At 38.4% G+C, this 139,998-nt stretch overlaps 1 protein-coding gene and 59 non-coding genes across 61 annotated transcripts; all 60 read right to left on the bottom strand.

Moving 5' to 3' along the window:
* Nucleotides 1–1,866: 1,866 nt before the first annotated feature.
* LOC145775899 (organic cation/carnitine transporter 2-like) lies at nucleotides 1,867–40,226 on the bottom strand. Of its 2 annotated transcripts, XM_082587295.1 has the most exons (11): nucleotides 40,132–40,226; nucleotides 29,302–29,402; nucleotides 24,501–24,609; nucleotides 21,646–21,731; nucleotides 13,863–13,966; nucleotides 12,324–12,478; nucleotides 11,119–11,287; nucleotides 9,863–10,099; nucleotides 8,862–9,076; nucleotides 3,093–3,275; nucleotides 1,867–2,309 (listed from the first exon to the last, which is right to left on the bottom strand). In XM_082587295.1, the coding sequence occupies exons 2-11, from the start codon at nucleotides 29,314–29,316 to the stop codon at nucleotides 2,170–2,172; spliced, it is 1,413 nt and encodes a 470-aa protein (XP_082443421.1). In that variant the 5' UTR covers nucleotides 29,317–29,402; nucleotides 40,132–40,226; the 3' UTR covers nucleotides 1,867–2,169. The 2 variants fall into 2 exon arrangements, with proteins under 2 accessions (XP_082443421.1, XP_082443422.1); XM_082587296.1 differs by lacking the exons at nucleotides 1,867–2,309; nucleotides 3,093–3,275 and adding an exon at nucleotides 5,252–5,361.
* Nucleotides 33,312–33,384, bottom strand: Trnak-uuu (transfer RNA lysine (anticodon UUU)). Its single transcript has one exon. It is a non-coding gene; the product is annotated as a tRNA-Lys (tRNA).
* Nucleotides 40,227–49,196: 8,970 nt separating the features above from the next.
* On the bottom strand, nucleotides 49,197–49,269 carry Trnak-uuu (transfer RNA lysine (anticodon UUU)). The gene has a single exon. It is a non-coding gene; the product is annotated as a tRNA-Lys (tRNA).
* Nucleotides 49,270–55,413: 6,144 nt separating this feature from the next.
* On the bottom strand, nucleotides 55,414–55,495 carry Trnal-aag (transfer RNA leucine (anticodon AAG)). Its single transcript has one exon. It is a non-coding gene; the product is annotated as a tRNA-Leu (tRNA).
* A 407-nt stretch (nucleotides 55,496–55,902) lies between these two features.
* Nucleotides 55,903–55,975, bottom strand: Trnak-uuu (transfer RNA lysine (anticodon UUU)). Its single transcript has one exon. It is a non-coding gene; the product is annotated as a tRNA-Lys (tRNA).
* Nucleotides 55,976–56,692: 717 nt separating this feature from the next.
* On the bottom strand, nucleotides 56,693–56,765 carry Trnak-uuu (transfer RNA lysine (anticodon UUU)). The gene has a single exon. It is a non-coding gene; the product is annotated as a tRNA-Lys (tRNA).
* A 2,994-nt stretch (nucleotides 56,766–59,759) lies between these two features.
* Nucleotides 59,760–59,844, bottom strand: Trnal-aag (transfer RNA leucine (anticodon AAG)). The gene has a single exon. It is a non-coding gene; the product is annotated as a tRNA-Leu (tRNA).
* Nucleotides 59,845–60,466: 622 nt separating this feature from the next.
* On the bottom strand, nucleotides 60,467–60,549 carry Trnal-aag (transfer RNA leucine (anticodon AAG)). The gene has a single exon. It is a non-coding gene; the product is annotated as a tRNA-Leu (tRNA).
* Nucleotides 60,550–61,276: 727 nt separating this feature from the next.
* Trnal-aag (transfer RNA leucine (anticodon AAG)) lies at nucleotides 61,277–61,358 on the bottom strand. Its single transcript has one exon. It is a non-coding gene; the product is annotated as a tRNA-Leu (tRNA).
* Nucleotides 61,359–62,916: 1,558 nt separating this feature from the next.
* On the bottom strand, nucleotides 62,917–62,998 carry Trnal-aag (transfer RNA leucine (anticodon AAG)). The gene has a single exon. It is a non-coding gene; the product is annotated as a tRNA-Leu (tRNA).
* A 730-nt stretch (nucleotides 62,999–63,728) lies between these two features.
* Nucleotides 63,729–63,810, bottom strand: Trnal-aag (transfer RNA leucine (anticodon AAG)). The gene has a single exon. It is a non-coding gene; the product is annotated as a tRNA-Leu (tRNA).
* Nucleotides 63,811–68,643: 4,833 nt separating this feature from the next.
* Trnak-uuu (transfer RNA lysine (anticodon UUU)) lies at nucleotides 68,644–68,716 on the bottom strand. The gene has a single exon. It is a non-coding gene; the product is annotated as a tRNA-Lys (tRNA).
* A 246-nt stretch (nucleotides 68,717–68,962) lies between these two features.
* Trnal-aag (transfer RNA leucine (anticodon AAG)) lies at nucleotides 68,963–69,047 on the bottom strand. The gene has a single exon. It is a non-coding gene; the product is annotated as a tRNA-Leu (tRNA).
* Nucleotides 69,048–69,460: 413 nt separating this feature from the next.
* Nucleotides 69,461–69,533, bottom strand: Trnak-uuu (transfer RNA lysine (anticodon UUU)). Its single transcript has one exon. It is a non-coding gene; the product is annotated as a tRNA-Lys (tRNA).
* Nucleotides 69,534–70,280: 747 nt separating this feature from the next.
* Trnak-uuu (transfer RNA lysine (anticodon UUU)) lies at nucleotides 70,281–70,353 on the bottom strand. The gene has a single exon. It is a non-coding gene; the product is annotated as a tRNA-Lys (tRNA).
* Nucleotides 70,354–70,599: 246 nt separating this feature from the next.
* Trnal-aag (transfer RNA leucine (anticodon AAG)) lies at nucleotides 70,600–70,681 on the bottom strand. Its single transcript has one exon. It is a non-coding gene; the product is annotated as a tRNA-Leu (tRNA).
* Nucleotides 70,682–71,410: 729 nt separating this feature from the next.
* Nucleotides 71,411–71,492, bottom strand: Trnal-aag (transfer RNA leucine (anticodon AAG)). The gene has a single exon. It is a non-coding gene; the product is annotated as a tRNA-Leu (tRNA).
* A 2,504-nt stretch (nucleotides 71,493–73,996) lies between these two features.
* On the bottom strand, nucleotides 73,997–74,069 carry Trnak-uuu (transfer RNA lysine (anticodon UUU)). The gene has a single exon. It is a non-coding gene; the product is annotated as a tRNA-Lys (tRNA).
* A 246-nt stretch (nucleotides 74,070–74,315) lies between these two features.
* Nucleotides 74,316–74,397, bottom strand: Trnal-aag (transfer RNA leucine (anticodon AAG)). Its single transcript has one exon. It is a non-coding gene; the product is annotated as a tRNA-Leu (tRNA).
* A 413-nt stretch (nucleotides 74,398–74,810) lies between these two features.
* Trnak-uuu (transfer RNA lysine (anticodon UUU)) lies at nucleotides 74,811–74,883 on the bottom strand. The gene has a single exon. It is a non-coding gene; the product is annotated as a tRNA-Lys (tRNA).
* Nucleotides 74,884–75,890: 1,007 nt separating this feature from the next.
* On the bottom strand, nucleotides 75,891–75,963 carry Trnak-uuu (transfer RNA lysine (anticodon UUU)). The gene has a single exon. It is a non-coding gene; the product is annotated as a tRNA-Lys (tRNA).
* A 246-nt stretch (nucleotides 75,964–76,209) lies between these two features.
* Trnal-aag (transfer RNA leucine (anticodon AAG)) lies at nucleotides 76,210–76,291 on the bottom strand. The gene has a single exon. It is a non-coding gene; the product is annotated as a tRNA-Leu (tRNA).
* A 729-nt stretch (nucleotides 76,292–77,020) lies between these two features.
* On the bottom strand, nucleotides 77,021–77,102 carry Trnal-aag (transfer RNA leucine (anticodon AAG)). Its single transcript has one exon. It is a non-coding gene; the product is annotated as a tRNA-Leu (tRNA).
* A 2,504-nt stretch (nucleotides 77,103–79,606) lies between these two features.
* Trnak-uuu (transfer RNA lysine (anticodon UUU)) lies at nucleotides 79,607–79,679 on the bottom strand. The gene has a single exon. It is a non-coding gene; the product is annotated as a tRNA-Lys (tRNA).
* Nucleotides 79,680–79,925: 246 nt separating this feature from the next.
* Nucleotides 79,926–80,010, bottom strand: Trnal-aag (transfer RNA leucine (anticodon AAG)). Its single transcript has one exon. It is a non-coding gene; the product is annotated as a tRNA-Leu (tRNA).
* A 1,735-nt stretch (nucleotides 80,011–81,745) lies between these two features.
* On the bottom strand, nucleotides 81,746–81,818 carry Trnak-uuu (transfer RNA lysine (anticodon UUU)). The gene has a single exon. It is a non-coding gene; the product is annotated as a tRNA-Lys (tRNA).
* A 246-nt stretch (nucleotides 81,819–82,064) lies between these two features.
* On the bottom strand, nucleotides 82,065–82,146 carry Trnal-aag (transfer RNA leucine (anticodon AAG)). The gene has a single exon. It is a non-coding gene; the product is annotated as a tRNA-Leu (tRNA).
* Nucleotides 82,147–91,799: 9,653 nt separating this feature from the next.
* Trnal-aag (transfer RNA leucine (anticodon AAG)) lies at nucleotides 91,800–91,881 on the bottom strand. Its single transcript has one exon. It is a non-coding gene; the product is annotated as a tRNA-Leu (tRNA).
* Nucleotides 91,882–93,110: 1,229 nt separating this feature from the next.
* Trnak-cuu (transfer RNA lysine (anticodon CUU)) lies at nucleotides 93,111–93,183 on the bottom strand. The gene has a single exon. It is a non-coding gene; the product is annotated as a tRNA-Lys (tRNA).
* Nucleotides 93,184–93,430: 247 nt separating this feature from the next.
* Trnal-aag (transfer RNA leucine (anticodon AAG)) lies at nucleotides 93,431–93,512 on the bottom strand. Its single transcript has one exon. It is a non-coding gene; the product is annotated as a tRNA-Leu (tRNA).
* A 413-nt stretch (nucleotides 93,513–93,925) lies between these two features.
* Trnak-uuu (transfer RNA lysine (anticodon UUU)) lies at nucleotides 93,926–93,998 on the bottom strand. The gene has a single exon. It is a non-coding gene; the product is annotated as a tRNA-Lys (tRNA).
* A 246-nt stretch (nucleotides 93,999–94,244) lies between these two features.
* Trnal-aag (transfer RNA leucine (anticodon AAG)) lies at nucleotides 94,245–94,326 on the bottom strand. Its single transcript has one exon. It is a non-coding gene; the product is annotated as a tRNA-Leu (tRNA).
* A 407-nt stretch (nucleotides 94,327–94,733) lies between these two features.
* Trnak-uuu (transfer RNA lysine (anticodon UUU)) lies at nucleotides 94,734–94,806 on the bottom strand. The gene has a single exon. It is a non-coding gene; the product is annotated as a tRNA-Lys (tRNA).
* A 248-nt stretch (nucleotides 94,807–95,054) lies between these two features.
* On the bottom strand, nucleotides 95,055–95,136 carry Trnal-aag (transfer RNA leucine (anticodon AAG)). The gene has a single exon. It is a non-coding gene; the product is annotated as a tRNA-Leu (tRNA).
* Nucleotides 95,137–95,553: 417 nt separating this feature from the next.
* Trnak-uuu (transfer RNA lysine (anticodon UUU)) lies at nucleotides 95,554–95,626 on the bottom strand. Its single transcript has one exon. It is a non-coding gene; the product is annotated as a tRNA-Lys (tRNA).
* Nucleotides 95,627–96,376: 750 nt separating this feature from the next.
* On the bottom strand, nucleotides 96,377–96,449 carry Trnak-uuu (transfer RNA lysine (anticodon UUU)). The gene has a single exon. It is a non-coding gene; the product is annotated as a tRNA-Lys (tRNA).
* Nucleotides 96,450–96,696: 247 nt separating this feature from the next.
* On the bottom strand, nucleotides 96,697–96,778 carry Trnal-aag (transfer RNA leucine (anticodon AAG)). Its single transcript has one exon. It is a non-coding gene; the product is annotated as a tRNA-Leu (tRNA).
* A 419-nt stretch (nucleotides 96,779–97,197) lies between these two features.
* On the bottom strand, nucleotides 97,198–97,270 carry Trnak-uuu (transfer RNA lysine (anticodon UUU)). Its single transcript has one exon. It is a non-coding gene; the product is annotated as a tRNA-Lys (tRNA).
* A 744-nt stretch (nucleotides 97,271–98,014) lies between these two features.
* Trnak-uuu (transfer RNA lysine (anticodon UUU)) lies at nucleotides 98,015–98,087 on the bottom strand. Its single transcript has one exon. It is a non-coding gene; the product is annotated as a tRNA-Lys (tRNA).
* Nucleotides 98,088–98,755: 668 nt separating this feature from the next.
* Nucleotides 98,756–98,828, bottom strand: Trnak-uuu (transfer RNA lysine (anticodon UUU)). Its single transcript has one exon. It is a non-coding gene; the product is annotated as a tRNA-Lys (tRNA).
* Nucleotides 98,829–99,074: 246 nt separating this feature from the next.
* On the bottom strand, nucleotides 99,075–99,156 carry Trnal-aag (transfer RNA leucine (anticodon AAG)). The gene has a single exon. It is a non-coding gene; the product is annotated as a tRNA-Leu (tRNA).
* A 402-nt stretch (nucleotides 99,157–99,558) lies between these two features.
* Trnak-uuu (transfer RNA lysine (anticodon UUU)) lies at nucleotides 99,559–99,631 on the bottom strand. Its single transcript has one exon. It is a non-coding gene; the product is annotated as a tRNA-Lys (tRNA).
* A 742-nt stretch (nucleotides 99,632–100,373) lies between these two features.
* Nucleotides 100,374–100,446, bottom strand: Trnak-uuu (transfer RNA lysine (anticodon UUU)). Its single transcript has one exon. It is a non-coding gene; the product is annotated as a tRNA-Lys (tRNA).
* A 248-nt stretch (nucleotides 100,447–100,694) lies between these two features.
* Trnal-aag (transfer RNA leucine (anticodon AAG)) lies at nucleotides 100,695–100,779 on the bottom strand. The gene has a single exon. It is a non-coding gene; the product is annotated as a tRNA-Leu (tRNA).
* Nucleotides 100,780–101,184: 405 nt separating this feature from the next.
* On the bottom strand, nucleotides 101,185–101,257 carry Trnak-uuu (transfer RNA lysine (anticodon UUU)). Its single transcript has one exon. It is a non-coding gene; the product is annotated as a tRNA-Lys (tRNA).
* Nucleotides 101,258–101,990: 733 nt separating this feature from the next.
* Trnak-uuu (transfer RNA lysine (anticodon UUU)) lies at nucleotides 101,991–102,063 on the bottom strand. Its single transcript has one exon. It is a non-coding gene; the product is annotated as a tRNA-Lys (tRNA).
* A 992-nt stretch (nucleotides 102,064–103,055) lies between these two features.
* On the bottom strand, nucleotides 103,056–103,137 carry Trnal-aag (transfer RNA leucine (anticodon AAG)). Its single transcript has one exon. It is a non-coding gene; the product is annotated as a tRNA-Leu (tRNA).
* A 407-nt stretch (nucleotides 103,138–103,544) lies between these two features.
* Nucleotides 103,545–103,617, bottom strand: Trnak-uuu (transfer RNA lysine (anticodon UUU)). The gene has a single exon. It is a non-coding gene; the product is annotated as a tRNA-Lys (tRNA).
* Nucleotides 103,618–103,864: 247 nt separating this feature from the next.
* Nucleotides 103,865–103,946, bottom strand: Trnal-aag (transfer RNA leucine (anticodon AAG)). Its single transcript has one exon. It is a non-coding gene; the product is annotated as a tRNA-Leu (tRNA).
* Nucleotides 103,947–104,360: 414 nt separating this feature from the next.
* On the bottom strand, nucleotides 104,361–104,433 carry Trnak-uuu (transfer RNA lysine (anticodon UUU)). The gene has a single exon. It is a non-coding gene; the product is annotated as a tRNA-Lys (tRNA).
* Nucleotides 104,434–104,675: 242 nt separating this feature from the next.
* Trnal-aag (transfer RNA leucine (anticodon AAG)) lies at nucleotides 104,676–104,757 on the bottom strand. Its single transcript has one exon. It is a non-coding gene; the product is annotated as a tRNA-Leu (tRNA).
* A 415-nt stretch (nucleotides 104,758–105,172) lies between these two features.
* Nucleotides 105,173–105,245, bottom strand: Trnak-uuu (transfer RNA lysine (anticodon UUU)). Its single transcript has one exon. It is a non-coding gene; the product is annotated as a tRNA-Lys (tRNA).
* Nucleotides 105,246–105,487: 242 nt separating this feature from the next.
* Nucleotides 105,488–105,569, bottom strand: Trnal-aag (transfer RNA leucine (anticodon AAG)). The gene has a single exon. It is a non-coding gene; the product is annotated as a tRNA-Leu (tRNA).
* A 415-nt stretch (nucleotides 105,570–105,984) lies between these two features.
* On the bottom strand, nucleotides 105,985–106,057 carry Trnak-uuu (transfer RNA lysine (anticodon UUU)). Its single transcript has one exon. It is a non-coding gene; the product is annotated as a tRNA-Lys (tRNA).
* A 246-nt stretch (nucleotides 106,058–106,303) lies between these two features.
* Nucleotides 106,304–106,385, bottom strand: Trnal-aag (transfer RNA leucine (anticodon AAG)). Its single transcript has one exon. It is a non-coding gene; the product is annotated as a tRNA-Leu (tRNA).
* Nucleotides 106,386–106,797: 412 nt separating this feature from the next.
* Trnak-uuu (transfer RNA lysine (anticodon UUU)) lies at nucleotides 106,798–106,870 on the bottom strand. The gene has a single exon. It is a non-coding gene; the product is annotated as a tRNA-Lys (tRNA).
* A 247-nt stretch (nucleotides 106,871–107,117) lies between these two features.
* Nucleotides 107,118–107,199, bottom strand: Trnal-aag (transfer RNA leucine (anticodon AAG)). The gene has a single exon. It is a non-coding gene; the product is annotated as a tRNA-Leu (tRNA).
* A 1,549-nt stretch (nucleotides 107,200–108,748) lies between these two features.
* Nucleotides 108,749–108,821, bottom strand: Trnak-uuu (transfer RNA lysine (anticodon UUU)). The gene has a single exon. It is a non-coding gene; the product is annotated as a tRNA-Lys (tRNA).
* Nucleotides 108,822–110,360: 1,539 nt separating this feature from the next.
* Trnak-uuu (transfer RNA lysine (anticodon UUU)) lies at nucleotides 110,361–110,433 on the bottom strand. The gene has a single exon. It is a non-coding gene; the product is annotated as a tRNA-Lys (tRNA).
* Nucleotides 110,434–113,255: 2,822 nt separating this feature from the next.
* Trnak-uuu (transfer RNA lysine (anticodon UUU)) lies at nucleotides 113,256–113,328 on the bottom strand. The gene has a single exon. It is a non-coding gene; the product is annotated as a tRNA-Lys (tRNA).
* Nucleotides 113,329–139,998: the final 26,670 nt, after the last annotated feature.

Genomic DNA, 139,998 nt, shown 5'->3' on the forward strand with positions numbered 1-139,998 from the left:
CAGCGTCGCTTGATCTTGAGTCGGGCGCTTAATCACTCAGCTAACTGAGCGGATACTGCAGATCTATCAGCATTAATGCTCAGCAATCTTCCATTCAGGTTGACGGTAAAGGCATTGCTTCAATCGCAAAGCAGAGATTTTGACTGCTTTTTGTAAATGAAAATGCACAACAATATGGCCTGCCTACCTACTCAAAAAGTGCCATACCTATTCAAAATAAGCCCAAAAAACTGTCACTCAACAAACCAAAAAATAAAAGTTTAAAAACGCCAGCCAAGGTCAAAGGAACCCAAATTTGGCGGTAAAACCGTATTCAGGACTTCCAGATCCGTCTACTCTATTGTGACTCATATTGACGTAACAATGCACTCTTTGGCAGCTAGTGTGGCCTATTAGAAGACCCTGTTGCTCTTCTATAAATGCTCAAAGTTGGCCGATTTTATGGCGTATTTTTGAATTTTATTTATTGTAAGCGCCAAACTTAAACACAGCTAGTTTTTGCTTTAGGAGATTTTTTGGTTGATCTTGAAGCTTCTTAGTCCAAGAAGTCACGCGCTAACCAACTGAGCTATCGAAGCTGTCTAAAATGCTGCTTTGCCTCTCCACCTTCTCAGTTGAGATATATGCTTCATTGCAGCTGGACTATGTCTTCTCTTAATGATGCGTAGCTTATGTAGCCTATGCTTAATACGTAGCCTATGATTGATTAAATTTTTATCCTCGGACTGACAAAGCTTCTTGCAGAGCTTAATCCTGGCAGTTTCTCATACTTGTAGAGGCTTTGAATCACTGACGCAGGCCGGTAACCGAGATTGACAGAGTGAAGTTTCCGATTGTTGAAGTCTTGTTGCCAGGGAAATATTCCATCCATTAGATGCCGCTGAATGGAGAGCAGTCCTTAGGGAACGTTCAAATATTACGTAACGCTTTTTTTCCGAATTTTTGACCCCCCCCTCCCCCATGTAACGCTTTTTCACTACGAATTCAGCACAAAAAACTACCATTCCGTACTCGAAAGCGTTACGTAACGTTTTGCTTGAACCCCCTCCCCCCCGATGTGACGCTAACGTAACGCTTTGCATAAACCCCCCCCCCTCCCCCTCGAAGGCGTTACGTAATATTTGAACGTTCCCTTAACGTGCGTTGCTCAAGCGCACGCCCTGAGAGTCGAACCAGCGCCGCTTGATCTTGAAGCTTCTTCGTTCCAGAAGTGAAGCACTAACCAATTGAGCCAGGGAGAGAGGTACGTACAATTATAATCCAACTGGGTGACTGCAATGACTATATTTTCTTTAAATTATGGTTCTTTGATGCCCTACTTTTTCTTTAACTGATTGCTTTTGTTTAAACTTAATTTTTACAAAGTGAACGGAATATTGCAACTGCTCATCTTGCTAATGCAGTAGGCTAAGCTACAGGGGTTTCTAAACAGAGGGATTAATATCTCAAAGCGTTGACAGAAATAGGGTCACTATCCCTTATGCGCAGATTGGTTAAATGTATTTGGAGGCGTTGTTATTTAGCCTATTTATGCACATTTTTAAGCATGGCCTGTAACTACCTTCGGTCTTGGCTGTGGGTAGAGGGTAGCCTACATAACACGGCAACAAATACATAGTGGAGGTGAGCAAAAATATGAAGTCTATTCTTAAAAATTGTCGCAACCGTGAAATTATTTAAAATTTTATAACTTATTTCACTTTCGAGCATGTTTTAACGTTATTCGCGTTTTCTCGTTTCTACCTTTTTCTTAATCTTTGCTAACTTATTGACGTGTACAGGGCCGGATTTAGCTGATGGGGGGCCCCCATGCAAAAAATTTTTTCGCGCCTGCGGCGCGAAAAGCCACCTTTACGTCTACGGGAGCATTAATCCAGCATTGCACAGAAACTTTAAAGGCTGAAAGAAAAACAAACTAACACAAAAAACACATTTTCTTCGGGGGCCCTTTAAAGGCCCGGGGCACCTGCACCCTCTGCCCCCCTAAATCAGGGCCTGGACGTGTATTGTTTTCGCTGAGATGGTCAGAAGAAAAAAACAACTAAACTCAACATAAATTTAAGCTAGTCTACTCATGCTTTCACAGAGTAGCTGGGATTATACTGTAGTAGTGTAGTACACCTACAAAGCATGAATAGAATCGAAACAATACTATCCTAGTTTCAAATATTATTTCAAAGACTTTGCTTCTTCCACAGTGTTCGTCAGCGGTATGTTTGTGGTGTCAGGAAGGAAGCAATACGATATAGCTGACAAGAGAGTCATCACTCCCATGATTATTGAAGGAGCGATTATGTTTCCATTTTCTCCTGCAACAACAAACATGAGATAATTTCACGAGAATTGTGGTAGAGGAGCAAAATTAATTTTTGTTCTATCCATGCGGCTGTAGGCGATAGCGGGGTACAAAAATGCTAGGATTAGCTTAAAAGTAAAACAGGGTGCAGCGAGCAAACAATCACTACCTGTTTTTATCGTTCTAGAGGATTCTAGAATGTGATAGAAAAATAATTTTAGTTTCCTATAGTCCAAAAAGTAACAGCAAATTTATCAGCAATCGAAATTAATTTGCAAAATATGCTTGTGCACTAATTTTGTTACCAACTCTCCAACTTCGCTTATGTGCGATCCAATTTTTTCACAGTGTTTTATTTAACGTTGCAACCACGCATTGTAGAAACTAAGGATTTTAGATCGTGAGGATTCGAAACCACATCCGCTTTTGGCTTTTCCGCAACACTAGAACGGTTACGTTTTTGTTTTGATTTACAAAATATTGCACTTTTTGTGGGATATGTAAGCGTAGCGAAGTTTGTTTTAACGTATTTTAAGGTTTATTGTTGAAAGCAAGCTTGTAGTAAGGAGTAAAAAATGTCAAATTGGCTATTTACCCTCCCAATGTTGCCGGAAAAGCGGAACTACTTGTCCCGTAATGTAATGTCCCCAATAGAAACACAAAATACTTTCCTTCTTTCTGAAGGATTGTTAAGACTTTGTATTCAAGGAACTGCATGAATATTCACGATTTATTGTAAGATAAAACGAGACCTAGGTCTTTGACGACAAATACTCATATTGATAGCCTATGGTACCTGCAAATATTATGAACGGGGATATCATTGCTCCAACCTTGGCTCCGATTGATACCAAACCCGTGACACTTTGCCTGATACTCGTTGGGAATAGCTCTCCAGTGTATACAAAAATCAAGTTATAACATATTGCGTTGAATAGCTTGCTGATCATGGTTACCACAACCACAGCAGTATCGCTCCCTAGAAGTTTGAATAAGATTAAAGTTATTTTGTGTATGCTTACACTGAGCCGCTTTCCTGTAATTTTTACTTTGCTGAATTTTTTATGACATCCCAACAAAGTTTTTGAATGGGAGACGCTCAAAGTAAACAGTTCAGGAAACTTGTCACTTTTGGTGTGTTGCAAAATTTGAATTGCCCTTGTTATAGCCTACTTACAATTGGTAATTGTAGGCACTAGCGTACGCAGGGGGGGGGGGGCATTAGGCCATGCCCCCCCCCCCCTTAAAAATGTTTTAGTAGTTAACGACGTAGATTAAGGCATTTAATATGTTTTGGATTGCACTGTCAGAGCAATTAACAATGTTGTACTATAGACTAAGCTAATACGAAATACATAGCCCAATCCACCAACCCCACCCCAGGTATGCCAATGTAGCGTAGTGTTCTGTAAGCCTATTATAGCGAGAAAAAATGGATAAAGTCTAAACTAAAACCATACTGGGATATCATGAAGACGTCTGGGATATCAATGGCCAGTGGCGTAGCCAGGGGGGTTTGGGGGTTACAACCCCCCCTTTGGCACGCGTGTGACATCACGATATTGAAAATCATGCCTTCAGTCTCTTTATGCTTGGGAATGATGCTTTCAGTCTAAAAAAAACTTGCCTAATTTTAAACAAAACTGCATTAAAAGAGCGAGTTTTGCCAATACCAAACATTCAAACATCTCAGCCAGGAATTAGCAACAAGAAAACATAGAGAGTTAGCTTTATTTCCGAAAAATGCAGAAGAAAACATGATCTTATCCTTTTGCTATGCCACCTGACAGCACCATTTTACAGGAATATTTATACCCACATTTTTGTTGAAAATGCTCTCAGAATGCACCAAATTCAAAGTAATTTTCAAAATTTTCTGGGGGAGGCCCCCCAGACCCCCCGCCGCTGGGTGTCCTATCAGGCAAAAACGCTGTCGGGCTTCGCCCGCCGTTGTCAAACCCCTCCCTTTACAAATTCCTGGCTACGCTACTGTCAATGGCCCCCCCCTTGACAAAATCCTGCGTACGCCACTGATTGTAGGGCTATTTTTACAACCGGCGAAACAAAAGTTTTTTTTCTCTTTCTTTTCTAGGTTTGGTAGCTGTGCATTTATAAGATAGTGTTTTCCAAACAGTGTTTTATCGATGCATATCTCAAACCTTTCGGTTTTTTATCTTTTCTTTTTGTTGGTGTCAAATTCGTGTGCTTACTTTATTCTTCTCTACATGTGGGCGCCAGCAATAAAAATAAACTGAATTAAATTTCGATTCAGTTTAGAAACATTTAGGCCACATAAGCCGGACGTAATAGGCTATAGGCCTACATTGATGCTGATATTGAAGGAGCCACCTTGCCAAAATACTGTTTCGGAAATTTCTCGTAAATTTCAAGATTTCTTTAAAGTGCCCCTGACAGGTTGGACCCAAGTATAGTAACTTTTCTAAGCATTTCTTAGCGCAGAATTATGCTTAGCGAACTTTTTAATCTTTACCTCGAAGCTCGACTGGTTAGGGCGAAATTTATACAAAGCGACGGCTTCGCAGCGCCACCACTGGCGAAACTCCATATTTCACGGCTCTGGGACGACTTTGGTGGTATTACGTCATCCTGGGTGGGCGTCGTGAGCGACGGATAAAACAAATGCTTTCTAGATGTAATTGGTGGATCACAGTTTGGTCGGAGTTGGTACAAGCGGTTGCTTTTTTCAAAGATTTATTGTTTTTTGCAGTTTAATAAAACTGTACTGGATACGTTCCTACAAAGCCTAAAATATACTTGAAGTGAAAAATGAAGAAATCGTACGAATCATCATTTATATTTAATTCATCATCATTCATCACTATTCACAAATAAATAAAAGTTCTCTCTCATAATGTGCCTTCAGTTGGCCATTGAAATCCGGTGTAATGGCCACCTGGACTTGGAAAATTGCTTCGGATTCACCAAACAATGCATGACGGCAGCACAATCCGATTGTTGCTTCTGAGAGCATCACATTGTAGCCTAGTATCCACTCCAATACAAATACATGCCTGCAAGCGACTAATTACCGGTACTGATTCTGCCTGCAAGGAAATAAAATCACTTCTTTTAGTGTGCATTCTTTAGCGTTTAGGGTATTTTTAACCTAATGTAACATCCTTACTCTTTTGATAGGTCTCCATTTTCTCCTTTCGGTTTATTGTTTTTTCTGCAGTTCTTCCTGCTCCTCATTAAAAAAGTACCCAGAAGTGCAGGATGTAAGTGTGCCTCAAAATCGGTCAAATTGGTAACACAGCTAGATGCGTCGTTCTTGTCTTTCTTTAAAAGTTCTTTCGTCTGTGGCACTTCATGGCAACATACACATTCATAGGGCTGAGGCATAGACTCGCACTTTGAGGCAAACTCACCACCTAGAGTTCCCAGCACGCCACTCATTGCTGGGAAGATCCAAATCGGGTTGGTGGTGTTAACAAAATATAAATTTTTCCAGTGAAGTGAAGAGAACATAGACGACTAGTTTTGTATGGCCCATCCCACTTTCGAACACTTGAAGAAAACTTTGACTATTTTCTTCTCAGCACCTTGTTTTGTTTGAAAGCGCGAAAAGATAGCACCCGTCTTTGTCACGACACTGTCACATAAACAGCAATTTGCGGGCATTACCTCAACCATAAATTAAAGGTAGGCCTACTTAGGGGCGCCGGAAGCGGGGGGGCAGATGCCCCCCTGCCCTCAAATTTTCTGTGGATGGGGGGACAGGGGTAGCAATGGTGCCCTTTTAAGGTCATGTAAGCTACTGCTCTCAATGAAAAGCTCTCAACTCTCAATGAAAAGAAAAGTATATAGGCTAATCAATGCATTCTCCCAACAATGACATACGGAGCAGAAACATGGAACTTAACGAAAGCACTAATACACAAACTACGCACTGCACAAAGATCGCATGAAAAAGTACTCTTAGGCATTAGGAAAGACAGGAAACCAGCCAAATGGATACGACAACAAACACAAATCAAAGATATCATTCAAACAATAAAAAGTTTAAAGTGGAATTGGGCAGGACATATCATGCGAACAACTGACAACAAATGGACAAGAAGAGCTACTGACTGGATACCGCTTGACAATAAACGCAAAAGAGGAAAACAAAAAACAAGATGGCGAGACGAACTCTACCAATTCGACAAACACTGGACACAAACGTGCAAAGACAGACAAAATTATAAAGATATGGGGAAGGCCTTCATCCTGCAGTGGAACAACAATGGCTGACAATAGCCTATTGATGAAGCTACTGCACATTTTGCAATACGATATAACAATTTCAGCTATTCGTTTTTAGCCTAATTATAATCTTTCATTTCTGCCTCAAAATAATATTCACGACACAAAATTCTGTATCACGGTAGGTTACATCATTATAACATAGCATGATGCCCTTCCGTGCCATTGTTGTTTGTATATCGGACACTTGTATCATTACTCGATAATGAGCTGATGGATGAGCATTATCGCTATATCTTATCAACTTTAAAAAAATTGGCCTTTCAGCAACAAAAGTGCCCTTTTTTCATAATCCTGCCCCCCCCAGTCAAAAACCGTTCCGGCGCTCCGGCGCCCCTGGGTTTGTGAGATACTGCTGTTACACTGCAAATGGCTATAGCCAGATTAGGATAAATAAAAAATTATCAAAATTGTAGCCCTACAAGAGTTTAGAAAAACTGCAATTTCAATTAAAATGTTGTTTGATAAAAATAAACTCAATTTTATTGATCTAAACCTGATAGTAGCTAATAATAAGTTGACTTTTTCATTTCGGTAATTCTCATTTTGCACATTCTTTAGACCAACAGAGCCCCACACATTGACGTTTTGCAGTAGTCGTACCATACCTTACCAACTCACCACAGAGAAAGAAAGTATCTTTCCCACCCATGGTGACGTCACAGCGGTGTTGCCGTTTTTATTTTCGCAATTGAATGAGTGCCAGATTCGCCGAAAGTGAACGAAAGTTTACAGCGTGTAACTTAGTAGCATGTTGATATTTTTTACGATTTGCTGGTCAGGGAAGTTTGTTAGTGTCATCTCTTTGGTATCTTAGGTAACTTTAGCGAATTTATTTTCCTGTCAGAGGCACTTTAATGGCATTAAGTGTAAAGAAACGGAAAGATAAAGCTTTCAGGAATTCATTGACAATAAAATATGTTTAAAAATATGCAACTTGGCCCAGTTATGTCTCAATGAAGTTAATCATCATTGCATTATCAGGATCATCCACATTATAGTGGTTATTTTCTCGATATTCATGCATTTTGTTTTCATTGTTTTGAGTTAGATTAGCTTTAATTAGTGTAGCCTAATAACTTGTGGCTCTGTGTGAGGCATTGGGTTATCCATACTGCATTCAAAGCAATGTGATCTCACAGAAACTTAAAATACAATCGTTTTGGATGAGTAGTTTTGAAAGAACTTTTCATACAAAGTCATTCTTCCGCCTGCAATATTTCAAGCTGGAAGCGTGTTGATTGAGCAGTTGTTATAGACTCCAAGCAGTCAGCCTATGTGCAAACAAGCGCGGGGTAACTGTGCTTTTACACGTAGGCTACATAGAAAACAAGGAAGTATTTTAAAAAAGATTAGGTGTTTTGAAGAATGAGTGCTAAATTGCTGGAAGGAAAGTGGAGACTCCAAGTGCATACCAAGATCTGGTCAAAAAAGGAAAAATAAGTTACCGAGAAAGCTGACAGACCTTTATTGCGAATTTCTTCAGCTAATGGGAAGTTGACATCAATCAAGTTAGTAAGGAGTATGAAGGAAAATATTGATAATCAATTGTCTACGGCTCTACGCCAACTACTGTATAAAAAAAAAAATGTTAGAAAACGGACTTCAGGGAAGTGGAGAATCCTGAATTTATCAACCTGATAACGCTCTGTGCCATTGTTCCGGACAATTGTTCAACAAATCAAACGTCATATATAAAAACCGATATGGTCTATTGAATCTTATCGTATCACGTCATGGAATTTTTCCTAAAAAATGATGCAATCTTGGCTCATTGTTCCTAGACTGATAAAATATTGCATCAGCCTCTTTGAACACCTGTTTGAATGACTTCATAATTGTCTTTCATTATTGCGTCACAGAAACTGCTGACGTGCTTTTGAAATATTGCAAATCATTCTGGTCATTCGTAAAATTGTTTGTTGGAAGTCGGTCGCATATTTAACTGTTTGCTTGGTGCTTGCTAGCTGGAGAAATTTTCCATCTTTTATCTAAGTAATCTGTTCTGTAGTGACAAGTTTTAGTGGTGTACGGCGTTGCATTCCATTTTCGACAGCCAGGTGGCTAATTTTACAGAAATACAAGTTTGAATAGACGTTTCAAAGGAGTGTTTCTTTTTCAGTCATTACATACAGACGAATAATCATTTTGAGAGGATGGATATGCCAGCTCAGTCAACTGATGTAAATTCAATTAAAAGTTTTGTTAAGACTAAGCAACATTGTATCCAAGAACAAGCCAAATACAGTATAGCTGCTAGTTAAAAAAAACTATTAGGTTTGGTTTATACAAAACTCACATAAAGCAATCAGTGGAACAGATCCTACACTGATAGAGATGATGGTCATGAGAATGATATAGCTGTTACGCCCTCCCAAAGTAGCAGATCCCAAATAAAAAAGAATGCCTGAGATCATTTCTACCAAACCGCCGTAAAAAACGTTTAAAAAACGATTTCCACTCAGGCTGTCATTGTTAAGGGCGATCACGTTCCAGGTCAAAACCACTGTCAGCCTGTAAACATATAAGATTTATATAACACTTAGTATTATTCACCAGGTGCTTCAAAAGTTACCGGGTAGACTGTGCAATCATGGTGCATGTTGTCACAATGAATGGATAACAAAATGATAGGCTATTATCACCAATACACATGTACGTTAAGCACTAACATATGCTATGAATACTGAAAAGTTTTGATATTCTTCAAGATTATTAAATTTTCTAGCACTAATTGCAACGCTCATCTGATGAATGCGAAAGTAAAAGCAGACACATAGGCTACGAGTTGTTACAGTATATTGCTTCACTGACGTTTTGCACATCATGGTAATGGCAATGCGCTTCATCAGAGACAACAACGCATGAAATAAATTTTCAAAATATAAACTGCAGAGCGATTGAAGACAAGATAAAACGGTTAAAAATACATTATTTACAATAGTGAACAATCGATGCAAGAACAATCAAAATGAGCTACTAACCATTTCAAAGTAATAAAATTATTTTTATTTGAATAGTTTTAATGTAAATTTTGTACGCTTTTGTACAGTTTTACCTATAATATAAATTTATTACAAAGTTGCTCTGGTAACAATAACTCACTCATTGATAGCTTTCAAGACAGGAAACATTGTCGCTTTCAGACAGGAAACATTGTTTCAACAGCTAACGGCATTGCAACGATGTAAAAACGTAATTTCACTGGCCAGATTGGCAAGGTAATGCGCAGTAGACTACACGATAATAGTTACACAGCCAACTTTTATATTACAATAAAAAGTTTCTACTTGAACTAACCATGAAAATATTGATGCAGATAATGCCCAGACGAGCATTTTTGCTTTGTACAATTTTGCAATATCTTGAAAAGTGTGACTCAGGTTTGCAGTTTTCCTTTTCTTTTCCTTGGACAACAGACTTTCAATTTCTTCTGCTGCGTCAATTTTGTTTATTTTTGCTATTTTATCAAACAGCTTCTCAATTTGCTCTGCAGTGCCATTGTTTGCAAGCCAAAGAGGCGACTCGTCTATCATCCTATCATAATATCAAGTATAAATAAATGTTCATTTATACACAAATCTACAGTTCGTCATGCAGCTTTTAAATGAACGTTAGTAGGCTAAATAATGCTTATCTCTGAAGCATGCTGCTTAAAATATAATATAAGAAATTTATCATGTAATTCTTCATGATTATTGACATTTGTAAATCTGTATATTACTCAACATATCGGTATATTACACAACACAACATATCAACCGGGGTTGCGCGGAACCCAAAGGTTCCGCAGAACATTTAGTGGGGTTCCATGATTTGGTTCGGTTTGTTTCGCGAGAGTTTTCTTTTTTTTGGGAAATTGATTTCTTGCTTCAGTATATTGATGGATCATTTTGAATTTTTACATGAAGGTGCAGCATTCAAACTCCAAGTAGGCTAGTTAGTTAAGCAAGATGTTGAGTGCAGTCAGTAGTCGAAAAAGCAACATTGATAGTTGTTGCGTCACTTCTTCATTGCCGTGCTATTGCCAAGAACGTTATTGTTTTAATCTAAATTTTTGTTGGTGGTGATTCCACGATCACAAAACAGTTGAAGAGCGTTGTGCTAGATGCAATTCCATTTTATTAAAAAAAAACAGCAGATGTTTAATCACGTATATAATTACATGTATATTCCATTCAGTCATAAGGACGTACACTGCCATTGCCTTGAGGTTTTTGCTAATCGTTTTCAACAGCATGCCAACATACAAATTATCTTGGAAAGGCTCGAAATGAGCAGGTTAGGTTAATTCTAATAGTCTATGATCGTACGTCATCAATCACTTTTTGTTTGGTAATCTTGCAACTTCAACAATCTCATAAATTAAATGATTGCAGTATCATCTGACAGAATGTACTGTAATATAGCTTAATTTATTGTAATATTACCACTCTCCCAAAGCTGTAGCTTAACTTAACATCATTAAAGTTTTTATGTAACTTTGACGACTAGGTTACATACTCTACTAAATTAAATTTTTATGTTAGCCTATTACTTTGTGTAGGCCTACTAACCAGATCAAAGGAATGTACAATACACCAATGAAGGAAGTTGCTCTTAAAAACCATCTCCAGTCAGTTAAGAAATAGATTAAAACTGGTAGAGTCATGTAGCCGACCGAAAATCCACACTCAATGGCAAAATACATAGTTTTTCTTCGGTTTGAAGTAACCGATTCTATTCCTGAGTGAATGATAAAGAAGGTTAGTTCAATTAATATTGTTTTCTAACGCCCATCGATAAAGTGCCTTGTGAACTTGCTTAGATTTAGAACATGAATCAATCTCAAAGTGCTTGTGCAATGTGCATATCTGAAAGACAAAACTAACTCATATAGCAGGCGTATTCTATCACGTAGCGCAAAAACGTAGGCTACTTATGCATTCTCTAACGTAGATGCACAAACTAGAGTAGGGCCTTTCGCCTTAGAGAGGATAACTTAAGACAGATACTAATCATATTCTCGGGCCAAAATCAAGACACTTCTCAGAAAAACGCACCAAACGCAAAGAATACGAGGTGGTTTTTTCAAGTTTTTAGTTCCCCTGGAAAAGGTTACGGGCCTTTAAACATCCCGGGCTTGAGTCTAATAGTACCCCCTGAACGCCCTGTCAACGCTACTAAACTCGAGTGTGGTATAATGAAATTCGATGAATTACAGGATAATCTCACAGGTTGGTAGGATGTATTTCTTCCCACTCGAAAAACTTTGTTTCGATGAATAATTTGAAAAAATTAAACGTTTCTCACCACTCTACCTACAAGTTTGTTAGCCTACACCCATTGAACGTTTGTTGAGTAAGAGCAATTTGGTTTGGTTTTTGAATTTTTATCCTCGGACTGACAAAGTCTCGATAGGTTACTCCTGGTAATTTCGCATACTTGTAGAGGCTTTTGGTGCATGGCCGGTTACCGAGATTGGTAGAGTGAAGTTTTCCGATGATTGTCGGGGAATTATTCCATCCCTAGGTTCCGCTGAATGGAGAGCAGTCCTGAAATGCTTTGGTCAAGCGCACACCCCGAGAGCCGAACCAGGGCTGCGTGATCTTGATTTGGGCACGTAACTACTGAGCTAACGGGGCAGACTAGTTTTCTTCTTTTTTTGTGCAATGATTTTGAAAACATTCACATGATGGTGGTATGCTATTGAAACACTTAATAACTAGGCCTATACAATCTTATGCTCCTATTCGAAAAGATTTCTTAACTATTATCTTACCTAATAAAGTTGCTGTGTAAAAATTGGCGATCGAGCTAGTGCCCGATAAGAATAGTGCAAAGCCATATGTCGGTATCGTGTATGTCAGGCTAAGAAAGAAAGTTATTACGAACTGCCAAAAAGTAGCCACCAGAAAAACTATGCGACGTCCATATCTAAAAACAATGAGCAGTTTTTGTATCAATCACGTCACATAGATCTTTTACTTTGATGTAACAAAAGTAGGTTGCATACTTGATATTGACTCGATTGGCCATTGATAGCTGGGCGAATGCCGGTTGGTCACAGCGGTAAACCTTAATCTCTTCGTGGGAAAATTGTATTTCTGTAAAAATAGCCACCTGGCTGTCGAAAATGAGATGCAACGCCGTACACTACTAAAACTTGTCACTACAGAACACCGGTTTCCACATCAAGATAGCTTTATCGCAACTTCGTCTAACTTTAGGAATTCCACAGAAATACATAAAGTTAAACCACAGACGCAGACGCCATTGTCGTGATTTCTGGTTTGTTGTTGCAAAACATAGTTGAAGTGCTTTGAAAGAAGCAGGCCCAATTGGTAAAAGTTACAATGTTTACATCGTTTCAACGTCTGGTAACGATATTTACTCCATATGTCAGTTGCATTATGTCAGTTGGATATGTCATGCCAGAACTGCTCTTCATTTAACGGCACCTGGTGGATGGAATAATTCCCCGGCAACAACACTTCAACAACTATCGAAAACTCCATTCTGGCACAATCTCGGTAACTGGACCTGCATGATCTGCATCAGTGGTTCAAAGTCTTTACAAGCATGAGAAACTGCCAAAATTAAGCTCCCAAAAAAGCTTTCTCAGTCGAAGGATATACATCAAATCAATTAATTAACAACAATATTATTTCTTTTGTAATAAACTCTAAAAAACCACGTAGATTTACTGGTTTCGTTAATTGGAAATAGTCATACCCAATGATAACCGACAATACGAAATGCCATTCATGTAAGCTATTAAATGTCGAGCTTTTGTAGCATTTTTTTCACTTTTTAATTCAAATAACCGAGAACACTAGACCAGCTAATCATGCATGGGCCCAACAGATGTCAACGAAAAGCGGTAAATAGCTACGGCCTTGCATGGTTTAAGTTATATGGTGCTTTTGTAGAAACTTTTTTTTTTTTAAATAACTAAAAAAAAAACATTTTAACAGTCTAGATCTAGAATGAGTGGACCTCAAAACAGTCGTAGCCCTCCTCGGCCCGGGGTGCGGGGCCGTAAACAGGGCCTTGCTAGTAGCTTATTTGTTTTAATAAAGTGACAAAATCTGCAACTGAAAAACTGCTTCATGCCAGACATATTTACTGTAGATAAGATATACAGTAAAATAGAGTAACAAAAATTAATGTAAGGCCAAAAAACAACTTAGACTAGAAAAATCTCCATTTTGACCTATTGTCAGAGGTACGCATGTTTATAAGTATTGTGAACACAATGTGATAAATTACTGTTTCAATACTGCTTGTATGTCAACAATTGTAGCTAGACTAGAACTACCTGTCTGAAAGTACGCCACTGACTTGAGATGCAATCGCTGTTCCAATCATAAAGATCATAATCATTGTTGGCTTCAACCAGGCTTTGTCACAAACCATTTCAAACTGTACATACAATACAATAATTGACTTATATAAAATGTAGCCTACAACATTATATTTTTCGGTCTATCCCAGGCATGGAAAGGTCTTGAGCTCACTCCGAACCTTTCTGAAATAGAAACCAAACATAGATATATGGAGATGCGGCCTGATTTGTCACATTTTGCAGATTTTGATTACCACTACTGCTACTCTTTGACAAAATTTTGAAACAATTTTTTTACTTTTTGCTGACTCGCAATAATATAAAAGCTTTTGTTACTTTGGAGAGGCAGTGGAAAAAGAGAAAAGTAAGTTACAAAAACGTCCAATGAAACTGTCAACGAGTGGATAACAGTCTGACTGAACTTTATGAACCAAATTGTCTTCGCTTTTCTTCTTCTTCGTGTAAACCTTCTTCGCCACTCTCGGGGTCAAGGGGCTCTGCCTTTTACCACCCATGGGCAGTGGCGGCGACATGGTCTAGATGTTTGGGCAGGTATCGAGCAGCCACTGAATAGATTCGCCATCCAGTTCACGCAGACCACGCACACCATTTGGCGCATGGCAAATGGCGCAGTTGCAAATGGTGTGGTCTGCGGTTTGTTCCTCCTTGCCACACTCACAGATCGCGGATGCAGCCGTTCCCCATTTGTGCATGTTGGAGCGGAATAGTCCGACACCAGTGCACAGGCGGTTGAGCCGCACCCAGGCCTTCCTTAGCAAAAGCATTCTGGTTGGATGGGGGCTGGTGTCGGAGACAAAATTTTGGAGTCTTGAAGAGTTCTTCTTTCACTTCGAGCTCCATTGGTGGTCCTCTCAGGTAGCCGCACTGATAGATTAGTCATTAGCGGTTTTCATTAAGAGTTGTGCGGCGTGTACAAATGGGTGTATCGATTTCAGTCGACGGAGTTTTTTGCATACTGACTCGTAAAGTCTTGATTGGAGCAAGTGGTTGGGGTTCGTATTGCGGCGAGAAAGAGACGAGGTGGCTTCTTCGCGACGAAGCTCAGCTGGTCGGATGCCTACAAGGACAGCGAGATTGTCCGATCGTGTAGGTCGCAGGCATCCAGTCAAGATGCGCAAGGCGTCGTTTATGGCAGTGTCAATTTGATGGCAGTGAACACTGCAACTCCAGACAGGTGCACAGTATTCTGCTGGAGCGTGAACTTGCGCAATGGTGGCAATGCGCAGTGTCAACTTCGGCTCTCCAGCCTGAGCCGACCAGACGCTTTAGCAAAGCTGTGCATGTTGAAATTTTTTTTCGTAATGGCTTCAAATGTTGGGGGTAAGTAAACAACCTGTCCAGGACTACCCCTGGATATTTAGAGTTTGGGAAGAAAGACACGTTTTTTCCATCGGTGTTGATCTTGAGCTCACGCTTCGCTTCCCGGCTGTTTAAATGGAAGGCTGTCGTCACTGTTTTGGTATCGTTGAGCTTTAATCTCCATCTCTGGAGATATGCCAAAAGTGTCGGCATGTTCTGGTTTAGAGTCCCTTCTAATGTTTTCCAATCGTTTGGTAGGTGTAGAATAGCCAAGTCATCGGCATAGGCGTACTTTGCGGATACCGAGTTTGGCAGGGTGTAGATGTTAAACAGAAGGGAAACAAGAGTGTAGATAAGATGGTCGAAAAATTTAAAAGGGATGCAGGGAAGAGACATAGGTCGATAACTCTTCGGGTCCTTTTGTTGCTTATGACACTTAGGAATCGCGACTACTTTGGCTCGTTTCCAGATTTGGAGATTTTAAGTTGGCATAAGCAAGAAGACAGGAATTTGCGCAGCAAGGACTTTATGGCGGTGCCAGCATGGAGTACAAGTTTGGGGCAGATGTTGTCGGGGCCAGGGGCCTTACATGTTTTGGTTTAGTGGAGAACAGCAGTGAACTTATCCGATGTGAATTCACCGGAGGTGCTTTCCTTGTCTGGTATTGAAATTCTCCAGAAAGACGTTTCACTCTTTACAAGTTTGGAGAACGTGCGGTCGCCTGTTCTATAAGTCCCGTTTTTCACTAGTTGTGATGAGATGAAATTGACAGTAAAGGAACATTGGCTGGAAGAGCGTGCTGAACGGCTTGTAAGGTTGTTGGCAGTACTCCATGATATCCGGCTATAGTGTGTGAAGTCGACAGTGTTGGCAGTGTCTTTTCATTGCTCTAGCCTCCGTGAATACGATCGAGCAGTCTTGCTGCGGCTAAGTTAGAGGTAGCACCCGGTAAGGCACGAAGATAGGAGCGGTATAAAGTTTCGCATTCTGATTCCCAGCACGGCATGCAGTTATTTCAGCGGCCGCGAGGAATACCGTGTTTTGCTGCGGATTTAATGGCCCGGCAGAAGTCTTTATAGGCATCATCCACGTTGGCATAGAAGGCGACGGTAGTTCCACCGCGGTTTGATTGGTTATGAGGCTGCAGCAATTCCAGTTGACCTTTCTGAAGTTCCATCGCTTCACTGTGGCACTTAGAGTGGGAGACACAAGCCTAGAGGCAGTGATAAGCAAAGAACGTGTGAATTTCTCCAGCACACATCTGTAAGGAAAAGAGCTGTCTGTTAGGGTGGATCGATTTAGGTGGGTGAAAAACTTTTTTCCTCATTTTGCTTAGCTTGGGGTTGGAAAACTTGCCAATTACTACTAAAAATAGTTGTTCAAAATTAGAATGTAATCTGACGTCATCTTGATCTGCCACCAGCCACTTGAAAATTTACTATTTCCTTCTACATTAGGGTGGATCAATTTAGGGGGGTGTAAAACTTTTTTCCTCATTTTGCTTAGCTTGGGTAGCCAAAACTTGCCATTGGGTATATAGAACACTGTGCTAAAAGTATATTACGATCGAACAAATTTTTGGTCTGCAACCAGGCCATTACTTATCGACTAAAAACGCAAAAATACATGCAAATCCATTTGAATTTGACGTTAGCATAGAGATTTATTGCAATGCAATGGACATGATAATATGCATCAAACTTCCTCGCTTTAGATGAAATAGTCACGTTTCGCTTCGAACTTGGGCATTTCTTGTCGTGATTCAATGCGTGAGCGTATCAATCCATTTTGCAAATTAACCTCGCACACCGCTGCTGAAGCTTCCGTCATCAACTCGACGCACCTTTCCACCACCTACGTGTGACACGGAAATCGAGGAAATAAAAGTTCTGGAGTGTCCTTAGTTGCAATTATGTCTTGTAGTTTTTGGTCCCTCATATTTCTTGTCACAAGAGGCTCGGTGATATCGAGAGCCGGCCAGTCAACCATATTGTAGTATTCGTTGGCGTCAAACTTTAAGGGCGGAATGCAGAATCGTCGCATTGTTCTCTGTTCGCGATGTCTTGATCGAGCTTTCTGAATTCACTTGAGTCCAAGCTCACGGATTATTTGCCTCTCATCTGTGATCATGGCCAACGTAATGTTTTGTGAGTGTGCGAAGTACCCATTTCTCTGGAGAACAGTATCGTGTATTTTCATGAGACATGTATTTGCACATCTGGATAGACCAACAACTGGACAACATGAATTTTCCTGTCTTCTTGGAAAAGCTCTTGCTTCGTGTATGGAGCATCTTCCCAAAAAGTTCGAAAAGATTCTTCTTCTTGCGTTTGAGACCGCTGCAGATCACGTTGTTACATCCAGGTACAGCAGCCAATTGATTGTGTGTTCATCAGGCGTTGTGAGGTCCACACTCCATATATTTGTCTTGGGGTCGATATACAGGACATTGGTAGATAAGGTGTTATGCAGGCTGAGAATCTGAGGCACATGCACAAGATGGTGAGTCGGTGAAGCCCCATTGAAACATGTTGCTGTTGAAACGTCCTACCCCAGTCAGCAAGCGATTGAGCTTCACCCATTCCTTCTGAGGTAGTTCTGCTCTGGGTGGAGTGTTGGTATTGGGAGGGACTGTGAATTGGGTTGGTCTCGCAACTTCTCTCCATTCACTGTTCCAAACTTCGGTAATGTGGAAGTTGGACTTGCAGATATCTGCAGCATGTTGGGAAAAGGGGCGTCGAGACCTCAAGTGCTGGGGATTTTGAGGGTGCGAATTTATGACAATCTGGTTGAAGAGGTGGGCAATGGTCATCCCTTGACATAGCTTGTAAAACTAGACTGCGTACGTGATTTTCCCTACGCAATCTACCTGGGGCGATGCCGGATAGCACCGGCAAAACGTCGGTGGGAGTTAGAAGCAGGCAACCAGTGATTATTCTCATGGTGGTGTTGAGGGTAGTGTCAATTTTGATAGTATGTGCGCTGCGGACTCCAAGTGGGGGAAGCGTATTCGGAGGTGCTGTAAACAAGTTCAAGAGCACTTGTACGGTACGGAGTGCAGATGTACTAAAACCCCAGGATGTTCCAGCTAAGCATTTCAGCAAGTTGTTGCGTGCTGATAGCTTAGCATGAAGGGCTTCAGCATGGTGTTTTTAGATTAATTGTCGGCCGAGATTCACTCCTAGGTAGGTGGGGCATGGGTTGTGTGGGTGTGGGTTTCCGTTGAGACTGACAATTGGCGCTTAGATTCCATGTTGCAAAGGTGAAAAGGTGTGACAGTAATCTTTGCCATGCTCAGTTTCAGCATCTAAAGCTTCAGGTAGTCTGCGATTTTGGCCATGTGATCTGTAAGTGCTTCCTCTACCACATGCCAGCACTTGTCAGAATGGAGTAGTGCCAAATCATCAGCATAGCTGTACTGGCGTGACGTAATCTCTGGCATGTCACTGATGTAGATGTTAAATATAGTAGAAGGGATAAGCATGATCCTTTGGAACACCGTTTCTTAAGCGGCTGGGCCGGCTGCACTACCCATCACTAGTCTTCAGCAAAAAGGTCTGATTTGCCAGAATGTTGGCGAGAAATCGCACTACCTTTTGTCTGGGATCATGCGGATGAGCTTTAGGGTTAGCCCTAGGTGCCACACAGTATCATAGGCAGCAGTGAGGTCTACCAAGATTACTCCTGCTTTGTTGCCCTTCTCGAAACTTTTCTCTATATTCTCGGTCAACTTGACATCGTCCGTTCCGAAATCCAGCTTGTTCTTTTGGTAGCTGGGGATCAACAACTGGCTGGAGTCTAGTTAGCAGAAGCTGTACCAGGATCTTATATGGGACGCAGAGTAGTGATATTGGACGATAGCTCTTGGGATCCTGAGCTGGCTTGTTTGGTTTAAGTAGTGCCACTACAATTGCTTTTCGCCAGATTTTTGGTATGGCCTGGAGGGCCAGGCAAGCAGAATAGAAGCTTTTTAACCGTGCCAAGCATTTGGGACCACAATGCCTTAAGAATTCTGGAGGGATATTATCGAGCCCTTGTGCTTTCCCACTTTTAACTTGTTTTATGACAGATGCAAGTTCTCTGGTGCTGAAGAGGGCTGACAATTGGGCATCTGTGCTTGAGGCGTTCCAGAGCCAGCTGCATTCCTGCTTCACTGCAAGGTCTTGCTTCTTATTTGCCACATTACATTAGCCATTGGTAGTGATAATCCGTGAGCTTGGACTTAAGCGAATTCAGAAGGCTCGACCAAGCCATCGCAAATAGAGAACAGTGCGACGATTCTGCATTCCGCCCTTAAAGTTTGACGCCAACGAATCCTACAATATGGTTGACTGGCCGGCTCTCAATCTTACCACGCCTCCTGTAACAAAAAACATGTGGGACAAAGAACTGCGAGACATGATTACAGCTAAGGACACTCCAGAACTTTTATTCTCTCGATTTCCGTGCACACACAGGTGGTGGAAAGGTGCGTCAAGTTGATGACGGAAGCTTCAGCAGCGGTGTGCGGGGTTAATTCGCAAGATGGATTTATACGCTCACGCATTGAATCACGACAAGAAATGCCCAAGTTCGAAGCGAAACGTGATTATTTCATCTAAAGCGAGGAAGTTTGATGCATATTATCATGTCCATTACATTGCAATAAATCTCTAAATTCAAACACATTTGCATGTATTTTTGTATTTTTGCGTTTTTAGTCGATAAGTAATGGCCTGGTTGCAGATCAAAACTTTGTTTGATCGAAATATACTTTTAGCACAGTGTTCTATATACCCAATGGCAAGTTTTGGCTACCCAAGCTAAGCAAAATGAGGAAAAAAGTTTTACACCCCCCTAAATTGATCCACCCTAATGTAGAAGGAAATAGTAAATTTTCAAGTGGCTGATGGCAGATCAAGATGTCGTCAGATTACATTCTAATTTTGCACAACTGTTTTTAGTAGTAATTGGCAAGTTTTCCAACCCCAAGCTAAGCAAAATGAGGAAAAAAGTGTTTTCACACCACCCTACTGTCTGTGTTCATTCTTGCAAAGGTCAGGTCGGGGTTTGTACCTGTTCCCCAACATCCGGACCAAAATCTGGTTGGATCTTTTGGGTTGTAAAGAAGGGTGAGGTTGTTATTTGCAGCCCAAGCAGCCAGGCATTCTCGGTCGCTACTGATGTAATTGTAATCTCAGTCGGTGCTGGCCGCAAAGTCGCCAGCGTAGAAACTGGGTGAGGGGAATGCGGGTATAGATGATGGGTTCAGGTGTGAGGATGGTGGCTTGTATACATTGATGATGTTGTAGCGTTCACCCATTCTATTTCCTCATTGGTGGAGGAGTTTGCAAGAGTCCAGTTCACACTCTCATTGACAAACGTGGCAAAAGAATGCTTCCTGCTTTGGGTAGACCCAGCTGGTGAGTAGTGTAGAATTACTAGCTTGTCCGCAAAAGTGCAGTAGGTCTCCTGGAGGAGGGTGACGACTGACGAGAGCTCGGTTTTTGTGAGCGAGCTGCTCGATCGCATCGGTCTTGCTTGATGTGATGCCCTCGGCGTTCAGCAGTAGGATGGTGGGACGAAGTGTCGTCCCACCATCCTTGTCGACAGTGGAACTGCCGCGCTCAAAAAGAGGTTCTCGCAAAGTCTTCTGAACGTTCCGAATTGAGATTCGGTTTTGACAGTCTTCGTTTTGTATTTTTATGATGCTACTTACAGAGGGAACAGCTTGAAGGTGACTGTTTTTTGTTTTTCAATACCTGATGAAGTTACAACCCATTTTTTCGCTTGGAGAAGACAGTAAAGAAGAAGTTAAAATACTATTTAAAAAAAATTCATTCAGACAGTTACAAAACGTTGGCAAAATCTGGAAAGTTCTGCAGAATGTGACAAATCAGGCCATATCTCTAGTTAGCCATGCATGGGACCAAACTAGATACAGAGCGAATTAAAGATCAGTCATTATTTGTGATCAAGGTGATACTTTTGTGAGTGTTATTCTTCAGTAAGATCCAATTTGAGATATTAGCCTAACGGAGCGGACCTTGGGAAAAGTGTTTTTGATAAATATTTCCCATTTATACTTAATCTACATGCCATAGCCTACTTTGTTCATGGCTTCAATTTAAGCATGTGGGTCGTTCAAGGTTGTCATGAACCAATGTTTGAAATTATATGAATAAAGTTGCATGATACCAAGCAATGTTGTTTTTCTTATTTTCCTCTCTCTATGCATACTCCACTGCGATATGACAGTTGTTTTCGCTATCCGCAGAAGATTATTGATGCTTGAAATAAAACGGTTGCTTTAAAGAAATTTTTTAACGTTAATGACATCTAAATCATTGTTCTTGCCTAGTTAGAACTATACAGCCGCAATAGGTTTAAAATGAAAGGTGACATAGAAACAAACACAAGAGAGTTTTGATAGCCAACCACGTGAATCGATGTGTACCTCAGTGGCAGCAGACAAATAAGGTCCAGCAAAAACAATGCTGGAGCATGGATTGTTGATAGTTTCGTTTGCTTTGGTTTGGTTCTCTGCAAAGTATAAGAGGTGGATGATAAGTTTAATCCTCTCATGATCACACAATGTAAAAGTGTATTTAGTAGGGTTATAGGTGAATTGTTTGTAAACAGTTGTTCGTAAAACAATTGTTCGTAAACAGTTGATCGTAAAATTAATTCTTCGTAAAACAATTCTTCGTAAATCATTTTTTCGTATACATCAATTGTTCGTATAGTGAATTGTTCGTAAACAGGTGATAGGTCAATTGTTTGTGAACAATTTTTCAGTTGTTACTCAGGGGCGCCGGAAGCGCGGGGGAGCATCATAGAGGGACAGAGGGGCAATGGTGCCCTTTTAAAATCATGTAAGCTAATGCACATTTTGCAATACAACAATTTCTGCTATTCGCTTTTAGCCTAATTATAACACAGGCCAACAAAAAATTTTGGCACAAATAAAGGTGAGAGTCATTTTAAAGTATTTCAAGCCCCCTGATTCCGAAAATGCACTTAGTTTTTTTTTTCAAATTGGCTTTAGTTTTCGAGATATTTGACAATGAAAATATTTTTGAAATCGCTAATCAAAAGCTTTCAATCAAAAGCTCAAAATAATATTCACAGCACAAATTCTGCAACACAGTAGGTTACATCATTATAACATAGCATGATGTCCATTTTTATACCGGACACTTGTATCATTACTCGATAGTGAGCTGATAGATGAGCATTATCGCTATATCTTATCTTAAAAGTTTAAAAAAAATTGGCCTTTCAGCAACAAAAGTGCCCTTTTTTCATAATCCTGCCTCCTCCCCAGCCAAAAATTGTTTCGGCGCCCCTGTTGTTACTCGTGCATGACATTTCCTTTAAAAATGCTCAAATTTCCAATAAGTAGTTTCTTGCCCTTGTGCGTTAAGTGCACTATAATCTTTGTAATAAAGCTGGCCACCATACAAAAGTTTTGGCTTTTCTTTTTCGCTACCATTCTGACTCAGGGACTCTACACTCTGTCTGCTCGTCTACAACACGTCACATCTAGCACATCTCTAGCATATACGCTACTTTAATTAATTGTTCGTAAAGAATTGTAACTGTTTTACGAACAATTAGTATTACGGTCAATTGCATGCACGAAGAAATGTTTTACGAAGAATTGTGTTACGAAGAATTAATTTTACGAACAATTGTTTTACGAACAACTATTTACGAAAAAAACGTCGGACACCATTTAGTAGTTGTCCAAGACTTTACATTCGCTTTAACAAATTAAGAAAAGGGTTACATTTTTGTATAGAATCTGTAGCAGATGTGCCAAAATTGCAGCGATGGTCACCATAATTTCACGGGATCGACATTTTTAAAGGCCAATGTTTAAGCTAAGTTTTGAAATGTTTAAGAGGAGGTTGTCTTAAAGTACTGTACATTTGACAGATTTTAGGTTATTTGGGTTGTTTTTTTTTTTGCGCATTTTCAATCATTCATCCTGTTGTTTAAGAAGTAGGCTACATTTATAGTTGACGATGACTATCTAATTCCAATCAAGAGAAGTGGTTAGATTTTGCACATTTGATTTTAAAAATTTTAGTGACGTTTGTAACCAGATGTGTTTAGGTACCTTCTGATAGTCTGTTTTGAGTTCAGTTTTTTTAGGACAGTCCATTAAACAGTTTTAGTTTAAAACTTGGCTATTAGGCGAAGAATTATACTCTTTCTAGTTAATTTCCAACCTATATACTTCTATGTCATTCTGGCTGAAACAGAAGAAAAACTGCAAGAATGTAGGCTATGGACAAAATCAATTAAATTTGCAAAAGTACGAAATGAAACTAGATTTGAAGAAAACAAAGACACTGTTGATAAAAATTAGAAATAAAAATAGAAAAAAAAGCTGGAAGGAGAACAATTGCAACAGGTCTATTCGTACCTAGGGCCTTTCATTACATAAGATGGAAGATGCATCAATGATATAGAAAGAAGAATCAGTCAAGCAAAAGCGTCATTTTGGAAATGTAAAGAATTTTTAAGAAGAGACATAGGCCTAGATGTGCAAATACAACCCAGACTATTGTCTTGTTATATCAAACTAGTTATGTCAATGTCATACGGAAGTGAAGTATTGCAAAGCAAAGAGAAAATACAAAACATGTTGCAATAAGCTAAATAATTTAAAGCACTTATTGAAAAATAAACATTACAAAAAAAGTTTGAAAAAACAAAAAGTGACTCCAAGAAAACATGGAAGACCATTCCTGAGACGATAGAAGGGAAAATAAACTCGATTAATAAAACGCTTCCTTCAGCTATGACTATAAATGATAAAAAATATATAATAGATTTTGTTGAATTCATTATTTTATTAAAGAATTACTTCACAGATATTGGTACATCAATGGCAGCTAAAATTTCAAATTCAAACGCAAAGTTTGACTCATTCATGTTAAACAGAAAATGTTCTTCTCTTGGTTTTCCAGATAAAAATGAGATAAACGCATCTGTGATGCTGTAATGAGCCTCAAAAGTCTGCACAGCTTAGTGGATAAAACGAAGTAATTAATTTTAAAGTATTTTGATTAAAAGTGATTCAAGTACATTGTTGCATCATGACTGCAGCGACAACTTCATAAAAAAATCGCTTTTGCAAAGCTATGTAACTATGACGTATTCACCTGAAATTACGCTCTACGTTAATAATAATTGAACGAATTGTTTAAAACCTATACACCAGCTGATTAAAAAAACAAGTCCAAAAATAGACACAGTAAATCATTTTAGAAGTATAAACGTGATTAATTGACTAATAACCGTATTCTATGCAGGTGTTCATCTTGCTTGAAGTAAACGTCCACGTCGAAGAATTCCGTGAATATATTGAAACGTTTTCTTCTCTGGCTTGAACATGATTAGAAATTGTCTGAAAAAAAGCTGTGTTGGAAACAAATATGAAACAATACAAGTTTTTGTTTCTAGTATAAAAAATCATTTCAAAATTGAACCATCAACTCCACCACACAAATATGAAATAGGTTTTCATAGACTACTTTATATGCTTTATCTTGGAGAAAACCACAGCACAATAACATCTGACTGCACAGCAGTAAACATTTATAGCGTATTTGCAGTACAGTGGTTTTAAGCTTTGTCAACGCAAACTTAGCTTTAAGCCAGTGGTTCTTAACCTGGGGTTCGACGAAGCTGTTTCAGGGGTTCGGCGCGAACGTCCTCTGAAACATTAACACACGTCTTACTGAATGGTATATCAGCGAATATTTTTGGAAAATATTGTCCAGCCGAAACTTAATTGTGGCTTACGCAGTGATGGGCATTATCGGCGATAATTTATCGGCGATAATTAGCGGCGATAAATTTTTATCGCTTATCGTTATCGCTCAATTATTTTTTCAGTTATCGTTTATCGTTATCGCCAAAGGCAATATTTGATTATCGCCGATAATTAATCGCCGATAAATTTTATTTCGGATCAACGCACAAGTGGAAAGACCATGAAAAGTAATATTTTTACTAGCCACCTAATTAATGAAACTGAAATTAAAACCAGTTCTTCTTCAGTGCCTGAAGTGTGTATGCACAGGTCGTTGTCAGGGGAGGGGGCACGCCCCCTGCAGCGACGGCCCTGACAACACAATAATTTTTAGAGTTGCAAATTGCAATGCAATGAAATGCATGCAACAAGTCTCTTGTTGTTTTGCTGCAATTGGCAATCGCGAGTGAATTTTACAATTAAAATGTAAGCGCACATGCGGTACAGATTCCTTTGAAGCAAAGCGGTTCCTTTGAAGCAAAGTACAGAAATTGGCAAGTGGTTTGTGAAAGTGTCGCAATACGAGGCCGCTTTTACATCGGAAACATGGTCTTTCGCGCCACCTCACGATCAACTATTTTATTCTTGTGTTTTCTTTTTTCGTTGGAAGTGTTAGTTTTTAGTAATTGTCGTAAAAAAATAAAATCTCTCTCGTCAAAACATGAAACTTACTGTTTTAAGTGCATTAAATCTTTAGATGAGTAGATTAACTAAAATTGCAAGAACTTGCCTTGAGACGTGCGGTTACGTCACAAACTCAGTTTAAAAGACAAAATTCACACACAATAACAACACAAGAACGGTTATAGACTGTAAGATCGATTTTTTTCGAGCTTGGCGATATAACTTTAATCCAAAAACAATAACCAAAAGCGTAAGTGCCATTTAACTTAAAAAGTTAACCCATTTGTGCCGAAAGTGAATGTAGGCTACTTAAAAAAAATTTCGGAAAATTTAAATGTTGCATAATTATGACCTAAAAAAACATATCACAATTATTTTTTTCCTAATTGTGTTTGTACTTTTTGAGAAAAAAGCCGTCCTATATATAAGACGCTAAGCAAATCCGTTATCAAATTTCACAAGCTTGATGGATTTCACAGTGTATGCACATTTTTACTACCAATAACGCTTAAGATTACTGATAAATTTTCAAGCATTTGGCGTTTTTTGGAATTTTTTCAATTATTGCTGACTTTGCTGTAAACAGCCCTGCAGAAAGCAAAATACAAAGTTTGGAATTTTTTATGGTATTTTCATTTGATTTAATTATTTTGCCTACTGCACGTAAGCGGCAGCCTAACTCAATTGATAAAAGCATCCAACTGGTATCTGAAGGTATAATTAAAAGCACGGCGGTTACCTCAGTGGTTTGATTCTGGATCAAGAGGTTGAAGATTCGAAATCTACTGCCGCTGTTGCGATTCTATTCATGCATAACTTACAAAAGTTTTGTCCCTTTACAGTATATTATGTTCGATTTTTCGTCATGTTGATGAAAACAGTTCGTGCTGCATGGGATGGGGCAGCGCTAATCAAGAAAAAAAATTATCGTTATCGGACATTATCGGCGATAATTTATCGTTTATCGTTATCGCTTAACTTTTTTTTGATTCATCGTTTATCGTTATCGCTTTAGGCATTTTTCGTTTATCGATTATCGTTATCGCTTAACTGAAAAATGAGTTATCGCGCCCAACACTGGGCTTACGTGATGGTTAATAAACATCTGTGTGTTTGACACGTGATGTAATGGTGCCATCTGCATGTAACACAAAATGCAAAAATATATACTGTATTATTACGTAACCTTGTAAAAACGATCGGTGAGAAAAACTTGATTTTCTCAAAACATGAATTTCCTCACGTTTGCTTTCTGCTTGTTAGTTCTATTTTCAATTTTTAAGGAAATTCTTTTTTGTGAGGAAATCGAAGAAAATTTTTTAGCCAACGCTTACTTTACTGTATTTGTACTTTTTTGTGGGCAGGTTTGTTTAAAGTTTTGTATTGACTGGAGGTAGTTTTCAGTAGTCAGCCATCAGTCAGTATCGCACCGGTAGGCCTACATTTTTTTCTTCACTGTATTAAGACACAGATACTTATGCTAGAAAAAAGAAAGGCTCATGACTGCCACACCGTTTTAAATGTAATATATTTAATAACAAAGAATGATAAAAGTAATCTCGAAGACAGGTGCCAACAAATTGAAAGTTATCCTCTTATTACAAAATTTGCCCTTGAAATTCTCATGCCATTCGTAACCATTTATTTATGAGAGCATGCGTTTTTTATTAGTGTGGGTGTAAAAACAGAAAAACGAAACCGGCTTGCATACAAAAGTGACATGAGAATTACTGTTTCCGAGACAAAGCCTCGAATCTCACTATTGGTCACAGAAAAACAGCAACAGAAGTCTTGTTAATACAGTAATGTATTACTACTAAATGTGGTAGATTTTTGTTTTTGTGATTCGGCAAAAATTTGGGGTCAATAAAACCTTGCAGATTAGCGTAAGGGTTCGGCAGGTTAGTAAAGGTTAAGAACCACTGCTTTAAGCTGTAGTTGTAAAGTTATTGTTTGTTCATGTTCATGAATCATGTTCATGTTCATGTTCATGTTCATGTTCATGTTCATGTTCATGTTCATGTTCATGTTCATGTTCATGTTCATGTTCATGTTCATGTTCATGAACATTATTTGATTTTTTTGATATGAGGGTGGTAGCTGCAGTCATGACTTCGTAGACCCTGTCATCTTTCGATGTCATCCTAGTACAAGCACCACAGTCAATGTATTTATTTATGTATCTAAATAATAATTGATGCAAACGTGCTGGAGTGTAAACCAAATAAAAAGAATATGAATTTGAATTTGAAAGAAGCCTTTGCAGTCCGAAATTAAATATATCCTCAATAGGGTGGCTCGTTTTTGAACTGTTTTTTTTTTTTTTTTCAATTCTCTCGGGGTAGTGAGGAAATGGTGCCAATGAGTGAGAAAACACCCATAACAAAATTTGAGATTTGTAACAAGTTGTCTTCAGCCTCCTCATGGGGCCCATAAATCGAAAAATGGTGTCAAAAACGCAATTTTTCCAAAAATATTTTTAGTTTGGGTAGATACAATATTGTTTAGATATATCTAATTAACCTAAGAAAAAAATTGGAGTCATTTGAATTATTCCTTCAGCTTCCTCACAGCTTCTTAAAATTTCCATTTTGCTGAAAATTTTGCATTTTTGCTAATTTGCAATTTTGCAATTTTGTTTGTGGTTGCATAACCACAAACTTCGTCAGTGACGTAAATTCAAATAAAAGACGTCACTTTTTCCTGCCAAATTAAACCAATTTCATTAAAAAATGACGCAACAGCTCAGGGCAGGTCTATAAAGAGAAATGCAATGACGTTTTATACTTGGTAAAGAGTGTCTAACGCAATTATGTATTATGTAACCACCCACAAAAATGCAAAACTTTCAGCAAAATGGAAATTTTCAGAAGCTGTGAGGAAGCTGAAGGAATAGTTAAATAAATCCATTTTTTTTGCTTAGGTTAATTAGATATATCTAAACAATAATAAAAGTAATTTGCGTTCTTCTGGTGACTATTTACTAGGTTAACTCCTGATGTTAAAAATAATAACTAGCTTTTGTATTTCCGACGTTTCGTCAGTCAGCACGACTGACTTTATCAAGGTGGCTAAAACAGATTAACACAACCTGTTCAGCAACGATGGCACAACACAAAAACATACTGATAAAATGAATAAAGTAAAGCAGCAATAATCAGAATTAAAACACGCAAGATGTAACAGGAGGTAACCTAGTAAATAGTCACCAGAAGAACGCAAATTACTTTTATTATCAAATGCCTGGTGAACAGTCTCTCTCTGTTTTTATATCTAAACAATATTGTATCTACCCAAACTAAAAATATTTTTGTAAAAACTGCGTTTTTGACCCCATTTTTCGATTTTTGAGCCCCATGAGGAGGCTGAAGACAATTTGTTACAAATTTCAAATTTTGTCATGAGCGTTTTCTCACTCATTGGCACCATTTCCCCACTACCCCTAAAAAATTAAAAAACAGTTCAAAAACGAGCCACCCTAATCTTCAATCAATATTTTAGCATTTGTTGTAAAAATATCAAACTACAACGTATGTAAAAAGGATCTCTTATGAGTACAATTCGCATGAAAAGCCTCCAAATGCAAAATGTACCGTAACTACTTCACCTACGCTACATCTTTACAACAAATAAATAAAACTTTGCTTTGTTATGACTTACCGATTTTGAGTCCATTGATCGATCAACATGTTCACACAGAAAGTTCGGTGTATAATGAATGCACAAAAATTGAAGACCACAAAACGAGTTGGGTATCGTCGCTAAAAAAAGTATAACAGCAAGTTTCTTTTGATAGCGTCCAAATTTGTATACGCTGTTCTCATAGCTTTGACTGTGCTTCTTATTTTTTATAGTGTTCTGCATTTTGCGTAGCAGTCCGTACAGACAACATTCAGCTGCTTAGAGCAGTTTATTGTACACTCAGTTCAAGCAGCAGCAAAGCAGACAAACGTTGAAAATGCCAACTTTCCAATGCTATTGGAACTACTTTCTTAATTCGTTCTTCAAAACGCTGATATGCGTTTGCCACCAGTTTCTTTGCAAACTGCACGATTTTGCGCAAGGTCGTTATGTACACATGGCAAACAATCGACGTGTACAGTCAAGTGGTTACACACTGTGATGACGGCGAAAAGGTTTACAAAGAACGACAAGAGATGTCAGTTTCGATACTTTACGTAAGTGTACACTGTCATATCGTTACATTTAATACCTATAGTTTCTTTTCTTCATGACAGATGTTAGCCATGCATTGACTCATAATTTTTTTTTTATCAGTGATAGGATTTGCTGGTAGCCTATAGGTAATTAAAAAAAAGAGAAGATATTTAAGGCACATTATACGTTTTGTCATAAACAAGTAAATTCTACAACTTTATTTGAAAAAAGGTGCTACCATGGCCGACTACAGAGGGGGCATAGTGCAACTGATTTGATATTGCGAATTGCCTGCAGAACGGCAATGATCCTGTCGCAAATTGCATTTCTTTGGTCAGCATGCTGAAAGTTTTTTCGGTTATTTTGCATATGAAACTATAGAGGCAGATGATTCACCACTAAAGAACTTTAAACGTTGAAATTAAAGATATCATTGAAATAAGTCTGTCATATCAAAGGTCGCAAAGGTTTTCGAGAATAGATTTGCTTCTCATTGAGCAAAAACTCCGCCCCCGATTCGGGACGAAACGTTGATCGTTGAATTAAAAGTCAAACTTTCCATCAACTGAGGTAACAGGGAGAGGGGTCTGGTACATGGTCTGGTACAAGGCTAGTTCTTTGTTAATTTTTTTTTGAGAGATGGAATGTCCCTTGTTATGAATGTGGTGTCGTCCGCATATTGTTGTATTTTGATTGTCAGCTTGGAAAAGCGAAAACCGTTGATAAGTTGTTTTTTTCTATGCGAAGGGTGAGCACATCAGCAGAGATTATAAAGTAGAGCATGCTGAGAGGGCATCCCTGTCGAATGCCCTTTTTGACGTTGATTCGTTTGGTTAAGGCTCCATTTATTTCTATCTTGCTTTTTGTTCTGTTGTTAACCAAAGACATGTAATTCATCATTATTGGTTTCACGCCGAGTTTCTTCAGAATTCCATGGAGAAAAGAGTGCCTTACTCTATCGAAGGCTTTTTCGAAGTCAGTTACTGTATCATGGTATACAAGTCCCTGTGTTGTGTTTAAGATGCTTCCAGGGCTGCTTATATGTTCATTGTGACGTGTTCTATTCTGCGGTTTGGCAATCCACACTTCTGATTTGGTCAAATCAGATTTGTGATCATGGGTGTGAGTCTGTTGGAAAGGATTTTACTCAAAATCTTGTAGTCTGTGTTGAGGAGAGAGATCGGTCTCCAGTTGTTGAGCTTTTCTTTTTTATCTTTTTTTAAAGATTTCGCTTTTGCTTCTCTCATGGAGGGTCATTGTTTTCCTCAAATAGCAATTTGTAAGCATTTCCAAAATGTCTTCTTTCAGGAAGTGCCAGCACTTTTGGTAAAATAGTGCGCCGAGACCATCGGATCCGGATGCAGAATCTTTGTTCACAGAGTCAACGGCGGTTTTTACTTTGTTATCAGCCGCTCCGCTTGTTCAGCTGTGTCTTCGTCAATTTTGGCACGCAAATAGTCCAGATTTCCGAAGAAGCTTCAAGCTCTGTTATGATGTGTGGATATTCTCATATGCTGTTATTGATTTTGCATGAATATTCACCCTATTTAATGTGTTGTTGATATTGAAGATGAATTATATCGGTAATGCGCAGTGGTCTGCTGATGTGAAGTATTCATGTTTTTATAATTGTTCTGATAATTTTCAAGTGCATGTGCATTTATGTGTATTCTGTTTATCCTGGTCTTACTGTTGTGGTTTGTGAACGTGAACAGTTTTTGTATGGATATTCTTGTCTGAATATGTCTGTTAATTGGTTATGACGTATGAGTGTTGTAAGTGCTGTTCTATCCAGTCTAGTGGAGAAATATTGCGTCTTAGTCATGTCCAACGGATCGAGGATCACGTTAAAATCACAGAGTAAGACCACATGGTGATGTTTATATTCCAGAATAGCCTCAGAGAGCAGTTCTATACAGGAATTTCTCTCCCTGCTGCTCTGCGGAAAGTATACGTTGCAGATGTTTATGTTTGTGTTGCCACTTTTGGTGTTGAGATGATGTATTCGGTTTTGTAATATGGTGTGGTGTGTAATCTCGGATCTGTCGTGTATGTCTTTTTTCACTACGAATATCTTACCTGCATAGAAGGGGTTCTGTCAGATTCGATGTTTCATATGTTATGTAGTTGTCATGTTGTGCCCACGTCTCGAGTCGATCGGTGGGGGTTCTGTGTGTTTCCTGTATGGCTAGTACAGAGAGTCTGTGAGGTGTGAAGAACTTTTTGACATCTCGCAATTTTTTTGAATATTCTGTTGATGTTCATTGAGCATTTTGAGGTTGCCCAGTCTGACGTTCGAATTGTCACTCTCCGTACCTGCGAACATGATTAATGATAGAGAAAAAAAGATTAAAGTTTGAAGGATGGACTAGGCCGTCTGGACGGAGGGGCCGTCGTCTGAGTTCGTGAGATCCACCAAACTGAAAGCATGTTGATGGTGAGGAGAGGTCTCGGGCAGTCTAGCCCGCAGAGACTATCTCGAAGAATCGGACGAGTCAGTTGACAGGTGGTCTGTCAACTGAGACCGGCGCATCCTTGGAGCTGGCGTGGAAAGCATTGTGGTCTTTTGGAGTCGTCGCCATGGAAAATACTGGCTGAGAAACCGATCTCCGCTTGTTTGAGAGCTCGTTTGGAGTCGATGTCTTGGACTTCAGTGTGTTGGAAAGGAGGTTTTCCAACTTCTCAGCAGCTGAAGAAAGGCTGCTTTGCACGGGGGTTTTGGAGTTGCATTTCCCTCCGCGGCCCACGATGGTAAAGCCACCATCGCTCGTGGTGGGGTTCTTGCGCTTCTTTTCCCTGTTTTTTTTTTTCGGATCCTTGGTCGTGCAGCTCCACAATCAGGCTTGTGACAGCCTGCCCTAGGTCTGCCTTCGCTTTATGCAGTAACACACATAAACACCACGGTTCAAAACTTTCTACAGACTTAGAAACTTTGCAAGGATCATATTCAAAATTTACGGTTTGTGTTCAAAATAAAAAAGTCATGCAAATTTAGATCCAGATTCGATTCGGATTCGGATTCTATAAAAAAAAAAAAACGAAATCCAGATTCGAATCAAATCCGTTAAAAAACAGTAAGATCCGGGTCCGGATCCGATTCGTATTCTGTTCCTGTAGGCCACACCTCTGATATTGTGATAGCTATAAAGTACTGTTTTCATAAACATGTAAACATTGAAGTGTTTCCAGTTAAAAGTTTGAAAACGCTTATGCGGTCCGCTTTTTTCTAGACCTTTACTACTGTTTTTCGTTGTGATTGTCAATAATGGAAACAAACTGGTCATTACAGCATGAGCAAGACTCTTGGTCGATGCAATAGCAGCCTACAGACGAAGGTTGTTAGTGCCTCACCCAACTTTTGTATTTGAGATCTGGCAACTAGAAAGCCACTTCAAGAGTCAACACTCTAACATTAAACTTTGAAATCATGGATTGCATCACAGGAAGTTTGCCATTTGAACGGACACAAAAATTCGTTTACATGAATTTTCTGGTTTCTGAGAAAATTTTAACGCCCGATAAGGGACTTGAACCCTTGACCGTTGGATGAAAAGTCCAACGCTCTACCGACTGAGCTAACCGGGCTGTGAAATAAAGCAATTGCATGTCTCAATGCACCTCAAAATTGTAGGTTCTTGAGAAGTTCATTGCATAATTTCATAAGTTACTATCAGATCACGTCACCGAAATGTGGTGATCACGTCACCGAAATGTGTAATTACATTACAATTACTTAGTTTCCATCGATGACGACACCAGGCAGTGGCTAACCAACGGATGCCCTGACATATAGCGACAACACGAGAGAAGAAGACAATTACTTTGTTCGGAAATTTTCAAATCACAATTACTTATAATGTAATTAATTACACGTTTCAATTAAAAAAATAAATGTGTCAATGTTGATGCTTATCGATGACTTTTTACAGTTTGATTTTATCAAAGACAAGTAGAATCGCATTTGATAAGGATTAGATTGCAACGTGGAAGTCCCTTTTAAATCCCAACTAGCGGCTGAACAAATGTACTGATATCATGCGTGCAACTTACCAAATAGCCTATAAATGTATTTTGGACCAAATTTTTTTGAAATTATAAATACACAACAATAAAAGTCTCAATTACAATAATTGTAATTAAAATCAAATGAAAATGCAGAGGCGCCGGAACGGTTTTTGACTGGGGGGGGCAGGATTATGAAAAAAGGGCACTTTTGTTGCTGAAAGGCCTTTTTTTTTAGTTTTAAGATAAGATATAGCAATAATGCTAATCTATCAGCTCATCATCGAGTAATGATACAAGTGTCCGGCATACAAAGAACAATGGCACGGGACTGCATCAGGCTATGTTATGATGGTGTAGGCCAGGGATGTCCAACATTTTATTATAGTGGGCCGCATTGTCACTTGAAATAAATCAATGGTCCTATGTTATGATGGTGTAGGCAGGCCCGGATTAAGGTCAAATGGGGCCCCTGTGCTAATGAATTTTATGGGGGCCCTTACCAGCTTACGTGGAGCGTAATGGACATGGAGCGTAATGGAAGTGAGCTGGTTTCGCTTGCAGAGGAAACCGAGCGTTGCTTAGGTAAGTTAGATAACTTTGAAATAGCACGTGATCGATGATTAAAAAAGCATGTGCAAATTAAGCCAACAATGTTTACGTTATAACGGATGCAAAATCACACACATTAAATCAACGAAACCGTGCAAGGAAAAACATTGTAGCAAGGGACCACTGTTAGTACTGCACACTACACTGCAAATTGCAATGAAAGGTTATTCTGAATTTCTATTCTAAACTGCTCTTTCATTCACTACTAACTACCAATAGGATTTAGAAAACTAACATGAAATTCAGTCGAACGACTTTTTTTTGCTGCAAAGTCTTAAAGAAAAATACAAGAACCATATTTTTATTTCACGTGAAGGAGGAGATATATTGATAAATGTGTTACTTTTTTTAGACAGGAGCCCCACTTTTCTTAATTTTTTTTCTTGAAAAATGTTTTCAAGAAAAATTTGTGATTTTATTTTATTTATTTAATTTTTAGGAAAAGTGGGGCCCTCTGTCTGCGGGGCCCCTGTGCTTTAGCACACCCTAGCACAATGGTTAATCCAGGCCTAGGTGTAGGCTATGATGATGGTGTAGATGTCCAACCTTTTATTATAGTGGGCCACATTGTCACTTGAAATAAATCAATGGGCCGCAGGACCTATTAAATTTCAAGAAAAATAGGTACATAAAGAAACAATTAAAAAACATTAATTTCATTTTTGAAAATAGGAATAAATAATACACACATAGAAAGAAACAAAAATTTATTTCTACAATACAAAGTCAATGAGATTTTTGACATTGTTTTCCAGCTAAGAGGTTATCAACATTTGCATTAAAGGACGTTGTCTTGATTCTAAGGATGTTAGCTAAGTGCTTGTCGGTCAATCTGTTTCTTTCTGCAGTTTTGATGTTTTTAATGGATAAAAATAACTGTTCGCAACAATATGTGCTGTCTCACATGAACAATAATTTTCTGGACAAGTTAACTAATTTAATAAATTCATTAGGCCTACATGAATGTAGCCTAATTCGTCATAAAATAAAGGAAGAGTGTGTTCTCTGTGGAAAGTTTTCAAACTTTCTCGACTTCGCAATTCAAGTTGGAATTCGGGTGGGGCTTTATCACACTGAAATGAAAATGGGTCACTGAATAATTTTAATTCTATTTCAATCTTTTTGAAGTCAGAAAATCTGACTGTTAATTCTTCAAGCAAATCTTCACATAACTTAGCATACTTTTCATAGTTTACAGACCAGTCTGGAGCTCTTTCAGATAGACTACGAAAATGTACAATTTCGCCAGCTTTCAGTTGTGCTATGAAAAGTTTTAATTTCCTGGTGAAGCTACTTATTCACTCGAACATTGAACTACACAACTGACCTTTTTCTTGTAAAAGCAAATTGAGCTCAGCTAGAACTTTTGTGATGTCAACAAAGAAAGAAAAATCATTGAACCATTCTTCATTTTCTACGAAGTTCACATTTTGTTTCTTTTTCTCCATGAAGTTTAAAATAGGCTACTACTCGGAGTGAAAATGACTAGCGGGCCGCACAAAAATCTCAGGTGGGCCGCAGGTTGGACATCCCTGGTGTAGGCTAATTACCTACTGTGATATAGAATTTTTGTGTCGTGAATATTATTGTGAGACAGAAATGAAAGATTATAATTAGGCTAAACGCTAATAGCTGAAATTGTTATATCGTTTTGCAAAATGTGCAGTAGCTTACATCACCTTAAAAAGGCACCACTGCGCCCCATCCACACAAAAATTGAGGGCAGGGGGGCATTCGCCCCCCTGCCCCCCCCCCCCCCCGCTTCCGGCGCCCCTGTGAAAATGTATAACTAATTACCTTGATTACAGTTGTAATTGATCCAACTCTAGTCACTATATAACTCAATTAAGTTTTTAGAAGCTTTAAGATGCTAAGCGGTTTGTTGAAGAATGTTTGAACCCAAAGAAAAACAAAAAATAATTTTATTGTTCTAACAATCTAACTAATAAGACATGTAAAGTCGTAAAATTTCATCAATTATGGCGCAAACATGTAGGCCACACCAATTTGCAATCTCTTTCCGAAAGCGCATGCTGTAAGTTATTAACAAAGCAATCAAAACCTAAACGAGCAAATTACTTTGCATCAAAGGTATAGAACAGGGGTCACCAACTGGCGGTCCGCCACGCTGTTATGTGCTGCCCGCGGAAGGTATCAACGTACAAATATAACCAAAAATACTTTTCTTGAAGAGTTAAAGAGCATGAAGGCAAAAAACACTTTCTAGGAAGCATATTTTCGCTTTGTATACGATTCCACCGAACGACCAATCAGATTGTAGTTCTAGGTGGGGGTCGCTTAAAGTTATTCCAATGCGATGTCCAGCCACACTGTGAGCATAAGGTTGCTTAATTTAAGTTTGTTAATGTCATATAAACACTAGTGTGCGTTTCACCGTTATTGTGTTTCACGAGCAGTGTTCCCTTTATGCAAGTTTTTGTTGGCAAAATAGGTCAGTGTGCCAACTCAATTTATAATAAATTGGCAAAATATTATATATAAATTTAAAGACTTTTTCTGGTTGTATTATAAAAATATTTAGCTTATAGTAGGCTATAGCCTACTGCAAAATGTTGTTAATCAACAATTCTTGCCATGCTGATAAGCACCGTAAGTGACAGTTGTCTATAATCAAAGAAAGACGGTTTTATAGACTCTCACAAAAAGGATGAAAAACCAACTCATTGCTTTTTTTGAGGGAACACTGTTCATGAGTTAGGATGGAAACGTTTTTTCGGTGATTTCCTCAAGCGTTTGTTTCATGGTGCCTAGTTTCTTTCTTCCTGTTATTGGAGTCTATTTTTCGCTGATATGTTTGCAGGTCACTATTGTTGCCTGTATTGCGATGTGTCAAACATTTCCTTGTTTACTGAAACGGTTAATTGCAAGATATCTTTTGTGAAGCGAAGTGACAACACCACTCTTGCTTGGCGATGAATATTCTGATGAAACCGCTCGCCTCGCTATGAGTGCACAAAACAAGTGGCCTCGTTTATTAGGCACTTCTTTAAGTCAAAAGTGTTGTTAAAGGAGCTTGGCCTGGCGGTAGCGTTGTTCGACTAATTTTGTTGCTGTGGTATTCTAAGACAAATATTAACAACATATTACGCTGGATACGAAATGCGTTTTTTTCTGGCATAAGAGTCAATTTTATTACTTAAAATGTTATTAGTGCGGCCCGCCACAGCTCTCCTTAGTGCCAAAGTGGCCGGCATACAAAAAAGGTTGGTGACCCCTGGTATAGAATATAGATAGCTACCGGGCACATCTATACTATACTAGTTAATAGTTATACATATTTAATTTTGATAGCTACTAGCTGATGAAAAATAAGCTGAGTCCTGTGCAATGCTGCAAAACTCTTTTTTCTCAGAAAGTCAGATATTTTAGTCTGATGCAATAACTCGTGTATTTTGTGTTTTACTATTAATACGATGTAATGTAATAGAAAGTTATTTTATTTTACCTGATTCAGGCCATTCATATACAGATAAAAATTGATATCAATAGAAGTAATCACTTTTCGCAAAGTTGAAAGCAAAAAACACGAATCTAAACTCGCGAACAAAAGCTTTTTAACATTTGCCACATTTTTTGTGAGGTTTTTAGACAATTTTGGCTGGAAGAAGGGACATACGTAAAAATTCCTCTCTGTATTCTTCCTTGGCTCAAGTCCTCCAGTTTTGCCCTTCAGACGCTAAATGGTTTGATTTAAAAGTTCAAAAGCGCTGAGGTCAAAGCTTTCTATAACATAATTTACAATTGCCTGAATACAACACGATAACCTGTACCATAACATCCGCAGTGAAAAAAAAAGTTTCAGCATCTATTTCTATAGGGTCTACTCTAGGCCTACACTCAATTCAGAAAAAAATAAAATAAAAGCTAGCATGCATTAACTTTCACAACAACCGAAAATATAAAGACATTGAAACAGTGCAACTATTTAGTGGGTTTCGTTCGTGAGTGGTAAAAGCAAAATTAAACGGTTTGTAGCAGTGAGAAACTATGACGTCACACATAGCGCATTGTGATGCGTATATTTTTGACAGGATACGTAGTTTGGCGTTGCCTTGCGAGTCGGAGTTTCCAAGCAAAAACCTCAAACGTTGTGCAACAAAATAAAAACATAAAAATAAAACACAAAAGTAAAAAAAATATTAAAAATTAAATTTTTATCTCTACATTAGTGGGAGGTAATTTTGCATTAGTTAACCCTCCCACTCCGATTGGTGGGGGTAATCACCCTCACGACCCCCTCTAACGAAGCCCATGCTTTTCGCAAAGTTGAAAGCAAAAACACAAATATCGTTCGGTAAAATTACTAGTTAAGATAGAAAATTTTGTTGAACAAACCGAAATACGTAACAAACCGAAATACGTAACAAACCGAAATACGTAACAATCCGAAATACGTAACAAACCGAAATACGTAACAAACCGAAATACGTAACAATCCGAAGGCAAAGTGAAAACTTACATGGAAGGATATTTTACAATATTGCGCAAACTTGAGACTAACCAGAAGTCACCAACAATAATTAGGAATAGTAGGCCTCCTTTTTACAAAAATAAAGAATGAAAACTGATATGCATATAGAGCGTAAACCTAGCCCTAAATACATTTATTGAGTTTCGATAGGGGATCTCCTGACTAGGAAGGCTGAGCTGACTGACTTGATTGACTAACCTGATTCTATTTGAATAAGGCACTAATGATGCGAAATGCATGTGCCATAAATAGGGCTCTGCTGATTCTCCATGCATTTTTAATAATAAAAAAAATACTAGCTCTAAATAAGTAGATAATGAATAAAAATAAAAATTTTCATTCTTTTTGGTTGCGTGACTTGACCTGTTAAGAGGATAAATTTTACGTCATTTCCTCAAGAAAAATTCCTAAACAGGTTATTACAAGACAATCGAACAGTATTGCGTGGTAGCCTACAAGCTGTTAGATGATGTACGTTTTTCAGTTTGCAATTTTAAATATTTGTTATCGTCAAATTAGGCTTAAATGATGGATCAGAAAATGTTAAAATTAACTATACAAGTAGAAACAAATAAATTAATGATAATGATTTCTATTTCAATGATCAACACTTTGACGTTAAACTGATTGCCAAAATATTTGCGCCTGGCTTAAATTATCATGCTTGCTTTTACTTTCAAAAGAGTTTCAGACTGCCAGATGGTTTAGCTAGGCTGTGAAAATCACAAAACTTGTCAGTTAGCCAAAGTCAAAAATTTCAAAGGTAGTTTACCTAAAGTGACAAGAAGATTAGATGTCATTTCACAGGTTATCAAAAGTTAGTAGCCTACATGTTGGGATGAAAAGAGCAACAGTGAGAGAAAGTTTAGCTGGACTGAAATTTTTGATTTAAAGCAGCGTGGTCCAACTTCTTTTCATCGAGATCCAAAAACATTTTTTTTTTATCTTGCGGCCGATGTTTTTAAATTGCGATTTCTAGGCTTATTGCTGGCAAATTATACATAGCCTATGGCATATAGTTACTACTCTCTAAAACCTCTACAGCTTGTTTCACCCTAAAAGAGGGATTATCTTTAACTTTATCAACGTTACATTTTAATTTTAGACAATAACGTTGGTATCCACGAGAATCGAAGTTGTGGCCATGCGAACGCAAGCGTAAAGAGCCTCGTTTCCAAGTTGATTTCCATTTTTGGTTTTAATATTGTTCATTGCCGAAAACGTGCATTCGCAAATGTATGTAGGCTACTTCCAAACATCGAGTGGCCTACAGGTTCAGAACAGCATCTTTTAAAAGAGGAAACTTCTCCTTTGACACTTCCAAAAGCTTGCGGGATTTTCTTTGACAGCAAAAACGGATTGTTCTGAAGTTCACATAATTGGAGTTGAAGCTCTAGGGGCTGTGTACTAACTCTCACGCCCATGGGAAAAGTTTTTGAACAAAGTGGTAGGCCAATTGTTATGCATCACAAAGGATCATTCACAAAGTTTTTTTGTCATTACACTAACATTGAAGTGATATTGCTAGATTAAAGCAAAGCTGACTATCAGTTCGCGGGCCAAAAAAAAACGGAGCTCGTGGGCCAAGTTTGGTCTGCGGGCCTGCAGTTGGACCACGCTGATTTACATGTAAAACATGAAAGATTTTGTCTCTTGTGATGAAAAACTGTTAGTTTGTTGAGTTAATGTATTGCTAATTTCAAGAAGCAAAAGGTGCTTGGACGTGTTTGACAAATTAACAACAAATTAAAACTAACGTATGCTTTGTAAGTTATATACAATACAGGTTCAGAAGACTTTTTATGATATATGTGGTTAATATGACGACTTCACATTCTGATACAAATATTTTTACTCCAAAATTCTTGCCGGACCGCGCTTTGTACAACCGAACTTATGCCAACGGAACCTCAGAACTTATTACGAAAATCTGTGGACTTCCTGGATTTTGTAAAGAAACAGATTTTGATGCTTGTCCGGCAAACTCATCGATACTTTCATGCAGCGAATGTGGAGTTGCAAGAGCTTCAATATTTCTATTCGTAGTTATTTGTTTGGGATTAGCAATTCTCATCGGAAATTCATTGGTTTTGATGGTTGGGTTTCAAAGAAAAAGAAGCGGAAAAGTCAATAAGATGGATTTTGTTCGAAGTTCACTTGCTGCAGCTGATCTTATTACCGGTGAGTATGAAAAGAGTAAGTAATTGTCGTAGTTTTGATGGTCAGATTCCAAACTTTTGGATAGTGAAACACTAGTGAGCACAGCAAGTAGTTTGATGGTGGCTTTTGCAACAATGTCAATTACAAATACAAGGCTTCGTTAGCGGATATAAAACTAGAATTTCCTGAGATCAAACAAGGAGTTCTTGCTCGTGTTTTGACGTTTCATTAAAATACTCCCTGTTGATCAAAGTTGTTAAAACGTTTCGCTTATTAGCCTACTAATCATTGATTTAACCATTTACATCATTATATCAAACATCATTTAATCATTAGCCTACGTCATTTCTATCTACAATACATTATCAGCCTTTGCAGCACAGGTTTTTAAACTAGCCAGCCGGATTTACTGCACTGCTATACTTAGAATATCATTCGTTCTCATTTTGTTATAGGTACCTAAACCTCAAACTTGTCCTGTCATAATATTAAAATAACGACTCTTGTTTTTAAATTTTGGCTAATTATGCCTATACAGTATAGCCTAACATGCGTTTCTTACACAATATCCACATTTTGTATATTTTGTCAGGCCTGGTGCATTTTGAAATGGCTTTCCTTGTGATAAGATATCTTTTTGTGGGGTTTTCTTTGCTTAAATTGTTCCTTTCAAAGAGCTACACAAAACGCATCATGAAGCCAAGAGCTTAGTCTCTCATCATAGACACTTTTGATAAAGCACCACGGTTGACTAGGATAGCAATTGTCTATCAAATTTATATTTTTCAATACCTTGTTAGTTTAGTTATTTTTTATATTGCTCAATTTTTTTCCAAGGTTTCTTTCAAACTTTTTTTACTTTTAAATTTCGATGGTTTGGTTTGTTTTGAATCTTCATCCTCGGACTGACAAAGTCTTGATAAGTTATTCCTGGTAGCCTAGTTTCGCATACTTGTAGAAGCTTTTGACGCAGGGCCGGTAACCGAAATTGACAGAGTGAAGTTTCCGATTGTTGAAGTATTATTGCCGGGGAACTGTTTCATCCATTAGACGCCGTTGAATGGAGAGTAGTCATTAGAATACGTTGCTCAAGCGCTACCAACTAAGCTATCCGGGCAGACCGATAAGATATTGCGACCGTGTAAAACCCTTGTACTGTATTTAAAAAATCATTTTGGTCTCTAGCACGCTTTAACGTCAACGTTTTACTGCTATGACTACTGCTAGAAAGTAAACGAGGTCTTTTAACAACCAGTCTGAAATAAAATATAGTAGGCAGCTCACAACCTATATGTGCATTTGTGCACCGTAGGGTATATACCTTTTTTTTTCTCATAAAGTCTGACATAAAGCTGTTTTTCCCTTTATGACATTGTTTCTCGACAAATCGTGGCAATATTCAAATTATCTTATTTTTCGGTACACAACCACATAAAATATGAATGGCCTATAATAGTGGCTCCCAACCGCGGGTCCGCGTAAATTTTTGCCCGTTCCGCTTAAGTCTGTAAGTATCTATTTTTTTTAGCCAATTTCAATATGAAATCATAAGCATAATTTATGTGAAACTGATTTTACCCTTAGTTGATTCACAGTAGTAAAACTGAAGTAGCCTACCAGTAGGCTATTTTAGCATTGTTGATACCGCAAAATTATTTTGACATATGCGTGTAGCTTTCAATAAGTTTTGCACTTCAATTTCACCAACTGAGCAATTTTGTCCCCATTTGGAAAGTCAAGATCGTTGGAGACAAAAGTTTGGAATTGGAGAAATTTTGAGATTCATAGAAAATAGGAGTCGAAACTAAGGCTTGTGATGGAAACTTGCCAGGACTGGAGTTTGAAAGGGCAAAGTATTTTGTTCGGAGAATATGCAAAAAGTGGTGTAAAAACAGCGCTTCGAAATTGGGTAAAGACGTTTCTAAAAGATAACTTTTGTTGACAAAATACACAAGAAGCCGATTTCCGGTAGAAAAATGCTGGTAAAATAGAGTTGCGATTGGAGAAAAGTTAAAAGAGTTGCAGAGCATTGTGGATCACTTGAAAGAGTCGGCTAATAATTTTGATTATAATTTTGCGAAACAGGAAAATTCTCGACATGGAAACTTTTGGACCTGCAAGTAGTTCATCGGAACTGTCAGCGCATACGACCTTAATCTTCATGAACGAAAAAGCGTGATAGAATTATATTGTGATTCTACGTAACAATCCAGATAAAATGAATTCTGTCGTCATTCTAGAATCTAGAGATTCTAGACATTTCTTGAAAACGAATATTTGTGCTAACTTTCAAAACAGTCAAGTTGTTACTGATTTTTTCATCCAGCTAGCTTACTTATAGGAGCATATACGAGAAATCGTTTTCATTTTTAGCTTTAATTTAAACAAAGCAAAAAAATCGGCTGAATGCAGTTCATCAGAAACTTCTTGCTTACATCGCATACTGGCAACGAAACAGCAATAAATTTTCCACTAATGTTGATTTTGTATGTAAATAGATTGACATTTTATTGAGTTGATTGTCGTTTTGTTGTAAATTTTGTCTCAAAATTCATAGCTCATACCAAAATCTTGCATTTAGTACGCAAAGACAACTTTGGTCCATGGAAGGTTACAAAGGCTCCTGTATGTTTGTTCTATTCTCTGCGATTTTGTGTTACCGGTCCGCAAACATTTTTTAAAATTTTTACCGGTACCCCAATGTAAAAAGATTGAGAACCACTGGCCTATGTCATATAAAATATAGTATGATAAGATGCTGGGCGTGGTGTGGAAATTATAAGATGGTCGCCAAAGACCACATGCTTAGCGAAGTGTGCTGTCCGCAAACAAAGCAGTGTATGAAAGTAAACAAAAATTTAAAATTATGCAAAATTTATATATCAGAAAAAAAATAGCCCAGCGAAACGTTTAAATAGAACTGCAATTTTTTAAGGTGTCGAGATTTTCTTGTTTGTGGTCTACAACTTCAGCTGGTCAATTGGTATTTCCTTGGAGGAGTTAAATCAACAACATCTCCACTTACGAGGTTCTTTTTTCGCCACTGTTGGAGGGATTGTAACATTTTTTGGCTTCTCTTCATCCCTGTATCATTTGGTATACATGTCCATTTTAAGGATATATGCCATCAGGTTCCCATTTGCCTACAAGAACATAAGTGACAATAAAATGCTGATACAACTGGGAATTGTGTGGACAATTGCTTTGGTTGCAGCAACAGTTCCAGGTACGTTTTATCAAACGAAAACGAGTTGAAATTAAATGTGCTGACCTGCAGGTATTTATGTAGGCCTACTAGCGTGATTTTCTTTGTTGACATTGTTCCAATTTGTGTAATTGCTCTTCTTATGAGTGTCTTATTCTGTACTAAAAGAACAAGAGTCTGGCTAACTATGTTTCTTGAACTGTAAAAGCTGTGGGCTAATAGAAGACAGTTTAGGCATGATTATCACGCAAAGTGCATGTTGGTTTGTTTATAAAAGTACACTAGTGAAATCTTCTTTGCGTTGAAGGCAGTTTGGCGTAAAAAGTATCAAAATGAACACTTTAAACATGTCTGGTTGTACGTTCGCTTCCAATGCACTTCAATTCCCTCCTCAACTTTCATAAATGTAATTTGTTGAGACATATTTTTTAGTGTTTTCAAAATAAGGAAACTTTAAGCTCTATTAATGTACTGCAGATTACTAAAGTTAACCACCTTACCATAAAAACGTTTTATGACCCATCTTTTATTCATTGATTTAGGCTACTGCAATTAATTAAAAAAGAGACTTTGTGACTTTAACATTTCTTAGTTGTCTTGGCAAAGGGAAAAGTAAAGTTGCGATGGAGTCGAGATATTAGCATGAACTGTTTTGTTTAGAATATTTGGATAGCGCTCTTATGCATGAAATTGTATAAACTGATAATATTAATCAAAAAAATGAATTGCAGTGTGGATTCCATCTCAAATAACCTCTACTTATTTTATCCCTGGATTTCTTCCATTTTTCGCTTTGCAATCTACAATTGCTGAACAAATTTACAGTGGGATAAATGTTATTATTCTGACGACTTTACTATTTCCGTATATTCTTCTGGTAAGTTACAATGATAATATCAGAGCAAAAATTTTCTTTGAGACAACCCTTTGCTTGTATTAAAGTCAAGGTTATAAATGAATATGTTAGAAAAAAGTACTCACTTACTTTTTAAGAGAAGAATAGCGGCAATCAGCATTGATGTTTTTAGGCCGTTTTCTGGCCGCGTCAATCCTAATCAGGGGCTCACCAGACCAGAGGTCACATGTATATAATCGGTCACCACATAATCGTATTTGTTGGTTGCACAGCCATTTGATGAGAGTATTGGTACGCACTCGAAAGGCCTCCGGATTGACACCGCTCAAGAACACACGACTTTGTCATTGGCAAGACACTTAAAGGTAGAGATATACGTATACGCCGCAAATTCTACGCCGTAGACTTTTTGTTTACGCTAAGGCTTACGGCCACATTTTTTTTAGATAGATGTCGCTTGAGGCTACCCCGTAAAGTTTTTGCGGTTTTTTAGCGTATAGCGTCAACGTATACTTTTTAATGTCTTAGCTGTTGTTTGCATTTTTTTAATTGAACTTTCCAAGTTTGGATAAGTTGAAAGAATGTTTTCAATGGGCAAAGACATATTGAAATCAAAATGCAGCAAAATGTCAGATGAACACTTTCAGATGCTTGTGTTTCTTCCTGGAAATTCAAAATAAAACTTGTTTGTTTCGAGTGGTTTATACCGTGTGAATGTTTAGCACCTAGCAAACAAAATGAGTTTACGCTAGTGTATGCGCTGACACTGACGCCGCCAACTTCTTTTACAAGTTACGTTGATGCATACTTTTCGAACGTTTGCGTTTACGCTAACGGTGTCAATATTTTTTGTACACGCGTACATCACTGCTTAAAGGTTAGCCTTCAAGTGGGCATAAAGATTGGCTTTCCGTCCACTCAGGCTAATCTAAATCTTCAACCACAGGGCGTAAACCTGGATAGGACAAAAGATACATATATAAATAAACATCGCAGCATTTTGTTTATTTTTTATATTTTTAGCATGTTTTGATCAGTGTCTGTGCATATTCCTTGAGCAAACAATATAAAAGAAGAAAAAAGATAGTGAGTGAATCGCAAATCCACAACTTGAAACAGCAAGATTTTAAAGCATGCAAGACAGTTCTCTACATGAAGCTTGGTTTTTCCCTCACATTCAGTAAGATACCGGCATGCACAGCGACATATTTGATGTTCAGGCTTACCAACGTATTTCTTTTGTTTAGGCTTTTTTTCGGTACCTCTTCTTAATTGTTTTTATAAATTCAAGGTCCTTTGATAGTTGTCATTGCTTTGAGCCATGGAAGGGCTTTGGATTGCACCACATTTTCACTGCCTATTATGCTGGTTGTGTATCTTACGATGCTTAGCAGGTAAGGATCGATGTTTCTTTAAAAATTTCAGCCCAAATAACAAAAAGCATGATTTTACATTACAGCATCAGTTACAATAATTTCAAAGCCGGCGTTGACATCTTAATTTAGCCTTCCACTTTTTAGTATCTATAAGTTAAGTGAACTCTGCTTTTGGAAGAGATTTGTGCAATACCCATTGCAATGAAGGTACATTACTTTGCTAATATTGCAAAGAAATCAAAATATAATTGAGCGTTTGTGACTACAAGATGGAGACCATGGTTAGGTTAATTCCATATTCCATTTAGTATAGCAAGATATACATTACAACAATAGGCTACTGCTTTTTATAATAATTGAAGGAAAACTAGAGCATGCACATAAAAAAGAACTTTATATTCAAAGTCAGCGCCAAAAAACGGCAAGAATTGATTGAAAAATGTCATGCAACAAAAAGTGAAGATAATTTCCAATTGTTAGTTGCCTGTAGGCTTATTTCACTTATTCGTTAAACAAATCGAAAAAATGTACGTTTTTCTTTCAGCTTCATCAATGTCTTGATATATACTTTTCGAGATGAACCGTTTCGTGCTTCCCTAAAGCAAATATATCTGCATTGTGTTCCGAAATGTAAAAGTTCTCAAAGCGACTGCTTTGAGACACGGCCTACTCAACCGAAGACCAAGTTTGCACCAAATGGCATGGATGAACCAAAAAAACAAGCGCTGTGTCTTTCCAACGAAAACGTTCTATGAAGTGATATTCTTTCAGTATTTACGTGTTTAAATTAACGTGAGATTGTATTATAGATTTTTATACGTTCTTAACATGTTTGCGTTTTTTCTTCTCTGTTATTTTGAGGTTTGCTTTGAAACGTTGCTTAACCAAATGTTGAAAACCTCATCTCGTCTTCAAAACTTTGTTAAATCAGTTTTGCCCGCGTACAATTTTTTTTTTATAACGACAAAGTTTCTAATTAAACTTATTTAGAGTTGGTATAAAGTAATTATCCAGGTTTTAATTTTGTATTTTTGTATTAATTTCAAGCTTAAAACTTGCCCTTTAAGTTTGTACCTTGTGTTTTGAATTATGCCTTACGCGTTTTCCATGACATTTTAATTGGCCGCTGTTAAATATGTTTTCTTGACAGCTTTGAGGCATACCAACTTTAATTGTAATACTAACAGTCATGGCCCAGCGTTACCGGCTCACAATTTTTGCAAGTATGCGAAATTGCCAAGATTAAGTTAAGTTTCCTAATAAAATCCCAAAATCAATGAATGTAATTTAACAGCCTAATTTGGCACGTAGTCCACTATCAGTCTATGCTTGTATAAATCAAACTACATTTGTAACTAGAAGATAAAATATTCACCAACGTCATAAATGCTCATCAAGCACCAAATGCAATGTTCAGTACACGGCGAGCTATAATACTAGAGGGCGCCATGGTTCAGTATTACAAAACTTGACATCACTTCAATTCTGCTTATTTTTCCGGAATTTTACAGCAGAGGAATGAAACGAACCTTAATTTTAGCTTCTAATCACGAAAGATATTTTAATTCTTTTCTATCACATGAGTGAAACCGAAAAACTAATTTTCACACAATATTGTTTTGGCAGTGGTGAGTTTAAAAATCAAGATATTAAAATTTTGACGAAAAGATCAGCCAGTTATGAATGAATTGGCATCCTTCGAATGATGTAATTGTCTGCTACATGTGTTGATTGCTTTGTTACATAGCATCTGCTCTTTGGCATATCTGGCGAATAACTTTGTCACTAGGTAGGTCAGGGATACTGAGGTAGGTTATGACGGACCGAGCTCACAGACTTATAACAATGCTTCTTTGAAGAAACTGCCTTTTATAATTGAAGGAAACAGTTTTGTGTGACTGCGTAAGCGACAAAAATCAAAATATTAAGTAAGCTAAATGATACTGGCAGCGATGGGATTAGCAACAGTCTAAAACAGGTTGTTAGAATCTAAATTGTGAAATTTCAAGTTTTATATCATTTCCATCCCACAGCACAAAAACTTTGTTACCAGATAGGTTAATGTCGGACGAAGCTCACAGATAAAACACAACGTTCGTTGAAGAAATTACGTTTTATAATATGAAAGAAACAGTTAGTGTGACTGCGAAAAAGAGAAAAATCAAAATAACCAAGAATATGAAATTGGCAGCGGTGGGATTCGAACCCACGCCATCGACATGACTGGTGCCTTAATTAGACCAGCGCCTTAGACCGCTCGGCCACGCTACCAGCCGAAGGTGAAGGAATTTGCTCTTTCACAAAACTCAATGTGGTGGTTGTCATGTAGACTATCTTCGGTGAACCATGACTGCCATTCAGTCTGATGGTTTTTGGTTTTGGTGATCATCTGGTTGTTACAAAGTGAAAGATATAATTAAAAACACTTGTGTGCTTATGCTACTGAGACTCTTTGTTTAATTGTCATCTAGGCTTTACTGAGTTTGGGTTGATGTAATAGTGAAAATGCTGCAGATGCATTCTGGAAATTTCGTACCGGATCAAAACTTATTGAAAAACAACATTATAAGTGACACCGCAATCAGGGCATTTATGACAAGACAACGGACATTGGAACGGATGCAAAAGTTTGTTGCAATATTTGATTTTTTTGCATTGATTTTTTGGGAAAAAGTAACCGAACAAAATTTGTAGCGCCCGATAAGGGACTTGAACCCTTGACCGTTGGATTAAAAATCCAACGCTCTACAGACTGAGCTAACCAGGCTGAGAGTTTGAACATTTGCATCTTCCAATCGTTGCGAAACAATTGCAAATTTTCAATCATTTTCACCTCATCACTGTCAGTTTCCTCCTTCGGTCAACGAAGAAAGTGAAAATCAAGTAACAATGGTTGAACTCCAGAGATTTGCGCTTGAGCAACGCACTTCTGGAAAACCATCCATTCAGCGGCACACAGAGCTTTGTGTGATTGCGACAAAGAGAAAATCAAAATAACCAAGAATATGAAATTGGCAGCGGTGAGATTCGAACCCACGCCATCGACATGACTGGTGCCTTAAACCAGCGCTTTAGACCGCTCGGCCACGCTACCAGACAAAAACGAAGGAATTTTCACTTTCACAAAACTCAGCGTGGTGGTTGTCATGTATTATCGGTGAACCATGACTGCCAGATATTCTGATGGTTTTTGGTTTTGGTGACCATTTGGTTGTTACAAAGTGAAAGATATAAATAAAAACACTTATAATATTTATCAGGTTAATTATTAATATATCAATATTAATATATATTAATATTATACAGTGCCGGTCTTTGGGGTGTGCGAACCGTGCGATCGCACAGGGCCCGCAAATTAGGGGGCCCGAAATTTACTTAGAAAATGCAGTCATTTTTGTCATTTCCAATGAAAAAATTCAACGAAGGAATTAGCAAACAAGAAAACATAGAAAAACAACCTATTTCGTAAACTGAAAATTTCGTACCCTGAAAAGATCGAGAAAAAAAAAACAACTTTCAGCCGAAGTTGCTGATCGGAGTTACCGCAAACATTTCAAAATTTTTCTCGATCTTTTCAGGGGACGAAATAGGTCGAAATTCGATTTTGTTGACAGCGGACAAACGTGTCCAGTCTGAGCAGCTATCTCGGCGGACAAATTAAGTCTCACGGCGGACACAGGGCCGGATTTAGCTGATGGGGGGCCCGGGGCACTTTTAGATCGGGGGGCCCCCTGCAAAAAATTTTTTCGTGCCTGAGGCGTGAAAAACCACCTCTGCGTCTATAGTAGCATCAATCCAGCGCTGCACAGGATTTTGCAGAAACTTCAAAGGCTGAAAGGAAGAAAAAATAACACAAAATCACATTTTTTCCATGTAGAGGGCCCTTCAAAAGTAGGGGGCCCGGGGCACCTGCCCCTCTGCTCCCCCCCCCCCTAAATCCGGGCCTGCGGACACACGAGATTTAACTTCGATCGTCATGCTTAATCACTTTATGTTGATAATTCTTCACTCTGAAAGGCCTTCATCAGACCAGACCATTGAAGCCCAATGCACAAGATAACTGATTAACTTACACCGAACCGGAAAACTTCTGCACTAACATTTCTGTTTTCTGCTGTGCAAAGTTTCACTATAGGCTTTTATCCTTAGATTTATTTTTGCGTGTCTTGTGAGCGAAAGTGATGGAGAGCAAGTAGGCTACTGTAGGTTCATCGTATTTATTCTCACTTATACAAATTTTCCTGGGCCTTTTCTTTCTTACTGTAACACCAAAACTTAGCCTACTCATATTTATGAGTAGGCTGAGGCTATGAGTAGGCTATAGGCTATGAGTAGGCTGATTTAATTTTGTAACCAACCTTGCCTTATCAATATTACTCGGAGATCAAAGCCAGACATTGTGATGTAATTCCAAAACAAAACTTCGTTCCTAAACTTTTCATCAAATTTTCCTATAAATTATATTATATAAAATTAAATTATTTAATTAAACTATTAAATTATATAGAAAAATTGTGATGTAACACTTGAACTAAATTGCGCTGATTAGTGTAGAAGTAGGTATCCTACTCCCATCAATTCTTAGCGAAGAATTCACCGTTATTATGCTGATTCAATGTCATCAAACGTTGAAGCAACCTAAAAATCCAAAGCTATTCTGCTTAAATTGAAGCTAAGGGATACAATATTGATATTTTCTAGATGCGCCCTAGAATGTGCTGGAAATTATATTCTCTCTACAATTGTTCGTGCTATGCAATCACGTCAGGGTTAGAAATGTTTAAGGATTCAACCTATTTCGTATCAGGGTTAGGGGAGGAAATAGGTTGCATCCAGACACAACATAGCTTTATTTCCGAATAATGCCAAAAAAAAACTTGATCTAATCCTTTTGCTATGCCACCGGACAGCACCATTTAACAGTAATTTCATACCCAAATTTTTGTTAAACATGCTCTCAGAATGCCCCAAATTCAAAGTAATTTTTCAAAATTTTCTGGGGAGGCCCCCCAGACCCTCCGCCGCTACGTGTCGCCTTCGGAAAACACACCGCCAGGCTTCGCCCACCGATCGTCAAACCACAGTCATTTCTCCTTTCTAAATACCTATAGCTACGCTACTGAATTGGATCATTGTCATTGGGGCCCGCAAAGCATTTTCTGCACAGGGCCCGAAATATCCTAAGACCGGCACTGATATTATATATAATATTATATATATATATATATATTAATATTATATATATATATATATTAATATATATCAGGTTAATTAATTATATATCAGGTTATAATATTTAATATCTTTTCAGGAATTCAGGTTTAGAGGGTTTTTTTGCAGATTAAATTACAGTTGTAATATTTAATATCTTCTCAGGAAGTACAGGTTTACAGATTTTTTTTGACAGATTAAATTACAGTTGTAATATTTAATATCTTTTCAGAATTATCGATTCTTTACTGTTTACATGTTTTTTCAGACCTTCTGATGATCCGTTAGGTGAAACAATTTGTAAAGGCTTCAGATAGTAATAACTACATTTGATTTAATAAAAACACTTGTGTGCTTATGCCACTGAGACTCTTTGTGTAATTGTCATCTAGGCTTTACTGAGTTTGGGTTGATGTAATAGTGAAAAGGCTGCAGATGCATTCTGAAAATTTCGTACCGGGATCAAAACTTATTGAAAAACAACATTATAAGTAAACCCGCAAGCAGGTCATTTATGACAAGACAACGGGACTTTGGAACGGATGCAAAAGCTTGATGTGCATTGATTTTTTGGGAAAAAGTAACCGAACAAAATTTGTAGCGCCCGACAGTGGCGTTAATGTTTTAGGCATCATCTTTTTAATTTTTTTTTTTTATTAATACATGTTAATATATTTTTTTTAATATTTGGATCCCAACTTCAAGTAAGTCAACTCAAGTTGCAAGGGGGGGGGGGGGGGAGGGGTAAAAGCTCTCTCTTTAAAAAAAGTATGGAAAACCTTGATGACTAAATTGTACAGTAGATAAAAAGATTTTCTAGTAAAGTTTTAACTAACGTCACATTGATGTAGAAAAATAACAACCTGTTAAATTTTTGATACCTCACACTCCCATTACTTTTTCCGCGCGCATTTTGGCATTGGTTGCTTGCAGTGATTCTTTCACTTAAACAAAACGTTTTGTTTCAGCGGTTTCAAGTTGTTCGATTCTTAAGTTGTAAAGGAGACTCAATTTCTCCAATATTTATCATTTATGTTTCTTCTTTAATCTCAGCAGAGTATAAAACTTGTAAAAGTTTTTCAACCATACGACGTCATGAATGAAATTATATCTCAAATCGGCGTAATGACGTGACATCATGTAAACATTTTACCGAATAATAAATTAACAAATTCGATCGTCAAAAGTGGTTTGGTGGTGGTAAATATTACGTAATGAAAAAAATGTGATAAGGTTGGAAGACATTACGTCATGTATTTTCAATACAAATATGAAGTTTAAAATTTATTCTTTTGTTCATAGTCGTAATCTACCTTCAAAGCGGTACTACAAAGAACAACTTTCGATGAGGGGGCATCAAGAATAAGTCGACATGACTTTTAACCTTTAGAAGGTTGGGCTCCTGGAGTCTTGCTCAGTTTGGGGGGGGGGGGGGCTGTCGATTCTTCTTATGCTTTAGGAGTGATATCTCTGTTATTTTGGCACGGTTTCAAAATTTAGGATTCACTTTGTAAAATTATTCACGCTGAGCATATCCGAAAATAAAACTATGTGAATTTTAGAACTGCTCATATACGTTGAAATGTTGAGGTCACTTATGAGTGTAATTTGTAGCGTGAGTTTACACATTATTTTTTGGTAGAGTAATGAAGAACGTGCATTGTAATCTTGTGATTAATTTTTTTTTTACATTATTTTACATACAGCCAATGCCCTTCACGCTGTGAAACAGTTAGGATTAACGAGACATGGGCCAAATTAATTGCTTTCATCCAGCTGGTGGGAAAATGTTTCACAATAGAATATGAAATATTTCAGAGGATGTGCTGAGAAATGCTTTATATCTTTCAATTTATAACCTTTATTTGCTCAAAATTTCAGCTCAATAGAGGTGAATAAAAGTTAGGAAAAGTCAAGAAATCTCGTAGTCGCAAACTCAGTGGTTTTAGAGATACAACTGTTGATACAAAAAGTTGAATTGACAACCGCCCCTCCCCTCCAATCTTCAAAGGGTTTGCATTGAGTCAACAGATCTATGCCTTAAGGTTTACGTCAGCTCCGGAGATCAATAAAATATGAGGTTGTCATCTTCGGTGCAACAAAACCATTGATTGATTGGTTTAGTGAGGATTCGTAGTCCCATTGCTTTCATTTTGAGTGATCAACTGATCATACTGATTTTTAATTTATTTCTACAAGACGTTACGTAATGAAAAAATATATAACTAAGGTTGAAAGACATTACGTCATGTCTTTCAAAATGAAGTTTAAAATTTATTCTTTTGTTCATAGTCGTAATCCTTCTTCAAAGCGGTATTACAAAGAACAATTTTCGATAAGGAGAGCATCAAGAATAAGTCGACATGACTTTTAAGGTTTACGTCAGCTCCGGAGATCAGTAAAATATAAGGTTCTCATTATCGTGATTGTAAGCCGCGAGAAATTTTTTTCTTCTAAAAAACAGATTCACGGGAAGCTAAACATTTTTTCCAGCCCTGGGAAAACAAGAGAAATTAAATAATATACCACTGTCTTGCACCAGTGGCGTAGCCAAGGGAGGGAGGTTGGGGGGTTTCAACCTTTCAAATTGAATTTACGGATGTTAATACATTGTTTACAAGAAAAGCTTTAGCCTATGATGTAATTTCTCGTCAAACTGTGCATGGATGCAAGCCATCTGCAACTGCTGACATCGCTTGTTTAATCTAGATTAACATCTAAACAGCTATTCGTTATACAAAACTTGAATATATCAGAAATAGCCAAAAGTAACTTCATTGTCTCAAAGCTTTTTGTTTGACACTCATCAAGATGTAGTGACGTTACATTTTCTAAACTTTGGGTTGACTTCAGAGCATAAAAGTTAGTGACTTACCGGAATAAGATCGCTTTTTGAATCAACCAAGGGGAAAATTGATAAATAATAAAACTGTAATAATCTCGCAAAAAAAAGCAATCAACCTATGTCTCTAAAACAAAGTTTGCCTAATTTTAAACGAAACCGCATTAAAAGAGCTAGTATTGCCAATACCAAACATTCAAATATCTCAGTCTGGAATTAGCAACAAGAAAACATAGAGACTTAGCTTTATTTCCGAAAAATGTCGACGAAAACATGATCTTATCTTTTTGCTATGCCACCGGACAGCACCATTTTACAGAAATATTCATACCCACAATTTTGTTGAAAATGCTCTCAGAATGCACCAAACTGAAAATAGTTTTTCAAAATTTTCTGGGGGGGGCCCCCCAGACCCCCCGCCACTAAGTGTCGCCTTCGGCGAGCACGCCATTGGACTTCGCCCGCCGGCTGTCAACACCCCCCTTTCACAATTTTTGACTACGCTACTGTCTTGCACTGTCAATATTTTGCCTCCCCATTGTTGAAGGTCTGGCGGCGCCACTGGCGCCCGATAAGGGGCTTGAACCCTCTACCGTCTGAGCTAACCGGGTTGAGAGTTTGAACATTTGTATCTCACAGTCGATGCGAAACAATTGCAATATTTCAATCATTTTCACCTCATTACTGTCAGTTTCGTCCTTCGGTCAACGAAGAAAGTGAAAATCAAGTAACAATGATTAAACTCCAGAGATTTGCCCTTGAGCAACGCACTTCTGGAAAACCATTGATTCAGCGGCACACAGAGCTTTGTGTGATTGCGACAAAGAAAAAAAATCAAAATACCCAAGAATATGAAATTGGCAGCGGTGGGATTCGAAACCACGCCATCGAAATGACTGGTGCCTTAAACCAGCGCCTTGGACCGCTCGGCCACGCTACCAGCCAAAGATGAAGGAATTTTCTCTTTTACAAAACTCAATGTGGTGGTTGTCATGTAGGCTATCTTCGGTGAACCATGATTGCCGGACATTCTTATGGTTTTTGGTTTTGGTGATCATCTGGTTGTTACAAAGTGAAGGAGTTAATTAAAATCACTTGTGTGCTCATGCCACTGAGATTCTTTGTCTAATTGTCATCTAAACTTTACTGAGTTTGGGTTGATGTAATAGTGAAAAGGCTGCAGATGCATTCTGGAAATTTTGTCAGGGATCAAAACTTATTGAAAAACAACATTATAAGCAACCACGCAATCAGGGCATTTATGACAAGACAACGGACATTGGAACGGATGCAAAAGTTTGATGTGCATTGATTTTTTGGGAAAAAGTAACCGAACAAATTCTGTAACGCCCGATAAGGGACTTGAACCCTTGACCGTTGGATTAAAAGTCCAACGCTCTACCGTCTGAGCTAACCGGGCTGAGAGTTTGAAAATTTGCATCTCACAATCGATGCAAAACAATTGCAAATTTTCAATCATTTTCACCTCATCACTGTCAGTTTTCTCCTTCGGTCAACGAAGAAAGTGAAAATCAAGTAACAATGGTTGAACTCCAGAGATTTGCGCTTGAGCAATGCACTTCTGGAAAACCATCCATTCAGCGGCACACAGAGCTTTGTGTGATTGCGACAAAGAAAAAAATCAATTAACCAAGAATATGAAATTGGCAGCGGTGGGATTCGAATCCACGCCATCGAAATGGCTGGTGCCTTAAACCAGCGCCTTGGACCGCTCAGCCACGCTACCAGCCGAAAATGCAGAAATTTTCTTATTCACAAAACTCAATGTGGTGGTTGTCATGTCGGTGAATCATGACTGCCAGACATTCTGATGGTTTTTGTTGATCATCTGGTTGTTACAAAGTGAGGAATTTAATTAAAAACACTTGTGTGCTTATGCCACTGAGACTCTTTGTCTAATTGTCATCTAGGCTTTACTGTGTTTGGGTTGATGTAATAGTGAAAAGGCTGCAGATGCATTCTGAAAATTTCGTACCGGGATCAAAACTTATCGAAAAACAACATTATAAGTAACCCGCAATCAGGGCATTTATGACAAGACAACGGACATTGGAACCAATGCAAAAGCTTGATGTGCATTGATTTTTTGGGAAAAGTTACCGAACAAAATTTGTAGCGCCCGATAAGGGACTTGAACCCTTGACCGTTGGATTAAAAGTCCAACGCTCTACCGTCTGAGCTAACCGGGCTGAGAGTTTAAACATTTGTATCTCCCAATGGATGCGAAACAATTGCAAATTTTCAATCATTTTCACCTCATCACTGTCAATTTTCTCTTTCGGTCAACGAAGAAAGTGAAAATCAAGTAACAATGGTTGAACTCCAGAGATTTGCGCTTGAGCAACGCACTTCTGGAAAACCATCCATTCAGCGGCACACAGAGCTTTGTGTGATTGCGACAAAGAAAAAAATCATAATAACCAAGAATATGAAATTGGCAGCAGTGGGATTCGAACCCACGCCATCGAAATGACTGGTGCCTTAAACCAGCGCCTTAGACCGTGGTGGTCGTCATGTATCTACGGTGAACCATGACTGCCAGACATTCTGATGGTTTTTGGTTTTGGTGATAATCTGGTTGTTACAAAGCGAAGGATTTAATTAAAAACACTTGTGTGCTTATGCCACTGAGACCATTTGTCTAATTGTCATCTAGGCCAGGGCTTCCCAAACTGGGGGTTGCGACCCTCCAAAGGGTCGCATAACGAACTTCAGTGGTCGCAGAAAGTATAGCAATTTGCACAAGGTACTGCATATTAACACTTCTGTGCGAGATGCTGTGACAGTTATTAACTTTATTAAGAGTCGCGCACTCAATAGGCTGCCCGTATTTTTGAAAATTTATAAGGTTAAATTCAATCGGAGTTAAAAACTTCTTTACTGCATTGTGAAGAGAGGTGGCTTTCAAAAGCCAGAGCTTTAAAATGGCTAGCCAATTAACGTTGAAAACCGAAATCGTGATTTTTTTTAACAGAATAAAATTCGGTCTTGGTCGACCATTTTTACAATAACATCTAGCTTTGAACTTATGTTAAATGTCAGATTTGCTTGAAAAACTAAACGAATTTAATTTGTTCCTCCCAGAAGAAAACATCAATATTTTGCATTGAAGTTTAAAATTGATGCGTTCATCAAAAAAACTGAACATCTGGAAACCAAAATTTCAAAAGGATTTATCTGAAATGTTCTCACTTCGCCTACCGTTCCAACCTAAACAACATTGAAACCGCCTTGAGACCTGCATTAACAAACACTGAGCCACGGATGGACTTGGTTTGTTCACACTGAATAAATGTGTTTGCTTTCTTGTTTTGTTTCCAGTAGGCTGCCCATAAGCTTCGTTATTGTGGTCAGAAATAAATAAAAACAAACTGAACTGAGAACGGTAAATTGTTTTTGGTTTTCGTTAGATTTAAGCTTTTCAATAAATATCAAAATTGTATATTTCGCACTGTTCGTCGTTTTAATCTTAAGGGGCCGGAAAACATTTTAGAAGATTAAAAGGGGTCTCAAGCAAAAAAGTTTGGGAAGCCCTGATCTAGGCTACCGAGTTTGGATTGATGTATCAATCAATCAATCATTTTATTTTTCGTTATTAACGCGTCCGGGACGCAACTTTCTAAAAGGTACCATTAAAAAATCGGTAGGCACTTTAACATTACCCACTCGTCGAAAAGGTACGCAATCATGCGTGACATGTTCATTCGCGATTCAGCTGATTTCAGTCATGTGACTCGACTCGTAGTATTCTGATTGAAAAATTTTGATACAAAGAAATTTAACTGAATGCTTCACCACAACCACCGTTGCCTAATGGTTAGGGCAGAGGAGTAGTAGCCTAATTTCGATTTCGTGGGTTCGATTCCCACCCTCTACTAATGCTATTTTTTCTTCTGCAACTGAACTGAGTGCAAGAAGGATCTTAATGGTAGCTATTTTAACAAGTCGAAATTGTAACTAAAACACAAAGCAATTTCACATTGAAAAGCAGGCACTCTTCGACGAGTGGGTGATGTAAAAGTGCCTACCTAAAAAATCCCCTTTGAGCAATAAAGGAAAAGGCAAATAATAACTAAATTAACTCATCGGTTTGCCACTGGCTGACTTAGCGCAGAGGGTTAGGGCGGTGGTAGTCATTAGTCATTGCATTGACCTGGGTTTGATTACCACCGCTGCTCTACTCATTTTTCTTCCGTAATTACTAAACACAGTTCGAAGGGGATTTTTTAATGGCACCTTTTCAAAACTTGCGTCCGGGACGAAAAAGATACTAACTACAAAAATCGATATAAACCTACCAGCACGTTAATGAACGGAAAAAAATGGCAAAACCTTGAAAGGTTTAAAACGTGCCTGATTAAAAAATTATGTAGTAGGCAATACATTAGTAGGCTAGTTAGCACGGCCTCAAAACCAAAAAAACAAAAAATAAAACAAATGTGGTAATGAATGACAGCCTCATGAAAAGTGTTGTAGATTAAAATTGCTAGTTCCAATATTGATGTGGACGAGCAGACATAATAACAATAGGATGGAGAAAGAAAACCGGACATAAAAGAAACCTATCCTCAGGCAAAAGCCCGTTTCGATATGGCCCAGGAGAGCAGGTGTTGAGCTCTTTCTAAGGTTAGACTGCACATCACACAGTAGCCTAAGACGATTGAAATTTGATTTGATAGTGAAAAGGCTGCAGATGCATTCTGGCAATTTCGTACCGGGATCAAAACTTATTGAAAAACAACATTATATTTATAAGTAGCCCCGCAATCAGGGCATTTATGACAAGACAACGGACATTGGAATGGATGCTAAAGCTTTATGTGCATTGATTTTTGGGAAGAAGTTACCGAACAAAATATATAGCGCCTGATAAGGAACTTTGAACCTTTGACCGTTGGATTAAAAGTCTAACGCTTTATCGTCTGAGCTAATCTGGCTGAGAGTTTGAATATTTGTATCTCACAATCGATGCGAAACAATTGAAAATTTTCAATCATTATCACCTCATCACTGTCAGTTTCCTCCTTCGGTCAACGAAAAAAGTGAAAATCAAGTAACAATGGTTGAACTCCAGAGATTTGCGCTTGAGCAACGCACTTCTGGAAAACCATTCATTCAGCGGCACACAGAGCTTTGTGTGATTGCGACAAAGAGAAAAATCAAAATAACCAAGAATATGAAATTGGCAGCGGTGGGATTCGAACCCACCACGCCATCGAAATGACTGGTGCCTTAAACCAGCGCCTTAGACCGCTCGGCCACGCTACCAGGCGAAGATGAAGGAATTTTCAATTTCACAAAACTCAATGTGGTGGTCGTCATGTATCTTCAGCAGGCCCGGATTTAGGGGAGGGCAGAGGGGGCAGATGCCCCGTGCAACCCTATGTGAAAAAAAGCTGTGATTTTGTGTTATTTTTTTCCTTTTGGCCTTTAAAGTTTCTGCAAAATGCTGTGCAGTACTGGACTGATGCTAATGTAGACGTAGAGATCGTTTTTCGCACGGACCCCCCGATCTAAAAGTGCCCCGGGCTCCCCATCAGCTAAATCCGGGCTGATGTTCGGTGAACCATGACTGCCAGACATTCTGATGGTCTTTGGTTTTGTTGATCATATAGTTGTTACAAAGTGAAGGATTTAATTAAAAACACTTGTGTGCTTATGCCACTGAGACTCTTTGTCTAATTGTCATCTAAGCTTTACTGAGTTTGGATTGATGTAATAGTGATGTGACATTTTCTCTTTCACAAAACTCAATGTGATGGTCATCATGTATCTTCGGCAGGCCCGGATTTAGGGGAGGGCAGAGGGGGCAGTTGCCCTATGTACCCCTACGGGGCAAATTTGTGTGATTGCGACAAAGAAAAAAATCAAAATAACCAAGAATATGAAATGAGTAGCGGTGGGATTCGAACCCACGCCATCGAAATGACTGGTGCCTTAAACCAGCGCCTTAAACCGCTCGGCCACGCTACCAGCCGAAGATGAAGGAATTTTCACTTTCACAAAACTCAATGTGGTGGTCGTCATGTAGACTATCTTCGGTGAACCATGACTGCCAAACATTCTGATGGTTTTTGGTTTTGGTGATCATCTGGTTGTTACAAAGTGAGGAATTTAATTAAAATCACTTGTGTGCTTATGCCACTGAGACTCTTTGTGTAATTGTCATCTAGGCTTTACTGAGTTTGGGTTAATGTCATAGTGAAAAGGCTACAGATGTATTCTGGAAAGTTCGTACAGGGATAAAAACGTATTGAAAAACAACATTATAAGTAATCCCGCAATCAGGGCATTTATGACAAGACAAGGGAAATTAGAACGGATGCAAAAGCTTGATGTGCATTGATTTTTTGGGAAAAGGTAACCGAACAAAATCTGTAGCGCCGGATAAGGGACTTGAACCCTTGACCGTTGGATTAAAAGTCCAACGCTCTAACGTTTGAGCTAACCTGGCTGTGAGTTTGCACATTTGTATCTCCCAATCGATGCAAAACAATTGCAAATTTTCAATCACTTTCACCTCATCACTGTCAGTTTCCTCCTTCGGTCAACGAAGAAAGTGAAAATCAAGTAACAATGGTTGAACTCCGGAGATTTGCGCTTGAGCAACGCACTTCTGGAAAACCATCCATTCAGCGGCACACAGAGCTTTGTGTGATTGCGACAAGAAAAAAAATCAAAATAACCGAAAATATGAAATTGGCAGCGGTGGGATTCGAACCCACGCCATCGAAATGACTGGTGCCTTAAACCAGCGCCTTAGACCGCTCGGCCACGCCACCAGTCGAAGGTGAAGGAATTTTCACTTTCACAAAACTCAATGTGGTGGTTGTCATGTAGGCTATTTTTGGTGAATCATGGCTGCCAGACATTCTGATGGTTTTTGGTTTTGGTGATCATCTGGTTGTTACAAAGTGAACGATTTAATTAAAAACACTTGTGTGCTTATGTCACTGAGACTCTTTGTCTAATTGTAATCTAGGCTTTACTGAGTTTGGGTTGATGTAATAGTGAAAAGGCTGCAGATGCATTCTGGAAACTTCGTACCGAGATCAAAATTTATTGAAAAACAACGTTATATGCATAAGTAACCCCGCAATCAGGGCATTTATGACAAGACAACGGACATTGGAACGGATGCAAAAGCTTGCATTGATTTTTTGGGAAAAAGTTAATGAACAAAATATATTGCGCCTGATAAGGGACTTGAACCCTTAACCTTTAGATTAAACGTCCAACGCTCTACCGTCTGAGCTAACCGGAACATTTGTATCTTCCAATCGATGCGAAACAATTGCAAATTTTCAATCACTTTCATCTCATCACTGCCAGTTTCCTCCTTCGGTCAACGAAGAAAGTGAAAATCAAGTAACAATGGTTGAACTCCAGAGATTTGCGCTTGAAAAACGCACTTCTAGAACAGGGTTTCCCAAACTGTGGTCTGCGGACTATTGGTGATCCGCAACGACTGCACAGGTGGTCCGTGGCAATATGACAAGAAATTAAAAAGTCACACATATACGTTGTACAGTACGTTCCCTGTCAAAGATAATTGCCGCAAACAAACAAAATAGCAGATTTCATAAGGAAACTCAACATATGGAAAACCTGGATAAATGATAATGTGGTGCATATTATGTTTCCTGTTCTGTGTGACTACATTTCCAACAAACCCTTAATTAATACAGAGTTGATTTTCTCTGATGTTGCACAACATTTGGAATTGCTTTCTGCACATTTCAAGAAGTCCTTTTTTAAAAGAGATATGAGGATTTTGACTAGATTTTAAACCCTTTTTGTTGTTACAAAGACTGATCTGCCAGAACGCTAAGAAGAAGAATTAGCCGAATTATCATCTGATGGAACTTTAATGCTTAGTTTTAATCAAACAGTTATTGCATCTTTCTGGTTGAGTGTTGTGGAGGAATACCCATTGCTATCGCAAAAGGCAACCAAAATTTTATTGCCTTTTGCCACGACCTACATGTGTGAGACAGCATTTTCAGCTCTTTCCAACATGAAGACAAAATACAAGTCCAGACTTTTCGTGGACCCTGACTGACAAGTTTGCCTTTCACAAAGAACTCCGAGAACTGATGACTTATGCAATAAGAAGCAGTCCCATTGATGTTGTCAGTTTTTTTGTAGTTAAACAAAAGTCGGTTTTATTCATTTTTACCTTTGTATTGGAAGTCCGCAAATAAACAGATTTACAAATAGTGGTCCGTGGCCCAAAAACGTTTGGGAAACCCTGTTCTAGAAAACCATCCATTCAGCGGCACACAGAGCTTTGTGTGATTGCGACAATAAAAAAAATCAAAATAACCAAGAATATGAAATTGGCAGCGGTGGGATTCGAACCCACGCCATCGAAATGACTGGTGCCTTAAACCAGCGCCTTAGACCGCTCGGCCACGCTACCAGCCGAAGATGAAGGAATTTTCACTTTCACAAAACTCTATGTGGTGGTTGCCATGTAGACTATCGTCGGTAAACCATGACTGCCAGACATTCTGATGGTTTTTGGTTTTGGTGATCATCTGGTTGTTACAAAGTGAACGATTTAATTAAAAACACTTGTGTGCTTATATGTCATTGAGACTCTTTGTCTAAATGTAATCTAGGCTTTACTGTGTTTGGGTTGATGTAATAGTGAAAAGGCTGCAGATGCATTCTGGAAAGTTCGTACCGAAATCAAAACTTATTGAAAAACATCATTATAAGTAATCCCACAATCAGGGCATTTATGACAAGACAAGAAAAATTAGAACGGATGCAAAAGCTTGATGTGCATTGATTTTTTGGGAAAAAGTAACCGAACAAAATCTGTAGCGCCGGATAAGGGACTTGAACCCTTGACCGTTGGATTAAAAGTCCAACGCTCTACCGTCTGAGCTAACCGGCTGAGAGTTTGAACATTTGTATCTCACAATGGATGCAAAACAATAGCAAATTTTCAATCACTTTCTCCTCATCACTGTCAGTTTCCTCCTTCGCGGTCAACGAAGAAAGTGAAAATCAAGTAACAATGGTTGAACTCCAGAGATTTGCGCTTGAGCAACGCACTTCTGGAAAACCATCCATTCAGTAGCACACAGACCTTTGTGTGATTGCGACAAAGAGGAAAATCAAAATAACCAAGAATATGAAATTGGCAGCGGTGGGATTCGAACCCACGCCATCGAAATGACTGGTGCCTTAAACCAGCGCCTTAGACCGCTCGGCCACGCTACCAGTCATAGATGAAGGAATTTTCTCTTTCACAAAACTCAATGTGGTGGTTGTCATGTAGGCTATCTTTGGTGAACCATGTTTGTCAGACATTCTGATGGTTTTTGGTTTTGGTGATCATCTGGTTGTTACAAAGTGAACGATTTAATTAAAAACACTTGTGTGCTTATGCCGCCACTGAGACTAGGCCTACCATATTTTCATCGCCTAAAAAGAGGACACGTTTCACCAGCAAGTAGAATTTTGAATCTTTTACATGTTTTTAGATCATTACAGTAGCCTATAGTAAGGGTTGCCATTGACATAGACCCAAAAATAAGGACAACCTAAAAATTACATTTTCGTACGCAACGAAACAAACGTTTTTGAACAAATCCTTGCACTTAAACAAGCTATGATATATCAAAGGCGATAGTTTTTGCCAGAAACGATCTGTTTGAGCAACTCCTTGTCCTTAGAAAATACTTTCTGCATCTCATGACAGCTCAAGTCTAGGTTTACCTTTCCCTGTAGTGGAGATTGAACTGTCATTTCGCTAAGTCTGTTTCTTTTCTTGGTTCACTGAGCCGAACCAAGAGAGAACACCTGCTCCACAAACGCATTACTGCCGCAAGAGAGACGATGACGCTAACCAGCTTGTAGTGTGGAGCAACAGAAAATATTCATCTCTCGTAAAGATCGTCATCCACTTGTCCTCAGGTTCATCATTGCGGAACACAATATCTGGAATCTTCTTGAGCAGAGTAAGCCGAGACCTCATCGAAGAACTCATGATTCATTGCCATTGGCGGATCAGTTTGTTTCGCTAATCCCTTAACTTTCTCATACTCAATTGTTTGATCTCTTAGCAGGGTCCAGTTGATGTGTGTTGGCAGGGCCCGATTAACCATGAGGCACACGAGGCACAGGCCTCAGGCCTCCTGGATTTGGGGGCCCCCAATTTTTTTTACCTTAGTACCGTAGGCGTCAATACTTTTATAGGTTTCAAGCAGTGCCGTGTCAAGGGGGCCCGGACCTTGGGCCCACCATCTCAGGGGCCACAAATAATACATTTTTGCGTTTCAGTAAAGTGTTTTTGAGTTGCTAAAGTTCACTGCAGGTACTTGTCCATTAAGAAGATGATTTAGGCCCTTATTATACTAAAACATCTCAAATTTGGGCCCTATTATACAAATTTGGGCCCTAACTACACTGAAACATCTCTAAAAACAAAGTTAAAATGGAATAACATTAGTAACATGATCTGCAGAAATGTATTTAACATATAACAGGTTTGATGCAATTGAATATATGAATTCAAAAAGGGCCCAATTGCCACAAAGTGTTTTTGGCACAACTGTTTTAATTATTTTGGTCATTTACTTTTGTCGTGAAACTTCGATAATGATTATATGCTTAAACATACTGGTAAGAAGCATCATACCTAAAAAGTTCACTCAGTGAGGATTCTGTGGAGAAACTACAAAGAAATTGAAGTGCAATTGCTGTAGTTGGGCCCATTTTAAAATCAATGGAAAAATTGATAGGGTATTTTTTATGTGTGTACCGGTATGTTTGAAATATTTGGCTGTTTTTTTAAAGTATCATTTAGAAGACATTGAAAGAAATCGGAAAGCACAAAAAGTGAAAAAAAAAACTGGAGGGCCCTTTTTGAATTCATATAATCAATTTCTTTTCATTGAAAGAAATCGGAAAGCACAAAAAGTAAAAAAAAATGGGGTTGGGCCCTTTGTGAATTCACATATTCAATTTATTTTCACCAATAAAAGTGTTTTGTTTTAAAAAATTGTTAGGTGTAAGCAAAATAGCATTTCAGATAGTTTAATTATCATTTCATTTTAACATTTACAATACCGTAATTATAAATATCCTCGTGACTAGTGATGTTGCGAGCAGGAAAACCTGTCCTGTACTTTTAGCAGAAACGTTCTTCTGTATTTAATTTTTCTGAATATATGCACATGAAATTGCTCTTATCTTCAAATACCTTATAAGCCTGGCATATCACATGTTGTACGGTACAAAACAAAAATCATTCTTAACACAAGGAAGCTGTTTATTCTTGCCACTAACCTAGGCTACCATACCCTAAAAACTTTAATTAGACTTGAATGCCTACATAAATTTATGAAAGCTTTGCCTTGGAATGAAATAATGTTGAATAAAAATAATTGAACACCTGATCCTCAAAACGCTTTACACTCCTTTTGTTTACAATTACTGTTAAGGCTACAATGTACACTGTACAGGCTACAATGTTTTTACCTTGGTTGACAGAACAAGTAATGTTGCCAGATAAAAAATAAAAATGAAGAAAAACAATTGTTACCAGATGACCAAATCTGAATGGAAATTAATAATTTCTACAGTTTTGGTTTTGTCCTCAGATTTTATCTGCGCGGTACCGGGCGGCAAAGTTCAAACAGTCAAACTTTTGTACGATGGTATTACCGCGTCGTGACCGATAGCCTATGTTTGATATGTTCCATTGCCATTCCGAGCAAAGGTGTAGCTAAGAAATGATAAACCTGTGTTTGCGGTTACTTACACTTGTGTTGTTTTCTAAACTGGTGGGAAAGTCTATTGAAATGAACCACATTTCCATGTCGGTGCAGTGAAAATATACACAATATTATAGGTCTGCTTGACGGTAGAGAGCCCAAAATTATTCTGGCCCCGGGGCCCACAAAGGGTTTAACACAGCATTGGTTTCAAGGATCCATTAATAAACTCTGCTAGTTCAAATTCAAATGTAGCCTATATTTTGCTAGTGTTTCCAGTATGAAATTGAAATGAGCTCAATTTCCAATCTGTTAGAGAGATTCTTCATCCAATAATTTTTGTAACAAGTATAAGAGTGTTCATACTGTTAGAAAGTTGTAGGTAAATTGGCTAAATTAATATTTATGAAGTTATAGTTTTGCTTGAACTATTTGTTAGCCCATATTTCATCATTCGCAGAGACTACATGGTATTGCATTGAAAGCGATTGCCAACAGGGGCCCCTAAACTTAGCTGTGCCTCGGGCCCCCATGAGCCTTAATCAGGCCCTGTGTGTTGGAATGTTAGATGCTTATCAAAGTGATACCACTTATTGATATATTCCCAAAAAAAAGATAGAAGACTTGTAATTGTTAAAATTAAGGCAAAATAAGGACTGAAGTCAAAAACAAGGACATTTCTTAGAAATAAGGACAGTATGGCAGCTCTTCCTATAGGCCTACGCAGCAAAAGTTTCCAAAAAAACAAAAAACAACAAAACAGATTAACTGAACGTTTAACTTATTTTTTCTCATTTCTAGTGTTTCCTTAAGACAACAAATGATTTTATATTTTTAAGTAGAGTAGACAACCGGAAACAGACATTGCCGTCGGCTGCAGCGTGGGTCAGGTGTATGTCGGAAGGCGTACACCGATGCATAGCGCTCAAGTCCGCTTTCCCGCAATGCAGGATAAAGATAAACAAACTAACTTTTTAAGAGTCAGCAAACAGTGAAATAATACCTTAATTTTAGACAGTTTCAGTCAGACAGCAATGATCGCAAAAATTTGCAAAATGTGACAAATCAGGAACGACCTCCAGGTCAAACCCTAAATTTTTTCAACAAGGAATGGTCAACGAAACTATTAAATTATTTGCAAAAAATATGACTAAAACGGTAGGCTGCACATAACCGTTAAGATGCTAAAAACGGCGTGAACTAAAAAGCTGTTCCTTTCCTTGCAAAGCTGTAGGCCTTTGCTGTGGGTTGCTGTGGGTCTTTGCTGTGGGTTGGGTTATACAGTATACACATAGCACTTTTAGACATTCTTTTCGATTTTTTCCAAATAACAAACGAACCAAACTGAGTTGGTAATCAACAACGTCTACAAGCGTTGTGTAGGCTATCAATATAAAACGTATGAAGGTAAAAGAATACTTTTTTGTGAAAGTGTGAGCATGGCCTTTAAAATGTCGTTTAATATCTTACAGTGAACCAGGCAATAAACGTTCAACAACAGTTCCATAAAATGCGCCAATTTCTTGTAGAATTAATAAATCAGCATGTTACATTGGTACACAAAATGTTTAGAAAACAAATAGCCTACAAGCCGTTGCTGAAACGTCATCAAGCAATATAATCCCGTTGAAAATACAAGCATGAAAACCCAAACTGTCGAAAAAATTGACATTTGAGCATTTTTTAGTGTCCTCGGAGGACAATTCATTTTTCTTAGAAGAGGATGAATCCTCTTAAAAGAGGACGTATGGTAGCCCTAACTGAGACTCTTTGTCTAAATGTCATCTAGGCTTTACTGAGTTTAGGTTGATGTAATAGTGAAATGGCTGCAGATGCATTCTGGAAATTTCGTACCTAGATCAAAACTTATTGAAAAACATCAGTATAAGTAACTCCGCTATCATGGCATTTATGACTTGATAACGCACCATGGCCGATCTTCATAGCAACTGTCCATACAAATCTTCAATATATCAGCTAAAGTTATGTAGGCTAATAAAGTTATAGCCTATAAGCTTATATGTTTATTTGTTTTGTAACATTTTTTATTTTTTTATTTTCCCTCTATGTCTTAAATTTTTCTGAAGGTGTTGCGACCGTGCCAAATTTTTTTCAACTCAATAACTTACTTCGATCACAAGCACGTTTTAACGTTCGCGTTTTGTCGCTTCTACCTTTTTCTTGACCTTTGCTATGTTAACGTGTATTGCTTTGATATGATGGTCAGAAATAAAAAAACAACTGAACTGAACTGAAGACAACGGACATTGGAACGGATGCAAAAGCTTGATATGCTCTGATTTTTTGGGAAAAAGTAACCGAACAAAATTAGTAGCGCCCGATAAGGGACTTGAACCCTTGACCGTTGGATTAAAAGTCCAACGCTCTACCGTCTGAGCTAACCGGGCTGAAAGTTTGAACATTTGTATCTCCCAATCGATGCAAAACAATTGCAAATTTTCAATCATTTTCACCTCATCACTGTCAGTTTCCTCCTTCGGTCAACAAAGAAAGTGAAAATCAAGTAACAATGGTTGAACTCCAGAGATTTGCGCTTGAGCAACGCACTTCTGGAAAACCATCCATTCAGCGGCACACAGAGCTTTGTGTGATTGCGACAATAAAAAAAATCAAAATAACCAAGAATATGAAATTGGCAGCGGTGGGATTCGAACCCACCACGCCATCGAAATGACTGGTGCCTTAAACCAGCGCCTTAGACCGCTCGGCCACGCTACCAGTCGAAGGTGAAGGAATTTTCACTTTCACAAAACCCAATGTGGTGGTTGTCATGTAGGCTATCTTTGATGAACCATGTTTGTCAGACATTCTGATGGTTTTTGGTTTTGGTGATCATCTGGTTGTTACAAAGTAAAGGAGTTAATTAAAAACACTTGTGTGCTTATGTCACTGAGACTCTTTGTCTAATTGTAATCTAGGCTTTACTGAGTTTGGGTTAATGTAATAGTGAAAAGGTTGCAGATTTATTCTGGCAACTTCGTACAGGGATCAAAACTAATTGAAAGAAAAAAACGTTATATTCATAAGTAACACCGCAATCAGGGCATTTATGACAAGACAACAGACATCAGAACGAATGCAAAAGCTTGCATTGATCTTATTGGGAAAAAGTAAGTGAACAAAGTCTGTAGCGCCCGATAAGGGACTTGAACCCTTGACCGTTGGATTAAAAGTCCAACGCTCTACCGTCTGAGCTAACCGGGGTGAAAGTTTGAACATTTGTATCTCCCAATCGATGCAAAACAATTGCAAATTTTTAATTATTTTTACCTCATCACTGTCAGTTTCCTCCTTCGGTCAACGAAGAAAGTGAAAATCTAGTAACAATGGTTGAATTCCAGAGATTTGCACTTGAGCAACGCACTTCTGGTAAACCATTCAGTTGCACACAGAGCTTTGTGTGATTGCAACAAAGAGGAAATCAAAATAACCAAGAATATGAAATTGGCAGCTGTGGGAATCGATCCCACCACGCCATCGAAATAACTGGTGCCTTAAACCACCGCCTTAGACCGCTCGGCCACGCTACCAGTCGAAAGTGAAGGAATTTTTTCTTTTACAAAACTCAATGTAGGCTAGTGGTCGTCATGTGTCTACGGTGAACCATGACTGCCAAACAATCTGATGGTTTTTGGTTTTGGTGATCATCTGGTTGTTACAAAGTGAACGATTTTAATTAAAAACACTTGTGTGCTTACGCCACTGAGACTCTTTGTTTAATTGTCATCTAGGCTTTACTGAGTTTGGGTTGATGTAATAGTAATACTGAAAATGCTGCAGATGTATTCTGGCAATTTCGGACCGAAATCAAAACTTATAGAAAAACAACGTTATATTCATAAGTGACACCGCAATCAGGGCATTTATTACAAGACAACGGACATTGGAACGAATGCAAAAGCTTGATGTGCATTGATTTTTTGGGAAAAAGTAACCGAACAAAATGTGTAACGCCCGATAAGGGACTTGAACCCTTGACCGTTGGATTAAAAGTCCAACGCTCTACCGTCTGAGCTAACCGGGCTGAAAGTTTGAACATTTGTATCTCCCAATGCATGCAAAACAATTGCAAATTTTCAATCATTTTCACCTCATCACTGTCAGTTTCCTCCTTCGGTCAACAAAGAAAGTGAAAATCAAGTAACAATGGTTGAACTCCAGAGATTTGGGCTTGAGCAATGCACTTCTGGTAAACCATCCATTCAGTGGCACACAGAGCTTTGTGTAATTGCGACAAAGAGAAAAATCAAAATAACCAAGAATATGAAATTGGCAGCGGTGGGATTCGAACCCACGCCATCGAAATGACTGGTGCCTTAAACCAGCGCCTTAGACCGCTCGGCCACGCTACCAGTCATAGATGAAGGAATTTTCGTTTTACAAAACTCAATGTGGTGGTTGTCATGTAGACTATCTTCGGTAAACCATGACTGCCAGACATTCTGATGGTTTTTGGTTTTGGTGATCATCTGGTTGTTACAAAGTGAACGATTTAATTAAAAACACTTGTGTGCTTATATGTCATTGAGACTCTTTGTCTAAATGTAATCTAGGCTTTACTGTGTTTGGGTTGATGTAATAGTGAAAAGGCTGCAGATGCATTCTGGAAAGTTCGTACCGAAATCAAAACTTATTGAAAAACATCATTATAAGTAATCCCGCAATCAGGGCATTTATGACAAGACAAGAAAAATTAGAACGGATGCAAAAGCTTGATGTGCATTGATTTTTTGGGAAAAAGTTACCGAACAAAATCTGTAGCGCCGGATAAGGGACTTGAACCCTTGACCGCTGGATTAAAAGTCCAACGCTCTACCGTCTGAGCTAACCGGCTGAGAGTTTGAACATTTGTATCTCACAATGGATGCAAAACAATAGCAAATTTTCAATCACTTTCTCCTCATCACTGTCAGTTTCCTCCTTCGCGGTCAACGAAGAAAGTGAAAATCAAGTAACAATGGTTGAACTCCAGAGATTTGCGCTTGAGCAACGCACTTCTGGAAAACCATCCATTCAGTAGCACACAGACCTTTGTGTGATTGCGACAAAGAGGAAAATCAAAATAACCAAGAATATGAAATTGGCAGCGGTGGGATTCGAACCCACGCCATCGAAATGACTGGTGCCTTAAACCAGCGCCTTAGACCGCTCGGCCACGCTACCAGTCATAGATGAAGGAATTTTCTCTTTCACAAAACTCAATGTGGTGGTTGTCATGTAGGCTATCTTTGGTGAACCATGTTTGTCAGACATTCTGATGGTTTTTGGTTTTGGTGATCATCTGGTTGTTACAAAGTGAACGATTTAATTAAAAACACTTGTGTGCTTATGCCGCCACTGAGACTAGGCCTACCATATTTTCATCGCCTAAAAAGAGGACACGTTTCACCAGCAAGTAGAATTTTGAATCTTTTACATGTTTTTAGATCATTACAGTAGCCTATAGTAAGGGTTGCCATTGACATAGACCCAAAAATAAGGACAACCTAAAAATTACATTTTCGTACGCAACGAAACAAACGTTTTTGAACAAATCCTTGCACTTAAACAAGCTATGATATATCAAAGGCGATAGTTTTTGCCAGAAACGATCTGTTTGAGCAACTCCTTGTCCTTAGAAAATACTTTCTGCATCTCATGACAGCTCAAGTCTAGGTTTACCTTTCCCTGTAGTGGAGATTTAACTGTCATTTCGCTAAGTCTGTTTCTTTTCTTGGTTCACTGAGCCGAACCAAGAGAGAACACCTGCTCCACAAACGCATTACTGCCGCAAGAGAGACGATGACGCTAACCAGCTTGTAGTGTGGAGCAACAGAAAATATTCATCTCTCGTAAAGATCGTCATCCACTTGTCCTCAGGTTCATCATTGCGGAACACAATATCTGGAATCTTCTTGAGCAGAGTAAGCCGAGACCTCATCGAAGAACTCATGATTCATTGCCATTGGCGGATCAGTTTGTTTCGCTAATCCCTTAACTTTCTCATACTCAATTGTTTGATCTCTTAGCAGGGTCCAGTTGATGTGTGTTGGAATGTTAGATGCTTATCAAAGTGATACCACTTATTGATATATTCCCAAAAAAAAGATAGAAGACTTGTAATTGTTAAAATTAAGGCAAAATAAGGACTGAAGTCAAAAACAAGGACATTTCTTAGAAATAAGGACAGTATGGCAGCTCTTCCTATAGGCCTACGCAGCAAAAGTTTCCAAAAAAACAAAAAACAACAAAACAGATTAACTGAACGTTTAACTTATTTTTTCTCATTTCTAGTGTTTCCTTAAGACAACAAATGATTTTATATTTTTAAGAGTCAGCAAACAGTGAAATAATACCTTAATTTTAGACAGTTTCAGTCAGACAGCAATGATCGCAAAAATTTGCAAAATGTGACAAATCAGGAACGACCTCCAGGTCAAACCCTAAATTTTTTCAACAAGGAATGGTCAACGAAACTATTAAATTATTTGCAAAAAATATGACTAAAACGGTAGGCTGCACATAACCGTTAAGATGCTAAAAACGGCGTGAACTAAAAAGCTGTTCCTTTCCTTGCAAAGCTGTAGGCCTTTGCTGTGGGTTGCTGTGGGTCTTTGCTGTGGGTTGGGTTATACAGTATACACATAGCACTTTTAGACATTCTTTTCGATTTTTTCCAAATAACAAACGAACCAAACTGAGTTGGTAATCAACAACGTCTACAAGCGTTGTGTAGGCTATCAATATAAAACGTATGAAGGTAAAAGAATACTTTTTTGTGAAAGTGTGAGCATGGCCTTTAAAATGTCGTTTAATATCTTACAGTGAACCAGGCAATAAACGTTCAACAACAGTTCCATAAAATGCGCCAATTTCTTGTAGAATTAATAAATCAGCATGTTACATTGGTACACAAAATGTTTAGAAAACAAATAGCCTACAAGCCGTCGCTGAAACGTCATCAAGCAATATAATCCCGTTGAAAATACAAGCATGAAAACCCAAACTGTCGAAAAAATTGACATTTGAGCATTTTTTAGTGTCGTCGGAGGACAATTCATTTTTCTTAGAAGAGGATGAATCCTCTTAAAAGAGGACGTATGGTAGCCCTAACTGAGACTCTTTGTCTAAATGTCATCTAGGCTTTACTGAGTTTAGGTTGATGTAATAGTGAAATGGCTGCAGATGCATTCTGGAAATTTCGTACCTAGATCAAAACTTATTGAAAAACATCAGTATAAGTAACTCCGCTATCATGGCATTTATGACTTGATAACGCACCATGGCCGATCTTCATAGCAACTGTCCATACAAATCTTCAATATATCAGCTAAAGTTATGTAGGCTAATAAAGTTATAGCCTATAAGCTTATATGTTTATTTGTTTTGTAACATTTTTTATTTTTTTATTTTCCCTCTATGTCTTAAATTTTTCTGAAGGTGTTGCGACCGTGCCAAATTTTTTTCAACTCAATAACTTACTTCGATCACAAGCACGTTTTAACGTTCGCGTTTTGTCGCTTCTACCTTTTTCTTGACCTTTGCTATGTTAACGTGTATTGCTTTGATATGATGGTCAGAAATAAAAAAACAACTGAACTGAACTGAAGACAACGGACATTGGAACGGATGCAAAAGCTTGATATGCTCTGATTTTTTGGGAAAAAGTAACCGAACAAAATTAGTAGCGCCCGATAAGGGACTTGAACCCTTGACCGTTGGATTAAAAGTCCAACGCTCTACCGTCTGAGCTAACCGGGCTGAAAGTTTGAACATTTGTATCTCCCAATCGATGCAAAACAATTGCAAATTTTCAATCATTTTCACCTCATCACTGTCAGTTTCCTCCTTCGGTCAACAAAGAAAGTGAAAATCAAGTAACAATGGTTGAACTCCAGAGATTTGCGCTTGAGCAACGCACTTCTGGAAAACCATCCATTCAGCGGCACACAGAGCTTTGTGTGATTGCGACAATAAAAAAAATCAAAATAACCAAGAATATGAAATTGGCAGCGGTGGGATTCGAACCCACGCCATCGAAATGACTGGTGCCTTAAACCAGCGCCTTAGACCGCTCGGCCACGCTACCAGTCGAAGGTGAAGGAATTTTCACTTTCACAAAACCCAATGTGGTGGTTGTCATGTAGGCTATCTTTGATGAACCATGTTTGTCAGACATTCTGATGGTTTTTGGTTTTGGTGATCATCTGGTTGTTACAAAGTAAAGGAGTTAATTAAAAACACTTGTGTGCTTATGTCACTGAGACTCTTTGTCTAATTGTAATCTAGGCTTTACTGTGTTTGGGTTAATGTAATAGTGAAAAGGTTGCAGATTTATTCTGGCAACTTCGTACAGGGATCAAAACTAATTGAAAGAAAAAAACGTTATATTCATAAGTAACACCGCAATCAGGGCATTTATGACAAGACAACAGACATCGGAACGAATGCAAAAGCTTGCATTGATCTTATTGGGAAAAAGTAAGTGAACAAAGTCTGTAGCGCCCGATAAGGGACTTGAACCCTTGACCGTTGGATTAAAAGTCCAACGCTCTACCGTCTGAGCTAACCGGGGTGAAAGTTTGAACATTTGTATCTCCCAATCGATGCAAAACAATTGCAAATTTTTAATTATTTTTACCTCATCACTGTCAGTTTCCTCCTTCGGTCAACGAAGAAAGTGAAAATCAAGTAGCCTAACAATGGTTGAATTCCAGAGATTTGCACTTGAGCAACGCACTTCTGGTAAACCATTCAGTTGCACACAGAGCTTTGTGTGATTGCAACAAAGAGGAAATCAAAATAACCAAGAATATGAAATTGGCAGCTGTGGGAATCGATCCCACCACGCCATCGAAATAACTGGTGCCTTAAACCACCGCCTTAGACCGCTCGGCCACGCTACCAGTCGAAAGTGAAGGAATTTTTTCTTTTACAAAACTCAATGTAGGCTAGTGGTCGTCATGTATCTACGGTGAACCATGACTGCCAAACAATCTGATGGTTTTTGGTTTTGGTGATCAGAAGAAGTTAAGAAGAAGAAGTTCTTTTATTTTGCATCATCAGCACATGCGAAAAAACAAAACAATACAAGATTACAATATGAGCTAGGTTGTTTGCTGATGACGATGGGAGTGACAGAAGGACCAAACTGGTCATCGAGTCTGCCACACCCGTGTGGTGGTGTCATGGCTTATTTAAAATGGAACGGTGTCGAAGTTGAACGCAAATAATGATTGATTGATATATTGATTGATTTGATTGATAGATCAAATCAATCTGGTTGTTACAAAGTGAACGATTTTAATTAAAAACACTTGTGTGCTTACGCCACTGAGACTCTTTGTTTAATTGTCATCTAGGCTTTACTGAGTTTGGGTTGATGTAATAGTAATACTGAAAAGGCTGCAGATGTATTCTGGCAATTTCGGACCGAAATCAAAACTTATAGAAAAACAACGTTATATTCATAAGTGACACCGCAATCAGGGCATTTATTACAAGACAACGGACATTGGAACGAATGCAAAAGCTTGATGTGCATTGATTTTTTGGGAAAAAGTAACCGAACAAAATGTGTAACGCCCGATAAGGGACTTGAACCCTTGACCGTTGGATTAAAAGTCCAACGCTCTACCGTCTGAGCTAACCGGGCTGAAAGTTTGAACATTTGTATCTCCCAATGCATGCAAAACAATTGCAAATTTTCAATCATTTTCACCTCATCACTGTCAGTTTCCTCCTTCGGTCAACAAAGAAAGTGAAAATCAAGTAACAATGGTTGAACTCCAGAGATTTGGGCTTGAGCAATGCACTTCTGGTAAACCATCCATTCAGTGGCACACAGAGCTTTGTGTAATTGCGACAAAGAGAAAAATCAAAATAACCAAGAATATGAAATTGGCAGCGGTGGGATTCGAACCCACGCCATCGAAATGACTGGTGCCTTAAACCAGCGCCTTAGACCGCTCGGCCACGCTACCAGTCATAGATGAAGGAATTTTCGTTTTACAAAACTCAATGTGGTGGTTGTCATGTAGGCTATCTTCGGTAAACCATGACTGCCAGACATTCTGATGGTTTTTGGTTTTGGTGATCATCTGGTTGTTACAAAGTGAACGATTTAATTAAAAACACTTGTGTGCTTATATGTCATTGAGACTCTTTGTCTAAATGTAATCTAGGCTTTACTGTGTTTGGGTTGATGTAATAGTGAAAAGGCTGCAGATGCATTCTGGAAAGTTCGTACCGAAATCAAAACTTATTGAAAAACATCATTATAAGTAATCCCGCAATCAGGGCATTTATGACAAGACAAGAAAAATTAGAACGGATGCAAAAGCTTGATGTGCATTGATTTTTTGGGAAAAAGTTACCGAACAAAATCTGTAGCGCCGGATAAGGGACTTGAACCCTTGACCGCTGGATTAAAAGTCCAACGCTCTACCGTCTGAGCTAACCGGCTGAGAGTTTGAACATTTGTATCTCACAATGGATGCAAAACAATAGCAAATTTTCAATCACTTTCTCCTCATCACTGTCAGTTTCCTCCTTCGCGGTCAACGAAGAAAGTGAAAATCAAGTAACAATGGTTGAACTCCAGAGATTTGCGCTTGAGCAACGCACTTCTGGAAAACCATCCATTCAGTAGCACACAGACCTTTGTGTGATTGCGACAAAGAGGAAAATCAAAATAACCAAGAATATGAAATTGGCAGCGGTGGGATTCGAACCCACGCCATCGAAATGACTGGTGCCTTAAACCAGCGCCTTAGACCGCTCGGCCACGCTACCAGTCATAGATGAAGGAATTTTCTCTTTCACAAAACTCAATGTGGTGGTTGTCATGTAGGCTATCTTTGGTGAACCATGTTTGTCAGACATTCTGATGGTTTTTGGTTTTGGTGATCATCTGGTTGTTACAAAGTGAACGATTTAATTAAAAACACTTGTGTGCTTATGCCGCCACTGAGACTAGGCCTACCATATTTTCATCGCCTAAAAAGAGGACACGTTTCACCAGCAAGTAGAATTTTGAATCTTTTACATGTTTTTAGATCATTACAGTAGCCTATAGTAAGGGTTGCCATTGACATAGACCCAAAAATAAGGACAACCTAAAAATTACATTTTCGTACGCAACGAAACAAACGTTTTTGAACAAATCCTTGCACTTAAACAAGCTATGATATATCAAAGGCGATAGTTTTTGCCAGAAACGATCTGTTTGAGCAACTCCTTGTCCTTAGAAAATACTTTCTGCATCTCATGACAGCTCAAGTCTAGGTTTACCTTTCCCTGTAGTGGAGATTTAACTGTCATTTCGCTAAGTCTGTTTCTTTTCTTGGTTCACTGAGCCGAACCAAGAGAGAACACCTGCTCCACAAACGCATTACTGCCGCAAGAGAGACGATGACGCTAACCAGCTTGTAGTGTGGAGCAACAGAAAATATTCATCTCTCGTAAAGATCGTCATCCACTTGTCCTCAGGTTCATCATTGCGGAACACAATATCTGGAATCTTCTTGAGCAGAGTAAGCCGAGACCTCATCGAAGAACTCATGATTCATTGCCATTGGCGGATCAGTTTGTTTCGCTAATCCCTTAACTTTCTCATACTCAATTGTTTGATCTCTTAGCAGGGTCCAGTTGATGTGTGTTGGAATGTTAGATGCTTATCAAAGTGATACCACTTATTGATATATTCCCAAAAAAAAGATAGAAGACTTGTAATTGTTAAAATTAAGGCAAAATAAGGACTGAAGTCAAAAACAAGGACATTTCTTAGAAATAAGGACAGTATGGCAGCTCTTCCTATAGGCCTACGCAGCAAAAGTTTCCAAAAAAACAAAAAACAACAAAACAGATTAACTGAACGTTTAACTTATTTTTTCTCATTTCTAGTGTTTCCTTAAGACAACAAATGATTTTATATTTTTAAGAGTCAGCAAACAGTGAAATAATACCTTAATTTTAGACAGTTTCAGTCAGACAGCAATGATCGCAAAAATTTGCAAAATGTGACAAATCAGGAACGACCTCCAGGTCAAACCCTAAATTTTTTCAACAAGGAATGGTCAACGAAACTATTAAATTATTTGCAAAAAATATGACTAAAACGGTAGGCTGCACATAACCGTTAAGATGCTAAAAACGGCGTGAACTAAAAAGCTGTTCCTTTCCTTGCAAAGCTGTAGGCCTTTGCTGTGGGTTGCTGTGGGTCTTTGCTGTGGGTTGGGTTATACAGTATACACATAGCACTTTTAGACATTCTTTTCGATTTTTTCCAAATAACAAACGAACCAAACTGAGTTGGTAATCAACAACGTCTACAAGCGTTGTGTAGGCTATCAATATAAAACGTATGAAGGTAAAAGAATACTTTTTTGTGAAAGTGTGAGCATGGCCTTTAAAATGTCGTTTAATATCTTACAGTGAACCAGGCAATAAACGTTCAACAACAGTTCCATAAAATGCGCCAATTTCTTGTAGAATTAATAAATCAGCATGTTACATTGGTACACAAAATGTTTAGAAAACAAATAGCCTACAAGCCGTCGCTGAAACGTCATCAAGCAATATAATCCCGTTGAAAATACAAGCATGAAAACCCAAACTGTCGAAAAAATTGACATTTGAGCATTTTTTAGTGTCCTCGGAGGACAATTCATTTTTCTTAGAAGAGGATGAATCCTCTTAAAAGAGGACGTATGGTAGCCCTAACTGAGACTCTTTGTCTAAATGTCATCTAGGCTTTACTGAGTTTAGGTTGATGTAATAGTGAAATGGCTGCAGATGCATTCTGGAAATTTCGTACCTAGATCAAAACTTATTGAAAAACATCAGTATAAGTAACTCCGCTATCATGGCATTTATGACTTGATAACGCACCATGGCCGATCTTCATAGCAACTGTCCATACAAATCTTCAATATATCAGCTAAAGTTATGTAGGCTAATAAAGTTATAGCCTATAAGCTTATATGTTTATTTGTTTTGTAACATTTTTTATTTTTTTATTTTTCCTCTATGTCTTAAATTTTTCTGAAGGTGTTGCGACCGTGCCAAATTTTTTTCAACTCAATAACTTACTTCGATCACAAGCACGTTTTAACGTTCGCGTTTTGTCGCTTCTACCTTTTTCTTGACCTTTGCTATGTTAACGTGTATTGCTTTGATATGATGGTCAGAAATAAAAAAACAACTGAACTGAACTGAAGACAACGGACATTGGAACGGATGCAAAAGCTTGATATGCTCTGATTTTTTGGGAAAAAGTAACCGAACAAAATTAGTAGCGCCCGATAAGGGACTTGAACCCTTGACCGTTGGATTAAAAGTCCAACGCTCTACCGTCTGAGCTAACCGGGCTGAAAGTTTGAACATTTGTATCTCCCAATCGATGCAAAACAATTGCAAATTTTCAATCATTTTCACCTCATCACTGTCAGTTTCCTCCTTCGGTCAACAAAGAAAGTGAAAATCAAGTAACAATGGTTGAACTCCAGAGATTTGCGCTTGAGCAACGCACTTCTGGAAAACCATCCATTCAGCGGCACACAGAGCTTTGTGTGATTGCGACAATAAAAAAAATCAAAATAACCAAGAATATGAAATTGGCAGCGGTGGGATTCGAACCCACCACGCCATCGAAATGACTGGTGCCTTAAACCAGCGCCTTAGACCGCTCGGCCACGCTACCAGTCGAAGGTGAAGGAATTTTCACTTTCACAAAACCCAATGTGGTGGTTGTCATGTAGGCTATCTTTGATGAACCATGTTTGTCAGACATTCTGATGGTTTTTGGTTTTGGTGATCATCTGGTTGTTACAAAGTAAAGGAGTTAATTAAAAACACTTGTGTGCTTATGTCACTGAGACTCTTTGTCTAATTGTAATCTAGGCTTTACTGAGTTTGGGTTAATGTAATAGTGAAAAGGTTGCAGATTTATTCTGGCAACTTCGTACAGGGATCAAAACTAATTGAAAGAAAAAAACGTTATATTCATAAGTAACACCGCAATCAGGGCATTTATGACAAGACAACAGACATCGGAACGAATGCAAAAGCTTGCATTGATCTTATTGGGAAAAAGTAAGTGAACAAAGTCTGTAGCGCCCGATAAGGGACTTGAACCCAGGGATATCTAGAGAAGGGGATATGAAGGCTTTTAATACGTCTGACAATAGAAGGGCTTCTGTTTATCGTAAATAATCTCTGTTTACCGTAAACTGACAATCGGCACTGTTAGTAGTTTAATAACTCTTGTTATGATAACCTGCATTGCGCTATCAGTATCAAGCCTGGATACTCACTGCACGCTCATGGTTACTTGTTAATTCAACTACCCGTTTATTTGCTTTAAATCTGGCCTACTGCAAAGACTTTGTTAAAAAAAGCAGCTAACTTGTAACTTTTCAACTGTCTTTCCAAACAAGTATTCTTTAAATATGCTCTATGTAACATTTACTAACTGTCATCTGTAGCTGACTGTACCAGTTGCACAACAAAACTTTCTGCAATTGTGAAAAGAACTGCATGTTTTACGCACTACAAACTACCGCCCTGGTAGTGTCATAAGAATAAGGCAATCGCTGTGAGCCTTCGCATCCCCTTCTTTAGATATCCCTGCTTGAACCCTTGACCGTTGGATTAAAAGTCCAACGCTCTACCGTCTGAGCTAACCGGGGTGAAAGTTTGAACATTTGTATCTCCCAATCGATGCAAAACAATTGCAAATTTTTAATTATTTTTACCTCATCACTGTCAGTTTCCTCCTTCGGTCAACGAAGAAAGTGAAAATCTAGTAACAATGGTTGAATTCCAGAGATTTGCGCTTGAGCAACGCACTTCTGGTAAACCATTCAGTTGCACACAGAGCTTTGTGTGATTGCAACAAAGAGGAAATCAAAATAACCAAGAATATGAAATTGGCAGCTGTGGGAATCGATCCCACCACGCCATCGAAATGACTGGTGCCTTAAACCACCGCCTTAGACCGCTCGGCCACGCTACCAGTCGAAAGTGAAGGAATTTTTTCTTTTTCAAAACTCAATGTAGGCTAGTGGTCGTCATGTATCTACGGTGAACCATGACTGCCAAACAATCTGATGGTTTTTGGTTTTGGTGATCATCTGGTTGTTACAAAGTGAACGATTTTAATTAAAAACACTTGTGTGCTTACGCCACTGAGACTCTTTGTTTAATTGTCATCTAGGCTTTACTGAGTTTGGGTTGATGTAATAGTAATACTGAAAAGGCTGCAGATGTATTCTGGCAATTTCGGACCGAAATCAAAACTTATTGAAAAACAACGTTATATTCATAAGTGACACCGCAATCAGGGCATTTATTACAAGACAACGGACATTGGAACGAATGCAAAAGCTTGATGTGCATTGATTTTTTGGGAAAAAGTAACCGAACAAAATGTGTAACGCCCGATAAGGGACTTGAACCCTTGACCGTTGGATTAAAAGTCCAACGCTCTACCGTCTGAGCTAACCGGGCTGAAAGTTTGAACATTTGTATCTCCCAATGCATGCAAAACAATTGCAAATTTTCAATCATTTTCACCTCATCACTGTCAGTTTCCTCCTTCGGTCAACAAAGAAAGTGAAAATCAAGTAACAATGGTTGAACTCCAGAGATTTGGGCTTGAGCAATGCACTTCTGGTAAACCATCCATTCAGTGGCACACAGAGCTTTGTGTAATTGCGACAAAGAGAAAAATCAAAATAACCAAGAATATGAAATTGGCAGCGGTGGGATTCGAACCCACGCCATCGAAATGACTGGTGCCTTAAACCAGCGCCTTAGACCGCTCGGCCACGCTACCAGTCATAGATGAAGGAATTTTCGTTTTACAAAACTCAATGTGGTGGTTGTCATGTAGGCTATCTTTGGTGAACCATGTTTGTCAGACATTCTGATGGTTTTTGGTTTTGGTGATCATCTGGTTGTTACAAAGTAAAGGATTTAATTAAAAACACTTGTGTGCTTATGCCGCCACTGAGACTAGGCCTACCATATTTTCATCGCCTAAAAAGAGGACACGTTTCGCCAGCAAGTAGAATTTTGAATCTTTTACATATTTTTAGATCATTACAGTAGCCTATAGTAAGGGTTGCCATTGACATAGACCCAAAAATAAGAACAACCTAAAAATTACATTTTCGTACGCAACGAAACAAACGTTTTTGAACAAATCCTTGCACTTAAACAAGCTATGATATATCAAAGGCGATAGTTTTTGCCAGAAACGATCTGTTTGAGCAACTCCTTGTCCGTAGAAAATACTTTCTGCATCTCATGACAGCTCAAGTCTAGGTTTACCTTTACCTGTAGTGGAGATTTAACTGTCATTTCGCTAAGTCTGTTTCTTTTCTTGGTTCACTGAGCCGAACCAAGAGAGAACACCTGCTCCACAAACGCATTACTGCCGCAAGAGAGACGATGACGCTAACCAGCTTGTAGTGTGGAGCAACAGAAAATATTCATCTCTCGTAAAGATCGTCATCCACTTGTCCTCAGGTTCATCATTGCGGAACACAATATCTGGAATCTTCTTGAGCAGAGTAAGCCGAGACCTCATCGAAGAACTCATGATTCATTGCCATTGGCGGATCAGTTTGTTTCGCTAATCCCTTAACTTTCTCATACTCAATTGTTTGATCTCTTAGCAGGGTCCAGTTGATGTGTGTTGGAATGTTAGATGCTTATCAAAGTGATACCACTTATTGATATATTCCCAAAAAAAAAGATAGAAGATTTGTAATTGTTAAAAATAAGGCAAAACAAGGACTGAAGTCAAAAACAAGGACATTTCTTAGAAATAAAGACAATTAATATTTCTAAGATATTGCCCTTTAAAATAAGGACATTTCTTAGAAATAAGGACGGTATAGCAGCTCTTTCTATAGGCCTACGCAGCAAAAGTTTCCAAAAAAAACAAAAAACAACAAAACAGATTAACTGAACGTTTAACTTATTTTTTCTCATTTCTAGTGCTTCCTTAAGACAACAAATGATTTTATATTTTTAAGAGTCAGCAAACAGTGAAATAATACCTTATTTTTAGACAGTTTCAGTCAGACAGCAATGATCGCAAAAATCTGCAAAATGTGACAAATCAGGAACGACCTCCAGGTCAAACCCTAAGGGTTGAATGTAGAAACTAAACTTAAGCTGTCCTTAGCCATAAGAACTAGGTAGCCACTTTAACAAATCGAAATTCTGCCACTGAAATTGATTAGAATGAAACTGCCAACCAATCATAAGCTACGGTTTAAGTGAAGTAAAAAACGGCGAAAAGAAGATCATACAAAGCAAATTAAGTGATGGATTTTTTGTCAGCTGGTTGGCTTTTTAGGGGTTAAGGTTCGGGCTAGAAAGTAGTTATTTCATTGACGCGTGTTCGATTCTCACCACTGCTATTGCTCTTTTTCTTCTGTAATTACCAAATAAAGTTCAAAACAAGCATTAACTCTCTGGATGAGTGCTAGAAGGGTCACAATTGGACGGTAGCCTCTTATAACACGTTCTGATTGGTTGGCGGTTGCATTGTAGTCAATTTCAGTGGCAGAATTTCGACTTGTTAAAGTGGCTACCTAAGAACTACTTAAGTACCAATCATGTCTTAAAACTGTATGCAGAAACTAAACTTTTGACTAAGCAATACTTAAGTTCTTATCAAAATGTTCAAAAGTTAAGACTGCTACTGACCAATCTTAAGTTGTGATTATTTCTGGCAATGCCTAAAGTTATGGTACACGTTAGGCTGATACGAGGTGATGGGGGGATTGCTTTTATAATGGTAGAGTTGCTCCGTTCGCTTTTGGTTGATTTTCTTTGGAATTTTTATGGTTTTGAGAAAACTACAGGAAATTTCCAAACTACCGACGGCGATCTCATGGGATTGCACCAAAGCACAGTTTGCAGAGCAGTTCACAGGATGTCAAAGTGTATTGCTAAAAGAAAATCTAATTTTATGAAGTTTCCTACCAACTTGGCGGAAGTCAAGCAAGCTTTTTTTGCTATTGCTGGGTTTCCTTTAGTTGTGGGTGCAATCGATTGCACGCACATACCCATAAAGTCACCAGGTGGAGACACCGCCGAAGTTTTCAGAAACCGCAAAGGTTACTTTTCTGTAAATGTGCAGGCAATCTGCACAGCAGATCGCATTTTTGCGAATGTTGTTACGCGATGGCCTGGGTCAACTCATGACTCCAGAATTTTTGAAAACAGCGTCATACGGGACAGACTCGAAACCAATGAAATAAACGGTCTCTTGCAAGAGACAGTGGGTATGCATGTAAGCATTACATAATGACGCCAGTACTGAACCCAGCTAACGATAGGGAACGAAGATACAACAGGAGTCACATTAACACACGTGTTCGAATCGAACAGTCATTTGGTGTCCTGAAGCAACGCTTCAGGTGTCTTCGCGTTCCACTGGGGACACATTTCAGTAACTCCTTGGCAGTGTTGTACGTTAACGCCGTCAATTTGACGGCGTCATTTGACGGCGTCAACTTTTTGTTGACGCTGAGGCTAGCGCCGTCAATTTATTTTTCAGTTGACGGAAGTGATAGCGCCGTCAACTATTTTGCCGATTTTAAGCGTCAAGCGCTAAGCGTCATTTTTTGTTTTCATGGAAAATCTCGTTTCACAATGTATTCTGGCCAGCGCGACTCATCCGAATTACCGGCTTTTGCGTTGGTTGGAATGACTCCCTGGAATACATGCGGAAGAAGTTCTCCAAATGGTGATCACCCATGTATTGAGAACGAGGGATCAGAGACAGAAAGCGAAAAATCCATGAATGGCATCGCGGACGTTGAATATACTTTATTTCAAGAGCTCTATGCCCCTGAAAAGAGCGATGTTGGTGCAGTGGACCTCGTTAAAAGATTTATACGTGCTAAACTATCACAGCACGCTTGGAACAGTGATACCTTTCCGACTAAACGTTTTCAACTTGTTTTTGAAATACAACACACCAATACCAACCAACGCTGCTGTGGAACGCATGTTTTCACTTGGAAAGGACAATATGCGCAGGGGCGCCGGAAGCGGGGGGGAGCAAGGGGAGCGGATGCCCCCTTGCCCTCAAATTTCTGTGGATGGGGAGGGAAGAGGGGGCAATGGTGCCCTTTTAAGGTCATGTAAGCTACTGCACACTTTGCAATATAACAATTTATGCTATTCGCTTTTAGCCTAATTATAAGGTTCTATTTTTGCCTCAAAATAATATTCACGACACAAAATTCTCCATCACAGTAAGTTATATTACATCATTATAAAATAGCATGATGCCCTTCCGTGCCATTGTTCTTTGTATAGCGGACACTTGTATCATTACTCGATAATGAGCTGATAGATGAGTATTATCGCTATATCTTATTTTAAAACTTACAAAAAAAATTGGCCTTTCAGCAACAAAAGTGCCCTTTTTTCATACTCCTGCCCATCCAGTCAAAAATCGCTCCGGCGCCCCTGAATATGCGTCCCAAACGCAGCAGATTGTCAGACAAACGTTTTGAAATGCTTGTTTTTCTGCAAGGAAATAACTAATAGGCTGAGCAGCTAATTACAATACAGTCCCAAAACATAATACCTGCTCTTTATTTATACTATAGCTATTGTTAGCCTGAACTTGGTTGAAATATTTCCGTTTTATGAGACGCTGGTAAAAAATAGCGCTAGAAATTAGCGCTGACGCTGACGCCGTCAATTTCTTTAAGAGCTTACGCAGTCCTTTACGCCGTAAAGTTTTTAGGCAATTCGCGCTGACGCTGACGCCGTCAAATTATTTCAATGACGCGTACAAACACTGCTCCTTGGTAATAATAATAGCAGTATTCTGTCTGCACAATTATGCAGTTAAACGTGGACAACCACTTCCAGAAGATGTTGTTGAACAAGATGACCACAATCAAGGACCAGAAGTAAATGATGCTGCTCCTTTATCTTCCTTAGCAACAAGCTTACAAGGACGTGCGGTTCGCTTGCAGTTAATAAACCAATACTTCCAATAAACCAATACTTTCAGTTAATAGACCCTTTGGCAAGAGTTTATGCGACTATGCATGCTTGAAAAAACTCAGATTCATGGTAATAAAAAACTGGTATCAGGGAATTGAAGTGGTTTATTATCATCGTTACCTTTAGGGGAGACCGGGGATAGCTCGGACGATTTTTTGAAAACAGCCCATACTTTTTTTAAATTACACAGCAAGTTCGTAAATGTTATTTTGTTGTAAACCTTAAAGCTTTGCCAAAAAAGGGTAGGAGTATCGTTTGTTTCAGAAAACCGGAAATGCATATAAAAAGGATAATTTCTACGGTCCTCAAATGTCCGAAGTCACCCCGGTACCGGGGTAATTTCGGACATGCCTGGGGTCATCTCGGACAGCAATTTTATGCAGACGTTTTGAGTTGATTTGGCAGTTAATAGGCTACAGAATATTTGTTTTTCTTTTATATGTCCGAACCATTATGTCTTTAAAATCCAATAAATTATTCAAAAGATCTGAAAATAGGATTTTGTTTAAGTTTGATTTTTTCCACGGGGATACTTCAGCCATTGTGTCCGAAGTATCCCCGACCACGTGACTCCAGGTAAATGAAGAAAATATGGCTACCTGATTAACTGCTGGTCAAAATCATCACTTGCAGTTGCTTATCTGAGTATAGCTTTCTAATTACAACCTCAATGAATAAAAAGCTTGTTTTGGTTAACTGCAACGGAATTATGACGTTACACGTACAATTTTAAAATCTTGATATCACTGATAAAATTACTTTTTCGGCCTCAACTTTCTAAGAAAACCAGACATAGCCTACTTCCAAACTTTATCCTGATTTGTAATGGAGCCACAAAGCTTTGGTAAACGTGATTTAACAATACTCTACTGTGACGTCAAATGCCTTATCCGAGGTATCCTCGCGTCCGAACTATCCCCGGTCTCCCCTAGAGGTTACAATGATGGTTCAGCAAAGTTGACCACATTTAATAATGAGGCATGTAAATTCACTGCAGGGGGTAACTACAATTTGCAAAAATGCACAAGTATTGTAGACTTCAGTTATGTAAATACAAGAGGAAAATACTTCACCGCAGTAAATTTTAGCGCGTTAATCAAATTGGGGGGGGGCTCGAAAGCGCGCAAATCAAAGTGGGGGGCCCTGAGCAACTGCCCAATTTGCCCATTCTTATATCCACCACTGCAAACGGCTGTCGCTCCCAGTGACCAGTAGCCTATGTAATTTGCAGTACTATGTCAAAACTGGATCGCTTTATACATTATTTTTAATTCTTGTTATTAGGAAGGGTTATTACAGCATGCAAATGACCAGAATTAGAAGTTGCGTATGCGCAGGTGCTGCTTTGCAAGTCTAGTGTCGGTGATGTATCAGCGACGACGTAAGAAGTTCTTACGCAGTGCGTCACGTACGTAGACTTAAGTCATTGACTGAAAACTTAAACAGAACTTAACTAAGAAGAGATTAAGAATACTTTCTGCAACAGGAAATCGACCAGGACTTAAACAATGCTTAGCTAAGTTTTTCTTAGCGTTAAGCAGTTCTTTAGTTAAGTTTAGTTTCTACATTCAACCCTAAATTTTTTCAACAAGGAATGGTCAACGAAACTATTAAATTATTTGCAAAAAATATGACTAAAACGGTAGGCTGCACATTAGGCTACCGTTAAGATGCTAAAAACGGCGTGAACTAAAAAGCTGTTCCTTTCCTTGCAAAGCTGTAGGGGAAGGTGAGGTAAGTTGAGCCAGTGGGTAAGTTGAGCCACCCCCCGTAACTCGAAAACTAAAAATCGCATCAACTTTCTACTGCCACCTACCTGACCGTTTATCTTATATGGAGCTGTTCTGTAAAGATTATAGGTCTTTGTCTTGTAGAAAGACAGAAAAACTGTTTTTAGTGATTTTGGGAAGTTTTTTTGAACTTTTTGAAAAAAAAGATTTTTTGTGTTTTACAAAATGTCTGTGGCATTCACCAGTATTGATATGTTTAACAGTAATCACTAATGTTAGCTTATTCAGAAACTATTAAAGTGAGGTTGCTGGCTCATATATGACTGGAGAAATTCCCGTTTAACTTTTAATGGCGGCCTTGAGGTAAGTTGAGCCGGTGGCTCAACTTACCTCACTTCAGCTGCCAGTGTTAAGTGATGATACATGAAGTCATTAAATAGATAACAAAGTGTATTTTACTCTTTAATAGTCTAAATCTCTGGAAAAATAATTTGTCCATTGGTCTATTGAAGTTTAAATTTATTTGTAGCCTAGTGTTAACTGCAGCCTACAAGCAACATGCAAGGGAAAACCCGACCTGTGCATTACATTGGTAAAATCGAATTCTTTAATGAAGATGGAGAAATTGAGGCCAAATTTTTCAGAAAAGTGCCTGGAAAGTCCGAGGAAAAGTTGTCATTGGCGTAGCCGGAAAAAAAATTGTTGGGGGGGGCAAATATTTGATGAATTAAAGAGAACGACAAAGTGTTTTATTTAAGCCATCGCCAACTGATGTGCAGTGACGTATCCTGGTGGCTTGAGCAAGGGAAGCAATGAAACTGGGAGTTATAGCGTGCCGAAGGCACTCGTATTCTAGGGGGTCCAGAGGCATGCTCTCCCGGAAAATTTTTGCAAAATTACACTTAAATAATGGATTATGGCACTTTCTGGAAACACTTTTAGGGTAATATTTGTATAAAATTTATTAGCAGATAAACAGCTATTAACTTATTAAAGGTAGCTCTTACACACGAACGGGCAAAATCTGCGGCTAAAATAAAATTAGAGAACACCAAAAACTCAGCGACACAAAACCCAACAGAGTAAGCCATTCTGAAATTGCTTCCACAAATTAGTTAAAAGAAACGTAAATTGCGTAAATTTTGCGCGATTCTTTGTCTTTCTGTGTGTCTAAAACAAGTCCTTGGAGGTGTTAATAGCCAGATCTCTTGGAAAACGTTATAAATTTCTACAATTTTTTTATATTTTCAACAAAGGGCTCAACTTCGGAATCCAAACTTTGAAAATTGGGGGGGGGGCATGGCCCCTTTCGCCCCCCTGGCTACGCCTATGAAAGTTGTCCTTTGTCTTTAAAGCAGACGATGAGTGTGCTTTTCTTAAAGAGGATATCGTTAAAGCTTCCTCACACGACCAATGGGGGAAACTTTCTGCCGTCAGCAGAAATCCCGGTTTCCATGCTCTCTTGATCGGTGGCATATGGAATAAGTTTAGATCAGACAGACAACGGAAATTGATTTAGAAAATTCACATTTTGGAGGTTTATTTAATCAGGATTGTGCTGTATTGATTCATCGTTTTATTTTCTGTTCTTTAGCTCAGTTAACACGATCTGCTAGCACTACATTGATTCAACGTCTGTTGACGTTTAATCAACGAAAAAGTGGCAGATTTGTCGGCTGGGAAGTGCGCAATTTCACAGTCGAACAGTCACAACAAAATAAATTTATCCTTTCACGTGTTGTTCTTTCTTCCTGGTAGCAGCTATGTATTAACTGCTACCCAACCTGTCTTCTTTCTAACTTTCGACTCAAGTTCCACATGTGTTGAGTGAAGATTACATATTGTCAACAAGAGACTGTATCAATTATTGTGAAGTGGAATAGTCACTGCACGAGTGTGGCATGGAGGAACAAACTGTAGACCACACTATCTGTAACTGCGCCATCTACCATGCGCCAAATGGTGTGCGTGGTCTGCGCGAATTGGATGACGAATCAATTCAATGGCTGCTCGACACCTGCCCAAACATCTAGACCGCGTCGCCGCCACTGCCCAAGGGTGGTAAAAGGCAGAGCCCCTTGACCCCTGGAGTGGCGAAGAAGGTTCAAACAAAGAAGATCACATCGTAAAAGGCCGAGCCACGTTTTCGTTAAGCAGCGAAAACACGAGTTAGAGAATAGAGGAAAAATAATGAGAGATTGTCGCTCAAGCATGACAGTGCATCGCAACGATGACGTCACCATTGCGTCACAGTCCATGTTAGAATTCGGGACAAATAGCTGGGCAATAATTTCGTGAACACATGTAGGCCTATTGCATAGCATTTTATATGTAGGCTACCATCGCTACAGCTTTTGTTATTGAACTTAAACGAGTGGCTCAACTTTCCTCACACCCCGGCTCAACTTACCACGTGAGGTAGGTAAGTTGAGCCAAAATGACGTAATACTTAAAACATGTTTTTTTCCAATATTCTTATGAGTTATGAAAAAATTTTTTGTTAAATTAAGGCCAAAGCATCAACCATTATGCTGCCACTTTCACTTTTATTGTAAATCTAGCGGTTTTCTTAGAAGAAGCATTTAAGAAAAAAGTGGCTCAACTTACCTCATCCTCCCCTAGGCCTATCCAAACCATGCCACGATGTCTTTTGCTGTGGGTTGGGGTTATACAGTATACACATAGCACTTTTAGACATTCTTTTCGATTTTTTCCAAATAACAAACGAACCAAACTGAGTTGGTAATCAACAACGTCTACAAGCGTTGTGTAATAGGCTATCAATATAAAACGTATGAAGGTAAAAGAATAATTTTTTGTAAAAGTGTGAGCATGGCCTTTAAAATGTCGTTTAATATCTTACAGTGAACCAGGCAATAAACGTTCAACAACAGTTCCATAAAATGCGCCGATTTCTTGTAGAATTAATAAATCAGCATGTTACATTGGTACACAAAATGTTTAGAAAACAAATAGCCTACAAGCCGTCGCTGAAACGTCATCAAGCAATATAATCCCGTTGAAAATACAAGTATGAAAACCCAAACTGTCGAAAAAATTGACATTTGAGCATTTTTTAGTGTCCTCGGAGGAAAATTCATTTTTCTTGAAAGAAGAGGATGAATCCTCTTAAAAGAGGACGTATGGTAGCTCTAGCTGAGACTCTTTGTCTAAATGTCATCTAGGCTTTACTGAGTTTGGGTTGATGTAATAGTGAAAAGGCTGCAGATGCATTCTGGAAATTTCGTACCGAGATCAAAACTTAATGAAAAACATCATTATAAGTAACCCCGCAATCAGGGCATTTATGACAAGACAACGGACATTGGAACGGATGCAAAAGCTTGATATGCATTAATTTTTTGGGAAAAAGTAACCGAACAAAATCTGTAGCGCCCGATAAGGAACTTGAACCCTTGACCGTTGGATTAAAAGTCCAACGCTCTACCGTCAGAGCTAACCGGGCTGAAAGTTTGAACATTTGTATCTCCCAATCGATGCAAAACAATTGCAAATTTTCAATCATTTTCACCTCGTCACTGTCAGTTTCCTCCTTCGGTCAACGAAGAAAGTGAAAATCAAGTAACAATGGTTGAACTCCAGAGATTTGCGCTTGAGCAACGCACTTCTGGTAAACCATCCATTCAGCGGCACACAGAGCTTTGTGTGATTGCGACAAAGAGAAAAATCAAAATAACCAAGAATATGAAATTGGCAGCGGTGGGATTCGAACCCACGTTATCGAAATGACTGGTGCCTTAAACCAGCGCCTTAGACCGCTCGGCCACGCTACCAGTCGAAGGTGAAGGAATTTTCTCTTTCACAAAACCCAATGTGGTGGTTGTCATGTAGGCTATCTTTGGTGAACCATGTTTGTCAGACATTCTGATGGTTTTTGGTTTTGGTGATCATCTGGTTGTTACAAAGTGAAGAAGTTAATTAAAAACACTTGTGTGCTTATGTCACTGAGACTCTTTGTCTAATTGCACTCTAGGATTTACTGAGTTTGGGTTAATGTAATTGTGAAAATGCTGCAGATTTATTCTGGCAACTTCGTACAGGGATCAAAACTAATTGAAAAAAAACGTTATATTCATAAGTAACACCGCAATCAGGGCATTTATGACAAGACAAGAGAAATTAGAACGAATGCAAAAGCTTGCTTTGATTTTTTGGGAAAAGGTAACCGAACAAAATCTGTAGCGCCCGATAAGGGACTTGAACCCTTGACCGTTGGATTTAAAGTCCAACGCTCTACCGTCTGAGCTAACCGGGCTGAAAGTTTGAACATTTGTATCTCTCAATCGATGCAAAACAATTGGAAACTTTCAATCACTTTTCCCTCATCACTCTCAGTTTTCCCCTTCGCGGTCAACGAAGAAAGTGAAAATCAAGTAACAATGGTTGAACTCCAGAGATTTGCGCTTGAGCAACGCACTTCTGGAAAACCATCCATTCAGCGGCACACAGAGCTTTGTGTGATTGCGACAAAGAGGAAAATCAAAATAACCAAGAATATGAAAATGGCAGCGGTGGGATTCGAACCCACCACGCCATCGAAATGACTGGTGCCTTAAACCAGCGCCTTAAACCGCTAGGCCACGCTTTCAGTCATAGATGAAGGAATTTTCACTTTCACAAAACTCAATATGGTGGTTGTCATGTCGGCTATCTTCGGTGAACCATGGCTGCCAGACATTCTGATGGTTTATGGTTTTGGTGATCATCTGGTTGTTACAAAGTGAACAATTTAATTAAAAACACTTGTGTGCTTATGTCACTGAGACTCTTTGTCTAATTGTAATCTAGGCTTTACTGGGTTTGGGTTGATGTACTGTAATAGTGAAAATGCTGCAGATGTATTCTGACAACTTCGTACAGGGATTAAAACTAATTGAAAAAAAAACCTTATATTCATAAGTAACACCGCAATCAGGGCATTTATGACAAGACAACGGACATTGGAACGAATGCAAAGGCTTGCACTGATCTTTTGGGAAAAGTTACCGAACAAAATATATAGCGCCCGATAAGGGACTTGAACCCTTGACCGTTGGATTAAGAGTCCAACGCTCTACCGTCTGAGCTAACCGGGCTGAGAGTTTGAACATTTGTATCTCTCAATCGATGCAAAACAATTGCAAATTTTCAATCATTTTCACCTCATCACTGTCAGTTTCCTCCTTCGGTCAACAAAGAAAGTGAAAATCAAGTAGCCTAACAATGGTTGAATTCCAGAGATTTGCGCTTGAGCAACGCACTTCTGGTAAACCAATCAGTAGCACACAGAGCTTTATGTGATTGCGACAATAAGAAAAATCAAAATAACCAAGAATATGAAATTGGCAGCGGTGGGATTCGAACCCACGCCATCGAAATGACTGGTGCCTTAAACCAGCGCCTTAGACCGCTCGGCCACGCTACCAGTAGAAGGTGAAGGAATTTTCTCTTTCACAAAACCCAATGCGGTGGTTGTCATGTAGGCTATCTTTGGTGAACCATGTTTGTCAGACATTCTGATGGTTTTTGGTTTTGGTGATCATCTGGTTGTTACAAAGTGAAGGAGTTAATTAAAAACACTTGTGTGCTTATGTCACTGAGACTCTTTGTCTAATTGTAATCTAGGCTTTACTGGGTTTTGGTTGATGTACTGTAATAGTGAAAATGCTGCAGATGTATTCTGACAACTTCGTACAGGGATTAAAATTAATTGAAAAAAAAACCTTATATTCATAAGTAACACCGCAATCAGGGCATTTATGACAAGACAACGGACATTGGAACGAATGCAAAGGCTTGCACTGATCTTTTGGGAAAGGTACCGAACAAAATATATAGCGCCCGATAAGGGACTTGAACCCTTGACCGTTGGATTAAAAGTCCAACGCTCTACCGTCTGAGCTAACCAGGCTGAAAATTTGAACATTTGTATCTCCCAATGGATGCAAAACAATTGCAAATTTTCAATCATTTTCACCTCATCACTGTCAGTTTCCTCCTTCGGTCAACGAAGAAAGTGAAAATCAAATAACAATGGTTGAATTCCAGAGATTTGCGCTTGAGCAACGCACTTCTGGTAAACCATCCATTCAGCGGCACACAGAGCTTTGTGTGATTGCGACAAAGAGAAAAATCAAAATAACCAAGAATATGAAATTGGCAGCGGTGGGATTCGAACCCACGCCATCGAAATGACTGGTGCCTTAAACTAGCGCCTTAGACCGCTCGGCCACGCTACCAGTCGAAGGTGAAGGGATTTTCTCTTTCACAAAACTCAATGTGGTGGTTGTCATGCATCCACGGTGCACCATGACTGCCAGACATTCTGATGGTTTTTGGTTTTGGTGATCATCTGGTTGTTACAAAGTGAACGATTTAATTAAAAACACTTGTGTGCTTATGTCACTGAGACTCTTTGTCTAATTGTAATCTAGGCTTTACTGAGTTTGGGTTGATGTAATAGTGAAAATGCTGCAGATGTATTCTGGCAACTTCGTACAGGGATTAAAATTAATTGAAAGAAAAAAACCTTATATTCATAAGGAACACCGCAATCAGGGCATTTATGACAAGACAACAGACATCAGAACGAATGCAAAAGCTTGCATTGATCTTTTGGGAAAAAGTAAGCCAACAAAGTCTGTAGCGCCCGACAAGGGACTTGAACCCTTGACCGTTGGATTAAAAGTCCAACGCTCTACCGTCTGAGCTAACCGGGCTGAGAGTTTGAATATTTGTATCTCACAATCGATGCAAAAACAATTGCAAATTTTCAATTTTTTTTACCTCATCACTATCAGTTTCCTCCTTCGGTCAACGAAGAAAGTGAAAATCAAGTAGCCTGACAATGGTTGAATTCCAGAGATTTGCGCTTGAGCAACGCACTTCTGGTAAACCAATCAGTAGCACACAGAGCTTTGTGTGATTGCGACAATAAGAAAAATCAAAATAACCAAGAATATGAAATTGGCAGCGGTGGGATTCGAGCCCACGCCATCGAAATGACTGGTGCCTTAAACCAGCGCCTTAGACCGCTCGGCCACGCTACCAGTAAAAGGTGAAGGAATTTTCTCTTTCACAAAACCCAATGTGGTGGTTGTCATGTAGGCTACCTTTGGTGAACCATGTTTGTCAGACATTCTGATGGTTTTTGGTTTTGGTGATCATCTGGTTGTTACAAAGTGAAGGAGTTAATTAAAAACACTTGTGTGCTTATGTCACTGAGACTCTTTGTCTAATTGCATTCTAGGCTTTACTGAGTTTGGGTTAATGTAATAGTGAAAAGGTTGCAGATTTATTCTGGCAACTTCCTCGTACAGGGATCAAAACTAATTGAAAAAAAACGTTATATTCATAAGTAACACTGCAATCAGGGCATTTATGACAAGACAAGAGAAATTAGAACGAATGCAAAAGCTTGATGTGCATTGATTTTTTGGGAAAAGGTAACGGAACAAAATCTGTAGCGCCCGATAAGGGACTTGAACCCTTGACCGTTGGATTAAAAGTCCAACGCTCTACCGTCTGAGCTAACCGGGCTGAAAGTTTGAACATTTGTATCTCCCAATGGATTCGAAACAATTGGAAATTTTCAATCACTTTTCCCTCATCACTCTCAGTTTCCCCCTTCGCGGTCAACGAAGAAAGTGAAAATCAAGTAATAACAATGGTTGAACTCCAGAGATTTGCGCTTGAGCAACGCACTTCTGGAAAACCATCCATTCAGCGGCACACAGAGCTTTGTGTGATTGCGACAAAGAGGAAAATCAAAATAACCAAAAATATGAAATTGGCAGCAGTGGGATTCGAACCCACCACGCCATCGAAATGACTGGTGCCTTAAACCAGCGCCTTAAACCGCTCGGCCACGCTTTCAGTCATAGATGAAGGAAGTTTCTCTTTCACAAAACTCAATATGGTGGTTGTCATGTAGGCTATCTTCGGTGAACCATGGCTGCCAGACATTCTGATGGTTTATGGTTTTGGTGATCATCTGGTTGTTACAAAGTGAACAATTTAATTAAAAACACTTGTGTGCTTATGTCACTGAGACTCTTTGTCTAATTGTAATCTAGGCTTTACTGGGTTTGGGTTGATGTACTGTAATAGTGAAAATGCTGCAGATGTATTCTGACAACTTCGTACAGGGATTAAAATTAATTGAAATAAAAACCTTATATTCATAAGTAACACCGCAATCAGGGCATTTATGACAAGACAACGGACATTGGAACGAATGCAAAGGCTTGCACTGATCTTTTGGGAAAAGTTACCGAACAAAATATATAGCGCCTGATAAGGGACTTGAACCCTTGACCGTTGGATTAAAAGTCCAACGCTCTACCGTCTGAGCTAACCGGGCTGAGAGTTTGAATATTTGTATCTCACAATCGATGCAAAACAATTGCAAATTTTCAATTTTTTTTACCTCATCACTGTCAGTTTCCTCCTTCGGTCAACAAAGAAAGTGAAAATCAAGTAGCCTAACAATGGTTGAATTCCAGAGATTTGCGCTTGAGCAACGCACTTCTGGTAAACCAATCAGTAGCACACAGAGCTTTATGTGATTGCGACAATAAGAAAAATCAAAATAACCAAGAATATGAAATTGGCAGCGGTGGGATTCGAACCCACGCCATCGAAATGACTGGTGCCTTAAACCAGCGCCTTAGACCGCTCGGCCACGCTACCAGTAGAAGGTGAAGGAATTTTCTCTTTCACAAAACCCAATGTGGTGGTTGTCATGTAGGCTATCTTTGGTGAACCATGTTTGTCAGACATTCTGATGGTTTTTGGTTTTGGTGATCATCTGGTTGTTACAAAGTGAAGGATCGAGTTAATTAAAAACACTTAATGTGCTTATGTCACTGAGACTCTTTGTCTAATTGTAATCTAGGCTTTACTGGGTTTGGGTTGATGTACTGTAATAGTGAAAATGCTGCAGATGTATTCTGACAACTTCGTACAGGGATTAAAATTAATTGAAAAAAAAACCTTATATTCATAAGTAACACCGCAATCAGGGCATTTATGACAAGACAACGGACATTGGAACGAATGCAAAGGCTTGCACTGATCTTTTGGGAAAAGTTACCGAACAAAATATATAGCGCCCGATAAGGGAATTGAACCCTTGACCGTTGGATTAAAAGTCCAACGCTCTACCGTCTGAGCTAACCGGGCTGAAAGTTTGAACATTTGTATCTCCCAATCTATGCAAAACAATTGCAAATTTTTAATCATTTTCACCTCATCACTGTCAGTTTCCTCCTTCGGTCAACGAAGAAAGTGAAAATCAAGTAGCCTAACAATGGTTGAATTCCAGAGATTTGCGCTTGAGCAACGCACTTCTGGTAAACCAATCAGTAGCACACAGAGCTTTGTGTGATTGCGACAATAAGAAAAATCAAAATAACCAAGAATATGAAATTGGCAGCTGTGGGATTCGAACCCACGCCATCGAAATGACTGGTGCCTTAAACCAGCGAATTAGACCGCTCGGCCACGCTACCAGTAGAAGGTGAAGGAATTTTCTCTTTCACAACACCCAATGTGGTGGTTGTCATGTAGGCTATCTTTGGTGAACCATGTTTGTCAGACATTCTGATGGTTTTTGGTTTTGGTGATCATCTGGTTGTTACAAAGTGAAGGAGTTAATTAAAAACACTTGTGTGCTTATGTCACTGATGACTCTTTGTCTAATTGTAATCTAGGCTTTACTGGGTTTGGGTTGATGTACTGTAATAGTGAAAATGCTGCAGATTTATTCTGACAACTTCGTACAGGGATTAAAATTAATTGAAAAAAAAACGTTATATTCATAAGGAACACCGCAATCAGGGCATTTATGACAAGACAACGGACATTGGAACGAATGCAAAGGCTTGCACTGATCTTTTGGGAAAAGTTACCGAACAAAATATATAGCGCCCGATAAGGGACTTGAACCCTTGACCGTTGGATTAAAAGTCCAACGCTCTACCGTCTGAGCTAACCGGGCTGAGAGTTTGAACATTTGTATCTCCTAATCGATGCAAAACAATTGCAAAGTTTCAATCATTTTCACCTCATCACTCTCAGTTTCCTCCTTGGGTCAACGAAGAAAGTGAAAATCAAATAACAATGGTTGAACTCTAGAGATTTGCGCTTGAGCAACGCACTTCTGGTAAACCATCCATTCAGCGGCACACAGAGCTTTGTGTGATTGCGACAAAGAGAAAAATCAAAATAACCAAGAATATTAAATTGGCAGCGGTGAGATTCGAACCCACGCCATCGAAATGACTGGTGCCTTAAACCAGCGCCTTAAACCGCTCGGCCACGCTTTCAGTCATAGATGAAGGCTGATGGTTTATGGTTTTGGTGATCATCTGGTTGTTACAAAGTGAACAATTTAATTAAAAACACTTGTGTGCTTATGTCACTGAGACTCTTTGTCTAATTGTAATCTAGGCTTTACTGGGTTTGGGTTGATGTACTGTAATAGTGAAAATGCTGCAGATGTATTCTGACAACTTCGTACAGGGATTAAAACTAATTGAAAGAAAAAAACCTTATATTCATAAGGAACACCGCAATCAGGGCATTTATGACAAGACAACGGACATTGGAACGAATGCAAAGGCTTGCACTGATCTTTTGGGAAAAGCTACCGAACAAAATATACAGCGCCCGATAAGGGACTTGAACCCTTGACCGTTGGATTAAAAGTCCAACGCTCTACCGTCTGAGCTAACCGGGCTGAAAGTTTGAACATTTGTATCTCCCAATCGATGCAAAACAATTGCAAATTTTCAATCATTTTCACCTCATCACTGTCAGTTTCCTCCTTCGGTCAACGAAGAAAGTGAAAATCAAATAACAATGGTTGAACTCCAGAGATTTGCGCTTGAGCAACGCACTTCTGGTAAACCATCCATTCAGCGGCACACAGAGCTTTGTGTGATTGCGACAAAGAGAAAAATCAAAATAACCAAGAATATGAAATTGGCAGCGGTGGGATTCGAACCCACGCCATCGAAATGACTGGTGCCTTAAACCAGCGCCTTAGACCGCGCGGCCACGCTACCAGTCGAAGGTGAAGGGATTTTCTTTTTCACAAAACTCAATGTGGTGGTCGTCATGTATCCACGGTGCACCATGACTGCCAGACATTCTGATGGTTTTTGGTTTTGGTAATCATCTGGTTGTTACAAAGTGAACGATTTAATTAAAAACACTTGTGTGCTTATGTCACTGAGACTCTTTGTCTAATTGTAATCTAGGCTTTACTGAGTTTGGGTTGATGTAATAGTGAAAATGCTGCAGATGTATTCTGGCAACTTCGTACAGGGATTAAAATTAATTGAAAAAAAAAAAAACCTTATATTCATAAGGAACACCGCAATCAGGGCATTTATGACAAGACAACAGACATCGAAACGAATGCAAAAGCTTGCATTGATCTTTTGGGAAAAGGTAAAAGTCTGTAGCGCCCGATAAGGAACTTGAACCCTTGACCGTTGGATTAAAAGTCCAACGCTCTACCGTCTGAGCTAACCGGGCTGAGAGTTTGAATATTTGTATCTCACAATCGATGCAAAACAATTGCAAATTTTCAATTTTTTTTACCTCATCACTGTCAGTTTCCTCCTTCGGTCAACTAAGAAAGTGAAAATCAAGTAACAATGGTTGAATTCCAGAGATTTGCGCTTGAGCAAGGCACTTCTGGTAAACCAATCAGTAGCACACACAGCTTTGTGTGATTGCGACAATAAGAAAAATCAAAATAACCAATAATATGAAATTGGCAGCGGTGGGATTCGAACCCACCACGCCATCGAAATGACTGGTGCCTTAAACCAGCGCCTTAGACCGCGCGGCCACGCTACCAGTAGAAGGTGAAGGAATTTTCTCTTTCACAAAACCCAATGTGGTGGTTGTCATGTAGGCTATCTTTGGTGAACCATGTTTGTCAGACATTCTAATGGTTTTTGGTTTTGGTGATCATCTGGTTGTTACAAAGTGAAGAAGTTAATTAAAAACACTTGTGTGCTTATGTCACTGATGACTCTTTGTCTAATTACATTCTAGGCTTTACTGAGTTTGGGTTAATGTAATAGTGAAAAGGTTGCAGATTTATTCTGGCAACTTCGTACAGGGATCAAAACTAATTGAAAAAAAACGTTATATTCATAAGTAACACCACAATCAGGGCATTTATGACAAGACAAGAGAAATTAGAACGAATGCAAAAGCTTGATGTGCATTGATTTTTTGGGAAAAGTTAACGGAACAAAATCTGTAGCGCCCGATAAGGGACTTGAACCCTTGACCGTTGGATTAAAAGTCCAACGCTCTACCGTCTGAGCTAACCGGGCTGAAAGTTTGAACATTTGTATCTCTCAATCGATGCGAAACAATTGGAAATCTTCAATCACTTTTCCCTCATCACTCTCAGTTTCCCCCTTCGCGGTCAACGAAGAAAGTGAAAATCAAGTAACAATGGTTGAACTCCAGAGATTTGCGCTTGAGCAACGCACTTCTGGAAAACCATCCATTCAGCGGCACACAGAGCTTTGTGTGATTGCGACAAAAAGGAAAATCAAAATAACCAAGAATATGAAATTGGCAGCGGTGGGATTCGAACCCACCACGCCATCGAAATGACTGGTGCCTTAAACCAGCGCCTTAAACCGCTCGGCCACGCTACCAGTCGAAGATTAAGGAATTTTCTCTTTCACAAAGCTCAATGTGGTGGTTGTCATGTATCTTCGGTGAACTATGACTGCCAGACATTCTGATGGTTTATGGTTTTGGTGATCATCTGGTTGTTACAAAGTGAACAATTTAATTAAAAACACTTGTGTGCTTATGTCACTGAGACTCTTTGTCTAATTGTAATCTAGGCTTTACTGAGTTTGGGTTGATGAAATAGTAAGGCTGCAGATGCATTCTGGCAATTTCGTACAGGGATCAAAACTTATTGAAAAACAACGTTATATTCATAAGTAACCCCGCAATCATGGCATTTATGAAAGACAACAGACATTGGAACGAATGCAAAAGCTTGATGTGCATTGATTTTTTGGGAAAAAGTAACCGAACAAAATGTGTAACGCCCGATAAGGGACTTGAACCCTTGACCGTTGGATTAAAAGTCCAACGCTCTACCGTCTGAGCTAACCGGGCTGAAAGTTTGAACATTTGTATCTCCCAATCGATGCAAAACAATTGCAAATTTTCAATCATTTTCACCTCATCACTGTCAGTTTTCTCCTTCGGTCAACGAAGAAAGTGAAAATCAAGTAACAATGGTTGAACTCCAGAGATTTGCGCTTGAGCAATGCACTTCTGGTAAACCATCCATTCAGCGGCACACAGAGCTTTGTGTGATTGCGACAAAGAGGAAAATCAAAATAACCAAGAATATGAAATTGGCAGCGGTGGGATTCGAACCCACGGCATCGAAATGACTATTGCCTTAAACCAGCGCCTTAGACCGCTCGGCCACGCTACCAGTAGAGGGTGAAGGAATTTTCTCTGTCACAAAACTCAATGTGGTGGTCGTCATGTTTCTACGGTGAACCATGACTGCCAGACATTCTGATGGTTTTTGGTTTTGGTGATCATCTGGTTGTTACAAAGTGAACGATTTAATTAAAAACACTTGTGTGCTTATGTCACTGAGACTCTTTGTCTAACTGTAATTTAGGCTTTACTGAGTTTGGATTGATGTAATAGTGAAAATGCTGCAGATGTATTCTGGCAACTTCGTACAGGGATTAAAACTAATTGAAAAAAAACCCTTATATTCATAAGTAACACCGCAATCAGGGCATTTATGACAAGACAACAGACATCGAAACAAATGCAAAAGCTTGCATTGACTTTTTGGGAAAAAGCAACCGAACAAAGTCTGTAGCGCCCGATAAGGGACTTGAACCCTTGACCGTTGGATTAAAAGTCCAACGCTCTACCGTCTGAGGTAACCGGGCTGAGAGTTTGAACATTTGTATCTCCCAATCCATGCTGCAAAACAATTGCAAATTTTCAATCACTTTCACCTCATCACTGTCAGTTTCCTCCTTCGGTCAACGAAGAAAGTGAAAATCAAGTAACAATGGTTGAATTCCAGAGATTTGGGCTTGAGCAAGGCACTTCTGGTAAACCAATCAGTAGCACACACAGCTTTGTGTGATTGCGACAAAGAGAAAATCAAAATAACCAAGAATGGTAAATGAAATTGGCGGCGGTGGGACTCGAACTCACGCCATTGAAATGACTGGTGCCAGCGCCTTAGACCGCTCGGCCACGCTACCAGTCGAAGGTGAAAAGAATTTTTTCCTTCACAAAACTCAATGTAGTGGTCGTCATGTATCTACGGTGAACCATGACTGCCAGACAATTTGATGGTTTTTAGTTTTGGTGATCATCTGGTTGTTACAAAGTGAAGGATTTAATTAAAAACACTTGTGTGCTTATGCCACTGAGACTCTTTGTCTAATTGTCATCTAGGCTTTACTGAGTTTGGGTTGATGTAATAGTGAAAAAGCTGCAGATTTATTCTGGCAATTTCGTACCGGAATCAAAACTTATTGAAAAACAACGTTATATTCATAAGTTACCCTGCAATCAGGGCATTTATGAGAAGACAACGGACATTGGAACGAATGCAAAAGCTTGATGTGCATTAATTTTTTGGGAAAAGGTAACCGAACAAGATGTCTGAGCTAACCGGGCTGAAAGTTTGAACATTTGTATCTCTCAATCGATGCAAAACAATTGCAAATTTTCAATCCTTTTACCCTCATCACTGTCAGTTTCCTCCTTCGGTCAACGAAGAAAGTGAAAATCAAGTAACAATGGTTGAACTCCAGAGATTTGCGCTTGAGCAACGCACTTCTGGTAAACCATCCATTCAGCGGCACACAGAGCTTTGTGTAATTGCGATAAAGTAAAAAAATCAAAATAACCAAGAATATGAAATTGGCAGCGGTGGGATTCGAACCCACGCCATCGAAATGACTGCTGCCTTAAACCAGCGCCTTAGACCGCTCGGCCACGCTACCAGTCGAAGGTGAAGAGATTTTCTTTTTCACAAAACTCAATGTGGTGGTCGTCATGTATCCACGGTGCACCATGACTGCCAGACATTCTGATGGTTTTTGGTTTTGGTGATCATCTGGTTGTTACAAAGTGAACGATTTAATTAAAGACACTTGTGTGCTTATGTCACTGAGACTCTTTGTCTAATTGTAATCTAGGCTTTACTGAGTTTGGGTTGATGTAATAGTGAAATTGCTGCAGATGTATTCTGGCAACTTCGTACAGGGATTAAAATTAATTGAAAGAAAAAAACGTTATATTCATAAGGAACACCCCAATCAGGGCATTTATGACAAGACAACAGACATCAGAACGAATGCAAAAGCTTGCATTGATCTTTTGGGAAAAAGTAAGCCAACAAAGTCTGTAGCGCCCGATAAGGGACTTGAACCCTTGACCGTTGGATTAAAAGTCCAACGCTCTACCGTCTGAGCTAACCGGGCTGAGAGTTTGAATATTTGTTTCTCACAATCGATGCAAAACAATTGCAAATTTTCAATTTTTTTCACCTCATCACTGTCAGTTTCCTCCTTCGGTCAACGAAGAAAGTGAAAATCAAGTAGCCTAACAATGGTTGAATTCCAGAGATTTGCGCTTGAGCAACGCACTTCTGGTAAACCAATCAGTAGCACACACAGCTTTGTGTGATTGCGACAATAAGAAAAATCAAAATAACCAAGAATATGAAATTGGCAGCGGTGGGATTCGAACCCACGCCATCGAAATGACTGGTGCCTTAAACCAGCGCCTTAGACCGCTCGGCCACGCTACCAGTAGAAGGTGAAGGGATTTTCTCTTTCACAAAACCCAATGTGGTGGTTGTCATGTAGGCTATCTTTGGTGAACCATGTTTGTCAGACATTCTGATGGTTTTTGGTTTTGGTGATCATCTGGTTGTTACAAAGTGAAGGAGTTAATTAAAAACACTTGTGTGCTTATGTCACTGAGACTCTTTGTCTAATTGTAATCTAGGCTTTACTGGGCTTGGGTTGATGTACTGTAATAGTGAAAATGCTGCAGATGTATTCTGACAACTTCGTACAGGGATTAAAACTAATTGAAAAAAAAACCTTATATTCATAAGTAACACCGCAATCAGGGCATTTATGACAAGACAACGGACATTGGAACGAATGCAAAGGCTTGCACTGATCTTTTGGGAAAAGTTACCGAACAAAATATACAGCGCCTGATAAGGGACTTGAACCCTTGACCGTTGGATTAAAAGTCCAACGCTCTACCGTCTGAGCTAACCGGGCTGAAAGTTTGAACATTTGTATCTCCCAATCGATGCAAAACAATTGCAAATTTTCAATCATTTTCACCTCATCACTGTCAGTTTCCTCCTTCGGTCAACGAAGAAAGTGAAAATCAAGTAACAATGGTTGAATTCCAGAGATTTGCGCTTGAGCAACGCACTTCTGGTAAACCAATCAGTAGCACACAGAGCTTTGTGTGATTGCGACAATAAGAAAAATCAAAATAACCAAGAATATGAAATTGGCAGCGGTGGGATTCGAACCCACGCCATCGAAATGACTGGTGCCTTAAACCAGCGCCTTAGACCGCTCGGCCACGCTACCAGTAGAAGGTGAAGGAATTTTCACTTTCACAACACCCAATGTGGTGGTTGTCATGTAGGCTATCTTTGGTGAACCATGTTTGTCAGACATTCTGATGGTTTTTGGTTTTGGTGATCATCTGGTTGTTACAAAGTGAAGGAGTTAATTAAAAACACTTGTGTGCTTATGTCACTGATGACTCTTTGTCTAATTGTAATCTAGGCTTTACTGGGTTTGGGTTGATGTACTGTAATAGTGAAAATGCTGCAGATGTATTCTGACAACTTCGTACAGGGATTAAAATTAATTGAAAAAAAAACGTTATATTCATAAGGAACAACGCAATCAGGGCATTTATGACAAGACAACGGACATTGGAACGAATGCAAAGGCTTGCACTGATCTTTTGGGAAAAGTTACCGAACAAAATATACAGCGCCTGACAAGGGACTTGAACCCTTGACCGTTGGATTAAAAGTCCAACGCTCTACCGTCTGAGCTAACCGGGCTGAAAGTTTGAACATTTGTATCTCCCAATCGATGCAAAACAATTGCAAATTTTCAATCATTTTCACCTCATCACTGTCAGTTTCCTCCTTCGGTCAACGAAGAAAGTGAAAATCAAGTAACAATGGTTGAATTCCAGAGATTTGCGCTTGAGCAACGCACTTCTGGTAAACCAATCAGTAGCACACAGAGCTTTGTGTGATTGCGACAATAAGAAAAATCAAAATAACCAAGAATATGAAATTGGCAGCGGTGGGATTCGAACCCACGCCATCGAAATGACTGGTGCCTTAAACCAGCGCCTTAGACCGCTCGGCCACGCTACCAGTAGAAGGTGAAGGAATTTTCACTTTCACAACACCCAATGTGGTGGTTGTCATGTAGGCTATCTTTGGTGAACCATGTTTGTCAGACATTCTGATGGTTTTTGGTTTTGGTGATCATCTGGTTGTTACAAAGTGAAGGAGTTAATTAAAAACACTTGTGTGCTTATGTCACTGATGACTCTTTGTCTAATTGTAATCTAGGCTTTACTGGGTTTGGGTTGATGTACTGTAATAGTGAAAATGCTGCAGATGTATTCTGACAACTTCGTACAGGGATTAAAATTAATTGAAAAAAAAACGTTATATTCATAAGGAACAACGCAATCAGGGCATTTATGACAAGACAACGGACATTGGAACGAATGCAAAGGCTTGCACTGATCTTTTGGGAAAAGTTAGCGAACAAAATATACAGCGCCTGATAAGGGACTTGAACCCTTGACCGTTGGATTAAAAGTCCAACGCTCTACCGTCTGAGCTAACCGGGCTGAAAGTTTGAACATTTGTATCTCCCAATCGATGCAAAACAATTGCAAATTTTCAATCATTTTCACCTCATCACTCTCAGTTTCCTCCTTGGGTCAACGAAGAAAGTGAAAATCAAATAACAATGGTTGAACTCTAGAGATTTGCGCTTGAGCAACGCACTTCTGGTAAACCATCCATTCAGCGGCACACAGAGCTTTGTGTGATTGCAACAAAGAGAAAAATCAAAATAACCAAGAATATGAAATTGGCAGCGGTGGGATTCGAACCCACGCCATCGAAATGACTGGTGCCTTAAACCAGCGCCTTAGACCGCGCGGCCACGCTACCAGTCGAAGGTGAAGGGATTTTCTTTTTCACAAAACTCAATGTGGTGGTCGTCATGTATCCACGGTGCACCATGACTGCCAGACATTCTGATGGTTTTTGGTTTTGGTGATCATCTGGTTGTTACAAAGTGAACGATTTAATTAAAAACACTTGTGTGCTTATGTCACTGAGACTCTTTGTCTAATTGTAATCTAGGCTTTACTGAGTTTGGGTTGATGTACTGTAATAGTGAAAATGCTGCAGATGTATTCTGGCAACTTTGTACAGGGATTAAAATTAATTGAAAAAAAAAAACCTTATATTCATAAGGAACACCGCAATCAGGGCATTTATGACAAGACAACAGACATCAGAACGAATGCAAAAGCTTGCATTGATCTTTTGGGAAAAAGTAAGCCAACAAAGTCTGTAGCGCCCGATAAGGAACTTGAACCCTTGACCGTTGGATTAAAAGTCCAACGCTCTACCGTCTGAGCTAACCGGGCTGAGAGTTTGAATATTTGTATCTCACAATCGATGCAAAACAATTGCAAATTTTCAATTTTTTTTACCTCATCACTGTCAGTTTCCTCCTTCGGTCAACGAAGAAAGTGAAAATCAAGTAGCCTAACAATGGTTGAATTCCAGAGATTTGCGCTTGAGCAAGGCACTTCTGGTAAACCAATCAGTAGCACACAGAGCTTTGTGTGATTGCGACAATAAGAAAAATCAAAATAACCAATAATATGAAATTGGCAGCGGTGGGATTCGAACCCACGCCATCGAAATGACTGGTGCCTTAAACCAGCGCCTTAGACCGCGCGGCCACGCTACCAGTAGAAGGTGAAGGAATTTTCTCTTTCACAAAACCCAATGTGGTGGTTGTCATATAGGCCAGGGCTTCTCAAACTTTTTTGTTCTGCGACCCCATTTTGAAAAATATATTTCTATGCGACCCCATTTATGTATTTATTTATTTACATCAGACTCAACATGGTCCATTTTACAATCAAACATAAAATGTAGAAACAAAGCAGATACTCAACTCCGAAGAGCTGAGTTGCATTGTACCACATACAAAGATTGATAGTAACAGTCTGTTGGCATTATTTCATAAATTTATTGATTGGAAAACAAGTTACATCGTGTTACAAACTCAAAACTGGTATAATTTTTTACGAATGAGAGCTTGAAAAGTTGTGGTATTGTTATCAACGAATGCAGAGGTGATGCTGCGTCGTCTCTGCAGATTAAACAACGTTCTGCAACAATTATTGTATCCAACACGTAAGCGATTATTACTGGATGAAAGATAGTTGCACCATAGTTGACAGGCATAAAAAGGCATACAATAGGAACGAAACAACACATTTTTAACAGCAATCGAACATTTGGAAAACCTTGCTTTTAACATGTTTCCAGCACAATACAACGACCGTAATTGCCGTTTCGTGTCTTCATCATCGGATAGCAAGTCGTTAATTATTACTCCTAAATATTTCACTAGGTCTCAAAGCAGATACGTTTTTCATTTAAATATATGATCGGATTAAAGTCAAGTTTCAACATCTTATGGGGACATCCACGTTAATGACATTAAAACGGATCATTTTGATCATTATATTTTCTTATTCTTTCTGACTTATCAATTGTTTTTTTTGTGCTTGCAATTGTTACCGCATGAATCTACGGAACCTAACTACTGATCCATAGTCAATTAATCTTGTAACTGCTTTAAACTTTAGTCTACGTTCCTTCAGAAACTAGTTGATAAGCTACTCTGAAATCATAATGCGAGCGGTAAGGTTACTTTTGGTCAGCACATTACAGCAATGATAGCGTAACAATGCATCAATTGTTGCGATTGATTATATTTTATCGTTCGACAGTTCGCACCGACGGTTGCAGTCAATTGACATCATGGCAAGACTACAACCCACCGGCACTAGAATTTCATTACGACCCCAAAATTTCATTACGCGACCCCATTTGGGGTCGCGACCCATAGTTTGAGAAGCCCTGATATAGGCTATCTTTGGTGAACCATGTTTGTCAGACAATCTGATGGTTTTTGGTTTTGGTGATCATTTGGTTGTTACAAAGTGAAGAAGTTAATTAAAAACACTTGTGTGCTTATGTCACTGAGACTCTTTGTCTAATTGCATTCTAGGCTTTACTGAGTTTGGGTTAATGTAATAGTGAAAAGGTTGCAGATTTATTCTGGCAACTTCGTACAGGGATCAAAACTAATTGAAAAAAAACGTTATATTCATAAGTAACACCACAATCAGGGCATTTATGACAAGACAACGGACATTGGAACGAATGCAAAAGCTTGATGTGCATTGATTTTTTGGGAAAAGTTAACGGAACAAAATCTGTAGCGCCCGATAAGGGACTTGAACCCTTGACCGTTGGATTAAAAGTCCAATGCTCTACCGTCTGAGCTAACCGGGCTGAAAGTTTGAACATTTGTATCTCCCAATCGATGCAAAACAATTGCAAATTTTCAATCATTTTCACCTCATCACTGTCAGTTTTCTCCTTCGGTCAACGAAGAAAGTGAAAATCAAGTAACAATGGTTGAACTCCAGAGATTTGCGCTTGAGCAACGCACTTCTGGTAAACCATCCATTCAGCGGCACACAGAGCTTTGTGTAATTGCGACAAAGAGAAAAATCAAACTAACCAAGAATATGAAATTGGCAGCGGTGGGATTCGAACCCGCGGCATCGAAATGACTATTGCCTTAAACCAGCGCCTTAGACTGCTCGGCCACGCTACCAGTAGAGGGTGAAGGAATTTTCTCTGTCACAAAACTCAATGTGGTGGTCGTCATGTATCTACGGTGAACCATGACTGCCAGACATTCTGATGGTTTTTGGTTTTGGTGATCATCTGGTTGTTACAAAGTGAACGATTTAATTAAAAACACTTGTGTGCTTATGTCACTGAGACTCTTTGTCTAACTGTAATTTAGGCTTTACTGAGTTTGGATTGATGTAATAGTGAAAATGCTGCAGATGTATTCTGGCAACTTCGTACAGGGATTAAAACTAATTGAAAAAAAACGTTATATTCATAAGTAACACCGCAATCAGGGCATTTATGACAAGACAACAGACATCGAAACAAATGCAAAAGCTTGCATTGACTTTTTGGGAAAAAGCAACCGAACAAAGTCTGTAGCGCCCGTTAAGGGACTTGAACCCTTGACCGTTGGATTAAAAGTCCAACGCTCTACCGTCTGAGGTAACCGGGCTGAGAGTTTGAACATTTGTATCTCCCAATCCATGCTGCAAAACAATTGCAAATTTTCAATCACTTTCACCTCATCACTGTCAGTTTCCTCCTTCGGTCAACTAAGAAAGTGAAAATCAAGTAACAATGGTTGAATTCCAGAGATTTGGGCTTGAGCAAGGCACTTCTGGTAAACCAATCAGTTGCACACACAGCTTTGTGTGATTGCGACAAAGGGAAAATCAAAATAACCAAGAATGGTAAATGAAATTGGCGGCGGTGGAACTCGAACTCACGCCATCGAAATGACTGGTGCCAGCGCCTTAGACCGCTCGGCCACGCTACCAGTCGAAGGTGAAAAGAATTTTTTCCTTCACAAAACTCAATGTAGTGGTCGTCATGTAACTACGGTGAACCATGACTGCCAGACAATTTGATGGTTTTTAGTTTTGGTGATCATCTGGTTGTTACAAAGTGAAGGATTTAATTAAAAACACTTGTGTGCTTATGCCACTGAGACTCTTTGTCTAATTGTCATCTAGGCTTTACTGAGTTTGGGTTGATGTAATAGTGAAAAAGCTGCAGATTTATTCTGGCAATTTCGTACCGGAATCAAAACTTATTGAAAAACAACGTTATATTCATAAGTTACCCTGCAATCAGGGCATTTATGAGAAGACAACGGACATTGGAACGAATGCAAAAGCTTGATGTGCATTAATTTTTTGGGAAAAGGTAACCGAACAAGATGTGTAACGCCCGATAAGGGACTTGAACCCTTGACCGTTGGATTAAAAGTCCAACGCTCTACCGTCTGAGCTAACCGGGCTGAAAGTTTGAACATTTGTATCTCTCAATCGATGCAAAACAATTGCAAATTTTCAATCCTTTTCCCCTCATCACTGTCAGTTTCCTCCTTCGGTCAACGAAGAAAGTGAAAATCAAGTAACAATGGTTGAACTCCAGAGATTTGCGCTTGAGCAACGCACTTCTGGTAAACCATCCATTCAGCGGCACACAGAGCTTTGTGTGATTGCGATAAAGTAAAAAAATCAAAATAACCAAGAATATGAAATTGGCAGCGGTGGGATTCGAACCCACGCCATCGAAATGACTGGTGCCTTAAACCTGGGTTTCCCAAACGTTTTTGGGCCACGGACCACTATTTGTAAATCTGTTTATTTGCGGACTTCCAATACAAAGGTAAAAATGAATAAAACCGACTTTTGTTTAATTACAAAAAAACTGACAACATCAATGGGACTGCTTCTTATTGCATAAGTCATCAGTTCTCGGAGTTATTTGTGAAAGGCAAACTTGTAAGTCTGGGTCCACGAAAAGTCTGGACTAGCATTTTGTCTTCATGTTAGAAAGAGCTGAAAATGCTGTCTCACACATGTAGGTCGTGGCAAAAGGCAATAAAATTTTGGTTGCCTTTTGCGATAGCAATGGGTATTCCTCCACAACACTCAACCAGAAAGATGCAATAACTGTTTGATTAAAACTAAGCATTAAAGTTCGATCAAATGATAATTCGGCTAATTCTTCTTCTTAGCGTCCTGGCAGATCAGTCTTTGTAACAACAAAAAGGGTCTAAAATCCAGTCAAAATCCTCATATCTCTTTTAAAAAAGGACTTCTTGAAATGTGCAGAAAGCAATTCCAAATGTTGTGCAACATCAGAGAAAATCAACTCTGTATTAATTAAGGGTTTGTTGGAAATGTAGTCACACAGAACAAGAAACATAATATGCACCACATTATCATTTATCCAGGTTTTCCATATGTTGAGTTTCTTTATGAAATCTGCTATTTAGTTTGTTTGCGGCAATTATCTGTGACAGGTTACGTATAACTGTACAACGTATATGTGTGACTTTTTAATTTCTTGTCATATTGCCACGGACCACCTGTGCAGTCGTCACGGACCACCAATAGTCCGCAGACCACAGTTTGGGAAACCTTGCCTTAAACCAGCGCATTAGACCGCTCGGCCACGCTACCAGTCGAAGATGAAGGAATTTTCTTTTTCACAAAACTCAATGTGGTGGTTGTCATGTATCTTCGGTGAACTATCACAAACGATTTAATTAAAAACACTTGTGTGATTGATTGAGTCTTTATCCTCGGACTGGGAAAGCTTCTTGCAGAGCTTAATCCTGGCAGTTTCGCATACTTGTAGAGGCTTTGAATCACTGACGCTGGCCCGGTCGCGAAAAATTTTTTCCCACGAGATTTCTGTCTCATTTACATATTTTGGTAAAAGTTTGTATTAAAACCTTGTGAATGCAACATTATCTTGATGTCACGGTAGGTTCAGTGGCTTCATCGTCTGCCCAGTGATCGTGAGGACGAGGGTTCGACACCCGTCGAAGTCAAACTTTTTTTTTCTTTAAATTAATTTTTGCGGTGCACAAGAGCTTTTCAAAAAAAGTAGGGTTAGGGAAAGCTTATATTTTATTATCATTGGCAAATAGTTATTTCGCAATCTGAATCAACCAATCTCTCAAAACACTTGTCGGAAAATCTTACTTTTAGAGTGACTAGAACCAATGATACAGAAATCTCGTGGGAAAAAAAAATTCGCCGGACACCGAGATTGACAGAGTGAAGTTTCCGATTGTTGAAAACTTGTTGCCGGGGAATTATTCCTTCCATTAGATGCCACTGAATGGAGAGCAGTCCTTAACGTGCGTTGCTCAAGCGCACACCCCGAGAGACGAACCAGCGCCGCTTGATCTTGAAGCTTTTTCGTTCCAGAAGTGACGCGCTAACCAATTGAGCTATCGGGGCGGACTTATGTGCTTATGCCATTGAGAGTCTTTGTCTAGTTGTAATCTAGGCTTTATTGATTGATTGATTGATTGATTGATTTTATTTCGTTGTAGGTAAATATAATACAATAAATACAGCAATAAAAAAGGAATTTCCAGCAACGGGAATCTGCGAAGAGACCATGGGTCTTCGAGTCAAGCAGATACCCCAGATTCTAATAGAAGTTCTAAAATTGCGATAAGAATAATTCAATAACGAAAATTGAGACAAGGTGTTAGAAGATGGTCATAGAGAAATATATTTAGTAGTCTATCGGTAGCATAAAGGTAATACAAAATTAATCGTGCTAATATTTGGCGATGAGTGAGTATTTGTGTTGTTTTTTAAAAGAATAAAATGACAATTTACGCAAGCTCGTTGGTAAGGAGTTCCAGACTTTCACTCCGGCATATTTAATGCTGCGCTGGAGTCGGGATGAGGCGTAACGTGGGACAAAATAACAATCATTGGAAGAGTGTCTAGTAAGTCGTGCATTATACATGAGTTTGGCTTTTTCAAAGTAGTGTGCGAAAGGCAGAGGCAATACATCCGTATCAAATTTAAACATGAATTTAGCAATTTCATGTTCGTACAAATCTTTAAGCTTGAGTATGTTAAGCTATGTTATGTTAAGTACTTTAAGCGTTGAGTTTGGGTTGATGTAATAGTGAAAAGGCTGCAGATGTATTCTGGCAATTTCGTACCGGAATCAAAACTTATTGAAAAACAACGTTATATTCCTAAGTAACCCCGCAATCATGGCATTTGTGAGAAGACAACAGACATTGGAACATATGCAAAAGCTTGCATTGATTTTTTGGGAAAACTAAATCTGTAACGCCCGATGAGAGACTTGAACCCTTGACCGTTGGATTAAAAGTCCAACGCTCTACCGTCTGAGCTAACCGGGCTGAGAGTTTGAATATTTGTATCTCCCAATCGATGCGAAACAATTGCAAATTTGCAATTATTTTTACCTCATCACTGTGGTAACGACTAGAACATCACACAACTCAGGCGAAAGAGAAAATTGAAAAAAGAAAGCTAATTAGGAAAAAACGATGGTTTGCAAAGGAGAGTTTTTGGCGCTAAAAGCAACTACTTTTAATTCTCTCATTTTCGAAAACCTTCATTTTTTTCCGATTACTGTAGTTTTCTTTTTTCAATTTCTTATTCGCCTGATTTGTGTGATGTTCTAGGTTTTTCCCATCACTGTCAGTTTCTTCTTTCGGTCAACGAAGAAAGTGAAAATCAAGTAACAATGGTTGAATTCCAGAGATTTGCGCTTGAGCAACGCACTTCTGAAAACTTATGGCTAAACTTCTGCAAAACCATACATCTAGTTGTGTATGACCATCACTTTCGAAAACTTCAAGAAAACTTTGACCATTTTCTTCTCAGCACCTTGTTTTGTGGGAAAGCGTGAAAAGATAGCACAAGGTCTTTGTCACTCATAGTGACACTGTCACATAAACAGAAATTTGTAGGCATTGCCTCAACCATAAATTAGGGTAACTTACTGTTTGTGAGATACTTTTGTAGCACTGCAAATGGCTATAGCCAGATTAGGACAAATAAAAATTTGTTAAAATTGTAGACTTACGAAACTGCAATTTCGATTGAATTGAGATGCTGTTTGATAAAGATAAACTCTACCTATGTGATCTAAACCTGATAAGTTCACTTTTTCATTTAGGTAGTTCTTATTTTGCACATGCTTTAGGGTTTAGACCAGGGCTACTCAACTGGCGGACCGCGGTCCGAATCCAGACCTTCTGGGTGTTAAAGGTGGACCTCGGGCTTCTGGAAGAATAACCTCATCGCTACATTTTAGGGCCTCTTTAAACAGATCTCCATTAGGGAAAAGCATTTTTTGTGATTATCCAAGGAGCTCGGGGCTTGGCCCCCAGACCCCCCAACGCTTTGCCGTCGTCGTTGATGTACGATCCACACGCTACACTACAAAGAAACACAATGCATTTTTTCTTTTTTTATTTCTTTGTTAGCGTCAGACAAAAATCCAAGTCGTGTTACATACGGTACTAGTTACTACCTGAAAAGTGTTTCGGTGCTCGTAGGCTACTGGTTGTTTAATTTTCGTGGTTGCATGTCAATTATTCACTGGATCGCAAAAATATTCAACTTGTCAAAATGGACCTTTGCTAACATTAGTTGAGTAGCCCTGGTTTAGACCAACCCCACACATTCACGTTTTGCAGTAGTCGTACTATGCGGTACCTTACCAAGTCACCACAGAGAAAGAATGTATCCTTCTCACTTATGGTGACGTTACAGCGGTGTTGCCGTTTTTATTTTCGCAATTGAATGAGTGCCAGATTCGCCGAAAGTCAACGAAAGTTTGCAAGCGTGTAACTTAGTAGCCTGTTGGTATTTTTTACGATTTTCTGGTCAGGGAAGTTTGTTAGTATCATCTTTTTGGTATCTTAAGTATATTTAGCGAATTTATTTACCTGTCAGAGGCATTTTAAACTTTTGCTATTTGTTTGTGTTGGCAATTCAAGAAAACTTGCGGCTCTTTGACGTCACAATCGAGTGTTTCTTTTATTGTAACCTTGCGCAAAATATTTCACAGCAAGCAAAGTTTCCCAATACAATCTACAACACTTATGCCAGTCAGCAATTTTGTGAACAGAGAACATAAAATACATTTTGGGCAAAAGAAACGCTAAGATGTTTGAGAAACTTTTTGTGAGAACTTTTGTGGGAGTGCTGCAGCACCGCAGCACAAACTAGCGAGCCGCCCTTGGGCCTATACAACCATTGCGGATAACACGAAATAGCTCAGGGGTACAAAGATTTTTGAAAACTTTAGTGGCGCATAAATATTTTTATGGCGCACAATTATAAGCATTACCGCTGGGTCGAAAATCGTGGGGACAGTTTTTGTTTCTTCTACAAACCGAACTATACGGTTTATTTGATTGGACTAAAAATGCAAAGCTGCTGCACCAAACTCCGAATTCACTCCACTCCGAAACTTTTGTGAAAAATGAAACTCCGAATCCACTCCATTTTTTAAATCGGTTAAACTCCAGCTCCACTCCATACTCCGGCTCCATTTTATGCTCAACTCTAATAGATCAGTGGTGTTCCACAACCCACATGGCATGCGTGCCAAAAGTGATACGCAGGGTATTTAAATATGGCATTTGAACTCCAGCAAAAATTTAGTCAAAAAACTAAGATTTGTTGCAAGGTTACAGTAGCCTAATTGTTGTTCCATTGTTTATTGATAAAATAATAGCAGCAATTGGAACAAAGAACATTCACTTCTGATCTGTGTCATATTGCAATGGTTGAAGCGTACCCACAGCACAGGTCAGCAGGTGGTTTTGACGTTGTTGAAGACTTGCTAAATTGGCCCCTTTTCTGGTTTGTCTGCAGACATGCAGTCAAAACAATAGTATTTGTGAAGGTATGATCATTAAACTGTAGTGATGGTTTTGCATTCGTACCATTTTATAGCTTGATGTGTAGAAGCAATGAGCAAGAGATTGAGAAATAAGTCTGTACGAACGTTTGTAATATGGCAATAAATGTTGACAAGGGAATAAGTTATAGCCTAAAATAAAAATTGGCACGCTTGCGTGTTTGAGTTGGACACACACACCTGTTATAGACCAATTTGGATAAGCTACTAGGCCATGAAAGGGTAGTGGGTCTTGATCAAATTGTTGTGAATCTTTTGTTGTGATCTTGATCAATCCATGTCTCTTAACAAAGTTTGCCTAATTTTAAGCGAAACTGCATTAAAAGAGCGAGTTTTGCCAATACCAAACATTCAAACATCTCAGCCAGGAACTAGCAACAAGAAAACATAGAGACTTAGCTTTATTACCGAAAAAATGCCGAAGAAAACATGATCTTATCTTTTTGGTATGCCACCGGACAGCACCATTTTACAGGAATATTTATACCCATATTTTTGTTGAAAATGCTCTCAGAATGCACCAAACTCAAAGTAGTTTTTCAAAATTTTCTGGGGGAGGCCCCCCAGATCCCCCGCCGCTGGGTGTAGCCCGACGGCCGTCAAAAAAACCCAAATTCCTGGCTACGCCACTGATTGTTCATATCTGTTTTATCTTTTTATTACTTTTTAATTCATTTTCAAATTTTCTGCCCCTCCCCCCAAAAAAGCTCCTAGATTCGCGCCTGTATGAAAGTAGCAAAGTAATCGCAATTGTAGCATATAATCCGCTGTGATCTTGTTCTCCAGTAGTAGACTGCAAAGCAAAGAAGGGTATAAAGAGAGGAACAAAATAGGTGGATGACGTTCGATATGGTATCCACACTGAAGGTAAAATATCCGATTTAATGTGATTTAGATGCAATAAAATTTACTGTGACTTTGAATAAGGGACAAGAGAATGTCCATGTCCAACCAATGCGAGTTTAACAGAAATGAATCATGATCAGACCATTACCAGTAGTTTTTAACAAGCAACATTATTTTGTGTACCCTATAGTCAGTATAATCTATGTAAATTTATTGAAAAATAATTAGCCTATGTAGATAAAATTAGTTACATGGGCTTCCAGATATGTCAATGTACTGATGTCAATTTATGTCAATGTACTGATGGCCTCTTATAAGCAGTTTCTTGTCAGATTTCATATCCTATAACAGTTCAATTACAGTTCAGGTAGAGTCAGGTTATAGACTTTAAAACAGGAATTAGATATGTTGTTTTTTACACAAGGTATAGTCGTGACAATAACCTACGGCGTTCACATTGGAAATAAGAAAAGACATTGAAAAAGTTACAATCGCTGAAAACACCAGCATTTGCAGATCGACAATAAAAAGTTGCAAACAAGTTTCTATTTAGTGTTTTAGGATAAGGAAATAACCATATTCCACGCAATACGCACAAAGCAAAAGTGGTCACATTCAAACCCGTATTTGTATGAACAAAATGCAACCAACCTGGAATTGTTTCCGCAACCAAAGAAACTATCCACACAGCTCCGAGTTGCATCAGCACCTTATTGTGACTTATGTTGTTGTATTCAAATGGGAACCTGATGGCGTGTATTCTTAGAATGGACATGTATACTAAATGATACATTTTTTTGTTTGTTTGTTTGTTTATCTTTATCCTGCATTGCGGGAAAGCGGACTTGAGCGCTATGCATCGGTGTACGCCTTCCGACGTACACCTGACCCACGCTGCAGCCGACGGCAATGTCTGTTTCCGGTTGTCTACACTACTTATGACTTAAATTTGATACTACCCATTACTCGAAATCGATCACTAGGTAGAGGCAATTATCGTAAAGTTTCTTGCCCAGAGAAACAACGAAGAGAATCAAAAAAAATGTTACAATCCCTCCAACAGTGACGAAAGCAGAACCTCGTAAGTGGAGATGTTGCTGATTTAACTCCTCCAAGGAAATACCAATTGACCAGCTAAAGTTGTAAACCACAAACAAGAAAATTTCGACACCTTGAAAGTTTACAGCAGCATTAGACTCCTTTGCTATCAGATAGATGTTTTATGTCCATTTAGAACAGTGGTTCTTAACCTATGGGTAATTACCCACTTGTGGGTAATTTCAGGATAGCAGGTGGGTAATCAGCTGAACCAGAATATTTAAAATTATTGATGTTGCAAACAATATCACAGCTGTAAGTGGTAAAGTTGCTTTATTACTTACACTTTTTTTGATGCTTTGAGTCCGTTTTAGAATTGTTTCGTCATAGTGATTTACTTTCTCATCATTTTTGTCGCTGGTTTTATGTATTTAATTTTTGTAACATAATAGTACTATACTTTTTCTTGTATCCGATAGCTTAGTAGGTATTTTATTTATGATTGAGACAAACGGTGTCAATAGCATAATACAAGTGAGGTTGTTGACCACTCCAGCAGATTAATTGAGGAATTCATCGCTACTTTCCTATAGTTTTGAACAAGACACTCCTTTGATGGCATTAACAAGGAATCCTTTCAGAGTTTCTGTTGAAAATTTTCCCAGTGAAGAAGATGAAGATATCCAACTGGCAAGGCTTCTTTTGAAGATGAAAGCTTGAGAAAATTCTGGGGAATGATAGGAAATGCATATCCAAAGGTTGCGCAAAAACCACTAACATTGTTGACTATGTTCCCTTCTGGCCTACTTACCTCTGTGAATCAGCATTTTCAAGTATTGTTGCTTTGAAATCAAAATCCTGAAACAAGCCGTTAGATCTGGAGGCAGATTTACGTCGTGCAGTAGACTATCCAAAAATCGCACTCAATATTGTATCGATTGTACACAAAAAAAACAAGAGCAAATGTTTCACTGACACTATTGATGTCGTTCTTCACATTAAATGTTGTTTATGTTGAATAACGCTGTTCTATATTATTAATATGGCAAATGGATAAAATTAGATTTTGGGTAATGGGACTTTGATCTGAACAGAAATGGGTAATAAGGGAAAAAAGGTTAAGAACCACTGATTTAGAACAACCACGATTTGACTATTTTTTAAGAATGCTATGATATAAAATCTGCAGTACATATATTTTTATGTATAATGTATTTTAAATTTCAATTAATTTCTTGACGTAGCTTCTTTCTTTAACTTTGTAAAAAACCAACCTCATAACTGGTAGCCTATGTACCAAAACGTAGTATAGAATAAAATAATGGAACTATATGTGAAGGTATGAATAAAAGTATTGTTCAAAAACAATGACAAATCAATCTCATACATGAAGAACAACTTACCTGCAAACAAGGGCTCCGAGAGAGGGGAGGAAGTCGGGCAACTTTTCCCCCTAGCATAACATAGTAAAGGAAAAACGAATAGTTTTTCGTTTTATCACTTTTGAGGGAGGCCCATTTTTATTACTAAAATAAAAATTTATCAACTTAAAAATAAACAAATTTTTGAATGAAATGCGTATAGTTACAAATATTTTTCGATCATTGGAGAATGGAGATGCTACTTTAGAAGAACAAACCATTCTCGTATTAAGTCAAGCTATGTTAAGGTAGCTTGCTTCAAGTGATATATCGACATGCATAATATTCGTAAAAAATACGATCCTTTCAAAAGTATTGCTGCAGTTGCTTATACATGTAGCCTTATAATCAGAAAATACTATATTTTCCATATAAGGCAAATTAGTTTTATGTTTTTTTTCATACTCACCAGTTATAGGATCAGCTATAGCAAGTGAATTTTGACAAAAGGTCTATTTTATTGATTTCTTTTTTTCTTTTTCTGTGAAATCCAACCAACAAAACCAATAAATTCCCGACGAGAATCGCTAATCCCAAACAAATAACTACGAGTAGAAATACTGAAGCCCTTGCAACTCCACATTCGCTGCATGAAAGTATCGATGAGTTTGCCGGACAAGCGTCAAAATCTGTTTCTTTACAAAATCCAGGAAGTCCACAGATCTTCGTGATAAGTTCTGAGGTTCCGTTGGCATAAGTTCGGTTGTACAAAGCGCGGTCAGTGATGAATTTAGGAATAAAAACATTTCTGTCGGAGTATGGCAACATGACTTCTCTTACAAACGTCTAAATATGATTTAAAAATTTGCATTTTAAAGCATGTGCATTATTTTGTTCATTTTTGACACTCTTAGTTTCACACAATTTTGTTCTTGATTCTAGTTCTAGCATTATTTTGTGCCCTTGAAAGCAAGGATTTTTTTGGCTGAGCAATGTCTGACTAAAAAAAATTCCGAAAAATTACATTGCACGTTTGCGTTTTGTGTTTTTGCGTTTACCTTGCACGTTTTGCGTTAAATCAATGGTTGAGTCTTGTTATTGTTCCAACATTGTGATCTTTCTATATGCAAATTCAGATATTTTTTACTCTGAAGTGGCATTTTGTGTCCAACTATACAAAGATAACTGAAAATTTGTTTTAAAATTAGTTTGAATAACTTATACCTCAGTGATCTGCAGTAGGCTTGAACTTGCACTGTACATTTTCACATTACTACAAGTGATATGCTACTTTGCTACTATTAATACTATACTATGACTCTTATTGCTATTATATTATTACAGTAGACCTATCAATAGTATTATAAGTTATAACACTACTATTACTGCTACACACGTTTATTCCTATTATTAAGCTTGCACTAGTTGGTTGGTTTTGAATCTTTATCCTCGGACTGACAAAGCCTTGATAGGTTATTCCTGGTAGTTTCGCATACTTGTAGACGCTCTTGACGCAGGGCCGGTTACCGAGATTGGCACAATGAAGTTTCCCGATTGTTGAAGTGTTGTTGTCGTGGAATTATTCCATTCACTAGGTGCCGCTAAATGGAGAGCAGTCCTGAAATGCGTTGCTTAACACACACCCCGAGAGTCGAACCAGCGCCGCGTGATCTAATATTACAAACCTGGTATTACCATTGATCAGTAATATATAACTACAGCAATCAAGGCATTTAAATAGATTTGAACTTTCTGCAATCATCTTTCAAAGTATTAAAACAAATACAAAATAACATTTTCCTGAGATGATTAAAGCCCATTGAAGAACAAAACTTTCTGAAACTATCTGAAGGTGTAAACATGTTTTAGAACAAAGAAAATAAAACAAGTCTCCTGTGCTTCTACAATTATTTTTTCCGATTTGCCATATCATCTTACGTTGGAAAGAAAATGCGTTATATTCTCATGAATTTTTGATACTGGCTTATACTATCTAAGGTTTGTTTTGTTGAAACTGTCATAATACTGTGAACTAGATTGAACCGATGTCTATGTTACGATGGTTATAGAATCGTGATACCTTACATTTCCTTCAGTGGCAAAAGACCGTTTTGCATATTTGGATTTCTTGACGCAAGCAAAAGAAACAGAGTATGATGATAAACTAAACCATGAACATGCTGTTATTACATAGTTTCAACGTTGATAGTTTTGCTGGCTGGGACACTAATTGTCAGTGTCGTTACTTTTGAAAACTTGTATCATGCGATCTTATGCGCACAAGGCGTTGACTTTACAATAATGAAACTTGGTTTGACACTCCGATTAAGCTGGTTGTTGATAAAAGACCATTCACCTCTACCCAGATGACCTCTTTATTAATTTTATACCAAAGACAGGCAAGACACAACAATAACACAGGGTTGAGCATTACAACAGTATATTACATATTTACAAATAGTTCAACATATCAAACGTTTTCGACTTAACTTAAGTCCTCATCAGGAATCTGTAAATAATTATAAACTACAATAAATTTCACTTCTTGACAGTGACTACCGTAACTAACTAAAAGCATCGAGAAACACGCACGATTGAAAGCACTGGAGTGGAAAACATACAGACAGACGAAAAATTACATTAAGAAAAGGCAACTGCATGATTAAGTTACAAACGAATTTGCACCACGGAGTACGTGATACAACTAGGCTAATAAATATTAAGGAGAATGGAGGCGCCACTGGCAAATAATTGTTTGTTTAGATTTGGATTGTAGCGTTTGATTAACAACGCTTCCTGAATTTTTGTGTCAAATTGGGATTTGCCTTTGCGTAAAATTTTAAATGAGTCAGCAGAGAATTTTTGATCTGTGCAAAAAGAACAATCCATGATATGGTCCTTGATGGCACTTTTCTTTAAGTCTCTAAAAGTCTCTATTAATTTACTGGCAACTATCCAAAAATAAATTAAAGAAAATATTTATACGACATGTACAGGTGGGCTTACAAAGGCTGTATTTATTGAGATGTAAGCTTTCATTATTCCACTTACAAGCAGTAAAGCAGAGACATCATTTGATACTAGATGATCTTACTCTCAATAAGTACGAGGATTTGAACTTTAAAGGATAGTTTTTTGGCATGTAGGCTACAGTACATTTGGAACTTTTTTAAACTGGCTCGACCTTTTTGTCTTCCTACTACATTACTTTGACATATGTTTGAACGAACAATTTTTAACTTGTTTCTTGCTTTTAGCATTACAGCGAGTATGGGGGTATGAACGTCTGGAAGCAAAAAAAATACCAAAATGGGAACATAACTAGCAAAAGTTGTCATTATTGTATCGTTTGAATGTCTCCAGGCGTTCAAGCAATGTACAAATACTATCTTTGTTGGCTGAGTGGCTAATCTCATCCTGCTCGAAATTAGGACATCGGATAAATAAAACGCTTCTTTCGATTCAAACAAAATACCGTATTCAAACAATGCAATATGCTAGGGGGTAAGTAGGGGACATCGACGCTGTTGATATATGCGGATAAAGCGGAAAGAAGTTCACTTTTGTGTCATTGCAATCTTCTGTCTTATTGTTGTGTGTTGGACACAACATTAGTATCAAAAACACCTTTCAGAACGTTTCAATAGAATTGCTGACGGACTGATATGAAAGATACATTTGTGTAATTGTAAATCCTATAAAAATATGCTCTGTCATTGACAGAGCAAAGTAAACTCCACATATCCTGCGGCCAGTGTTGGGCGCGATAACTCATTTTTCAGTTAAGCGATAACGATAAATAATCGATAAACGAAAAATGCCTAACGCGATAACGATAAACGATAAATCAAAAAAAAGTTAAGCGATAACGATAAACGATAAATTATCGCCGATTTTTTCTTGATTAGCGCTGCCCCATCCCATGCAGCACGAACTGTTTTCATCAACATGACGAAAAGTCGAACAAAATATACTGTAAAGGGACAAAACTTTTTGTAAGTTATGCATAAATAGAATCGCAACAGCGGCAGTATAGGTATCGAATCTTCAACCTCTTAATCCAGAACCAAATCACTGAGGTAACTGCCCTGCTTATAATTATACCTTCAGATACCAGTTGGATGCTTTTATCAATTGAGTTACACTGCCGCTTATGTGCAGTAGGCAAAATAATTAAATCATATGAAAATACCATAAAAAATTCCAAACTTTGTATTTTGCTTTCTGCTTAAAGGTCTGTTTACAGCAAAGTCAGCAATAATTGAAAAATTCCAAAAAACGCAAAATGCTTGAAAATTTATCAGTAATTTTAAGCGTTATTGGTAGTAAAAATGTGCATACTGTGAAATCCATCAAGCTTGTCAAATTAGTCGTGTTTGTTTAAGAACAAAAACATAATTATCGTAATTTACTGATAATTTCAGATAATTTTTTTTTGTTTTCTTTGTGAACACCATCATTAAAGCAATGGCAGAACGCTGAGTTGTTGGGATAAGAATTACAATATAGGCACTGTATTTGTGGGAATAAAAATATTTGATTGAGGTAGGCTATGTCGCATAGGTGAATGAGAAAGTTTATACTGTATTTAGCATAATTTTACCACGCAACTCGATGCGCCTATTGTCATGCAAAAACTACTACAAGATGCAAAAAATGTGATGTTGGTCTGCATGTCAAATGCTTCAAGCAATATCATATTCCGCAATAACTTGTTTTAGTGATGTTGTGTTACTTTGCTAATTTTCATCTTCATATTTTTTGAACTTTCATTTCAATAAAATGCTCGATGACAATAATGACATGACAAGACATGAACAAGACATTTCGCATTTATCACTTTGAGCGATAAGTAAAACGTAATAACGCTTAAGCATTACGCACAGGAAACTTGTGAAATTTGATAACGGATTTGCCTGGCATCTTATATATAGGACGGCTTTTTTCTCAAAAAGTACAAACACAATTAGAAAAAAAATAATTGTGATATGTTCTTTAGGTCATAATTATGCAATATTTAAATTTTCCGAAAATTTTTTTAAGTACTTTCACTTTCGGCACAAATGAGTTAACTTTTTAAGTTAAATGGCACTTACGCATTTGGTTATTATTTTTGGATTAAAGTTATATCGCCAAGCTAGAAAAAAATCAATCTTACAGTCTATAACCGATCTTGTGTTGTTATTGTGTGTGAAATTTGTCTTTTAAACTGAGTTTGTGACGTAACCGCACGTCTCAAGGCAAGTTCTTGCAATTTTAGTAAATCTACTCATCTAAAGATTTAATGCGCTTAAAACAGTAAGTTTCATGTTTTGACGAGAGGAGTTTTATTTTTTTACGACAATTACTAAAAACTAACACTTCCAACGAAAAAAGAAAACACAAGAATAAAATAGTTGATCGTGAGGTGGCGCGAAAGACCATGTTTCCGATGTAAAAGTTAAGTTTTACGAAATGTTATTATCGGTTACTGTCCTGCAGTGACCTCTGATTGCGACACTTTCACAATCCACTTGCCAATTTCTTTCGCTTCGCATCAAAGGAATCTGTACCGCATGTGCGCTTACATTTTAATTGTAAAATTTACTCACGATTGCCGATTGCAGCAAAACAACAAAAGACTTGTTGCACGCATTTCATTGCATTGCAATTTGCAACTCTAAAAATTATTGTGTTGTCAGGGCCGTTGCTGCAGGGGCGTGCCCCCTCCCCTGACAACGACGTGCGCACACACACTTCAGGCACTGAAGAAGAACTGGTTTTAAGTTTAGTTTCATTAACTAGGTGGCTAGTAAAAATATTACTTTTCATGATCTTTCCACTTGTGTGTTGATCCAAAATAAAATTTATCGGCGATAATCAAATATTGCCTTTCGCGATAAACGATAACTGAAAAATTAATTGAGCGATAACGATAAGCGATAAAAATTTATCGTTGATATCAATTATCAAAATTTATCGGCGATCAATTATCGCCGATAAATTATCGCCGATAATGCCCATCACTGCCTGCGGCTGTCCTAAGTACTTGATTGCTGTCGGCTCAGTAGAGCAAATAATAATATCATAATTGTTAATAATAGTGCTGGGCTATGGAGTTTACCATGATAGTCTGAGCCCAATAATCAAAGTAATATTTAACTGTCACTCTCGCTGTACAATTAGATTTTCTAATGAGCCTGGAGGGCAAGCAGCTACTTCTCGCATTGGTTCCACTCATGGATGATGTCATGTGACGGCTTCAAGTTTAAGGAGTTTAACACGAAATTGCAAAAGCAATTCGAGTGTCTCTTGCAGCAGTTTCTGGTGTGAAACCTGCTCAACGTTTGTTTTGGCGACAGACAAATGCACCTTCTATTTAGGCTAATGCATTGAAACTACTTCAAGCCAGGTGGTTCTTGGAAGGTATCATCAAGAATGGAATGTTCTCTTTTACCAACCTTCTGGAACTTCCATAAATGGACGAAATTATTTGGAATGCTCTTAAAGAAATGAAACCTTCACCTCCATTTCCATGATGCTCAGATGTTGACTGAAATATTCACAGACGCTTATAGTCTATGGCTTTATACCAAAGCAATTAAAACATAACTTGATAGAAATCGTATTTACTGGGATGGAATAAACACGCATTGTTATGATAGCTGTCTAGGATAAGACAAGAGTGATCAGTGATCACCCAACGCATTATAACACTTCTTTTTATTCGGCCTCGCGACTTGATCTTTTCTAACCGAGATGTGTCGGCATCGAGGATGAATGGGTGGAGTCTGGTGGTGCTTGACTTCCATTCAGAGTTTCATTTATTATCCGTTCAATTAGCCGCAGAGATATCTTGTTTGTCAGCTTTGAAGCAGTTGAGCGGCTGGCATAAATGGATTTCATGGTTTCAGTCGACGTGGGTGCTCGTTTAAGAGAGCAGAGACCTTGGAGTGGAGAAAGTAGTTGGGCTCTAATGCCCGTTGACCGAGAGGCAGAGTGGTAAAGTGGAATAGGGAGATTCTCCAATGGTGTGGGATGCAGGCATCCGGTCATTGTGCTCAGAGCGCTGTTGATGACAGTGTCGATATTGTAGCAGTGAGCACTGCGGCACCAGACAGACGCACAGTACTCTGCTGAAGAGTAGAGTAGACAAAAGCTAGGGCTGCGCTGCTATACGCAAAGTGTCAGCCCTCGTTCCCCAGCTGGAATCTGCCGGGCGCTTGAGTAGAGCAGCGCAGGATGAGAGAGTTTCTTGCACAGTGACACCAGATAGTGGCGGTGAGTTGCCGGTGGTGAGTGTGAAACTTCGGTTTCTGACAAGTTCCATATTCATGTGGACTATATGTTGGTCTGGAAGCAGGCCTTTGAGGTCGTTTTGGGTTCTCTGGCTTTTGAGGCTTAGGAAATGCAATCACAAAAGCTATTCTCCAGATTTTTGGGATTGTTAGGTGGTGCAAGCTGGAAAAAAGGAAACTGCGTAATCATTGTTATGTAGTCAATTGTAGTAACCCAAGTAGCAAAGATTGGCGTCTAGCCAGCTCCACGCTAGCAAAGTTATTGGCGACGCGCCAGCGATAATCGCCATCCAGCCGCCACCGATTTGCTCATCGTATTGCCGGCGTAACGCTGGCGAAATTCGACAATAAAGTCGGCTGTGCGTAAGCGCCTCGATCGCGATAGTCGCTCAAGTTAGTTAACGGCGCGCTGTCTGTACGCCAACGAATTTCGCTAAACTTACTGGCACGTTTTTGCGGCTGCGCGCGCTGTCGCTGGACTGACGAATGTCGCCCTGCTGAAGCCCTTTTGTTTCAGCCACCAGCAGCAGCTGTTGTTTGCGAAATTATCAAAACAAAACACTAAAAATTTTTGAAGCATTTTGTGTATTAATTGTCTTTTTGTGGTTAAAGCGAGACGCAATTCAAGAATGTAAAACAACGAAAACAATGAAGATTTTTAATACACTGTCTTACCACAGCTCCATTTTCGTAACACAATGCTAAAAAATGTTTCAGTAATTAATGAATGGCGGTTTTTCTGAACATTTGTAATACAAATAACAAAACAATTTACAAGTCCAAGCTATGTGAGAGCAAAGCTAAAGACTATAAACATGAGATTATTTGTAAAAGCCCAGCAGCTGTTAAGTGAATTTTGACAGTTTTCGCGAAACAATAATTTTTAAGCAAAAAGTTCTATTAAAAAAAACTTTCTTGGTTTTCGAAACTATAATGAGTTTGATTAAAATGTTTGCTTGCAAGATTTACCGTAGGGGTAAGTAAAATTTACTCCCGGTTAGAAACCAATTGTGTACTACATACGACAGTATCATAACTATAAGCATATATGGTAGGCAGTGTTGGGCGCGATAACTCATTTTTCAGTTAAGCGATAACGATAAATAATCGATAAACGAAAAATGCCTAACGCGATAACGATAAACGATAAATCAAAAAAAAGTTAAGCGATAACAATAAGCGATAAATTATCGCCGATAATGTCCGATAACGATAATTTTTTTTTTCTTGATTAGCGCTGCCCCATCCCATGCAGCACGAACTGTTTTCATCAACATGACGAAAAGTCGAACAAAATATACTGTAAAGGGACAAAACTTTTTGTAAGTTATGCATAAATAGAATCGCAACAGCGGCAGTATAGGTATCGAATCTTCAACCTCTTGATCCAGAACCAAATCACTGAGGTAACTGCCCTGCTTATAATTATACCTTCAGATACCAGTTGGATGCTTTTATCAATTGAGTTACACTGCCGCTTATGTGCAGTAGGCAAAATAATTAAATCATATGAAAATACCATAAAAAATTCCAAACTTTGTATTTTGCTTTCTGCTTAAAGGTCTGTTTACAGCAAAGTCAGCAATAATTGAAAAATTCCAAAAAACGCAAAATGCTTGAAAATTTATCAGTAATTTTAAGCGTTATTGGTAGTAAAAATGTGCATACTGTGAAATCCATCAAGCTTGTCAAATTAGTCGTGTTTGTTTAAGAACAAAAACATAATTATCGTAATTTACTGATAATTTCAGATAATTTTTTTTTGTTTTCTTTGTGAACACCATCATTAAAGCAATGGCAGAACGCTGAGTTGTTGGGATAAGAATTACAATATAGGCACTGTATTTGTGGGAATAAAAATATTTGATTGAGGTAGGCTATGTCGCATAGGTAAATGAGAAAGTTTATACTGTATTTAGCATAATTTTACCACGCAACTCGATGCGCCTATTGTCATGTAAAAACTACTACAAGATGCAAAAAATGTGATGTTGGTCTGCATGTCAAATGCTTCAAGCAATATCATATTCCGCAATAACTTGTTTTAGTGATGTTGTGTTACTTTGCTAATTTTCATCTTCATATTTTTTGAACTTTCATTTCAATAAAATGCTCGATGACAATAATGACATGACAAGACATGAACAAGACATTTCGCATTTATCACTTTGAGCGATAAGTAAAACGTAATAACGCTTAAGCATTACGCACAGGAAACTTGTGAAATTTGATAACGGATTTGCCTGGCATCTTATATATAGGACGGCTTTTTTCTCAAAAAGTACAAACACAATTAGAAAAAAAATAATTGTGATATGTTCTTTAGGTCATAATTATGCAATATTTAAATTTTCCGAAAATTTTCTTAAGTACTTTCACTTTCGGCACAAATGGGTTAACTTTATAAGTTAAATGGCACTTACGAATTTGGTTATTATTTTTGGAATAAAGTTATATCGCCAAGCTAGAAAAAAATCAATCTTACAGTCTATAACCGATCTTGTGTTGTTATTGTGTGTGAAATTTGTCTTTGTTTGTTTGTTTGTTTGTTTATCTTTATCCTGCATTGCGGGAAAGCGGACTTGAGCGCTATGCATCGGTGTACGCCTTCCGACGTACACCTGACCCACGCTGCAGCCGACGACAATGTCTGTTTCCGGTTGTCTACTCTGCTTATGACTTAAATTTGGAACCACCCATTACTCGAAATCAATCACTGGGTAGAGGCAATTATCGTAAAGTTTCTTGCCCAGAGAAACAACAGCAAGTGCGGGTGGCTGGAGTCGAACACACGAGTCTTTTAAACTGAGTTTGTGACGTAACCGCACGTTTTAAGGCAAGTTCTTGCAATTTTAGTTAATCTACTCATCTAAAGATTTAACGCACTTAAAACAGTAAGTTTCATGTTTTGACGAGAGGAGTTTTATTTTTTTACGACAATTACTAAAAACTAACACTTCCAACGAAAAAAGAAAACACAAGAATAAAATAGTTGATCGTGAGGTGGCGCGAAAGACCATGTTTCCGATGTAAAAGTTAAGTTTTACGAAATGTTATTATCGGTTACTGTCCTGCAGTGACCTCTGATTGCGAAATCTTCATTATGTGACGTATTTCCAGAAGATTCTGTATACCTGCAAGACTAGAACCTTCTCCACCTTGATCGAACAATTTGTTAAAACAGTAGGTTGTTATAACTTGAACAGAACAATGATTAGCATTATCGTACATTATCTGATGATGTAGCATTATCGTACCTTCTCGAAGTTACTAGAGCCTAGTAACTACTCGTTTTTTCTTTACTATGTTGTGCTAGGAGGGAAAGTTGCCCGAATTCTCCCCCCCCCCCCTTCTCGGAGCCCCTGCTTGGGGAGAGCCACCAAGACCTGATGTGGCCACTTTGACCTGATTTGCAGCCTATTCCGTAGTGTCACACGAAAGAATACTTGTGCGCGGAACATTTGAAAGAATTTACTGGGCAAAAATAATATTTTTTAATCTAAGAAAGCAAAACAAAACTTCGATATCAAATAATTTTGTTTAAAATTGTTCTGAACATTTGACGTAAAGTCACCGCTCATTGACTGTCCGGCATTTTTTATTCTTTGAAATTGTCATCCGTTCGTAAAATTCACTTCCATCTGGACAACACGCAAAAACTCTTCGTTGAACAAGAAAAACTTTGTACCATCGAACACTTGACAGAAACTACAAAAAAGCATGCCTATAGGCTAATTAGTTTTTTTAGAATGATTCCATTCTTGTAAAGAGCTTCATGGTTCAAAGGATAATGCTTCACCCATTGCAATCCAAACAAAGTTTGATGTCTAGAGAAAAAAAAACGAAAATTAAGGAACATCTGTCTCATGTAAAAACATTAGTACCAGTTGTAATAGCTGTCAAAACGGCTAACTTTCTACATTAACAAATAAAAAATTGAATGCTAAAGCTCACATTCGAGATAAATGTTTGCAGGATACCTTTTCTATCTTGATTAAAACAAAAAAGTGGAGATAGTTTGTCATTCATTTACTTTTCTGGTTTGGTGACATTCGCAAAAGATATAAAATTGTTTCTGTCTAGCAAATACGAATACAACTAACGCTACAATGCAATGTAGGCTACATAACAAAGCATAAATTGAATTTATAAGCCCACCTGATACACTGCAGCTCGGTGATATCTCACCCACTACTTGAAATGTCACGATGGCGTGGTTTCAAACGAGAAAAGTGGATGAACGAAAAATATATTTCTTTCAAGGAGTGACGAAACTTTTCATCTCTAAGACTATACACTACAACATTTAGGAAGCTAAAAATGCAAAATAATTTATAATGTGTTACATAAACGGTTATTGGAAAAAAAACTCAATGGAAAAAATCCACCACAAATCATTTCCCCTTAAAAAAATCTACCCTGGTAAATATCTCTCCCCCGCTTACAATACATATCCCTCCACAAAATAGCTTCCATTTTTTATCGGGAGAGTAGCCTATTTGTCAGAGACATTTTATTCGGGGTGCTATTCTTCAAGTTGGATTTCGACTCATATTTGGGTTAGGTTATTTCATACTAAATAAGTTTTTTTTGTTGTATTTCTGAAGTGAATTTTTCGCGGAATAATTACCTGGGTAGCTTTTTAGTGAGAGATGTTTACTTATATTTTGCCTAAACACATAATCGTAATTCGGCTGATTTTCTTACACCAAAAAGACTAAGATTTGGCGTACAGGTTGTTTTAGCTACTTTTAAAAGTCAAGTTTTCTAGCATGCGCGATCTCAAGCTTACCTGGTCGAAAAGCTGAAGTACAAGGTGACCAAGACAGGAGTGGATAGGTTGAAACAATTTAAGATTTCTGCATAAATCAAACACGTGACAACCACAACTGGAACTGAAAAAAAAATTGTTCGTCAATGGCCTAAGTACAAATTTGTGACCGGGGAACAAACAGAAAAAATTTAAATACCACACGTAGGCCTACATACAAAACTATCAGGTGAAAAGCTATAAACAGATACAGTTTTCGAATCAACTTGGAAAAAGCATATTAAGAAAAAGTCTAAACTACTAATTTGCTTTGCACACCAGTAATCTTTTCAACCACGACAAGCTCATATGACGTTCGTTGAGTGCTTGCACGGCGCTAGCAGACTGGCGTGTTTGTTTCATTCTACGCCAGAGTTAGATTTAGAAAAACTTCTTAGAAATACTACCAAACGTTTGAAATCAACGCACAAGTTATATACTGCATAACAGTCACTGGAAAAACTATGAGATCACCCAGAAAATAAGGTTAAATGATGGTAACTTGAATATATTACAAAAAATATTTAGTCACAGTAAAATGTTTGGTTACATTTTAAAATAAATTAAGTGAATGGATTTTGTATAACAACAAAACAAACTTTCGTCTAGTTACATTATAAAACCTTTTTATTTCGAACACCCCCACCAAACAGTGGCACAACAACATAAAGGACTTTCAGCAGCTTTTCATTTTGTCATGTTTTCAAGATCCTCCTGATTAAGCTAGACGCCATGGCTTACTGTTTAGGATCTACAAACGCAGCCTGTGTTCTTATTCATTCTTGTGTTATAAAATTCCAACACCATCTTACGAATGGGGATTGTGAATCCGAGCTGCATGAGTATCATGGTCTTGTAAGCTGAAATTGTCTTTTTTGAAATTTTCTCTTCTTGATTAGCGCTTACGAGAAAGCTTCTTTTCAACAGCCTTTTCTTTATTACAATTCCTGAGGTAATGTTTACTGCAGTCTGAAAAGGAAATCAAAACACTAAAAGTCATATACCTAGTTGAATTTAATACAAACAAAAAACGTCTTGAAATTCTTAGTACCGGTAGACCTTATTTTACTAGACATGATTTGAATTATTATGCAGTAGGTTACAGCCAGGTTACAAAAAGGTGGAGGCTAGGTGAGTATTGACTGCGGTATGTGTATTGTACAGCAACACAGCAGTGAGGTTAAACCTAAAGAAGAAAAATTACAATCATTAAAAGCTAAGAAACTCACCAGCTGATGAAACTTTACTTTTACCTGCAGCTTGCACACTTCGCGCAAGTCTAAAATGAAAATTCTTACACAGAGAGTTTTGTGTTGTTTATAGCAGTATATTCATCAGACTACAAAATTCCGCTGTGTCACGAAAAAATGTCAACAGTTTTTTAAAGGATTTTTCTCTTATTGCAGATTAAAAATTAAATCATTACAAATCCTTACTGCAAAAACGAATGGAATGACATCAAAAACAATCAGCAGAATTACAGCTTCAATGTAGTGTGGATTATCTTCTCGAAATGCCGGAAGAAAAAGATAGACTGGTATGTGGTAGGTATATTTAAAATACGCTGGAATCCAAGCTGAAAATAGAAGTGTTGTTCTGCATTAAAATTAGGTCAGTATTTTAGTCTACTTTGGATATTGTCAATGTAAGCCTAATCTATAGATGTAATACGGGTCTTACGCCTACGGTAGGCTATATGTTTTTCCAAACGAAACTTTACTAGAATAGTTATGCTATGTATCGATGATTGTGACTTACCAGGAACGGTAGCTGCAACGAACGATAACGTCCAAACAAGAACAAGACTATAAACTATTGTATTTTTTTTAAGAAGTTTGTACGATACTGGACGTTTGATGGAAAATAAGCGGAGACTTCCAATGTAGAACAAGTGGTACACGGAAGACGTATATAGAAAAAGATATAAAATTCCTCCAAAAATCGCTATGCTCGTATTTTCTAAACTCAATTGGATTTTATCGAGCTCTTCGGGCGTGAAGTGGATTGACCAGCTGAAGTTGTATACCGGAATTATCACAAGCAAAAAACCTAAAAAAATAACACCAACGTAAACTGTTAGTTTTTCAGCTGAAAGTAGTCAACCGTTTCAAAAAAAATTTGAACATGTAATTTATGAAAAAAATTGTTTGGTTCAAAGTAATGATTTATTTTGCACTCCTCTTAACATAGCCTACGCAAAAGAAAAACGACGGTGTCACATTTTTGTCCTTTAATTGTGTGATGCACGCCGATAATATTGCTTAAGACTGAACTTCCCCTCATCAAAATGGCCTGTAAGCAGAGCTGTGGAGTGTGGAGTTGGGAGAAAAATATACGTCCGACTCCTCAGTTATAACTGGCCGACTCCCACTCCGGACACGTTAAAATCCCTCCAACTCTCACTTCACAGCCCTAACAGGGAATCGGGCAATGGAATTGGGCAAAAATATACGATTCCGACTCTTCGGTTTATAACTGGCCGACTTCGACTTCGGACACCCCAAAATCTCTTTAACTCTGACTTCATGACTTCGACTCCACGACTTAGAACAGTTATAGTTTTGTTTAAATTCTGTCGTATCATAACTTACCTGACACACCATCAGCTAGTGCAAGAGAACATTTGCACAAATCTAATTTGCTAAGATGTTCTTTTCTCATTCGGTGAACTCCAACAAATAAAACCAATAAATTTCCAATCAAAATGGCCAAACCCAAGCAAATGACTACAAAAATAAACCCGCTAGCTTTTGCAATTCCACATTGATCGCAAGCAATTATTGAAACGTTTGAGCAAGTATCAAAATTAGATTCTGTACAAAATCCAGGAAGTCCACAAGCTCTGTTGATCAGAATAGCAATTCCATTCTTGGTTGTTACATTAAGCATCGTACGATCTGGAAGTGTCGGAAGTAAGGTCTGGTCAGACTCAATCCTGTTAAAAGTCAAGTCTGCATATCTGAAGCTCCCCTGCGCTACGTCACTATTGTCATCCACATCGTCAGAGATTTTGCACATGGTAATATTACCGAAAGTTTGCTGTAAATACAACTGGATGTGTCCAGTTAACAACGATATAGATTACTGTTTTATACACGCTTAGTTGCCGATTATTGTAGATTTCAACCTAAAACAACAATCACGCCAAACACTATGAAAAAAGCAGCCGTTTTATATACTGTACGTGCAAAGTTACAACAATGCGGAAATGGCTTTTAATAGAAAAGCAGGGCAGTTCATGTCACGTTTAATTCGTAAAAACTGTGGACAAAATTTATTAATTTTCTTGCAGCAAAAACTGTTGCCTGGCGTGCAAGTTCTAAACTATTTGAGTTCTGTGAAAAACCACTGAAGATTTGTTTGCAACGAATACTTGAGCCAACTTTTTTCATATGATGTTTGTAGTGCAATTTTGAGGTTTATTGGTCAAGCATCCTTCGTAAAGATGTTATTACGGTAATAAATTTAGTGTTTTTGACACACTACTCTGGACAATAGTTCTTTTGTTATATGATTTTACTTAGATTTGTAAAACTTTAGGAATCGACTTTTTTAAAACCTTATTTTGTGCAAAAGTATACTATATGTTTTAACTAGCCATTAAACTTTTGTTGGCAAAAAATCTCAACATTTGTTAAATGATCAAATATATTTATGATCAGCATTCTCATACTGCGACTTTCACTTTTGACAGCTTAAGTAGGCTACAAAAGTAATAAAGTCCACCTCAACTAAAACATAAATTTGGGAACAAAAACTACAACTCCAAAACTAACTTGGCCAAATAAAGCATAAATAAGAAATGGCTTCTATATTTTCTTTTGTGTCTGACAACACAAGGAGATAAAAAAATACTTTTTGTTATCTTTACCCTCATGCAGCGCCATCAGACACGAGCAAACATGAAGATTTTTCATCACAAGCTGTTCCATTTTTTTTTCTTGTTTCACAGTGAATTAATTGAAGTAAGATGTGGTAGGCTACACTTTGTAAACATTTTTGCATTTCTTGTCTGTATCTTGAAAAAGATTTTGTGTTACAAAATTATCTACGCAAAATTAGACTTGCGATTTTCATTTTTTTTAAATGATGTAAACGATTCAGAAAGTCTCCAACTTAGGTGATATAGTAGTCTACCCAATTCAACACTGTTTTTTATACTTCTCCACATGATCATGTCGTCAAAAATCTATTGATAAGAATCAGTCGACCTCTGTAGCCTTTGACAAACAAAGTTTAGTGGGGGGTTATTGTGAAGTTAGTATGAACTGGTTCGTACGATTGAATAGAAGATATTTTTCCACAAGCTAATCATCGGTAGAGAATACATTAGGGAAGGGAGAAGAGTTCCCGATCTGTTCCACCGGTGGAAACACTCTCAAAGAGACGGAGTCCAGGTCAAATGAATGAGTGTCTTAATCAACTATCGGCTGCAAAGACTATTGGTGAGAGCCTTGGTATGACGCTTAAAAGGGCCCCAGTTTGATACCGGTAAAGAGCATGCGACTATGTCTTTAGCAGGGCATTTAAATGCATGCCTGAAGGTTGACTCGAAGATTTGCTTCCTAGCCTACCTGTTTACTTACCGTACTTTAAATCTCTAACCACCAACGTCACACTGGTCACTACAAAAAATCAACTTTGACTGACTCATAGTTATTCTTGGAGCTAGCTTGGAATGCGTCATGGTCGTAAGTGGCCATAAACTTTGATAATGCTTGTTGATAAACAGATCTTCTTTTCCTCGTTGAGACTCCAATCGGAGAAGAAATGCTAGCTCCATTGTAGTTTGTTATCTGTTTTTTTTTTTCAACTCCTCTGCGCTAAAGTAAAGCTGCCTCAAAGGAAGGCTTTTAGGTTGTGCTTGTTCAAGCGGGCTCAAGTTAGGAATGCTATCAGTCAGTGTCAGTGGTTTAATACCTCTACAAGTATGCAAAACTGCCAGGAATAATCTATTAGAGGTTATGTTAGTCCGAAAATAAAAATTTAAAACCAACCAATTAAAATCATCATAAACATCCTTTACCATTTTTCGTGTGTTTTGAACTTTTTGACTTGTGGCACTCCTCTAAGTGCTGTGAAAGTTTGGTGCGTGGAATGTGATACAAGTCACGATTTGTCTGGCAGGAGATGACTCACTCGATTCATCGTCTTCCAGACGCGACGTGTTAAACATTGAACTCACTGTCTCTGGTTTAGGTTTGGCTGCGTATCCGCGCCTTCTTTGTGGGTTTGAGTGAGCGTTTCGAACATTCCAACTTGTGAGGACCTCAGCCGCCGCATTCTTCACAAACACTTTTGTTTTGAGCATGTATCGTCTCTGTGTTTCAAATCAGCAGTAGACTTCAACAACAAAAGAATGATCCGGTGAGGCTCAAATTCTAGTCAGCTGGGCGCCCATTTTCTGGGTGGACTTACCTACGTTGATTTTTTTGGTTGAGCACTTGGATGTTTGGTTGCCCAGGACTATGCAAATTTGGCAGAGTGGCAAATTGATCTACCCAGGCTTGGCGGATATCTATTCACCGAACATCCGCATTTTATCCGGAATGTTACGGATATTTGTGTTTTAGAGGCAGACATGAAGAAACTCATTGCAGATGGTGGGGTGCTGCTTATGTCAATCATTGATCATTTGGTAGACCTTACTCCAATCCCGTTGCGTGCACGTTAATTTATTATCCCCAGTAACGTACTGGTGGTGGGATGACGCAGCAGATAAGGCGTTCGCCTTCCAGTCATGCAATCTTGGTTCGACACCAGGCTTAAGCTGGTTGTTAAAAAAACACCGCTCACCCCTACCCAGAGTCACCCTACTCTCTTTAGTGCCAAAGGCTCAGTAAAGAAGAACCTCATCTTCTCATTCCCAGATGCTTGGATGAAATATAGGACACCTTTTTTACCTCGCCTACAGTAGTCTACTCTATATAACGTTATTACCACGCGTGTCAGCATGGGACGCCATGCTTTAATAGTGCACTTTTTTCTTTGTAAACTACATATATTTCATTGGCGACTGAAAATCTTGTTTCAGTTATTCCATGAGAGGGGATTTGTTGGTGTCAAGAGAAAATTACCGTTAATTGGTGCTGCTCCAGACTTTTGACGCAAACCCTAGTTAGCTCTTTTCTATAGCTACGTGGACTGTAGCCTACTCCCTGTAGCTATGTACCCTGCCTGCGTGGAACCACCTGCTTCTCTAGAGAAAGAGGTTAACTCCACCAAAAATTGGAGAAGGGAAATAAAAACAAAGGTCTAGTGCAGTGCTTCCCAACCGGTGGGTCGCGACTCATTGGTGGGTTGCGATTAGCGAAGCATTTTTAAATGTTATTGAATGTTAAAATTTTCTAAAAAAATATCAACATTACTATGGATCTCACAAGCCGCAGTTTGGTATTGAACAGTACTGCGCCTTCATTTGTTGACTTTCCATTTTCATGAATTGTGCACCCTGTTTTCTATTAGATCGGGAAATTATTGTATTATCATTACGTAACAATTATGCAACAATGTAACAAATAAGTAACAATTAGATGTGTTGTGTCGCATTAACTATTTCAGTACTTACGCCAGTAGTAAAGATGCCACAATAAAGATGTCATATCTCATTGTGCGTCGCACAATAAAACTTGCATTAAAAGTGGGTCGGGAACTGAAAAAGGTTGGGAAGCACTGGTCTAGTGGTATACGGTACATCAGAGGTTGTTTGGTATATCTGTCTTGAAAACAGTCAGAAATTAAAAGTAGTGAGAATTTAATTTTAAAAAGATTTTGTTTCAATGTCAAAATTTTTAGCATTCAAACATTGAAACATGCGGTGTAGGTTGATTTCCAGAATTTTTAATACCAAAGCTTCAAATTTGTTACTGGTAGTCCTAATTGAAAAACAACGTGATCGTTTCTAGTGCTGCATTATCGAGTTGATAAAGCTAGCATCACACAACAATAATATAGGCCAGTATGGTGCTATTATCTTTGACTTGAGGACCAGTGGAATTCAACCAGCTACAGCCCATTAAGCATTTAACCAAATAGGCTAAGCATGGAAAAAATAGCAGATTGAAGTACTGTACTTGCAAAATCTTCTAATAAAAAGTGCAGTGAAGACAATTGAACACATATTTGAAAGTATTAGACAATCGCAAATACCAATTTATTACAAATGTCTATCAGTTGTTGTTTCTGCTGTATAGCCAACTGTAGATCAACACCAATGTTAGTGGAAGGCTACCAAACCTGAGGCTGATATCCAGTGTTTTGTCTGCCATTTAACACTTTGCTCCTCAAAGGGAGGCCAGATTTGGCCCCCCCTCATATTTCCTTTGATTACTTGAAGCACAGTAACGCCATGCAGTTGGTTTTTCTTGACTTTTCCTAAAATTGCCAAGCGGATCTGATGATATTAAATTTGATGCTGAAAGTTGTGTAGTTTTCTTGTAAATTCAAGATTTTGGTGAATTTTTGCTATTTCTAGCTAACTTCCAGCAAAGCGTGAAATGGATTACATTGCGATAACAAGCCATAAGCTCATAATTGCTTCGTGCATCGATATGCGCGAGCAGAGAGAAACATCCTCTTGTTTTCCATTGTTTGGTTTGACCTCAGTAACACAAAGCGCGTTATTTCTTATGCTACAAAAGAAACGCCAGTGATCACAAAGTTGTTAATTAGAAACAATAATAGCAAACGTTTTTTGCGTTATCAGCTCTACGAAGAATAGCAATCCACGATCAAAATAGTATGCTATGTAGGCCACAAACTATTCAAAACAGTTGTTTCAACCAGCAAATATCCATTGACGAATAAAAAACGCTTCAATAAGAAATCTTCCCTTAGGTAATGATACGAAAAACCTAGTTTTGAAATAAACGTTCTATGGAAATGCTCTCATTGACAAAACTTGCAATTGAGGAAATGTATCACTGCAAATGCTTTTAGAAAAAGCTGAAGAAATGGCGTTTTTGCAAACAGTAATTGTGAGATTCTGTATACTCAAAATTATGAGATCACGTAGCAGCTTACTCGATGACTACATGTCCCTTAGCGGCTTTATGTCGCCTACTTGTTGTGATGTGTTGCATTTTTGTTTCACGGTGCACTGTGTGTTGTTTCAAAGAGCGTAAAATAAAGATGATAATGCCTAGTTTTCACTACAAAATATTTTGTAATGTAGATGAGGCATAATGCTCGGCGTCACATAAGACAAACAACAAATCAGCTTTCTTGATCATTGATTCAACATCTGATTACGTTGAGCCAATGTATAAGAGGCCGGCTATTGTGAAGACCCGCCATTTATAAACGATCCGATTATACCAAAAGTGGGATAAGCTAATGGATCAAAGAATGAATAAACAATGCTGAGAAAACTAAATCTAAGTGACGAACAACACCGATGTCTTCATTTATCTTGGAAAAGTGCTGCCTAAACTTATCAACAAAAAATACCGTAAATTACCGCAGGGATCCCGAAAGCAGAATTTGCTCGACTTTGGCATGAATTTAGTCAGACATCTAATAAATCCACACATACAATAACGGCCACTCAACGGCTATAATATTCATAATCAACCTGGTTCTGGGCGGTTTGTGTAACAGTTCAGGGGAAGATATTACTTGAAATGATGCACCACACAAAAGATTTTCAATGAACACTGAGTCTAAAAAGCGATGTGGATTGTAGAGCACAGTGACTTCAAGTTTAGGACAGAAAAAGCACAAAAATATCACGATAAAACCAAAGACCTTGTGGGAAATTTGCTGGAATCATAACACGATGCAAATGCCATAAACGCGTA

The sequence above is a fragment of the Aplidium turbinatum genome, chromosome 8, assembly GCF_918807975.1.
Source record: "Aplidium turbinatum chromosome 8, kaAplTurb1.1, whole genome shotgun sequence".
Lineage (NCBI taxonomy): Eukaryota > Metazoa > Chordata > Ascidiacea > Aplousobranchia > Polyclinidae > Aplidium > Aplidium turbinatum.

Bases quoted from the DNA above. Each gene is read 5' to 3' on its own strand.
- LOC145775899 (XM_082587295.1), bottom strand. The intron at 9,077-9,862 runs GTTAGTTCAAGT...ATATGTTTACAG, and splicing joins TCTGCATCAATATTTTCATG to GCTGACAGTGGTTTTGACCT. The intron at 2,310-3,092 runs GTACCATAGGCT...TTGTTGTTGCAG, and splicing joins CCCGTTCATAATATTTGCAG to GAGAAAATGGAAACATAATC.